At 42.2% G+C, this 144179-nt stretch overlaps 1 protein-coding gene across 2 annotated transcripts; it reads right to left on the reverse strand.

Annotated features, from left to right (window-relative positions):
- Window positions 1-2846: 2846 nt before the first annotated feature.
- ptchd4 (patched domain containing 4) lies at window positions 2847-114670 on the reverse strand. Of its 2 annotated transcripts, none has more exons than XM_063070781.1 (3): window positions 113447-114670; window positions 73682-74159; window positions 2847-4483 (listed from the first exon to the last, which is right to left on the reverse strand). In XM_063070781.1, the coding sequence occupies exons 1-3, from the start codon at window positions 113873-113875 to the stop codon at window positions 2847-2849; spliced, it is 2544 nt and encodes an 847-aa protein (XP_062926851.1). In that variant the 5' UTR covers window positions 113876-114670. The 2 variants fall into 2 exon arrangements, with proteins under 2 accessions (XP_062926851.1, XP_062926840.1); XM_063070770.1 differs by having other exon boundaries at window positions 113273-114670.
- Window positions 114671-144179: the final 29509 nt, after the last annotated feature.

The raw sequence follows: 144179 nt of genomic DNA on the forward strand, positions 1-144179 counted from the left end.
CCAGGGTTCAAGTCCAAACTCTTCAAGATATTCAGTGATCTCATTCATAGCCTCAAGGTCAGTTAATGAATCTACAAATGGCATATCAACAAGCTGGAAATTACTCTGCTCTACAGGCCTTTGACACTGCTCAATACCTCCCACCTCTTTTAACGAGAAAAAAAACCTTTCAAGAAAAAATATCTTTAGCAGTCTTACACACCTTGAGCTCTGCAGGCCTCACAACTACCACATACAGCTTTCTCACATTACCCAAACAGACTACACAACACTCACTGACAAATTCCCCTTACCTATGCAGGATAATATGAAAAATAGTCACTGTCTGCAGGACTGTGGAATTTGTGACAAAGTTGGCATTTAATAGCAGGAAACTGCAGCTTATTCCATAACAATTGTTAGCCAACATCATAGAGACAGTGGACATGTTGAGAGAGATGACTTGCTAACATGTGGAAATTGATTCCACATTTGGATATGGAAATGCAATGGTGAGCTTGTGTACAATAAGGATTATTTATAAATCTTGCATTGTAATGATGCAGGCTTTGAAGAGTTGCCTTTGCTGTCTGGTTAGTCATGGATGGCGGGCAGACTATTGAGAAGCAATGGAGGAGAATGGTATGGTGAACTTTATCAAAGTTGAGAAGGAGATAAAAGAGAATGATCGTGGGAAAATGTTATTTGTGACTGGTCAGGAGTATTTCTGCACTACGACTTCAAACAGCAGAGTTTCAAGGTAAAAAGTTTCAAGAGAGTTTAGATGATCCTGGGAAGAAACAATTTATTCAACTTTTGAAGAGTAATTTAGCAGAACAACTGCCTAATTTGTGATAAAAATAAAGAACGGAATAATGAGTTTGAAATTACTTACTCTCCTTTTGAGAAAAACCTTTACTGAAATAATTTCACACAATAGAATAGGGAAAGGAAACCCTGGCAAATGCAACTAGAGAACAGAGAGTAGTTATTCAAATTGTGACCAGAGGCATTGAATTTCCATGAAGGACATAACTCAGGTTCACATGAGTCAAGTAATGAAAAAAACAAAGGTCCACTATTCATATCATATGAATAATAATTTTAACATTTTTAAATAAATGGTGTTATAAATAGTTTGTGAGACTAAGAAAATTCTCATTATATTTGTGTCCTGAATGACATAATTTTCAATACTTTTGCTGTTGAAATAATAAAGTCTATGCAAGATAATGCTGTCATCATACCTGCATTTCCTATTGCAACTATTGTGACGAAAGGCAGAAAAAAACAGCAGGAGAGAGAACGCAAACAGGAAGAATTCTGCAGATGCTGGAAATTCAAGCAACACACATCAAAGTTGCTGGTGAACGCATCTAGGAAGAGATACAGTCGACGTTTCAGGCCGAGACACTTCGTCTAGGAAGAGGTACAGTCAACGTTTGGGGCCGAGACCCTTCGTCTAGGAAGAGGTATAGTCGACGTTTCGGGCCAAGATCCTTCATTCTATGAGGAGGTACAGTCGACGTTTTGGGCCGAACCCCTTCTTACTAGCTCTTTCAGTTAGTCCTGACAAAGGATCTCGGCCCGAAACGTCGACTGTACCTCTTCCCAGAGATACTGCCTGGCCTGCTGCGTTCACCAGCAACTTTGATGTGTGTAGCAGGAGAGAGAATATACCTTAACAACAGAACTATTGATCCTGTGTCAAAAACAGAAAATTCACGAGTTAAATTTCTGGCGCAGAACATTGTCAATGGAGACAGAATAACTTAACAATGAAGTTGATGATGCTTCTGTATCTGAAATATTAACTTATCTGTGTTTTACACAGGCTTTACTTGACCTGCTGGTTGTTGAATGTTGACAACAGTTTTGGATTTAGTTTCAGAGTTCTACCACCTCTCTCAGCAATTCTTAATTATTTATTTTAGATTTTTTAAATAAATGGCATGTACATTAATGGCTGTTAAGATAATTATTTTCCATTGGAGCGCATCATATTTTGCAAGGTTCATTAAGTAATAAGCTAACCATTTTGAAAATTAGTTAGTGGAGGTTATTTCTACAACAAGATGTGTGAACTTAATGAGACTTATAGTACCTTTGCTGAAAGATAATGAAAGCACGATCAAAAATATATGGTGTGTCGTTTTTAAAAATCTGTAGTAAAATAATGGCTAATTTCCTCTCACACAGACCACATGTTTATCAAGTAGACTCACAATCTTCACTGCCCTTTGGCTTAGTTACAAGAGGGAAGAAAGTGAGATGTGTTGTCTACTGTGATCAGCAGTAATTATCCAAAATTCACATTAAATTTTAATGCTGTGGAAGACAAAGCAAGTCTTCCTGACACCTTCGTGGAAAACATTGGTGCATAAGGCTTTGCATTGTGAATGTTCTCTTATAACTAGCTTTTTTCCCATTAATGAAATTCTTCATTGATAGTCCATTAGTGTGACATTCATGCAAAGAGAGTATCTTTCCTGTACAACACTTCTCAATCTGTCCAATGTTTTTCCATTCCAGTTCAAAGCATCAAATACTGAAGGTGATAAGATATAGCACATGGCTCTTTGTACTTAAACCTTCAAATTATAATTGATAATTTACCAATTATTTGTATTTTACTTTTAATGCACCTTTAGTGTTAGGTGGAAGAGATCTGTTCTTTTGAAATCTTTTCCTGATTGTCTGTTTAATGATAAAACTTTGCAGATTTCCCATGCTTCCTTTGTCCTGACCTATTGGCCAGCACAAGCTCTTGGGATTGAAGTAAGCTCAGACCTTAGCAGGGAGTCAAATCACCTGCTGTGTGGCTCTGTCTGATACACATTTTTTCCAGTGATATTTTGTTCAGGTGCTCAGACTGAGGTGACATGATCAACCATTCCTGAGTTATCTCGTACCTCCACAGATTCAATCTCCTCTTTCCTTTCTGCACGTTTCCTTTTCTTGTGTCTTTTCTTAGATGGAGGAAAAAATGTTAAAAAGACAGGTAATATTACAAAGCAATGTAGCAGTGTGCAGGTGACTGTGAGGAGTAAGCATTTGAACAGTGTGAAGGTCAAATTTGAAGGCACAAAAAACAGGGGCAATAACCCTAAAAGAAAACAAATATTACTCTGCAAGATGGCTGCTCCATTCCATTCCAAAGAGTTTTTGATACATTCAGTCCTGGTGCGTTCTTTTTCTAAAACAAATGTAAAGAGCAGAGGTGCACAGTGATCTATGGCATAGTTCAAAGAGTAGATAAGGCACAAGATTGAAACGCTGTCCATATCTACCTTCCATAGTGTCATCAGTCCAACCACACCAAACTCCATTGAGGTAACACTAAGTATCACCCAAACGTTACCCAGTGCATTGATAACCAGGAAAATAGTCAGCAGCAGGATGACCAGGACACTAACACTGGAGTTCAGGACCGGCGAAGTGATGGAAGAACTATATCGATCCATGAAAACAAATGTCGGGTTGAACACTATGTATTTTATTCGAGAAATGAGGGAGTGTTTCCTCAATGTTTCCAGCAAATCAATCATTTCATCATGAATATTCTCTGCAGTTCTAGCCACCATGTACATCCGGGAAGCAATGATATCTACTTCCTCTGATGTCTTTGAGAAAATGATATCATCCATGTAGTTTTGAAATTCTGGTTGCTTCAGAAATGAATTGGCTAGAATATTGATGAAATCGCTTTTGGTTAGTACTGTAACATTGAGTTTTTTTAAGTATTGTAAGTAATGCTCAATCCATGATATTCTGATGAACCCCCTGCTGATAACTCGCAGATCCTCCTGTATTGTTATGTTCCAGTATTCTATTGGCTCATAGATATAAAATCCTATGACTGGACTGTAGTTGCTGAAGTATTTTTGCTGGATTATTGTAAAAGAAACACTTTGTGAGTCACTTGCAAGCACATTAAGAAGATTTGATCCATTACTGATTTGTAAACATCCCATAAAGGAAAACGACACATAAATCAGGTACAGTAACACAACAAAAGGCTTGACATAGGTATTAATGATCCATTCAGTATAATGCTCCCTCAAGAAACGCTGAATGAAATGTTTCTGGTATGGATCACATTCATGAGAGCTGGGCTGCTGGAATCCATCATTCATCATCGCTTTAAACCACACAGGCCTGGAGGCCAGGTACTCTGGTGAAGGAATTCGGCAGCAAAATATACTGTGGTAGCGGTTCTGTTCCAGTTGTCCAGCAAATACCAAGCAAGAGCCATAAAAGGAGAAGACATAGAAATAGTTCACGAGAACAGTGACGCACATGTTCTGACAGAAGATTTTAACAGATTCAATGTTTGTGAATGGGCTTGCGCCCATCCCAAATGTGATGATGTAGAGTGAGCTTGTCATCGTGTAGGACACCATCACATCTGAGTAGGCAGCAGCTATTCTTTCCTTGAATGGTAAACCTTCTTTTGTTCTCCGCCATCCAGCGAGAAGCTCGAATACTCCTTTAGTTCCGTGGCCTTTTAGAAAGTAGAAAAGTAGAATTGTTAGCATATGAGAACGTAATGTGAGCAAGTACTTATGGTGATTTCATAGATATTAATCCTGCTTGTTTAGTTTAATAAAAGTAATTACAGTTTATGCCCTATCCAGATGCACAAGTCTCAACCATTAGTAACGGTACCGTACAATATTGACTAATATCTTCATTGTTTTTAACTTATATGCAAAAATGTGAATTGCTTAGTTTTGAATATCATGCTGGAAAATGAGGAAGGAAGCTGAAATGACAATGTGACATTAACTTTGTTTTCCTGCAGTACAATGAGTGGTATGCTGCCTGACCTTCTGGGTTCCTCCAGCATTTTGTGCATGATGCAATAGGATGCACAGATTCTTCCTTTGGGGCTGGGGGGAAGGAAACACACTGAAATGATATTGACCTTAAGTTTCTCTGAAGGAAAATTGCTCAGTCACAAGACTGCATGCAATCTTTATCTCATCAGTGTGATCAGGGGTGGTTTATGAAGTTGTGCTTCTCATAGTGAGCCATAGTTATTACTGGTGTTTTTAACCTGTTCAGATCCTGTCATGCTCATCTGCGGTCACAACAAGACCCCCAGTTACTATCAAGGAATACATATTCACCACGTTTATGCTTCCTTTGCCTACTCACTCCATATACAGTCTATTAAGGCCATAAAAGGTAAGAGCAGAATTACAAAAACGAGAAATTCTGCTGATGCTGGAAATCCAAAGCAACACACACAAAATGCTGGAGGAACTTATCGCCTCCCTCTGGTGCTCCTTCCCCCTTTTCTTTCTTTCATGGTCTAATATCCCTTTCAGCAATCAATGTCCCAGCTCTTTACTTCAACCCTCCCCCTTCTGGTTTCACCTATCAGCTCGTGTTCTCTCTCCCCTCCCCCCACCTTTAAAATCTACTCCTCAGCTTTCTTTCTCCAGTCCTGCCAAAGGGTTTCGGCCCGAAGTGCCGACCGTACTCTTATCTGTAGATGCCTCCTGGCTTCTCTGGGTTCCTCCACATTTTGTGTGTGTTGCTCAGATTTCCACCCTCTGCAGTTTCTCTCTTGTTTTTGCTGGAGGAACTCAGTAGGCCAGGCAGCATCTATGAAAATGAATGAACAGTTGAAATTTCAGGCTGAGACCCTAATTCAGCAGAATTAGGCTATTCAGGCTATCAAGACAGCTTTGCCATTTCATCATGGCTGATCCATTTCCCTTTCAACCCCAATCTCCTGACTTCTCCCTTAAGCTTTCACGCCCTGACTAATCAAGCACCTATCAACCTCCACCTTAAATATACCCAGTGCCCTGGCCTCCACAGCCGCCTGTGGCAATGAATTCCACAGACTCACCACCCTCCTCATCTCTGATCCAAGTCTGTGACCTCCCGTCCTAGACTCCCCCATTGTAAGATTCATCCTCTCCTCTTCGTATGCACTCTATCATGGTTTTTCATCGTTTGATATAGAAACATAGAAACATAGAAAATAGGTGCAGGAGTAGGCCATTCGGCCCTTCGAGCCTGCACCGCCATTTATTATGATCATGGCTGATCATCCAACTCAGAACCCAGCCTTCCCTCCATACCCCCTGACCCCTGTAGCCACAAGGGCCATATCTAACTTCCTTTTAAACATAGCTAATGAACTGGCCTCAACAGTTTGCTGTGGCAGAGAATTCCACAGATTCACCACTCTCTGTGTGAAGAAGTTTTTCCTAACCTCGGTCCTAAAAGGCTTCCCCTCTATCCTCAAACTGTGACCCCTCGTTCTAGACCTCCCCAACATCGGGAACAATCTTCCCGCATCTAGCCTGTCCAATCCCTTTAGGATCTTATACGTTTCAATCAGATCCCCCCTCAATCTTCTAAATTCCAACGAGTACAAGCCCAGTTCATCCAGTCTTTCTTCATATGAAAGACCTGCCATCCCAGGAATCAATCTGGTGAACCTTCTTTGTACTCCCTCTATGGCAAAGATGTCTTTCCTCAGATTAGGGGACCAAAACTGCACACAATACTCCAGGTGTGGTCTCACCAAGGCCTTGTACAACTGCAGTAGTACCTCCCTGCTCCTGTACTCGAATCCTCTCGCTATAAATGCCAGCATACCGTTCGCCTTTTTCACCGCCTGCTGTACCTGCATGCCCACTTTCAATGACTGGTGTATAATGACACCCAGGTCTCGTTGCACCTCCCCTTTTCCTAATCGGCCACCATTCAGATAATAATCTGTTTTCCTATTTTTGCCACCAAAGTGGATAACTTCACATTTATCCACATTAAATTGCATCTGCCATGAGTTTGCCCACTCACCCAACCTATCCAAGTCACCCTGCATCCTCTTAGCATCCTCCTCACTGCTAACACTGCCACCCAGCTTCGTGTCATCCGCAAACTTGGAGATGCTGCATTTAATTCCCTCATCCAAGTCATTAATATATATTGTAAACAACTGGGGTCCCAGCACTGAGCCTTGCGGTACCCCACTAGTCACCGCCTGCCATTCTGAAAAGGTCCCGTTTATTCCCACTCTTTGCTTCCTGTCTGCTAACCAATTCTCCACCCACACCAATACTTTACCCCCAATACCGTGTGCTTTAAGTTTGCACACTAATCTCCTGTGTGGGACCTTGTCAAAAGCCTTTTGAAAATCCAAATATACCACATCCACTGGTTCTCCCCTATCCACTCTACTAGTTACATCCTCAAAAAATTCTATGAGATTCGTCAGACATGATTTTCCTTTCACAAATCCATGCTGACTTTGTCCGATCATTTCACCGCTTTCCAAATGTGCTGTTATCACATCCTTGATAACTGACTCCAGCAGTTTCCCCACCACCGACGTTAGGCTAACCGGCCTATAATTCCCCGGTTTCTCTCTCCCTCCTTTTTTAAAAAGTGGGGTTACATTAGCCACCCTCCAATCCTCAGGAACTAGTCCAGAATCTAACGAGTTTTGAAAAATTATCACTAATGCATCCACTATTTCTTGGGCCACTTCCTTAAGCACTCTGGGATGCAGACCATCTGGCCCTGGGGATTTATCTGCCTTCAATCCCTTCAATTTACCTAACACCACTTCCCTACTAACATGTATTTCGCTCAGTTCCTCCATCTCACTGGACCCTCTGTCCCTTACTATTTCTGGAAGATTATTTATGTCCTCCTTAGTGAAGACAGAACCAAAGTAATTATTCAATTGGTCTGCCATGTCCTTGCTCCCCATAATCAATTCACCTGTTTCTGTTTTCAGGGGACCTACATTTGTCTTTATCAGTCTTTTCCTTTTTACATATCTATAAAAGCTTTTACAGTCCGTTTTTATGTTCTCTGCCAGTTTTCTCTCATAATCTTTTTTCCCCTTCCTAATTAAGCCCTTTGTCCTCCTCTGCTGAAATCTGAATTTCTCCCAGTCCTCAGGTGAGCCACTTTCTCTGGCTAATTTGTATGCTACTTCTTTGGAATTGATACTATCCCTAATTTCTCTTGTCAGCCACGGGTGCACTACCTTCCTTGATTTATTCTTTTGCCAAACTGGGATGAACAATTGTTGTAGTTCATCCATGCAACCTTTAAATGCCTGCCATTGCATATCCACCGTCAATCCTTGAAGTATCATTTGCCAGTCTATCTTAGCTAATTCACGTCTCATACCTTCAAAGTTACCCCTCTTTAAGTTCAGAACCTTTGTTTCTGAATTAACTACATCACTCTCCATGTTAATGAAGAATTCCACCATATTATGGTCACTCTTACCCAAGGGGCCTCTCACGACAAGATCGCTAATTAACCCTTCCTCATTGCTCAAAACCCAGTCCAGAATAGCCTGCTCTCCAGTCGGTTCCTCGACATGTTGGTTCAAAAAACCATCCCGCATACATTCCAAGAAATCCTCTTCCTCAGCACCTTTACCAATTTGGTTCACCCAGTCTACATGTAGATTGAAGTCACCCATTATAACTGCTGTTCCTTTATTGCACACATTTCTAATTTCCTGTTTAATACCATCTCCGACCTCACTACTACTGTTAGGTGGCCTGTACACAACTCCCACCAGCGTCTTCTGCCCCTTAGTGTTACGCAGCTCTACCCATATCGATTCCACATCTTCCCGGCTTATGTCCTTCCTTTCTATTGCGTTAATCTCTTTTTTAACCAGCAACGCCACCCCACCTCCCCTTCCTTCATGTCTATCCCTCCTGAATATTGAATATCCCTGAACGTTGAGCTCCCATCCCTGGTCACCCTGGAGCCATGTCTCTGTGATCCCAACTATATCATAATCATTAATAACAATCTGCACTTTCAATTCATCCACCTTATTACGAATGCTCCTTGCATTGACACATAAAGCCTTCAGGCGCTCTTTTACAACTCTCTTAGCCCTTTTTAATGCTTGCCCTGGATTTGTCGGCCTGCCACTTTTACTTTTCCCCTTTGTACTTTTTGCTTCTACGCTCACTTTACACCCCTCTGTCTCTCTGCACTGGTTCCCATCCCTCTGTTGTGAACTAACCTCCTCACACCTAGCCGCTTTAATTTGATTCCCACCCCCCAACCATTCTAGTTTAAAGTCACCTCAGTAGCCCCCGCTAATCTCCCTGCCAGGATATTGGTCCCCCTAGGTTTTAAGTGTAACCCGTCCTTTTTGTACAGGTCACACCTGCGCCAAAAGAGGTCCCAATGATCCAAAAACTTGAATCCCTGCCCCCTGCTCCAATCCCTCAGCCACGCATTTATCCTCCACCTCATCGCATTCCTACTCTCACTGTCGCGTGGCACAGGCAGTAATCCCGAGATTACTACCTTTGCGGTCCTTTTTCTCAACTCCCTTCCTAGCTCCCTATATTCTTCTTTCAGGACCTCATCCCTTTTCCTACCTATGTCATTGGTACCTATATGTACCAGGACCTCTGGCTCTTCACCCTCCCACTTCAGTGAATCCCCCCATTCTTTTAAATTCCAGTGAGTACAGGCACAGAGCCATCAAATGGTCCTTATATATTAACCCTTTCATTCCTGGAATAATTCTCGTGAACCTCCTCTGAACCCTCTTCAATGTCAGCACATCCTTTCTTAGATAAGGGGCCAAAACTACTCACAATGCTCCAAGTGAGGCCTCACCAGTGCCTCAGCATTACATCCTTACTTTTATATTCTAGTCCTCTCAAAACAAGTGCTAACATTGCATTTGTCTTCTTCACCACCAATTCAACCTGCAAGTTAACCTTTAGGGAACCCTGCACGAGGACTCCCAAAGCTCTTTGCACCTCATATTTTTGAATTTTATGCATATTTATAAAACAGTCTACGCTTTTCTTCCATCTACCAAAGTGGATGATCATATATTTCTCAACACTCTTCCATCCGTCACTTCTTTGCCCATTCTTCTAATCTGTATAGTCTTTCTGCAGCCTTCCTGCTTTCTCAACGCTATCTGCCCCTATCTTTATATCAGCTGCAAAGTTGGCCACAAAGCCATCTACTCAATCTTCCAAATCATTGTAACGTCAAAAAAGTGGTCCCAATGTTGATCCCTATGGAACACCATTAGTAAGAGAAAATCTGCAGATGCTGGAAATCCAAGTAACACACAAAAAATGCTGGAGGAACTCAGCAGGTCAGGCAGCATTTATGGAAAAAGATATAGGCGACATTTCGGGCCGAGACTGCTGATCTCCTGGGATTTTCACGCACAACAATCTCTAGTTTACAGAGAAGGGTGTGAAAAAAAGAACTAAAAACATGTAGTGAACTGCAGTTCTGTGGGCAAGAATGCACTGCTAATGAAAGGCGAAGTGCCAGGCCGATCCCAGCTGACAGAAGGTGGCAATAAATCAAATAGCCATGCATTACAACAGTGGTGTGCTAAAGAGCACCTCTGAATGCACAACACATCAATCTTTGAAGTGGATGTGCTACAGCAGCAGAAAATCATGAGCATACACTCAGTGGCCACTTTGTTAGGTACTGGGGGTACATAATGTCGCCACTGAGTGCATTCTACAGCAGCAAATGTAGCTGTAAGTATGAAGCTTTGCCTTCAGCAGATTCTATTCTGGCATGATAGTGGAAGATGACAGATAAATCCTAAAAATAAGCTGAATATTTCTGCTCTTTTTATTTATCACTTACTGGTGTGACCAAGGAAATGAAAGAGCTAAATGTGGACAATTTCAGGGAAGTTTGCATGGGAATAATTTCTCTGCTTCAATAAGGCTTACAGAGACATTCTCTGGAGGAGGCTGCTGCCTTGATCTATATTAATGGCTTGATCTTCAGTGCAAAGACTGTTTCAAAATTTGCAGATGGCACAAAACTTTGAAGAGTGGGAAGAAAAGCAAGCTCATGATACACTTCAAAAGGATATAAATAGACAGGTGGAATGGGCAAACATATGCTTGATAAAATATGAAGTAGTATATTTTAGTAGGAAGATAATAGAAAGACAATTAAACAAAGAAGATTTCAATTCTGAAGAACGGAGAGACCTGGGAGTACTTGAGTGCGTGAATGGCTGAAGGTGGATGGCAGATTAAAAAGGGAATTAAAAAGGCTTATGTACTTTCTTGGATTTGCAATTAGATGTACAGAAGGAACCAAATGTTGTCTTGATCCACTTTGAAATGTTTTGGCCCCTGCTGAAATGTTGGATTAAATCTAATCTAATAATCTAATCTAAATCTTGCTAGTGATCTATGGGCGGTTCTGTACAGATGCAGCAGCATCAGTGGTTCTTTAATTCCATGTCTGCATCGTACGCTACAGGTTCAGTGTAAGGTGCAGGGGCAGATATGCAGTCAGTCGGGTCACTTAGCTGTTGCATTGTAAGTATCCAAGTTTGTAGATCTCCATGGAAATGTGAAGTGAAGCTGAGTTGTTTAAGTTTTGACAGTTCAATTAATATCTAGATTTATTGGAGATAGTTAGGAATGGGGGAGGAGGCACAAGCTGGTGGAAGGGGAGTGGAGTTTGGCCCAATCTCTGCCTGCAGCTTGCTCTCTCCGGTGGAACAGATACAGCAAGAAGGTGATGAAGGCAGCAAAAGATAAGTGTAACTGCAAGCATCTCACAAGGAGTACAAGGGCTGACTTGAGTATGATCCAGCTTACCATGTCCACTTTGATATCAGGGCAGATGCAGGGTAGGAGGAAAGAAATGGAAACAGAGACTAACTGGATTGTCTGCACTTAGAGCTAGGATAACTCAAAAGGAATCCCTGAAATTATTCCTGATATTACTCAGGATTCCAATCTGCTTTAGCTATATATGGATCTAGTTAATGTCCTATAAATATTGTTCATCTATCTTTCCTTAATGGCAACTGCAAATATTGTCACATATTGCCATTATAATTGTAATATACAGTTAATCAAGCATGGAATTTAAAACACTATTAATGAATAAGAATTGTATTACATAATAAATCACTTCTCTAGTGGAACCATTTCTAGAATGACAAAAGTGATATACAGTGTATGCAGCATTAGTTGTGAACAATAATTGTTTCTTTTAGTCCATCACTACCGTGAGGATTATATCACGTATAGAAATGTATCAGGCATGACTGTATAGAATGCACCCTATCCAGCTGCATTATGGCGTGGTGGGGCAATTGCTCTGCCTGTGACTGCAAAAACCCACCGAGAGTTGTGGACACAGCCAAGCTCTATGGAGTCTGTTGACACTTCTGTCTGCCTCAGTAAAGCAGCCTATGTAATCAAAGACCCCAACAACTCTGAACATTCTTCTGCTCAAAGTTCAAAGTAAACCTATTATCAAAGTATGTATATATACTATATACTACTCTGAGATTCAATTTTTTTTCAAATATTTACAGGGCAAATGTACGAGAATTTTATGAAAAGCAGACAAGGACTGATAAACACCAATATGAAAAAGACAAACTGTGTAATTAAGAATTATTTGGGTTATTTCTTCAGTGGTTTGATCGGGGCACGACTGCGCAAGCGCGTGGACGTCAGCTAGTGAGAGCAGCAAGAAGAGTTTAAAAGGAGACAGCCTTATAGAGTGGGTGAGAAAGTAGAGGGAGACAGAGTTGGAAGGCTTAGGCTTTGGCTCTGGCTCAAGGGGGCTTCGGTGCTAACGGGTTGAGGTGAGGTAGGTTGCCTGAGTAGAATACAGACAGGAAGTATGAGTGTGAGGCTGGTTTTCTGTGCTTGGTGTCAGATGTGGGAGATCCGGCAGATTCCCAGCCTCCCGGACGGCCACATCTGTGCCAGGTGCGTTGAGCTGCAGCTCCTTAGGGACTGTGCTAGGGAACTGGAGATGCAGCTCGATGAACTTCATCTGGTCAGGGAGAGTGAGGAGGTGATAGAGAGGAGCTATAGGCAGGTAGTCACACCGGGGCCTGGGGAGACAGATAAGTGGGTAACAGTCAGGAGAGTGAAGGGCAGGAGCCAGATGCTAGAAAGTAACCCTGTGGGTGTATCCTGCTAGAGTACTGTTGGGGGAGACAGCCTACCTGGGGGATGCAACAGTGGTCATTGGGACCTCTTCTGGGGCAGGAGTGACCTGTACAAAGAGGACGGGTTGCACTTAAATCCCAGGGGGACCAATATCCTGGAGGGGAGGTTTGCTAAGGCTATTGGGGAGAGTTTAAACTAGAATTGCTGGTGGGTGGGGGGGTGGGAACCTAACTGAAGAGATGGACGAAGAGGCGGTTGGCTCACAAATAGAGAAAGCTTGTAGACAGTGTGAGAGGGAGGATGGGCAGGTGATTGAGAAGGGACGTGCTCAGACCAAAGGTTTGAGATGTATCTATTTTAATGCAAGGAGTACTATGAACAAAGCAGATGAGCTTAGAGTGTGGTTCAGCACTTGGAGCTATGATGTTGTGGCCATACAGAGACTTGGATGGCGTAGGGGCAAGAATGGTTACTTCGAGTGCCATGCTTTAGATGTTTCAGAAAGGACAGGGAGGGAGGCAAAAGAGGTGGGAGCATGGCACTGTCGATCAGAGATAGTGTCATGGCCGTAGAAAAGGGTGAAGACATGGAGGGATTGTCTACGGAACATCTGTGGGTGGAAGTTAGGAACAGGAAGGGGTAAATAACTCTACTGGGTGTTTCTGATAGACCACCCAATAGTACGGGGATATTGAGGAGCAGGGAGGGAGACAGATTCTGGAAAAGTGTAATAATAACAGGGTTCTCGTGGTGGGAGATTTTAACTTCCCAAATATCGATTGGCATGTCCATAGAGCAAGGGGTTTAGATGGGGTGGAGTTTGTTAGGTGTGTTCAAGAAGGTTTCTTGACACAATATGTAGATAAGCCTACAAGAAGAGAGGCTGTACTTGATATGGTATTGGGTAATGAACCTGCTCAGGTGTCAGGTCTCTCAGTGGGAGAGCGTTTTGGAGATAGTGATCCCAGCTCTATCTCCTTTACCATAGCATTGGAGAGGGATAGGCACAGACAAGTTAGGAAAGCGTTTAATTGGAGTAAGAGGAAATATGAGGCAGGAACTTGGAAGCACAAATTGGAAACAGATTTTCTCAGGGAAATGTACGGAAGAAATGTGGCAAATGTTCAGGGGATACTTGAGTGGAGTTCTGCATAGGTACGTTCCAATGAGACAGGGAAAGGATGGTAGGGTATAGGAACTGTGGTGTACAAAGGCTGTTGTAAATCTAGTCAAGAAGAAAAGAAGAGCTTACGAAAGGTTCAAAAAGCTAGGTAATGATAGAGAGCTAGAAGATTATAACACTAGCAGGAACGAGCACAAGAAAGAAATTAGGAGAGCCAGAAGGGGCCATGAGAAGGCCTTGGCGGACAGGATTAAGGAAAACCCCAAGGCATTCTACTGGTATGTTAAGAGCAAGAGGATAAGATGTGAGAGAATAGGACCAATCAAATGTGACAGTGGAATAGTGTATATGGAAACAGTGGAGATAGCAGAGGTACTTAATGAGTAGTTTGTTTCAGTATTCACTACGGAAAAGGATCTTGGCAATTGTAGGGATGACTTACAGTGGACTGAAAAGCTTGAGCATGTAGATATTAAGAAAGAGGATGTGCAGGAGCTTTTGGAAAACATCAAGTTGGATAAGTCACAGGGACCAGACGAGGTGTACCCTAGGCTACTCTGTGAAGCAAGGGGGGAGATTGCTGAGCCTCTGGCGATGATCTTTGCATCATCAATGGGAACGGAAGAGGTTCTGGAGGATGAAAGGGTTGCGGATGTTGTTCTATTATTCAGGAAAGGGAGTAGAGATAGCCAGGAAATTATATACCAGTGAGTCTTACTTCAGTGGTTGGTAAAATGACAGAGAAGATCTTGAAGGGCAGGATTTATGAACATTTGGAGAGGCATAATATGATTGGGAATAGTCAGCATGGCTTTGTCAAGGGCAGGTCGTGCCTTACGAGCCTGAGAATTTTTTGAGGATGTGACTAAACACCTTGATGATGGTAGAGCAGTAGATGTAGTGTGTATGGATTTCAGCAAGGCATTTGATAAGATACCCCATGCAAGGCTTATTGGGAAAGTAAGGAGGCATGGGATCCAAGGGACATTGCTTTGTGGATCCAGAACTGGCTTGCCCACAGAAGGCAAAGAGTGGTTGTAGATCTGTTCTGGGACCCCTACTCTTTGTGATTTTTATAAATGACCTGGATGAGGAAGTGGAGGGATGGGTTAGTAAATTTGCAGATGACATAGAGGTTGGAGGTGTTGTGGGTAGTGTGGAGGGCTGTCAGAGGTTACAGAGGGACATTGATAGGATGCAAAACTGGACTGAGGACTGGCAGATGGAGTTCACCCAGATAAGTGTGAAAGTGGTTCATTTTGGTAGGTCAAATATGATGGCAGAATATAGTATTAATGGAAAGACTCTTGGCAGTGTGGAGGATCAGAGGGATCTTGGGGTCCGAGTCCATAGGACGCCCAAAGCTGCTGTGCAGATTGACTCTGTGGTTAAGAAGGTGTATGGCATATTGGCCTTCATCAATCATGGGACTGAGTTTTGGAGCCGAGAGGTAATGTTGCAGCTAAATAGGACCCTGTTCAGACCCCACTTGGAGTACTGTGCTTAGTTCTGGTCGCCTCACTACAGGAAGGATGTGGAATCCATAGAAAGGGCGCAGAGGAGATTCACAAGGATGTTGCCTGGATTGGGGAGCATGCCTTACGAGAATAGGTTGAGTGAACTCGGCCTTTTCTCCTTGAAGTGACGGAGGATGAGAGGTGACCTGATAGAGGTGTACTGTATAAGATGATGAGAGGCATTGATCATGTGGATAGTCAGAGGCTTTTCCCCAGGGCTGTAATGGCTAGCATGAGAGGACACTATTTTAAAGTGCTTGGAAGTAGGTACAGAGCAGATGTCGGGGTAAGTTTTTTACTTAGAGAGTGGTAAGTGCGTGGAATGAGCTGCCGGCAACGGTGGCAGAGGAGGATATGATAGGGTCTTTTCAGAGTCTCCTGGATAGGTACAAGGAGGTTAGCAAAGTAGAGGGCTATGGCAAACCTATGTAATTTCTCAGGTAAGGACATGTTCTGCACTGCTTTGTGGGCAGAAGGGCCTGTATTGTGCTGTAGGTTTTTTTATTCTATGTTTCTAATAATACTGAGAACATAAGTTGTAAAGACTTCTTGAAAGTGAGTCTGTAGATCAGAGAATCAGTTCTTTATCCCTGCCCTCCAACTTGGGCAAAAGGTACAAAAGCATGTACCACCAGTGGCAAGGATAGCTTCTATTCTGCTCTATAAGACTATAGTAGTCCAGTATGATAAGATGGACACTTGACCTCACAATCTACCTCATTATGCCTTGAACCGCATTATCTACCTGCACTACACTTTCTCTGTCATTTTAGCACTTTAGTCTGCACTTTGTTATTGCTTTTCCCTTGCACTACCTCAATGTACTGATGCCATGAAATGATCTGTATGGATAGCAAGCAAATATTTTCACTGTACCTTATATAAGGCAATAAGAATCAAATTTACTAATCCACCAATTTAATTTCTGTGACAAGCCAGTTTTTGGATTGTATCAACATTTTGTTGGAAGTTCCAGATGCAATCTGTGAAGACATTTTAATAAACAACAGACTTTGAACTGCTGGTGTCTCTTGTGTCTGTGGATTCATTGTTGGAGGGTTAAGAACTCATTGAGCACACTTACTTTACAAATGAAGTCCTAAGAACTATCAATGATACATTCTGTCCAATATTCTATATTATTTTAACTTGTAGTTTATCTTCTGAAGTCTATTCATTGTAATTTAATTGAGGACAGTTCTAATAATGTAATTACCAAGTTCTATGTGAGCTTATTTAAATATACCGTTGGCCAGAAAGAACGACAGTCTACAGATCAGTGAATTCAAATGAATCAAGGACAGTGGAAGCAGACACACTAATTGTCTTTGTTCTTGCCGTGTGCTTGGGGATGGAGGCTGCCATTTTGTGAGAACACTCTGTTCTCCATTTTGTGTGCTTGACATGCTGGGCTTGATCAATGTTTTAAAGAAGACACAATGATACGTCAGGTAATCTACCGGACTGGAGATTATTTTCAAATAATAAGTTATTTGTGAGATGTTCTTTAGTTGAATATAATATGCAGGTTTGTGAATGTTGGAATTGGTGCCTGCCTGGAGTGATTCAAGCTCGTTGCTGATTGGGAACAAAGAGCCATAAATTATTGACTGTCACTTGATGGGAAGAGGGCAATAAATGGATGCTGGTTTGGAGCAGAGCCAATAACAAGGTGTTAAAGGTCAGACACAGGACCTTTACAACAATACTATGATGGCTTAGCTCTATATCCATTAATGGTTAACTTACTAAATATACCATAAGACCATAAGATAGAGGAACAGAATTAAGCCATTTGGCCCATTGAGACTGCTCCCCTATTTGAACGTAGCTGATTTCAAAGTTCAAAGTAAATTTATTATCAAAGTACATATATGTCACCATATATAACCATAAGAATAATTTTCTCATGGGCATACTCAATAAATCTATAGCATAATAGCTATAACACAATCAATGAAAGACCGCACCAACTTGGGTGTTCAACCGGCTTGCAAAGGACAACAAACAGCAAATACAAAAAGAAAAATAATTATAATAAATAAATCAGCAATAAATATTGAGAACATGAGATGAGTTCTTGTGAAATGGAGACATCTCTTTCTCCCTTATTAGGGAGAGAGAGAACCTGTGGTATGTCGAATACCGGGTGAACGCATAGTCTTTGGAGTACTGCAAGTCTGTGCCTTTGCTGCAAGCTTGAGTGCTTGGTGGCAGTGCTGATGCTTTTTTTGCTGGTGGGGGGAGGGGGATCGTTATTTGCTGCTGCTTACGTGTGGGGGGAGGGAAGTTGGGGAGGACTTTGGGATTCTAACATTTAACTGTCATTCATTCTTTGGGGCACTCCTCTGTTTTCGTGGATGATTGCTAAGGAAAAGCATTTCAGGATGTATACTGCCCACATTTCTCTGACATTAAACGTAGCTTTGAAACCTTTGAAAACTTTGAATACCAGTCCATTGTTTGATGAGGCAAGTGAAGTAGAGTGAAATTATCCCCTTTGATTCAAGAGCCTGGTGATTGAGGGGGCTAACTGTTCCTGAACGTGGTGGTGTGAGTTCTGAGGCTCCTTTATCTTCTTGTTGATGTCAGCAGTGAGAAGAGAGCATGTCTGTTGTGGTGGGGTTCCCTGATGATGAACGCTGTTTTTATGTAGATGTGCTCAATGGTGGGGAGGCCTTTATCCACGATGGACTTTATCCTTCTCTACCCCATTCTCCTGCCTTCTCCCCATAACCTTTGGCCCCCACTACTAATTAAGAACCTAGCAACCTCCGCTTTAAATATACCCAATGACTTGCTCTCCACAGCATTCTGAATTACTAAGTAACTGAGATCTAAGACGTGACATTTCCCAGGACAGATTTGTCGAAGGAGCCTGTTGTACCTTGAGTTGTGGGGCTTGGAGAAGTGATGTGGAAGACTGTAACATCAGAACAGTGAGTTGCTGATCTCCGCTCTCATTGTTGCAGGGACGACCTCTCTCTCGCTCGCTGGAGAGAGAAAGACAGCCTGTCTGAGATAACGAAATGCTGGTTTGGGAATGGTAGTTCGATGGACTCTGGGTCAATGGACTCTTTGGTGTTTCCGCTGCCGCTCGCATGGTGGGAGAGGCGGTCGTTGCTTCTGCTGGTGTGGATGGGAATGGAGAGGCAATCAGTGCTCCTGCTGCTACTTGTGCAAAGGGAAAGGGAGGGGACTTCGTTGTTTCTATCGTTCGATAGGATTCCTATGTTTAGTGGACTTCTGTGAAGATGATGAATTTCAGGTTGTATACTGTATACATACTCTGATATTAAATGTACCTTGAAACCTTGAGCCTATGGGATAGAAAACAGGTCCCAACTTCCACCTACTATACAAGGACCTGCAACCATAATTATTATCATTACCAGTCTAGATGGGTTTGAAAATAACAATAGTACAGATGTGTTTTGGTCTAGACACTAATATGATTTATGAAGTTGAAAATTGAGATATTCATCACTATTGCCATCAAGGAAAGATAAAAGCAAAAAATATTAGTAGGATGTGTTCTGTTGAAAGATCATTGATTTGAGCATCAACTTTCTGTCTGTCCCTCTCTCTATAGCTGCCGTCTGACCAGCATTGCCCTGTTTTAATTTTAGTTCCATAGGGTTGCTAGTATTACCAGGGCCCAGGTCAATGCGTTGTGTCCACATTGCCAGGAGACCATTTCAATTGGACTGTGCGCGTGCAGATTATCAAATATAGAAAGTCCCAGGTCAGGGAAAAATCTGCTGTAAGTATTCATCATCTGAAATTCAGAATTCAGCTGCGCATGTTATATTCGGGAGTGATATTATGTTGATTGATGGCTGGTGGATGATACAGCCTGTTCCCTGCTGCCCATAAATTATGGACTGACCTAGAATGACCCTGAGAATCAAGGAGCAGCATCACAGTCAGCCAAGTGCCTCTAAACAGAGTTCTTCTATGTATTCACTCACAGGTGCAGACATCACCGCCAAGGCCAGTATTGGTTGGCCACTCTGAATGGGTACGTTTCTTCTCGAACTAATCCTTCTTATTACATTCACCTTCCCCCTTAACCCTGATCTTACAAACCACAACTGGAGCAAATGTGTTTTGTTCATTTCCAATATCCAAGCGCTCTCCCCACACTCCCACTCCGACTCGTACAGCAGTTGTACCCTTGAGCTTTTCACCTCTCAGAAACCTGGAAGAGAGTGGAGAGGAGCTAGTGGTGACTAAGTCACATTGTCACGTGGTTTCATATTCTTCACCTGAAGCATGGGCATTGACACTGTAGATAACTCAGAGGACAACACTGAGATGTATGGGTAAGATGCAAGGGGTGACACAGTAACATAACGATTAGCATAACGCTTTACAGCAACAGTGACCCGGGTTCAAGTCCCACCACTGCCTGTAAGGAAATTCTACGTTCTCCCCGTGGCTGCATAGGTTTCCTCCAGGTGGTTCAAATTCTTCCCACAATTCGAAGATATATAGGTTATTTGGGGCAGTTTGGGCTCATTGGGCTGGAAGTGCCTGTTGCCACGCTGTATTTCAGGCGGGGTAAGGCTGACTGAGGAAGACATGTTGGACTTCGAAAGGACAGGCTGCTGAAGATGACTGTTGAATATGTGCAGTGAAATATCTGGTGTATCAGGAAGCCTGTATGCTAATGTCAAAGAACTGAAAGAAATCTGGAACTGGAGGGTAGTAGTCTCCATTATAGTATGAGACAAGGTAAAACCAGTTGCAAGTGTGGAACCTTCTTAATGCTGAGGCTGAGCAGTAATAATTTAATTCCTCACACCCATTCAGCTGGGCATGCCAGCGTATCTCCAGAGTGGTCCAGGCAGTCAAAGTATTGCTTCAGAATGTTACTGATCAGCTCTATTAGATATTGTAGGGCAATGGACACTCTTTGGTTAGTCACAGAGTCACAATGGAGCTGCCACGGTGGACTGCCACCAGATATTGACTGGTATGATATACTCCCTCTGATTACACTCCAGCTGGCCAGTGATGGAGAGAAGTTCTGCTATAGGGCTGGTGGGAGTTCCAGTGGAGTTTCTGCTATTGGGCTGGTGGGAGTTCCAGTGGAGTTTCTGCTATAGGGCTGGTGGGAGTTCTGGTGGAGGTTCTGGTATTGGGCTGGAAGTTCTAGTGGAGCTTCTGCTATAGGGCTGGTGGAAGATCTGGTGGAGGTTCTGGTGGAGTTTCTGCTATAGGGCTGGTGGAGGATCTGGTGGAGGTTCTGGCATAGGGCAGGTGGTTCTAATGGAGGTTCTGGTATAGGGCTGTGTCGCTTTGTCAGTATCGATTGCTTTGTCACATGTACATTAAAACATACAGTGAAATGCGCTGTTTGTGTCAACAAGCAAACAGTCTGAGGATATGCTGGGAGTAGCCCACAAGTGTTGGGTGCCAACATGAGCAAGCGTACAACTTACTTATCATAACCCTAAACTGTACATCTGTGGAAAGTTGGAGGAAACTGGAGCACTCAGATGAAATCCACACAATCACAAGGAGAACACACAAACACCCTACGAATAGTGGCAGGAATTGAACCCCTGACCGATGTAAAGAGTTGTGCTAACCGCGATGCTACCGTGCTGCCCCCCTCTCCTGGTATAACAGCCTAATGTCCAAGCATTCCCTCTGTCAGCTACCTCTAACAAGGGGGAATGAGGAATATTCAGATCTCCAAATATTCATCGAGTGTCAGCTTCTTTCCGTAAAAATGGATGACAGATAGGTTCAAGTTGATAGCACTAACAAGACCAAACTCTGTGTTGAGGATCTCAGTATGCTACTAGTGCCCTGGGAATCAGGGCTGCTGAACCCAATTTGTAGTCAGCAGCCTCCTCTGCGCCTTTTCTATCAAGTTGGATTAGTAAATCAAGCTACATGAAATTGATTATGTTCTCTAATTCTTGTCATGCTCCTGTCCCTTGTTTAGTTGCCTCCGTTATGTTAGCCCGTGTTAGGCATTCTTGTAAGGCAGCACAAAGACAGTGATGAGGCATTCAATCAAACTAGCTGAGAGGCAGTTCATCGACATCTGCTCCTGCCTCAGCCCGCTGCTGCATTTCACTGCCAAAATTAGCAACTGTATGGCGGGGACCAAGACTTGGTGCACATCATTCATCCATGATTTTTATGCCAATTGCTGTTCTAGTGAATTTGCAAATAAGTGAATTAAGCATTTTATATTTCAACCTAGCCAGTGGGTGTAAGTCATTTCATTGATGTAAAAGTGGTATTTCTCATCCCTTGGAATGAATATGATTTGTTATTTGATTTATTTCTATACTGGAATGTGGCTGAATATGACTATATATATATATATATATATAATTTATTGAGATACAGAGCAGAGTAGGACCTTCCAGGCCTTCAAGCCTTGATACCCAGCAACCTCTCAATTTAACCTAGCCTAATCACCGTACAATTTGCAATGACCAATCCTACCAACTGGTACATCTTTGGTCTGTGGAAGGAAACTGGAGCACCTGGAGGAAACCCATGCAGTCACGGGGAGAACATGCAACCTCCTTACAGGCAGCAGCAGGAACTGAACCCAGATCGCTTGTTCTGTAAAGTGTTGACCTAATCACTACACTACCATGTCGTCCCAGTCCTGCAGTTTCTATTTGGTGTTGTGGTAATTAATCTAAATAGGCATTACAAGACAATGTGGTGTAGCTTTCCCCAGTGTAATTTTTCCTTAAACAGAATGATACACCTCATGAACATAGCTCATGTTTGTCGAGCAAAAGGAAACGATGGAAATAACTTTGAACTAATTCTGCACGAGTGTCATGTTTCTTTGCTGTATTACCAATAAATTGTTGCTGTACTGACTGCAACTCATCAATTACAAGACCTGAACAGTGAGTAAACACAAAGTTAACTCTTGTGGCTATACAAAATTTGTGACAAAGCAATTAAGCAGATAAGCCATTTTTTAAACAAATTTAATAAATGGATATATATTTTTGATATTTTACACTAATGCCTTCTAATCTGAAGGTCTTTGTCTAAAAAGACATCCTGTACATCAGCCTTTTCATGAAGCCTCTGAAAAATGCGAATTCTATCAGTATTTTAGTCATGCCCAGTTCTGGCACCAATTCAAGTACTGCAGTGCAGGAGGATATCAGCACATTCCCAAATAATTGTGCCACACAGGAAAGCATATCATGTTTCTACAAGCCCTAGTTTCCTGCCAAGATCCCTTCAAAGATATTTTAAATATTACTGATCAGCAAATGAGACTCAGTGAAGACAATCATGGATATTTTGAAATACTACTTTGAGGACTATCGCAGAGTGTATTATTGCTAACAGCTGCCATTTAATTTAATTTCATCACAATTCAAGAAAGGATATCAGAGATGACAGTGGGGCCCATATTCTCTCCTGCAACAATCATGGTTTTGATAGCCCCAAGTAATTGCTCTATCTATGACTGAGGCATTATGGTATACACCATTAAATTTTACTGCATCTTCACTTTTTCATGATACAGAGACTCCTTCCATAATATCAACAATTTCTCTGTCAAATATGAATACAATACTTCAAGTCAGTAACCTTTTTAAAGCATTTTTGTAACATGGGGAATGAGGCCACGGCCAATAATTATTGGCATCCTATATTGCCTTTCAGAAGACGGTAGTGGGCTACCTCCTAAACTACAGCGGTTTATTTAGTGAAGTTATTTAGTTTAGGTGCTGCTTGTTGAGCTGTTCCAAGAATTCAATGCAATGTAAATTAAAGGTGCTAATGTATCTCCAATTCAGGACATTGCCGTAAATTGAGGGGAGCTTAGTGGTGGCAGAGTTACCATGCACCTGCTGTTTTTGACTACACAGTAGTCTATTTGGTCCAGCAGGTCCATTCTGGCTCACATGGTGTGATCGCATCAATTCCATTCTCTCTGAACGTATTTCCAAGGTCCAAAGGTTCATTTATTATCGAAGTACACAACTCTGAAATTCTTCAGTTCTCTGCGTAGCCAAGAAACCAAGAAAAAAAAACGATCATCAAACCCCAAATCCCACCTCCCCACGAAAAAAAATGGACAAAAACGGATCAGGGACATCAGCCCCTGATACAGAGCAACCAATCAAAAGGCAAGCAGCCAGCACTCACTCACTGCACTCGCTTCGATGCTTCAATCTCCTTTGACACTTTAATCGGCAAACAATGGGAGCTATAATCAGCTAAATGGGGTCAGACATCGGCCCAAGCGCCATCCTGCAGTCTTCTCACCATGTGGTTCACTCACACTGCCTCTGCCTCCTGGAGTCCGAATGGAGACTGCAGAGTGCTGATGCATCCAAACGATCTCCAAAGCAAAACATTGGCTCCAACAGTTCCAGACTCAACTCAAGACAAGAAACAAATGTAAAAGACTTAAACGAAGTGAAAAAGATGTTTTCATGATCTATCCAGAAGATGTCAACCAAAGGAGCATTGTACAGAGGTGCCATCTTGACCTTCATTGTACCCTTGCAACTTAGTCTCCTCACATGTCCATTAATCCCAAGGGATAATTTACACTAGTGGTCACCAACCTTTTTAAGCCCAAGATCCCCTACTGCGACCTCAGTGAAAGGCAAGTTCTGCCTACTAAATCATTTAGAGAAAAAACAGCTCAGATTGTACTTACAATTTGAGGCCTTTTATTTGGGCGAATTGTATTTGAATTACACAAAATACTTTTGTCAAACTTTCAAATTAATTCAAACACAAAAATACTGTAACTAGCATATGAAACAGGCCATAGCTGTCTTTCTTTACGAATATTACAATACTTCACACCTTTAATTCTAAGTTTCATTATTTAATTATATTTCAACACGAAAAATAAATGAATAAAAATTGACTGTTGCACTCAGTGTGATGACTGGGGCTGAATACTTTATGCTAGTTCCCTGAAATTTGGCTCATAACTACAGACAGCCAGTCTGAGAGTCTGTGAGGTGTAGGGTTGCCAACTATCCTGTATTCCCCACCGCTAAGGTAGAGCGTTCCTATGAAACCTTTCGTGCCGAAATGCTTTACGCCGAAGAAGCAATTACCATTAATTTATATGGAAAAGAATCTTGAGCATTCCCAGACCCAAAAAAAACCTACCAAATCATACCAAATAACACATAAAACCTAAAATAACACTAACATATAGTAAAAGCAGGAATGATATGATAAATACACAGCCTATATAAAGTAGAAATAATGAAGATTAAGCCAAAACCGATTCGTCCGGTAAAGAAAAATCAACACACGCGCATCCGCACACAGGTGCCCGCTCAAGGCTTCATGGTCATGGTAGTCTTTCTCGGGGTAAACTCAAATGTCCCGGGATTTGACTGCTACTTTTGTCCCTTATTTGGGAGTGAGAAAGTTGGCAACCCTAGTGAGGTGTCTGTCAGTAAGTCAGCTCCTGTACTTAGATTTAATAATTTTCATCTGTGAAAATGAAATTCCACATAGATAAGTTGACCTGAAGTAGGCACTGACTTTGGGTGCTATAAAACACATCACGCATTGCTCGGCTCCATCAGTAGTAATTGCCACCAGTTTATAAATGGGGATGTCATTTTCACGGACATATTTTTTAAACTCATTGTAAATATCCTCACCTCTCGTTCTTTCCTTTAATTGCAAAAGAGTGAGGAGGTCCTCCTTTGTTGTAAGATCCTGGAAAGCCATTCTGACAAATACAACAAGCTGAGCTGTTTGCATTACATCCAGGGATTCATCGAACTGTAGTGAAAAATATTCTCGTCCTCTGACGGTGACTCTACCTTCCTTGTCACTGTTGCAGGGCCAAGCAGTATATTATGTATTGCGGTTGTGATGCTGTTTTTGTTTTTAAAGTCATTAAAAACAGTCTCTGTGGTAATGATCATTGCTTCCTTGAATAAATCACCATCTGTAAAAGGCTTCTTGCATTTAGCCAAAAGGTGACTTACATGAAATGATGCTTCAGTAGCAGCCTTATTTTGAGCAGCATGTTTTGTGAAAAACGATTGCTGGGCCTTCAACCCCAATTTCAGCTCCTCAACTTTCCTGGCATGGATTGCGCTCTTTGGGAGGTAGGTGTCTTTAAATTCCTGGTGGTTAGTGTTGTGGTGCCGCTCCAGATTCCCTCTTTTAGTCAGTGCTTGTGTTTGGTGGCACAACATACATACACACTTGTCTTTCACCAAGGTAAATAGAAATTCCTCTTCCCATTCTGGATGGAATTTGTACATTTCTGCCTTCTTTCATGGCGCCTCCGCCATGCTATCAGGATATCACGAGCGAGTGCCGATTGCATTGCCTCTGATCTGAGCGGACATTTACGTGCCGGGCAGCACCTAATTAATTAGCTTGTTTATTTCGGCTTTTTTTCTTAAAGATGTGCTGTGTGCATCCCGACTACCGCTGCACCCCTGCATGCTTCGTGGCCCGGAGGTTGGGAACACTGCCGTATATTGATGTTTGCGACTGTCTGTACTGTTACCTAATCTAATTGGTCACTTTGATGCAGCACAGGCTACGCTGAAAACACGGTGCATGGCAGGGCAACTACACACATGCGCACTGGGCAGAAAGAATGGAACTAAACCCCCACAACCTGGAAACAATCTCTCTTTACAAACAGCTTTTTAGTGAAAATATTGCTATATTACCATTATCCTAATTAGTATTACTTACTTTTATAATGCCCACATTACAACCGTATTTGTGTATTTATTTTTGATTTTTCTTCGGGATCTACTGGGAAAGTCTCAAAGGTCGACCGGTCGATCGCGATCGACGGGTTGGCGACCCCTAATTTACACCAAGCCTTTAACCGGATGAACCCAATGATTGGACGGTGGTTTAAGTGCCGGGCCACATTGGAAAGGTCGTGTACAGTCTGAATTAAGCCGGCGGAGTCCTGGTCTCAAAGTGTATGGACATGTAGGTAATGAGAAAGCTTGGAATTGAATCTCTTGTTTTGGAGTAGCCTGACTCTGACCAGTTCTTGTTGTTACAATATATATATGGTTCTACCATGTCAGTTGGGCCACCCCGTCCAATCAGTCTGCTACTGAGACTTCCCGGTGTCAAGCACAATGACATACCTGGCTATCAGCTCTTCAAACAGTCTTCTATAAATTTACTTGAAACCATTGTGAGAACCTTATAAAAGTTTTGGAATTTGTATTCATGTCAAACAAATGTAATTTTAGAGAGGTAATGATCGGCAATTATATTGGTTATCATTCAATTAATTGTTTTCCATTTGGTGTTTGGTTTGAATATTTTCAGTACTGGTTTCTAAATTTGAATTTTTTTTACTGTTAGAACAGAAGTTCACCAAATGGTTTAAATTTATTAAAACCAATGAGAAGATAGACATGTGTGGAATAATGTAACAAAACTTAAAAAAAATTAAAAATAATAATTTTCAAAATGAGGGTGTGAAGAGTGATGGGGTGGGAGCAGTTTATGCAATAGTTTGAGGAATTCATATGTTTACAGGCTAATCAGTAGACCCTGAGCTGTAGCCTTAAAAACACAGACATCATGGTCTCTTGCCTGTAACCTTCCAGAATGAAGTGTGTGAAAGACCTTTTGAGTATCAGGGTTGCAGGGATGGTGAGGAGATCAAAGCAGGGGCAGAACTGATCATTAGAGACTGGGGAAGAGAAGTGAGGTGAGGGATGATACCTGAGAGGAGGAAGCACTTCTGAGGAGTGGTCGGTTCAGTCAAGGTGATGATTACTGAGGAGCTCAGGGTGTGACTGCACTAAGAAGTGTGTGGATTTGATCAGGGAAGCAATCAGTATGGAGAGATTCTGACTAACTCAGCAATGAAGAGTGTTGGGAATGATTATTAATACTAACATCTAGAGAAGCAAATAGAAAAGCCTCATAATCTTCAAATGTGGGCTAGGTATGAATGGGCACTCGTATAACACTGAAATAATCCTTATCCCTTAGTATATGCTCTGCTTCAGAGGGAAGGCTTGCATTGTTTGCATGCTTCATATGCAGGCTACATGCTTGCACTAATTCTCACCTGATGTTGTTAAGCATGTCAAGTGACCTTCTTCAAATGCTCTGTCAATGCACAAAGGTTCAAACTGTGGTAACGATTGACATTCCAGTCTATAACCTACAATCATAATTGCAGATAGAAATACAGTGTCAGGAGATATATAGTCATGCACTTTAGTAGAAGAAATGAAAGGGTTGACTTTTTTTAAATGGAGAGAAAATACAAAAATCTGAGGCACAAGGGGATTTGGGAGTCCTTCTGCAGGATTCCCTAAAGGTTAATTTACAGGTTGAGTCTGTGGTGAGGAAGGAAAATGCGATGTTAGCATTCATTTCAAGAGGACAAGAGTATAAAAGCAAAGATGCAATGTTGAGACTTTATAAAGCACTGGTGAGGCCTCACCTGGAGTATTGTGAGCAGTTTTGGACCCGAGTCATAGAAACGATGTGCTGAAACTGGAGAGGGTTCGAAGGAGGTTCATGAAAATGATTCCAGGATTAAACAGCTTGTCATATGAAGACCGTTTGATGGCTTTCGCCCTGTATTCACTGGAATTCAGAAGAATGAGGGGTGACCGAATTGAAACCTAGCAAATAGTGGAAGACCTTGATACAGTGTATGTGGAGAGGATGTTTCCTATGGCAGGAGAGTCTATGACTAGAGGTCACAGCATCAGAATAGAGAGGCCTCCTTTTAGAACGGAGGTGAGGAGGAATTGCTTCAGCCAGAGTGTAGTGAATCTGTGGAATTCGTTGTCACAGGCAGCTGTAGCGGCCAAGTCTTTATGTTTATTTAACACAGAGGTTGATAGATTCTTGACTGGTCACAGCATGAATGGTTATGGAGGAAAGGGGATTGGGGCTGAGGAAAAATGGATCAGCCATGATGAAATGGTAGAGCACACTAGATGGGCCAAATGGCCCAATGCTGCTCCTATATCTTATGGTCTTATAGTCGTATAATCGTGTGCTATGTAGTAAGTCATAAACACAAGGGTTCTGCATTTGCTGGAAATGATGACTGTTTATTCCCCTCCATAGATGCTGCCTGACCTGCTGAGTTCCTCCAGCATTTTCTGTGCGTTCTATGCAGTAGACTTGTTAGACCCATTTCATTTAGATTTGTTGACCTCCATCTAAGCTACACACTGCTACTTCTTCCCTACTTGCTATGGACAGAAAGCCTGATTAAGCAACCTGGCAGTGCAGGCAAATTCACAAAGTAAGATGCTTACTGCTTCGTGTAACTGTATGGTACCAAAGAAAATACCTAGTGTAGGGAACGAAAGTGTAGGTGTTCCTCAATATCTTCCAGATATTTCTACTCTTCAGCAACATGGCCTAGACACTATTTCCTCACTGCGTGCAAATAAATGTAACCAGTTAACCAACAGACATACTACTTTAAAGGCTGAAGCTGCCTACAATTTAAAAATCCTAGTGCTACCGAGTATTTCCCATCTTGAGTGAAGTTTCACTATAAATATTGAACTAAGGAAAACTCTCAGCTCAGCCCTACCCCAGATTGGTAGACTGGTTCTATGCATTGTAACAAACCAAATCTTATGCTTCCACTTCCCACTCCAGTTGAAAAATGCAAGAACGTTTCTATCATCCCTAGCCTGGACACCTTCAGGCGCATTAAACACCACAAATCCAGAACGGTTGGGACATGTGCAGTGCTGGATTAGTGATTTTGCCAAATCACAGGTGGTTAGATCAGGATTAGATGAATAAGCACCTCTGACCCACTTAATGCTCAACTCTCCCTTTGATAATAAAGAAAAAAGAAACGACAAATGAAAAGCAAGTGAAATTTATTGAAGGCAAAATGTCTTCCAAGGTATTTGTATTTACTTACATCAGAAGCTTGTTTATTTGCTGCTTCCAAAGTGAAGAGTAGGATTATACAATTAAGCAGAGTTACATGTCTGAAAGTGAGAGACATCAGGATAGTCCTGTGTTTTGTCTTGAAAGACAATTGAATCTTCATGACCTGATGTTGGTGATGAAGTTGGCACAACTGGGAATGGGGATGGCAGCAATCCGGATGAGCCGAAGTTGGTGGCACCGAATTTTCAAGTGTTGGGTCCTGCCTTGCCATTTTCTTAGCTATTTTTCTGAACATATCCTGCAAGCTAACCTGTTTCGTGTGTTTTGGTCTTTCCTTGATTAGTTTTTCTTGCAATGTTTACACATTCTTTATTTCTTATTCAGTAACAAAGCTGCGTTGCTTGAGGCCTTTTGTCCGTTTGTCTGCATTGTAGCCCTGTTCAGGACTTAAATTTCCATAGATACTCTTAGCGAACTCATTAACAAACTCAGCAGTTGCTTCCTTGTCTGCTGACCGCGTTTTACCACACACTGCATGAAATTTTATACCATGTCGCTGCTTGAAACGCTGAAGCCACCCTTCACTGTAATCACACTCATAATCTGGTCCCAAGCAGGTCTCCCTCACATGCTCTATCAGTCTGTTACCGCCAGCACAATCTTCTATGTGGTGGTGTGCTGGGGCAGTGGCATCAACACGAGTGATGCCAACAGGCTCAATAAACTGATTAGAAAGTCTGGCTCTGTTATAGAAGTCAAAATAGACACACTGGAGGCAGTGGTAGAACAAAGGATTCTACCGAAAATCCTGGCAATTCCAGACAATATTTCTCACCCTCTGCATGCCACCTTGGCTGAACAGAGGAGCACTTTCAATCATAGACTAAGACTCTGTGCTGCTCCAAGGAGTGTTATATGAGGTCATTCTTACCCTCGGCTATTAGGCTCTAAAATGAGTCAACCTGTAGCTGGGGAAGTGAAGACCTCCTCCTGTTAGACTCAAAAACAGGAAGCTCGAAGAACCTAATATGAATATAGAAGAATAAAGGGTTTTCTGAATGAGGTGTTTAGGCGACTGAAAAGAATAACTATTGTAGAAAGTAAAAAATATGCTTTTCCTGGAGGGATACTGGTAATCCACAAGAGGAACTCATTTCTTTATAATTATACCTTATACTTTATTGTCGCCAAACAATTGATACTAGAATGTACAATCATCACAGCGATATTTGATTATGCGCTTCCTGCTCCCTGGATTACAAATCAATAGTAAATATTAAACATTTAAATTATAAATCATAAATAGAAAATAGGAAAATGGAAAGTAAGGTAGTGCAAAAAAAAACCCCAGAGGCAGGTCCGGATATTTGGAGGGTACGGCCCAGATCCGGGTCAGGATCCGTTCAGCAGTCTTATCACAGTTGGAAAGAAGCTGTTCCCAAATCTGGCCGTACAAGTCTTCAAGCTCCTGAGCCTGAGGGACGAAAAGTGTGTTGGCTGGAACCATACCATGGCAATATTAAAAGCACTTCTTATAAAAGGATAATAGAAAACAGGAATTCTCATTTCCATAAACCCATAAAGTCAGGAAAGATGCTCATATCAAAATTGAGTTTAATGAGTTTTTGCTATGCATGAGAACGAAGGGTCAATGTGGATAAATGGATTTAAAATATAAATCACTCATTATCCAATTCAATGGTGAAATGGACTACAGAGGCTGAATGTTCTGTTATTATTGAAATACATCTTCCTTTTTTTTAAAATGGGTCTGGATGCCTCAATTCTGAATTTGAAATTACCATTGATAGTATCTTGGCAGCTTCTTTCTTCACTCTCTTGGGAAAATGGAAATAATTGGCAATGTTAACTATTCTATCAAAAAAGGTACACGATTCCTGGAAGAGATTACAGAACTGACTGGTTTTCTTAACACAATTGTGGCACTTACCTGTAGCTAGTCACATGATACAACGTTGAAACCAAAAAAAAAAGAATTGAAATAAAACTGGCAAATGCTGGAATTTTTAAGCAGTTATGAAGTGGTTCATACATGAAATATTATGGCTTAATACTATCAATCTTACCAGCTTTGAAATCAGAGTTTCTCTTTGAATAATGCTGGTGGAATTCATAACATTAAAGGAACCGCTACTGTCTTGAAACCGATATTATGTATGAGAAATGGCATATAGAGCTCTTTAACAGTTTTCTTAAACTTTTGAAGCACTGATATAATGGGTATATTTAATACTTTGTATGCAGCAATAATAAAAATTATGTTAATTTCCACTGATGCAACATTTTTACCTAATGTGTTACAAGGATCTACTACCAAATTTAAAAAATGGGTGATATTAAAGTACAAAGTTCAAAGTACATTTATTATCAAAGTATGTATACTATAACAATCTTGACGCTTGTCTCCTTACGGGCAGCCATGAAACCACAATAGAACCCATTAAAAAGAAGACCATCAAACTCCCAGTGTTCAGAAAAATAAAACAAATTGTGCAAATATTAAAAATAAGTAAATTCGCTCAGAATTGAAGTTCATGAAAGTGAGTCCATAAATATTAGGGTAGATGACCAAAAATTTGGTCAGAGAAGTGGGATTTAATAATCGTTTTAACAAAGGAGAGGTAGAAAGGGGCAGAGGTTTAATGAAGGAATTCTACAATTAAGCCCTTGGTAGCTAATGGAGAAGAGATTAAATTTGTAGATGATCAAGAGCTCAGAAAATTGTGAGAGAATGGACATTGAGTAGGACTATCACAGAACATAGAACATTATAGTATAGTAAGAGCCCTTTGGCCCTGGTTTTGTGCTGACCTTTTAACCTAATCCACAATCAATCGAATTCTCTCCTTCTATGTACCCATAACTCTGCTTTTCTCTTTCATCCATGTGCCTTTCTTAGAGTCTCTTAAACATCCTAAATGTCTCTTCCTCTCCCACCACACCTGCCAGTGCATTCCAGATACTTTCCACTCTCTGTGTAAAAAAATCACTTCTGACATTTCCCCTAAACCTTTCTACACTAAGCTATTAGTCCTCTGCTATTAGTCATTGTTGCCCTGGTTAAAAAGCTCTGGCCAGCCACTCTATCTATACCTCTTATACACCTCTAGAATAGAATAGAATAGAACTTTATTGTCATTGCTCAAGACAATGCGATTGCGGTGCTAGTCCAGTCCATGTAAAACAGGTATTTTACAATGCATTGCAGTATGGCTTAATTTAAAAAATAATTCACGCATTTACATGCAACAAGTGACTTCGATAGTCCATAACGCTCAAAGGTCATTGTCAAGCCAGGGTGTAGCATTATTCAGCTGCACGACAGCCCTGGGAAGCTGTTCTTCATTCTTACTGTCTTGGCTAAGATGTTTCTGTATCTCCTCCAAGATGGCAGGAGTTTGAACAGACAGTGCCCAGGATGGGATGGGTCTTTAATGATGTTATGAACATGCCATAGTCATCAAGAGTTGAAGATTATCTCCAGGTTCAGTAGTTGAGTCCCAATGATGTGCTGAGCTGTCCTAATCACCCGTTGGAGTGCTTTGTGATCCGTCTTGCTGCAGCTAGAGTACCACCCTGCCATTCCGTATGTCAGGATGCTCTCTTTTGCACTTTGTTAAAAGTTGGCCAGCAAGTTTTGGGCCAGATTAGCTCTCCTTAAGCATCTCAGGCAGTATAGTTGATATTGTGCCTTTCCTACTATTAAGATTGTGTTGAAGGATCAAGAGAGCTCCTCTGTGTTGTTCATGCCCAAAAACTTGAAATTGGAGATCCTTTCCACTACCTCACCATTTGTGAATAGTTGGACTTGCTCAGGACCTCTTACCTTTACGAAGTCAATTATGATTTCTCCTGTCTTCTTGATGTTGAATGATAGGTTGTGGTTCCTGCACCAATTGGACAGTTTCAGCACTTCCTTTCTATATGCAGATTCATTATTGTTTGTGATTAGGGCAATTACGGTTGTGTCATCTGGAAATTTGATGGTTGAGTTTGTAGCATGAGCATTGTGCCAAGCTCAGCTTTCTAACATAGTGGCTGATAATTCTATAGACCAAAGAGTTGTTTTTAAGTAAGCTAAGCTTCCAACCAATCGCAAAGAGCAGGTGTCCCAGAATAAATTCTTGTGGAACACTAGTCATCTATGTCCAGGCAGAATATGCTCCATCTACTACCATCCTCTACCTTCCGTGGGCTAGCCAATTCTGAATCCACTCTGTCAAGTTTCAATGGATCCCATGTGTCAATATCCTGGGACCAATATCCTGGTGGGAAAGTTTAATAGAGCTGTTAGGGAGGGTTTAAACTAATTTGGCAGGGGGATGGGAACCGGAATGATAGAGCGGAGGAAGGGGAAAACAGAAATAAATCTAAGATAGTGAGCAGTAAAGATGTCAGGAAAGACAGGCAGGTGATGGGGCAAATTTGTAGCCATTGGGATGAGTTGCAGTGCAATAAAGTTGCAGTGAAATCAAAGCAAAAGGTATCAAATACTGGTCTTAAGGTGTTGTACTTAAATGCACGCAGCATAAGGAATAAGGTGGATGATCTTGTTGTACAGCTACAGATTGGCAGGTATGATATTGTGGCCATCACTGAGACCTGGCTAAAGGATGCATGTCTCTGGGAGCTGAACGTCCAAGGATACAAGGTGTATCAGAAGGATAGGTAGGTAGGCAGAGGGGGAGGCGTGGCTTTATTGGTAAGAAATGATATTAAATCATTAGAAAGAGGTGATATAGGATTGGAAGGTGCAGAATCTTTATGGGTTGAGCTAAGAAATAGCAGGGGTAAAAGGACCCTGATGGCAGTTATTTATAGGCCTCCAAACAGCTGCGGGGATGTGGACTACAAATTACAACTGGAGATAGAAAAGGCTTGTCAGAAGGGCAGTGTTATGATAATTGTGGGGGATTTTAACATGCGAGTAGATTGGGAAAATCAGGTCAGCACTGGATCTCAAGAGAGAGAATTTGTAGAATGTCTGCGAGATGGCTTTTTAGAACAGCTTGTTGTTGAGCCCACTAGGGGATCGGCTGTACTGGATTGGGTATTGTGTAATGAGCCGGAGGTGATTGGAGAGATTGAGGTGAAGGAACCCTTAGGAGACAGTGATCATAACATGATTGAGTTCACTGTGAAATTTGAAAAAGAGATGCCGAAATCTGATATGTCGGTATTTCAGTGGAGTAAAGGAAATTACAGTGGCATGAGAGAGGAACTGGCCAAAGTTGACTGGAAAGAGACACTGGCGGGAAAGATAGCAGAGCAGCAGTGGCTGGAGTTTATGCGAGAAATGAGGAATGTGCAAGACAGGTATATTCCAAAAAAGAAGAAATTTTCGAGTGGATAAAGGATGCAACCGTGGTTGACGAGAAGTCAAAGCCAAAGTTAAAGCAAAAGAGAGGACATACAAGGAAGCAAAAATTAGTGGGAAGAGAGAGGATTGGGAAGTTTTTAAAACCTTACAAAAGGAAACCAAGAAGGTCATTAAGAGAGAAAAGATTAACTATGAAAGGAAGCTAGCAAATGATATCGAAGAGGATACTAAAAGCTTTTTCAAGTATATAAAGAGTAAAAGACAGGTGAGAGTAGATATAGGACCGATAGAGAATGATGCTGGAGAAATTGTAATGGGAGATGAGGAGATGGCAGAGGAACTGAACAAGTATTTTGCATCAGTCTTCACTGAGGAAGACAGCAGTATACCGGACACTCAAGGGTGTCAGGGAAGAGAAGTGTGCGCAGTCACAATTACGACAGAGAAAGTACTCAGGAAGCTGAATAGGCTAAAGGTAGATAAATCTCCTGGACCAGATGGAATGCACCCTCGTGTTCTGAAGGAAGTAGCTGTGGAGATTGCGGAGGCATTAGCGATGATCTTTCAAAAGTCGATAGATTCTGGCATGGTTCCGGAGGACTGGAAGATTGCAAATGTCACTCCGCTATTTAAGAAGGGGGCAAGGAAGCAAAAAGGAAATTATAGACCTGTTAGCTTGACATCCGTGGTTGGGAAGTTGTTGGAGTCGATTGTCAAGGATGAGGTTACAGAGTACCTGGAGGCATATGACAAGATAGGCAGAACTCAGCACGGATTCCTTAAAGGAAAATCCTGCCTGACAAACCTATTACAATTTTTTGAGGAAATTACCAGTAGGCTAGACAAGGGAGATGTAGTGAATGTTGTATATTTGGATTTTCAGAAGGCCTTTGACAAGGTGCCACACATGAAGCTACTTAACAAGATAAGAGCCCATGGAATTATGGGAAAGTTACATACGTGGATAGAGCGTTGGCTGATTGGCAGGAAACAGAGAGTGGGAATAAAGGGATCCTATTCTGTTTGGCTGCCGGTTACCAGTGGTGTTCCACAGGGATCAGTGTTGGGGCCGCTTCTTTTTACATTGTACATCAACGATTTAGATTATGGAATAGATGGCTTTGTGGCTAAGTTTGCTGACGATAGGAAGATAGGTGGAGGGGCCGGTAGTGCTGAGGAAACGGAGAGTCTGCAGAGAGACTTGGATAGATTGGAAGAATGGGCAGAGAAGTGGCAAATGAAGTACAATGTTGGAAAGTGTATGGTTATGCACTTTGGCAGAAAAAATAAACGGGCAGACTATTATTTAAATGGGGAAAGAATTCAAAGTTCTGAGATGCAACGGGACTTGGGAGTCCTCGTACAGGATACCCTTAAAGTTAACCTCCAGGTTGAGTCAGTAGTGAAGAAGGCGAATGCAATGTTGGCATTCATTTCTAGAGGAATAGAGTATAGGAGCAGGGATGTGATGTTGAGGCTCTATAAGGCGCTGGTGAGACCTCACTTGGAGTACTGTGGGCAGCTTTGGTCTCCTTATTTAAGAAAGGATGTGCTGACGTTGGAGAGGGTACAGAGAAGATTCACTCGAATGATTCCGGGAATGAGAGGGTTAACATATGAGGAACGTTTGTCCGCTCTTGGACTGTATTCCTTGAAGTTTAGAAGAATGAGGGGAGACCTCATAGAAACATTTCGAATGTTGAAAGGCATGGACAGAGTGGATGTGGCAAAGTTGTTTCCCATGATGGGTGAGTCTAGTACAAGAGGGCATGACTTAAGGATTGAAGGGCACCCTTTCAGAACAGAAATGTGAAGAAAATTTTTTAGTCAGAGGGTGGTGAATCTATGGAATTTGTTGCCACGGGCAGCAGTGGAGGCCAAGTCATTGGGTGTATTTAAGGCAGAGATTGATAAGTATCTGAGTAGCCAGGGCATCAAAGGTTATGGTGAGAAGGCAGGGGAGTGGGGCTAAATAGGAGAAAATAGATTAGCTCATGATAAAAATGGCGGAGCAGACTCGATGGGCCGAATGGCCTACCTCTGCTCCTTTGTCTTATGGTCTTATGGTCATGAGTTTCTGTATGATTATACAGGTTATTCAGACAATTATACAGATAGAGGATCATAACAAGTCCGGTCCCACTTCGCTTGAAAATATTGAAGAAGAGATCTTCTCAACTCTACCTGCTGACTCTACCAGTGATGCTTCCCACTGTGATGCTCTAAACAACTTTTATGTACTCTTCGAGGCATGTAACACAACAACAGCCACAAAAGCTACACCTCTCCTCACCTTTTCTAGGTGAACAGCCACTGTCTGTAACAACAGTAGACCTGAGAAGGGCTCTGCAGAGAGTCAACCCCCAAAAGGCTGCTGGACCAGACAACATCCCAGGCTGTGTACTCAGGAAGTGTGCACACCTGCTCGCTGATGTCTTCAAGGACATCTTCAACACATCACTCATCCAGGCTGCTGTCCCAGGTGCTTCAAATTGGTCACCATCAACCTTGTACCAAAGAACTCTCCAGCTTCAGAACTAAATGACTACCGCCTGGTAGCACTGACTCCAATTACCATGAAGTGCTTTGAATGGCTAGTAATGGCACACATCAAAACCTCCATCTTGCCACACCGGACACTCACCAATATGTTTACCAACAGAACTGCTCTGCAACAGATGCCATAGTGTCTGTCATGCATCTGGCCCTGCCACACCATGAAAACAAGGGCACTTTTGTCAGACTACTGTTTCTGGATTTCATTTTGGCATTATACACTATTGTCCCACAGATCTTGGTGAACAAACTCTTACTCCTTGGTGTAAATACCCCTCTATGCAACTGGGTGTTGGACTTCCTAACCAACAGTCCTCAGATTATCAGGATTGCCCTCCTCATCATCCTCAGGGCTGTATGCTTAGCCCACTGCTATGCCCTTTGCTCAAACACACTGTGCAGCCAAACAGCTAGCAATCACATTGACAAATTCGCTGATGGTACCGCAGTGGTGGGGCTCATCATCAACAATGATGAGCCAGCGTACAGAGAGGAGATGTAAGAGCACGAGGCCTGGTGCCAGGCAAACAACCTATTCCTCAATGCCAATAAGACAAAGAAGATTGTTACCGACTTCAGGAAAACTCACACCACTCACATCCCTCTTTACATTGACGGTACAGCGTTGGGATCTGTGAGCAGTTTCAAACTCCTGGGAGTGCACATCTCGCTCAGCCTCTCATCGTCCCAGAATACATCCTTCATAGTCAAGAAATCACACCAATCCCTCTACGTTCTGAGGAGGCTGGATTATCCCCATCAGTACTCGCAATCTTCCACTAATGCGCAGCTGAGAGCATGCTGCATCATGCATTGTATGGAAACTGCACGGCAGCAGATAGGAAGGCTCTATAACGGGGAGTCAGAACTGCCCAACGCAGCACCAGCACCAGCCTTCCTGCCATCATGGATATATATAGAAAGGTGCTGGAAAAATCTGAGCAACATCATGAAGGATTCCATCCACCCTGTTCATGGAGTGTTTGCCCTGCTTCTATCAGGGAAGAGGCTTTGCAGCATCCACACCAGGACTGCCAGACTCAAAAAACAGTTACTTCCCCCAATCCATCAGGCTGAACAACATCCATTGTCCCACACCACCAGAACATGCCCCCACCACCAATTTATCATTTCCTTTCAGAGTCACCCGTCCCAAACGTCACTATATCTATATACAAGTAATGTTAAGTATTTGTACATATTGTGTTTTTATTCTGTTTTTATGGTTATTGTGATTTTTTATTTGCTGAATTGGATCCAAAGTAACAATCTTTTCACTCTCTTTTACACTTGTGTACTGACAATAAACAATAAACAAAACTAAATGACAATAAACAAACTTGAATCTTGACTCTTGACTTTGAATCTTATGTTTGCTAAAGTAAATCAAGACCAAATTCCACAGGAGAAATTTGGCCATTCTCCTCTGACTTCTCTCATTAACAAGGCGATTTCGCCCACAGAACAGATGCTCACTGAATTTCTTTTTCTGTTTTTCACACCATTCTCTGTAAACTCTAGAGACTGTTGTGAGCGAAAATCCCAGGAGATCAACAATTTCCGAAATACTCAAACTACCCCGTCTGACACCAACGATCATTCCATGGTCAAAGTCATTTGGATCATATTTCTTCCCCATTCTGATATTTGGTCTGAAGAACAAATGAATTTCTTCACCAGGTCTGCATGTTTTAATGTATGGAGCTGCTGCCACTTGATTGTCTGGTGAGATATTTGCATAAACAAGCAGCTCTACAGATGTAAACACGAGGAATTCTGCAGATGCTGGAAATTCAAGCAACACACATCAAAGTTGCTGGTGAACGCAGCAGGCCAGGCAGCATCTCCAGGAAGAGGTACAGTCGACGTTTCGGGCCGAGACCCTTTGTCAGTTCTAACCGAAGGAAGAGCTAGTAAGAGATTTGAGGGGGAGGGGGAGATCCAAAATGATAGGAGAAGACAGGAGGGGGAAGGATGGAGCCAAGAGCTGGACAGGTGATTGGCAAAAGGGATATGAGAGGATCATGGGACAGGAGGCCCAGGGAGAAGGAAAAGGGGCGGGGGGGGAAACCCAGAGGATGGGCAAGGGGTATAGTCAGAGGGACAGAGGGAGAAAAAAGGAGAGTGAGAGAAAGAATGTGTGTATATAAATAAATAACGGATGGGGTGCGAGGGGGAGGTGGGGCATTAGCGGAAATTAGAGAAGTCAATGTTCATGCCATCAGGTTGGAGGCTACCCAGACGCAATATAAGGTGTTGTTCCTCCAACCTGAGTGTGGCTTCATCTTTACGGTAGAGGAGGCCGTGGATAGACATATCAGAATGGGAATAGGATGTGGAATTAAAATGTGTGGCCACTGGGAGATCCTGCTTTCTCTGGCGGACAGAGCGTTGGTGTTCAGCAAAACGATCTCCCAGTCTGCGTTGGGTCTCGCCAATATATAGAAGGCCACATCGGGAGCACATCACCCCAGCTGACTCACAGGTGAAGTGTTGCCTCACCTGGAAGAACTGGGGCCCTGAATGGTGGTAAGGGAGGAAGTGTAAGGGCACGTGTAGCACTTGTTCCGCTTACAAGGAAAGTGCCAGGAGGGAGATCAGTGGGGAGGGATGGGGGGGAACAAATGGACAAGGGAGTTGTGTAGGGAACGATCCCTGCGGAAAGCGGGCGGGGGGGGAGGGAAAGATGTGCTTAGTGATGGGATCCCATGTACAGATGCTCCTAATAAAGTAGCCAGAATATATTTATTACTTTTTCCTGATGTTGCTTTTCCACAGTGCATCCAGGACTATTTACATATTACGGCACTGAGTTATCCTACATGTATGGAAATTGCTGTTCATTTTTTCCCAGAAGTCAATCAAAGTAAATTATACACATAACTGCCTGCATAGCCTCATACATCCTTGCATTATTTGTTTTCTCAGTGGATCCACAGTCTCCCTCTTTGCATATCAAACTATTCTTTGCAAAATACCTAGCAATATCTGGCTCACCATGGGAAATCTATTATCAAATTAATTTCTAAAAGGTTTGCTCCACCTTATGTTTTGCTTTATCATGCACCATTTCCTGATTGAGGCACTGGGCAGACAATCAGTTTCTGCTGAATGTTGCTCTGTTGTCTGAACAGAGCCTTGGGGTTGTGATAGGGGTGCATTCTGGGTAGGGAGGACTCAATGTGGGGATGAAGACACACTCTACGGTGAGTCCTTAGTCTGAGGTGCGGACTCTGCCTGGGGGTCAGGACTCAGTCTGTGAGAAGGGGTTTAGATTTGACCTGGTACTTGAAGCACCTTCAATTACTCCAAAAGACTGAGGTTTGGTAAAATACTGAAAGGCTTTTATTCACTGTACAATACGACCTCCACAGTGAGTGTCTGAGGGGCAAGGCGAACACCTTTATACAGGATTCTGTGGGTGGAGCCACAGGGACAGTCAGCAGAGGGGTGTGTCCAGACAGGTAACCGAGTTACAACATATATACATGGTTTACCACATTCACCCCTCCTTATTTTTTAAAAAGAGTCCCGCGGGGTGAAGTGACTGACAATATTTACAAGAAGTATATTTACAGGTTAAGTCTATCAGGCGGTTGAGTCCGTCGCTGTGATCTACGTAGCACCGGTGATGGCGGTTGTGCCGGCTCCGGCCTGACTTCAGGTGCCAGCATGTTAGGTGTCGGTAATCCCTCGTGCGTGTGCATCGCGCCCGGTATGGGAGTGTCATGTGGTGTCTGTATAGGGTTTGGGGTGCACGGTGTCTCGTAGGTACATACATTGGTGGGTACGGGGTCAATAGTCACCACGGAGTGTTCAGGGTAGGGGCCCGGAGCTCCTGCGGGCGCCAGGTCGCGGATGGAGACCGTGTCCTCCCGCCCATCAGGTAAAACCACGTAGGCATACTGGGGGTTCGCATGAAGTAAGTGAACCCTCTCGACTATCGGGGAGTATTTATTGCTCCTCGCATGTTTCCAGAGCAGCACTGGCCCCGGGGACGTCAGCCAAGATGGTAGGGTGGTTCCGGTGGTCGATTTTCTGGGAAAAGAAAAGAGTCGCTCATGAGGGGTGGCATTGGTGGATGTGCGTAACAGGGAGCGGATGGAGTAGAGTGCCTCGGGAAGGACCTCCTGCCAGTGGGAGACTGGCAGTCCCTTTGACCTGAGGGCTAAGAGTGTGGCTTTCCACACTGTGCCATTCTCCTTCTCTACCTGTCCATTCCCCCGGGGATTATAGCTCGTGGTCCTACTGGTTGCAATTCCCCTAGCCAGTAGATATTGGCGCAGCTCGTCACTCATAAACGAGGACCCTCTGTCACTGTGGATATAGCATGGGTATCCGAACAGAGTGAAGAGCTTGCGCAGGGCTTTTATAACTGACGTGGTAGTGGTGTCGGGGCAGGGGATGGCGAAGGGGAATCGCGAGTACTCGTCAATTACGTTAAGAAAGTACACATTGCGGTCGGTGGAGGGAAGGGGGGCCTTAAAGTCAACACTCAGTCGCTCAAAGGGGCGGGTGGCTTTGATGAGTGGTGCCTTTTCGGGTCGGTAGAAGTGCGGTTTGCACTCTGCGCAGACTTGGCAGTCCCTGGTCATCATCCTGATCTCCTCAAGGGAGTAAGGCAGGTTCCGGGCTTTCACTAAGTGGAAAAGCCGGGTGACTCCCGGGTGGCAAAGATCTACATGTAGGGCGTATAGCCGGTTGATCTGCGCGCTGGCTCATGTTCCCCGGGATAGGGCATCGGAGGGCTCGTTGAGCTTCCCAGGCCTGTACATGATGTCATAGTTGTAGGTGGAGAGTTCGATTCTCCACCTCAGAATTTTATCATTTTTGATTTTGCTCCGCTGCTGATTATTAAACATGAATGCGACTGAGCGCTGGTCAGTTAGCAGGGTGAACCTTTTGCCGGCAAGAAAGTGCCTCCAGTGCCTAATAGCTTCCACTATGGCCTGGGCCTCTTTCTCCACTGCGGAGTGCCGAAGTTCAGGGCCTTGAAGGGTACAGGAGAAGAACGCCACTGGTCTTCCTGCCTGGTTGAGGGTAGCAGCCAGCGCAAAGTCGGAGGCGTCACTCTCTACTTGGAAGGGAATGGCCTCATCCACCGCATGCATTGCTGCTTTGGCAATGTCCCCTTTTATGCAGTTGAAGGCCGCGTGGGCCTCGGCAGAGAGGGGGAATGTGGTGGACTTGACCAGGGGGCGGGCCTTGTCTGCATAGTTAGAGACCCATTGGGCGTAATATGAAAAGAAGCCCAGGCACCTTTTGAGGGCTCTGAGGGTATTGGGAAGAGGGAGTTCCAACAAGGGGCGCATACAGTCGGGGTCAGGGCCAATGACTCCATTCTCCACGACACACCCAAGGATAGCAAGTCGGGTGGTCCTATATACACACTTGTCCTTGTTATAGGTGAGGTTGAAAGATTTGGCCGCTTGGAGAAATTTTTGGAGGTTGTTGTCGTGATCCTGCTGGTCGTGACCGCAGATGGTGATGTTATCCAGATATGGGAACGTGGCCTTCAGTTGGCACTGGTCCACCATCCGGTCCATTGCCCTCTGGAAGACAGATACACCATTCGTGACACCAAAGGGGACGCGCAGGAATTGATAAGGCCTGCCGTCCGCCTCGAAGGCAGTGTAATGGCGGTCCTCCCGGCGGATGGGGAGCTGATGGTAAGCGGATTTTAGGTCTATGGTCGAGTACACCTTGTACTGTGCTATCTGATTGACCATATCCGCGATGCGGGGTAGAGGGTACGCGTTGAGCTGCGTGAACCTATTGATGGTCTGGCTATAGTCCACGACCATCCTATTCTTCTCCCCGTTCCGAACAACCACCACCTGCGCCCTCCAAGGACTTGTGCTTGCCTCAATGACCCCCTCCCTGAGCAGACACTGCACCTCTGACTTAATGAAAGCTCTGTCCCCCGCGCTGTACCTCCTGCTTTTAGTTGCCACGGGTTTACAGTCGGGGGTCAGGTTGGCGAACAGCGGTGGGGAAGGGATCCTGAGGGTGGAGAGACCGCAAGTGGTGTCAGTAGTGTGGCAGTTGGCATGATGTTGGGTGGGATGCGCGGGTCAATGTGTGTGTGTGGTCAGTAGCGGGGTACGTGACATATCCCTACAAAACAGGGGATTTATGACAGTAATTGGCGGGAGGGGCCCATCATACTTCATTGTCACGCTTTTCAGGTGGCTCTGGAAGTCCAACCCCAACAGCACAGGGGCACACAGTTGAGGCAAGGCCAGTAACGTAAAGTCCCGATATTCTGTGCCCTGCACCACTAGTGTCGCTACACAACCCCTCCGGATGTCTGTTGTATGCGACCTGGAGGCCATGGTGACCCTCTGACTTACCGGCCGTATCATGAGTCCACAATGCTGCACTGTGGCCGGGTGGATAAAACTCTCCGTGCTGCCTGTGTCAAACAGGCAGCTTGTCTTGTGCCCCTCCACCAGGATGTCCATCATTGACCTTGCGAGCTGGTGGGGAGCGCTTTGGTCGAGGGTCACGGAAGCCAGGGTGGGGTCGCTGTCTTGGTCCGGCATGGTGGGGTGCCCCGTGGCACCCGTTGGTCATAGGCGATGGGAGGTGGCGCCAACCAAGATGGCCGCTTCCATGTCTCGCACGTGGTGGTGGTGTGCAGGGAAGATGGCGGCAGGCAAGATGGCGACCCCCCACGTCTTGCATGCGGCGCTGCTCGATCCCGCTCGCGGTTTTGACTTACAGACCTTGGCGAAGTGACCCTTCTTTCCGCAGCTGGAGCAGGTAGCTTGTCGGGCCGGGCAGCGTTTACGGGGGTGCTTCTCCAGTCCGCAGAAGTAGCACTTCGCGGACTCACGACTGGCAGCAGCCGAGGTCGATTCGCCGACAGGTTGCGGGGTCTGCGGCACCCACGAGGCCATCGGGGAATCGCGTGCCTGGAGAGCCTCGGAGTTATGCAGAGCGGCCTCCAACGTATCAGCCAGCTCCACTGCCGAACTTAGGGTAAGATCGGCTTTTTCCAGCCCCTGCTGGCGCACGTACACTGACCTGGTCCCCGTGACGAAGGCGTCTCTCACTAGGAGTTCTGCATGCTGCGCCGCTGTCAGCTCCTGGCAATTGCAGGCTCGCACGAGTGTCCGTAGGGCCTGGACGAACTCAGCACTCGATTCCCTGGGGTGTTGTGGCCGTGTTGCTAAACGGTGCCGAGCATAGCCGCTGTTTATCAGCCGCAGGTACTGTCTTTTGAGTGCGTTCATTGCGCCGTCATAGTTCGGCTGGTCTCTGATTAGCGAATAGACCCGTGGACTGACCCTGGAGAGTAGAACTCTGCGCTTCGCTACGGGGTCGGTCGCTTTAATCTCCTCTAGATACGCTTCGAAGCAGGCCAGCCAGAGTTCGAAAGCGTTTCCAGCTTCAGGTGTTTGCGGATTGAGGTCTAATTTTTCTGGTCTCAGGGACTGTTCCATGTTTTAAAACGTACAGCGAATAAAATTGAAGCACCTTCAATTACTCCAAAAGACTGAGGTTTGGTAAAATACTGAAAGACTTTTATTCGCTGTACAATACGACCTCCACAGTGAGTGTCTGCCCCCGGACTGAGGGGGAGGGGCAAGGCGAACACCTTTATACAGGACTCTGTGGGAGGAGCCACAGGGACAGTCAGCAGAGGGGTGTGTCCAGACAGGTAACCGAGTTGCAACATATATACATTTGTTTACCACAGTACTACAAGCGCAGGATAGGATGAGGACACAGCATGGAGTAGGGAGGGACAGTCACTTCACAGTCTATTCTGTCCACAGGTGAGAGGGCATCCTGGGGCAAGGGTTTAATCCCACAGTGGTGGTGGGTGAGGGTTAGTTGGAATTACAGTCTCATTCCTGGGGTGAGGGGTCACTCTGGAGTTGACGGTCGGTCTGCAGTCGAGAGGTTAGTGCAGGGCAAGATTTTAGATGCGATCAGGGGTCAGTCTGGGGCTAATAGCTCAGCTTGGAAATAATGCTTTAGTTCAACTCCACCCTGGGACATAGTTAATGTACTTAATATTGTAACATTTGATTTGTAACATTGAGTGAGATGCAAATCATGAGCACAAGATTCTGCAGATGCTGGAAATCCAGAACAATCCACAAAAATTGCTATAAAAGTAAAGGTTTTTATTCTGGTATCTTCCCCCTTCTACTTTAGTCCTGAAGAAGAGTCTTGGTCCGAAACATTGACTGTTTATTCATTTCCATAGACGCTGCCTGACCTACTGAGTTCCTCCGGCATTTTGTGTGCGCTGAGTGTGATGGTTTGGTTAAGGGTGTGTTATCTGTTTGTGACTGGAGTACCATGACTATCAATAATTCTGATGCAAAGCCTCCCTAATATTGTTCCTCTCTCCATTCTGGGCTATCGCTCTGCTGTTTTAGCATGACTCAGTTCCCCAGTTATGTTGTGCAATATGATTGCAGCATTGCAGATGGGTGGAACAAAGGGCAGGAATTCAAAGGGGAATACAAGGAGAAGATTTCGCCCAGAGAGTGGTGACAAGCTGGAATTCACTGAATACGTGCATCACTTAGAACTTTCAAAAGGTATTGGGCAGGCAGGAGAGAACAAATTGCAAGACTGTGGGGAAAACAGCAAGGGATTTGGATTGTATAAATTGTTCCCAAGGGAACTAACATGAACCTTAGAGACAAGTGGCCTGCACCTCTGCAGTAAGAGTTCCATAGTTCGCAATTAGAAGAAAATAACCTATTTTTATAAAACTTTCCTCTATTTGTCATAACATGAGCTGCCTTGAGCTATTCTGATGTGCAGGAATCTTATGCTGCCAGTTTCAGGTGCAGTCATTGCCCTGCAGCTACTGAGCTCCTGAACAGGTTTCACTGATCTGACTCTTCAGTCTGTGGACTCACTTTTGGGAATTTTGCAGCTCTTCTTCTATGTATTATTTGTTTACTCTTTTTTATTCCTTGCACAATTTGGCCCCTTTTGCACATGGGATGTTTGTCGATTCCTGTGGATTCTGTTGTACTTCTTTGTTTTATGGGTGCCTGTGAAAAAATGAATCTCAAAGTTGTATAAGGTATACATACTTTGATAATAAATTTACTTTGAAGTTTGAACCAGTGGACCTTTTATTTCAATGTTGAGGTGTGGTGAAAAATTTGTTGCTTTGGGATAAGAGAAGTTTGGTTGTCGGAGTAGTGCTGGGAACAGAATTGGACCGGAGCTTGGTAGGGGTACGTATTAGTGTGGAGGCATGCTAGCCTGAAGATCTGTTAAAGGGCCAAAAAAAAATCTGTTAAAGGGCTTATTTCCATTGCACAATGATTTACAATTTGTTATAGAAAACCTTTGTAATGAAATCAGTCATCCGGAGAGCAATCACCGAACAATTTTACCTTTAACAGTAGAAATGAGTTAATATTTCATTTCTACTGTTTAAGACTGAAAACTAAAGAAACAGCCGTTTAACTCATGTATCTTTTCTGCAAGCCATAGTTTATGAGGAACAACCTGTCAGAAGGAAATACTTCTTAACAGCCACAGTGCTGGATTCCTCAGGTATAGTACAAGATGATTAATGAAGGTATTATTCATGTAATAAACTCACAGAAAGAAATTCACTTCAGTCCTCCAACTGTGCTTTACCCTGTTAGAAGGTTATTATCCAACAAGCCAGTGCCTTTCTATTCCTTGCAGACACGACTCTTACCTAACAGGCATGGAATTACTTCTTGCTAACAAAATGTTTCAACTTCATATGTCCCATGCATCCACAAAGCTAACTGCTAAATTGTCACACATGATCTGCAGCACCAACATGATGTTGAAGATTGGATTCTAGCCTGTTAAATTAAAGGTGTGTCTAATCAAATTGAGAGTCAAATAACTGATAAATATCAACATCAAAATTCATGAATATTCCTGGCCACAAAAACCCCAAGATTAACAGTAAGCCATTCTTACAGTAAGGAAATGAACCTTTGCTGCTTGATCCTGGGTATGATTTCTTTGCTGAGATGTAGTAGGTGAAAACACAGATATATACTGTATATTCCTTATAAATTTAAAATAAGGCAATATACAGTATTTTCTGCTCTTCGATGTCCAAACATACTATTTGAAAATATATGTATTGAGGCAGTTCATGTTTGGGTGCAATAGTGTTTATAATTCTGAAAGCATTATCCATAACACAACAGATAAAGGACTGACTGATGATGTGTGGGGTTGGTAGTCAACTTCAAGAACTGTTAGATGATGCCTAAAGTTTGTATGCTGGCTTCACGCAATTTAAATCGTCACAAAAATTGCTTTCAGTGCTCTTCAGGGAAATCTTCTTAGGGTCCTGGCTACTAATTATTCCTCAACTAATACCTGAAGCAGATAATCTGCTGATGATTAGATTTCTGTTTGGGGTACTTTGCTGCGTGTAGTTTGACTGCTCCCTACCCGGTTACAACTCAACTTCAAAGAGCCTAATTACAAAAGGCATTGTAAGTATTGAAAATCATTTTTGAATTGACGTATTTTGATTAAAGTGGATCGTAGGCAAAGTAATTTCATAGCAGTGAAAAGTCAGAAGTTAGATTTCTAGGTCATACATGAGCAGTTTTAGACCATCCTGGTTTCACAGGTGGTGAAGGTGCTGTGTTGGCCTTCAGACAGGGCATTAAGTATAGCAGTTGGGACGTTATGTTTCAGTTGTAAATTACAGCGGTGAGGTCACACTTGGCGTATTTTATCCAGATTTAGTTACTCTGTTATTGGAAAGTCATCATTAAGATAGAAACATAGAAAATAGGTGCAGGAGTAGGCCATTAAGCCCTTCGCGCCTGCACCGCCATTTATTATGATCATGGCTGATCATCCAACTCAGAACCCTGCACCAGCCTTCCCTCCATACCCCCGATCCCCGTAGCCACAAGGGCCATATCTAACTCCCTCTTAAATATAGCCAATAAACTGGCCTCAACTGTTTCCTGTGGCAGAGAATTCCACAGATTCACCACTCTCTGTGTGAAGATGTTTTTCCTAATCTCAGTCCTAAAAGGCTTCCCCTTTATCCTCAAACTGTGACCCCTCGTTCTGGACTTCCCCAACATCGGGAACAATCTTCCTGCATCTAGCCTGTCCAATCCCTTTAGGATTTTGTACGTTTCAATCAGATCCCCCCTCAATCTTCTAAATTCCAACGAGTACAAGCCCAGTTCATCCAGTCTTTCATCATATGAAAGTCCTGCCATCCCAGGAATCAATCTGGTGAACCTTCTTTGTACTCCCTCTATGGCAAGGATGTCTTTCCTCAGTTTAGGGGACCAAAACTGCACACAATACTCCAGGTGTGGTCTCACCAAGGCCTTGTACAACTGCAGTAGTACCTCCCTGCTCCTGTACTCGAATCCTCTCTCTATAAATGCCAGCATACCATTCGCCTTTTTCACCGCCTCCTGTACCTGCATGCCCACTTTCAATGACTGGTGTATAATGACACCCAGGTCTCGTTGCACCTCCCCTTTTCCTAATCGGCCACCATTCAGATAATAATCTGTTTTCCTATTTTTGCCACCAAAGTGGATAACTTCACATTTATCCACATTAAATTGCATCTGCCGTGAATTTGCCCACTCACCCAACCTATCCAAGTCACCCTGCATCGTCTTAGCATCCTCCTCACAGCTAACACTGCCGCCCAGCTTCGTGTCATCCGCAAACTTGGAGATGCTGCATTTAATTCCCTCATCCAAGTCACTAATATATATTGTAAACAACTGGGGTCCCAGCACTGAGGCTTGCGGTACCCCACTAGTCACTGCCTGCCATTCTGAAAAGGTCCCGTTTATTCCCACTCTTTGCTTCCTGTCTGCTAACCAATTCTCTATCCACATCAATACCTTACCCCCAATACCGTGTGCTTTAAGTTTGCACACTAATCTGCTGTGGGGGACCTTTGTCAAAAGCCTTTTGAAAATCCAAATATACCACATCCACTGGTTCTCCCCCTATCCACTCTACTAGTTACATCCTCAAAAAATTCTATGAGATTCGTCAGACATGATTTTCCTTTCACAAATCCATGCTGACTTTGTCCGATGATTTCACCGCTTTCCAAATGTGCTGTAATCACATCTTTGATAACTGACTCCAGCAGTTTCCCCACCACCGGTCTATAATTCCCTGGTTTCTCTCTTCCTCCTTTTTTAAAAATGGGCTTACATTAGCCACCCTCCAATCCTCAGGAACTAGTCCAGAATGTAAAGAGTTTTGAAAAATTATCACTAATGCATCCACTATTTCTTGGGCTACTTCCTTAAGCACTCTGGGATGCAGACCATCTGGCCCTGGGGATTTATCTGCTTTTAATCCCTTCAATTTACCTAACACCACTTCCCTACTAACATGTATTTCGCTCAGTTCCTCCATCTCACTGGACCCTCTGTGCCCTACTATTTCTGGAAGATTATTTATGTCCTCCTTAGTGAAGACAGAACCAAAGTAATTATTCAATTGGTCTGCCATGTCCTTGCTCCCCATTATCAATTCACCTGTTTCTGTCTGTAGGGGACCTACATTTGTCTTTACCAGTCTTTTCCTTTTTACATATCTATAAAAGCTTTTACAGTCAGTTTTTATGTTCCCTGCCAGTTTTCTCTCATAATCTTTTTTCCCCTTCCTAATTAAGCCCTTTGTCCTCCTCTGCTGAACTCTGAATTTCTCCCAGTCCTCAGGTGAGCCACTTTTTCTGGCTAATTTGTATGCTTCTTCTTTGGAATTGATACTATCCCTAATTTCTCTTGTCAGCCACGGGTGCACTACCTTCCTTGATTTATTCTTTTGCCAAACTGGGATGAACAATTGTTGTAGTTCATCCATGCAATCTTTAAATGCTTGCCATTGCATATCCACCGTCAATCCTTTAAGTGTCATCTGCCAGTCTATCTTAGCTAATTCACGTCTCATACCTTCAAAGTTACCCCTCTTTAAGTTCAGAACCTTTGTTTCTGAATTAACTATGTCACTCTCCATCTTAATGAAGAATTCCACCATATTATGGTCACTCTTACCCAAGGGGCCTCTCACGACAAGATTGCTAATTAACCCTTCCTCATTGCTCAGAACCCAGTCTAGAATAGCCTGCTTTCTAGTTGGTTCCTCAACATGTTGGTTCAAAAAACCATCCCACATACATTCCAAGAAATCCTCTTCCTCAGCACCTTTACCAATTTGGTTCACCCAATCTACATGTAGATTGAAGTCACCCATTATAACTGCTGTTCCTTTATTGCACACATTTCTAATTTCCTGTTTAATACCATCTCCAACCTCACTACTACTGTTAGGTGGCCTGTACACAACTCCCACCAGCGTTTTCTGCCCCTTAGTGTTATGCAGCTGTACCCATATCGATTTCACATCTTCCCGGCTTATGTCCTTCCTTTCTATTGCGTTAATCTCATCTTTAACCAGCAACGCCACCCCACCTCCTTTTCTTTCATGTCTATCCCTCCTGAATATTGAATATCCCTGAACGTTGAGCTCCCATCCTTGGTCACCCTGGAGCCATGTCTCTGTGATCCCAACTATATCATAATCATTAATAACAATCTGCACTTTCAATTCATCCACCTTGTTATGAATGCTCCTTGCATTGACACACAAAGCCTTCAGGTGCTCTTTTACAACTCTCTTAGCCCTTATATAATTATGTTGAAAAGTGGCCCTTTTTGATGCTTGCCCTGGATTTGTCAGCCTGCCTCTTTTACTTTTCTCCTTACTACTTTTTGCTTCTACCCTCACTTTACACCCCTCTGTCTCTCTGTACTGGTTCCCATCCCCCTGTTGTGAACTAACCTCCTCTGGCCTAGCCTCTTTAATTTGATTCCCACTCCCCAACCATTCTAATTTAAAGTCACCTGAGTAGCCCTCGCTAATCTCCCTGCCAGGATATTGGTCCCCCTTGGATTCAAGTGTAACCCGTCCTTTTTGTACAGGTCACGCCTGCGCCAAAAGAGGTCCCAATGATCCAAAAACTTGAATCCCTGCCCCCTGCTCCAATCCCTCAGCCACGCATTTATCCTCCACCTCATCGCATTCCTACTCTCACTGTCGCGTGGCACAGGCAGTAATCCCGAGATAGAAGAGGAATAGCTGGCCCCATCCGTCCAACAATCCCTTTGATTCACAACCCCCCACCCCCACCATCAGGCAGGAGAGGCAGGAGGGACCATAGCATTAGAACACAAATTGTTAGGATGGGAAATGGCTTCTTCCCCCAGGCTGTAAGACTACTGAACTCACTGCCACCACCCAGGTCTCATCGTGTATGAAGTGCCAGTGGCATTATACTGTTTACTTTTTAACTTCTATCATCTGTGCACCTTATTATTTGTTAATTTATTTGTGGTAATACTTTATGGGTTATGTGTGTGAGTTACATATACTGTGTTGTGCACCTTGATCTGGAGGTACATTGTCTCATTTGACGGTATACATTTGTATGGTTGAATGACAATAAATTTGAACTTGAAGAGGATTTATAAGAAGGTTAAGGGCTTAAGTGATAGGGAGATCTCGAGTAGGCTAGGACTTTAGTTCTTGGAGTATGGGAGATGGATTTGCTCTCTCCTGCTTGCCCAATACCTTTTGGAAGTTCTAAGTGATGCACGTATTCAGTGAATTCCAGCTTGTCACCACTCTCTGGGCGAAATGCTTCTCCTTGTATTCCCCTTTGAATTCATGCCATTTGTTCCACCCATCTGCAATGGCCTTATGCAAATATATAAAATCATGAGGGGCGTAGACAGGGTGAATGCATGCAGTAGTTTTCCCAAGGAAAGATGATCAAAAACTAAATGGTTTAAAGTGAGAAGGGAAAGACTTAAAAGGGACCTGAGGTCAACTTTTTCATGTAGAGGATGGTGCATATTTGGAACGAGCTGCCAGAGGAAGTGGATAGCAGGTACAATTACAACATTTAAAAGACAATTGGACAGGTACATGGATAGAAAAGGGATCGAGAAATATGGGCTAAATGTCTGCAAATTGGATCTGGTGCTATTGACAACTGCACACCCTTAATGAAGTTCTCACTCTTGCCAAATCAGGGAACAAGCACTTCATACTTCCTGGACGACAGTTAAGTTGAAGTCTCCCCTAGACAATAGCATAGAAGTTACTGCAACACTAATAGAGGTCAGGGGTCAGAGTTTGGAGTTCAATTCCAACAGCATCCGTAAGGAGCTTGTATGCTCTCCCCTTGGAATGTGTGGGTTTCCTTCAGGTCTTCTGGTTTCCTCCCACAGTCCAAAGACATATCGGTTAGTAGGTTAATTGATCTTTGTAAATTGTCCCATGATAAGGAGGTTGCGGCTGGAAGGGCTGGAAGGGTTTATTCCAAGCTGTATCTCTAAATAAGTAATGTATAAAATAAAATACCAGCTAGATCCCTCTACTTGCTATGTTTGCATTCATGGCTCCCTGTTCCTGACCACTGATTAAAGGTGAGGTAATTAGTCAAGGGTTGTGTCTTCCCTGGATAAGTGCAACTTCACCAGTTACAAAGCAGCCCACTTAACTGAAACCCGTTCATCTCCAGGAGAACTCCCTCACCACCATTGTTGGAATACATTTACCCTTGCTATGATGACAGTATCTTTCAAACTCATCAAATCTATCACCAAGAAGGACTCTTGGAGACAACATGACCTACAGGTTCACCTCTGAGTTATTTACAAATGTGACTTGGAATCTAATCTACTTTGTAACATGGATGACTTGGGCTGCTGGGCCTGTTTTCATGCTGTATGACTGCGGTTCATAATAACTGAGTCTAAATCCTGGACCTGGCGACCTTAACACACAAGGAGTGCCTATATCGGAAGGATCATAATGACTGAATCAGAACTTAATTATGGATGAGTAATAAATGCTGGCATTTCTAACTTCATCAATACCCTGAGACATAATCAAAAATGGTGCACAGGCAACCTAATTTTGAAGTGGAAGCAGCATAACAGCTCATAATTATATAACAATAGAACATCAAATATGATTATCTTATGAATTCTACACAGGAGAAATTAGAAAGGTTTCCAAACGCTTGTCCATGGAGGAAGGATTCAAAGACCAGATGACTGGTGGAAAGAGAGAGAAACAGTTTGAAACTTTAATTAGCTAAGTCCAAGTAGTTACAAGATTAGGACGTGGTCACTTAAAACTGAAGTGCTTAGGAATGTCTTCTTGCAGTGGTGAATCTATGGAATTGTCTATTCTGTGGGTTGTGGAGACAAGATCATTGGGGTATATCATTGGAACCATATAAAATACTTGGAAGCATCAAGGCTTCTGCAGATTCTTACCATTTCAAGAATTATATATTTGAATTGATTCAAATTCATTCACAAAGTTATCAGAGTGTGCAATTTTTATTTAGACAAGCCAAGGATTGTCTTCAATGATTTGCTATCAACACAAATTCCTTCAATGACATTTTAGAGAGCTGATCCATTTGGTAGAAATGGCAACATTCTTTAAAATAAAGATTCTAAAGATGTTGTAAATTTGACGTAAAAACAGAAATACTACAAGTACTCAGCTGGGCTAGTTATACTTTCAGTGAGTGATGTTTCAGGTCAATAAATTTTCAGGGCGAATTGTTAGATTATTGACATGAATGTTAAATAATTTTCACTTCCCAGTGATGCTCTTTGACTTACTGTGTATTTCCACCATTTTAAGTTTTTATTACAAACTACCTCTGGTTGCTTTCTGTTTACCAGTGGGAAAATGACAAATGCGTTTCTACCTGGCAAATTGAGCTGTGGTGATCTATTTGATGCATGAGTACTATAAGCTGGCTAATGCAGCAAATTCATCAATAGCAGCTTCAAATGAAGTAGTGCATAAATTTTCAGCACAGTTATAGGAAGATTGGTCACGGAATATTTGAACAGTATGGTGTTATAGGTGAGTAAAGGTAATGGTACTTACACTGGTGGTGGTAGTAATGATGATGGCAATTGTATATGGGAACCACACTGAGAGAATTGCAGCCTAGTAGCCTAGAAATTCTGACTATATTCTCTCAAAAGTGTTACATTTCCCTCCTGTTCTTGGGCTATTTCAGTGGAAATGTATTTAAAACAACCCATCGACTCACTCAAGGACTCTTCATCTCATGTTGCTTATTTATTATTATTACGATTATTTTTGCTTTGTATTTGCACAGTTTGTCTGCCCTACTGGACGCTTTCATTGATTCTCAAAGATTCAAAGGTCCAATTTAATGTCAGAGAAATGTATACAATATACATCCTGAAATACTTTTTCTTCGCAAAACATCCATGAAAACAGAGAAGTTCCCCAAAGAATGAACGACAGTTAAACGTGAGAACCCCAAAGTCCCCCCGCCCAGCACCCCACTTCTGGTGCTTAAGCGGCAGCAAGCAACGATCCCACCCTCCCCCGGCAAAAAAAACTCACCCGCTACCAAACACAAGTGTGAGCTAGGCCATAGCAAAGACAGACTTTACAGTTACCCCAAAGACTATCGCATTTCATCCGGCATTCGACAAACCACAGGTTGTCTCTCTCCTTAATAAGGTTAAAAAATTATGGGGAAAAGGCTGGGGAGTGGGGCTGAGGAGGGGAAAAATAGGTCAGCCATGGTTGAATGGCAGAGCAGACTCGATGGGCCAAATGGCTAAATTCTGCTCCTATGTCTTATGGCCTTATGGTAATGTGTACACTGCGGTTCAGAGAAACATTGTCTCATGTGAGAGTATGTATGTATGTGTGTGTATATGTGTATGTGTGTGTATATAGTTAGATGACAATTGGCTTGACTTGACTTGAAAGTGACTGAACATCATTCTAAGGGTCCTTTAAGGTGATTCAGGGCAATCAGTGCAATAGTAATTGAATTACTTAGAGATGAGATTTACCTTCTGATCCCAAGTGACATGTAGTTTATCCAGTTAGTGCCCTTAGTCTAGTTTTCCAGATAATTACCACTTTATCATAATATTGAGCTGCAATTATTTTAGCAACATCAAAGTATAAGTGCACATTTTTACTGGTCCTTTCCTTATTGATGTGTATTGAACTTGCACTTTTGAAACAACGGAGCATCTTTCAAAGTCTGTATTGCTGCCTAGATATTTAAAATTGACTCCCATAATGGTTTGAGTGCTCCTTGTGGAATGTTAATGAGCAATAAAAGTTTGTCTTTCTAAAAGACTGATTTTTCTTGCTGTGTAATTTCCTTCAGCTTCTCAATTTATGTTCCTGCCTTGGGATTTCTAGTACTTAAAATATCAATATGTGCAAGTTAAGGCAGAGGACAGATGAACTTTGGCATCTGACAAAACAGATATTTTCTGAATGATAAATTCAATAAAATAATTGGATTTCAATGTTGACAGTGCAATACCAGAAGAGAATTTGAGTTAAAATGTGTGAAAAATTAAACGGAGTGACTGAGTGTTGAGGAGGAGACAATGGAGAGTAGAGATGAGAGCCAAGTTATCATTTAGCTGAAAGAGGCACATTACCATCTTTGTGTTCTAACGTGGCTGGTGGTAAGAAATTATAACCAGGTGGGGCACTTCTGTAAGTTGCCATCCTTGGATGACGTTCCCTTCATTCTCGATACAAGATCATGTATGTTGATCATGAGTTAGTAGACATTATTAGATTAGATTATAAGGACACTCAGTCCTCGTTTATTGTCATTTAGAAATGCATGCATTAAGAAATGATACAATGTTCCTCCAGTATGATATCACAGAAACACAGGACAGACCAAGACTAAACTGACAAAAACCACATAGTTTTAACATATAGTTACAACAGTGCAAAGCAATACTGTAATTTGATAAAGAGCAAACCATGGACACGGTAAAAAAAAGTCTCTAAGCCCCGATAACCTCATCATCTCACACAGACGGTAGAAGGAAGAAACTCTCCCTGCCATGAGCCTCCAGCGCCGCAGACTTGCCAATGCAGCATCCTGGAAGCACTCAACCACAGTCCAACTCTGAGTCCGTCCAAAAACTTCGAGCCTCCGACACCGAGCACTGAGCACCATCTCTGCCAAGCGCCTTGACCCCGCCCCGGCCGCCGAGCAACAAGCAAAGCCGAGGACTCGGGGCCTTCCCCTCTGGAGATTCAAGATCACACAGTAGCAGCGGAAGCGAAACAGGCATTTCAGAAGTTTCACCAGATGTTCCTCCGTGCTCTCACGTCTGCCTCCATCAAATTAGAATTGTGCACGGCACCCTACTTGACAGATAACAGATATTCATCACCGGAGTGGCCGCTGCGCACTGCGGCGTGCCACCATCTTCATTATGAAGGGCCACAATGAAAATTTGGGAGAGATGATGATCAGAAAGCAATGTATTGGGGTCAGACAGGGTGTAAAAGACTCCATTGTCAAAATAAACCTCTGAATAAACCAAATTAGCAAAGTTTTATCCTGATATTAGTCCCTGGTATGACAAATGCAAAGGAGGTGAGGCTTACCTTATTCATATGTATTAGGCTTGTCCTTCTTTGGAAAAATTTTGGAAAGATGTTTTTTCAATTTTATCTTCGATATTAAATTGTCATTTGCAACCTGATCCTTTGATCATTCTTTTTGGTATTTCTCGAGACTCTGACAAGCATTTGATCCCGGCTAAACGATTGTCTTTTGCCTCTCTTTTTGCTAGACGTGCAGTACTCCTTAAGTGGAGAGATGTAGTTCCCCCTACCCATGTTCAATGGCTTAGGGATATTATGTCTTGTTTAGATCTTGAAAAGATTTATTACTCAATTTTTAATTCAGACATAAAGTTCCACAAGGTGTGGGGACCTTTTTTTGAATATTTTCACAATTTTCACCCAGATTGATAGGTGTATTTTTTTTTCTTCTCTTGATTGTCAGATCCTGCATTTCTAGCTTCCTTTGATTTTTCTTTTGATTAGGTAGCAGGCTGTTTTATTATTATTCTTTTTACTACAATGTCTGGGGTGATAAAAGTTTATCTCAAATGTCCTTTCAAATATGTATACTTATAATGGCTGGCTTGGAGTCGGATAGTGGGTGGGTTGGGTGCTTTCCTTTTTATTTTTTTATTTTTTTCATTTTATTTAATTTTTTTTTCATTTTTAATATAGGAGACTTGCTCATTTGTTACGATATGAACTATTGTTACTTATGTCTGTATTGCAATGATCTTTCTATTTATACCATTGGTTTTTTTCTAAGCTGTAGTTTGTAGAAAGTCATAAATAAAATATTAAAAAAAAATAAACCACATGGTGAAAAGGTGCTGAATTCATGCACAAAAGATACAATGTAATGTTAAACTGAAATCTGTTTGAGTTTTGTCTCAACTCATCACCCAAAATTGGATGCGGAGTGCAGAAAATGCTGTGGTAGTAGGTGCTTTCACTCCACCTGCACAGAAATTATTGTTTAAAAATGCAGTGAGGAGGCATGCTGGTTTAAAAGTATGCTAAAGAGACCATTTTTTTGCAGAGTGATTTATTTAATCAGTCGGCTTGGCTGCATGGAAGTTTCAGTGTCCTTTCTACTAGTCCTACTTCTGGGGTTTTCTTCCTCCCTGTGATCAAACCTCTGCATAGAAAAGCAATGACACAAATAGAAACAATGGATGATCCTAATGAGTCCTGGAGACGCCACTGTAAAACATCTATCATCTGAACTCCAGATTTCTGAGAGCCATAAAGTAATGCAGTACGGAAGCAAGCCTTGTTTTAGTCCAAGGCGGCACCAGGCACCCATTTAGCTAATCCTATGCTAATCTCATATTCAAAATCAGAATCAGGTTTATTATCACCGACATGTGAGGTGAAATTTGTTAACTTAGCAGCAGCAGTTCAACGCAATACATAATCTAGCAGAGGGAGAGAAAAAATAATAATAATGAATAAAATAAAATAAAACAATAAATAAACAAGTAAATCAATTATGTATATTGAATAGATTATTAAAAAGTGTTCAAAAAAACAGAAATGCCGTATATTGAAAAAGTGAGGTAGTATCCAAAGCTTCAAAGTCCATTTAGGAATCGGATGGCAGAGGGGAAGAAGCTGTTCCTGAATCGCTGAGTGTGAGCCTTCAGGCTTCTGTATCTCCTGCCTGATGGTAACAGTGAGAAAAGTGCATGCCCTGGGTTCTGGAGGTCTTTAATAATGGACGCAGCCTTTCTGAGACACCGCTCACTGAAGATGTCCCGGGTACTTTCCCACATTCTCATCAGCACTTTCCAGATCCTATCAATCACCTACATACTAGAGTAATTTACTACATAGACAACTGACATACCAACCTACTTGATCAGCCGGAGGTGGTGGTGCATGTTGGCACAAATGATGTCGAGAAGAAGAGGAGAGACATTCTGCAGCGTGACTTCAGAGAACTCGGAAGAAGGCTGAAAAGCAGGACCTCCAGGGTGGTTATCTCCGGTTTGCTTCCAGTTCCTTGCGCTGGTGAGGGCAGGAACAGGGAAATAGGGGATCTGAATGTGTAGCTGAGAAGCTGCTGCGGGAAACAGGGATTTAGATTCTTGGACCACTGGGATCTGTTTTGGGGTAAGGATGAATTGTACGGAAGGGACGGGTTGCACCTTAACAGATGGGGGACCAGCATTCTGACAGGCAGGTTTGCCACTGCTACACGGGTGTGTTTAAACTAAGTAGAGGGGGGGGAGGGGATGAACTGGAAATATAAGAATGGAGTTAAAGGGAATGAGAGAATAAGAAAAGTTAAGAAAGACAACCGAATTAAAGGGGCAGAAAGCTCAGGAAGGGATCGGAGAGTATGGCCAAGTGCAATAGGAATCGATGTGAAAGGTGAGGGGAGTAAAAGTATTACTTTAAAAGGATTAAAAGTATTATATATGAATGCACGGAGTATAAGAAATAAAGTGGATGAGCTTGAGGCTGAGTTGGAAATTGGCAAGTATGATGTTGTGGGAATAACAGAGACATGACTGCAAGAGGACCAGGGCTGGGAAATGAAAATTCAGGGTATACATCCTATCGAAAGGACAGACAGGTTGGCAGAGGGGGTGGGGGCTCTGTTGGTGAGGAATGAAATTCAGTCATGTGCGAGGGGGGACATAGAATCAGGAGATGTAGAGTCAGTATGGATAGAACTGAGAAACTGTAAGGGCAAAAAGACCCTGATGGGAGTTATCTACAGGCCCCCAAACAGTAGCCTAGATATAGGGTGCAAGTTAAATCAAAAGTTAAAATTGACATGTCGCAAAGGTAATTCTATGGTTGTTATGGGGGATTTCAACATGCAGGTAGACTGAGAAAATTAGGTTGGTACTGGACCCCAAGAAAGGGAGTTTGTGGATTGCCTCAGAGTTGGATTCTTAGAGCAGCATGTATTAGAGCCTACCAGGGAGAAGGCAATACTGAATTTAGTGTTGTGTAATGAGCCAGATTTGATAAGGGAACTCGAGGTAAAGGAGCCATTAGGAGGTAGTGACCATAATATGATAAGTTTTAATCTACAGTTTGAGAGGGAGAAGGGAAGATCGGAAGTGTCAGTATTACAGTTGAACAAAGGGGACTATGGACCCATGAGGGACGAGCTGGACAGAGTTGACTGGAAAGATACCCTAGCAGGGATGACAGTGGAACAACAATGGCAGGTATTTCTGGGAATAATACAGAAGGTGCAGGATCAGTTCATTCCAAAGAGGAAGAAAGATTCTAAGGGGAGTAAGGGGCGACCGTGGATGACAAGGGAAGTCAAGGACAGTATAAAAATAAAAGTGAAGAAGTATAACATAGCAAAGATGAGTGGGAAGCCAGAGGATTGGGAGACTTTTAAGGAGCAACAGAAGATAAATAAAAAGGCAATACGGGGGAAAAAGATGAGGTACGAAGGTTAGCTAGCCAAGAATATGAAGGAGGATAGTAAAAGCTTCTTTAGGTATGTGAAGAGGAAAAAATTAGTTAAGACCAAAGTTGGGCCCTTGAAGACAGAAACGGGTGAAATTATTATGGGGAACAAGGAAATAGCAGATGAGCTGAACAGGTACTTTGGATCTGTCTTCACTAGGGAAGACACAAACAATCTCCCAGATGTAATAGTGGCCAGAGGACCAAGGGTAACAGAGGAACTGAAAGAAATTCGCATCAGGCAGAAAATTGTGTTGGGTAAACTGATGGGACTGAAGGCTGATAAATCCCCAGGGCCTGATGGCCTGCATCCCAGGGTACTTAAGGAGGTGGCTCTAGAAATCGTGGATGCATTGGTAATCATTTTCCAATGTTCTATAGATTCAGGATCAGTTCCTGCGGATTGGAGGGTAGCTAATGTTATCCCACTTTTTAAGAAAGGAGGGAGAGAGAAGACAGGGAATTATAGACCAGTTAGTCTGACATCAGTGGTGGGGAAGATGCTGGAATCAATTATAAAAGATGAAATAGCGGCATATTTGGATAGCAGTAGCAGGATTGGTCCGAGTCAGCATGGGTTTATGAAGGGGAAATCATGCTTGACTAATCTTCTGGAATTTTTTGAGAATGTAACTATGAAAATGTACATGGGAAAGCCAGTGGATGTAGTGTACCTGGACTTTCAGAAAGCCTTTGATAAGGTCCCACATAGGAGGTTAGTGTGCAAAACTAGAGCAAATGGTATTGGGGGTAGGGTACTGACATGGATAGCAAATTGGTTGGCAGACAAGAAACAAAGAGTAGGGATTAATGGGTCCTTTTCAGAATGGCAGGCAGTGACTAGTGGGATACCGCAAGGCTCGGTGCTGGGATCGCAGCTATTTACAATATACATTAATGATTTAGATGAAGGGATTAAAAGTAACATCAGCAAATTTTCAGATGACACAAAGCTGGGTGGCAGTGTGAAATGTGAGGAGGATGTTATAAGAATGCAGGGTGACTTGGACAGGTTGGGTGAGTGGGCAGATGGATGGCAGCTGCAGTTTAATGTGGATAAATGTGAGGTTATCCACTTTGGTGGCAAGAACAGGAAGGCAGATTACTATCTGAATGGAGTCAAGTTAGGAAAAGGGGAAGTACAATGAGATCTAGCTGTCCTTGTTCATCAGTCATTGAACGTAAGCAAACAGGTACAGCAGGCAGTGAAGAAAGCTAATGGCATGTTGGCCTTCATAACAAGGGGAGTTGAGTATAGGAGCAAAGAGGTCCTTCTGCAGTTGTACAGGGCCCTGGTGAGACCACACCTGGAGTATTGTGTACAGTTTTGGAGTTTTGGTCTCCAGATTTGAGGAAGGATATTCTAGCTATTGAGGGAGTGCAGCATAGGTTCACAAAGTTAATTCCTGGGATGGTGGGACTGTCATATGTTGAAAGATTGGAGCAACTGGGCTTTAATACTCTGGAATTTAGAAGGATGAGAGGGAATCTGATTGAAACGTATAAGATTATTAAGGGATTGCACACGCTAGAGGCAGGAAACATATTCCCGATGTTGGGGGAGTCCAGAACCAGAGGCCACAGTTTAAGAATAAGGAGTAGACCATTTAGAACGGAGTTGAGGAAAAACTTTTTCACACAGAGGGTTGTGGTTCTGTGGAATGCTCTGCCTCAGAAGGCAGTGGAGGCCAATTCTCTGGATTCTTTCAAGAAAGAGTTAGATAGAGCTCTTAAAGATAGTGGAGTCAAGGGATATGGGGAGAAGGCAGGAAAAGGGTACTGATTGTGGATGATCAGTCATGATCACAGTGAATGGTGGTGCTGGCTCGAAGGGCTGAGTGGCCCACTCCTGCACCTATTGTCTATTGTCTATTACTTGCCTTTGGAATGTGGGGAGAAAGCAGAAAACCCCGAGAAAGCTGATAGTCACTCAAAGAGATTGTACAAACTCCACACAGACAAACCGGAGATCTGAAATGAACCTGTTATCAACTGGAGTTGAGAGGCGGCAGCTGTACAAACTGTGTCACCATAATATTAGAAACCTAATGGAATAGATTTTTTGCTTTCTGTGGAAGCCTCAAAGCATCTATTTTTGCCCCCCTCCCACCACATTAGTTATTGAAAAGGTGCCATTAGTCAGCATTGAGCAGCAATTGTCAGCAAGAAACAATCTGGAGAAAAAGTAGCACTCACAATGCGCTGGAGGAACTCAGCAGGTCAGTCAGCATCAGTTGAAAAGATTAGTCGACATTTCGGGCTGAAACCCTTTGTCAGGACTGAAGGAAGAACTTTGGGGCGGGTTTGAAGATTGCTGGTAGTTGAAAAAAACAGTAATTTGAAAGACAAAGGGGTGGAGGAGGGGAAGCAGGGAGGTGATTGGCAGGAGAACAATGCGCAGTAGTGGAAGGAGGCAGAACTATGAGGGAGGTGATGTGAAATAGGGATAGAGGAAGGGAGGGGAAGGGAATTACCGGAAGTTGGAGAATTCTATGTTCACACCAAGGGGCTGGAGACTACCTAAATGGTATATGAGGTGTTGCTCCTCCAACCTAAGTTTAGCCTCATCATGGCAGTAGAGGAGGCCATGTATCGACATTTCTGAATGGGAATGGGAAGCAGAGTTGAAGTGTGTGGCTACCGGAAGATCCTGTCTGTTGTGGCAGATGGAGTGGAGGTGCTCGACGAAGCGGTCCCCCAATCTGCGTCGGGTTTCACCGATGTAGAGGAGGCTGCACCGGGAGCACTGGATGCAAAAGATGACCCCAACAGACTCACAAGTGAAGTGTTGCCTCACCTGGAAGGACTGTTTGGGGCCCTGAATGGTGGCAAGAGAGGAGTTGTAGGGACAGGTGTAGCACTTAGGCTTACAGGGATAAGTGCCGGGTGGGAGATCCGGTTGGGGTCATCTATTGCTGAGTTCCTCCAGCGCATTGTGAGTGTTCCTTTGACAACAGCATCTGCAGATTATTTTGTGTTTTGGAGAAAAAGTAGTATAGGTGACACTTGTGAAGTGGTCTATAATCGGCCTGATTAAATGTAAAATAATTTTGTTCATGTTTAGAATGTTTGACTATACATGTGATCTGAATTCAAACTATTCGCCTCTTGTGTGAGGTGTATACTTGCTTACTGCCTGTTACGCCGCTGAAATTTAAGGCAGCAAAGAAGGTCCTCCATCTCTGGCGGTGTTCAGGGCTTCCTTCATCGTGTCAGTAGCTTCCTCTTGGTTTTTACTACTGTCAGACATGCAAGTCCCGGCTGGAGACCCAGGAATACCGTCGCGCTCAGATGTAGATGGATTTTTCATTGCTGTTTCAGTAACAATTTTGTTTTGCCAGTCAGGGTTGTTAACCCTGAACCACCAAACCTGGAGGACCACTCTTAGTCTGTCCCCTACCCTTTGGCACGGTGACCTTACTAAGAGCCAAAACATAAACCCTGACTCCAGCCAACATAGCTCTCTGAGTCATTGAGGCACACAAGCCTCTAAACCTTACAACAAGGTCCTCTTGGAGGCATGAGGTGTGTATTTGAACTTTATTCCTCAAAGTCCACTACCATTTCAATCCAGATTTTTACAAGTTTTGGGGAAAGGCCTGTGGTTTCTGACTGGATACTCAAAACAATCAAGTTAGGTTGAACATTTGGATAAATGACTAACAAGTGTTGTTCTATAAAGGTAGCATTAGTGTGGTAGAAGTGGGTTCGAGGGGAAGACTGTTCAGGTATCTGTCAGTGTCTGATGAGCAGATGGACAGGAACTCAACTGCTCCTCCAAAAGTGAGAAATTTCACACACTGATACGGAAAGGAAAATGGAGCGGTCGAATTTTGAAAATTTCATGTTTAGGAATTGAACACTGGGCTTCATCAGGAAAAATCCAGCAACTCGTCAGGTGCATTGATGCTGCCTATTAATCAATGCCAATCTAATTTTGGTTATACAGAGGTCCACAGTTAAATTTGGCACTGGGAGACAATCAAGGCATTCTTGATGTACACAAACCCTGGTTTTCCTTGACCTTATTATTACACTGGCCTTTGCCTAGAGCAGATACAATATTCACCTGATTCATCATTCAGTATGCTTTAACATGCATCAATTCCTCAAGTGTCTTGGCCTCAAACTTCCATTAAGTGAATCACAGAGTAAAGTATGATTTTGGACTGCTAGAATTACAAATTATTTGACCCAGCGTGAATTGGGGGACTGCTTTGTCGAGCACCTCAGCTCCATCTGCAAAAAAGTGGTATTTCCCGGCAGCCAACCATTTTAACTCCTATCCCCATTCCCATTCCAAAACATTGGCCTATAGCCTCCTCTTCTGCCATGATGAAGAGGAGGAAGAAGGGTGGAAGAAGAGCAGCTCATATTCCATCTGGGTAGTCTTCAACCTGATGGTGTGAACATCCAGTAATTTTGTTCCCTCCCTTTGCCCTCTTCTTTTTTTCCACACTCTGGCCTCTTAGCTGTCTATGACCTCCCTCTGGTGTGCATCCTTCTTCCCTTTCTCCCATGGTCCATTCTACTTTTCTATCAAATTCCTTCATCTCCAGCCCCTTGCATTTTCCACCTAACATCTCCCAGTTTCTTACTTCATCACCCCTCTCCCATCCACCTGGCTTCACATATCACCTTCTAGCTTGTCCTCCTCCTGTCGTCTTCTCCCTTCCTTTTCAGTCCTGAAGAAGGGACTCGGCCCGAAGTGTCAACTGTTTATTTATTTCCACAGATGCTGCCTGGTCTGCTGAGTTCCTCCACCATTTTGTGTGTGTTGTTCTGGATTTCCAGAATCTGCAGAACCTCTTGTGTTTACAAAATATTTATCTTAATGTTCAGGTGAAGTTGTAAATTCTAAGATCAAATAATATCTTAGTGCCTGTTAGGGATGCTGGAGCTATGAAAGTTTGGATTAAATGAAAGGAGAAGCTGTCTTCAGGAAGTGAAACCTGTACACAACTGATCTTCCAACTGACCAGCTGTGGACATGCTCTGATGGTGCTGTAATGTGTGTCGACACTTGTGGACTATTCCTGTCGTTAAGACAAATGACGCATTTTCCTGTATATTTCAATGTGCAAGAGATAAATAAATGAATCTGAATCAGAACCTATTTTGTGGCTAGTTGTGTGTGGGACATCCCATTGAAAGTAAATAGGGAAAGACAATAGATTAATTTTCTAGCTATTGTTAAAGACATACATACCTCTGGCACTTAAGCTACGTCCACACTGGACCAGATAATTTTGAAAATGCTGGTTTCGCGTAAAAACGCTCCACACAAGGCGTTTTTGAAAATACCTCCGTCCACATTAAAACGGGTATTTGGACGAATCTCTTCCTACTGGGCATGCGCAGGACACACAGAAAACAAGCGAAGAGGAAATGGTATACTTGGTGCACGTTTGTCCAGTTACAGAATAGAAAAATTTAGAAGGAAATTGCCAAACGAAAGATTTGGTGCGCGTTTGTCCAGTTACAGACTAGACAAACTTAAGAGGAAATTGCCAAACAAAAGACTTGGTGCGCGTTTGTCCAGAAGCATTTCCTACAGCCATAGTCTTTTCACCGATGAAAGGGACGACAGCTACAACTAAATACAATAAGGCTTGTTACTGGGCAAAAGTGACAATTGCATCTATTGAATGTTTGCACAAGCAATGCATTAATAAAGCACCTTGTTAAATGTATAAAACATGTCTGCATCAGTGTTATCTTGTATTTCCATACAATGTTACATTAGGCTGTTACACATGTATTGTCAGATATTGTTGTTTGGTGTTGGAGGCTGCGTTCAAGAAAACAATGAAATGCGGCACTGTCGCCACCATCTGTTCTGGCACATCATGGCAGCGTTTTTAAAATTAGCCGGTTACCCCGTACACACTACAACGCCCAACCAGCGTTTTCAGATTTAAACACTCTGGAGAGTGTTTTAGAAAAGCTCCGTTTTCGGGGGAGGAAAACGCCGTTTCAGTGTGGACGGAGGGTCAAAATGAAGAGGAAAAGCTTCGGTTATGGATTTAACCGGTCTAGTGTGGACGTAGCCTTACGGCACAGTTCAGGACAGGTACGTTTTGTCACTTAACCTTCTGGTTAATTGTATATTGATAGAGCTATCCCTCAACACTGTAACAAAAGAGATATATTCTGAGAGTCTGCAGTTTGTACACATAGGCTTTTGAAACTAACACCAATATGGAATACTCAAAGGGGTTGGGATGTACTGCCATTATAAATATGCAATTCTGTAAATTCCAAATACTAAAGTGATGTAGGTGATTATAGCAATTGGAACAACAGTTAATCATTTATGTTACTTTATGTTGAAAAAGTATAAAACATGTCAGGAGAGTGAAATTCTTTCATATTCTCCTAGACTTGCTCTCTCTCTCTTGGAGGTTTGCTGTGTGAATAAAGATTTTTATATTTCCCAGTTACAGCTTGTGTGGCTCAGTATTAATAAGATGTGTAACTTTATTGAATAATTTACAGCTGGGAAGTGCGACCCTTATTTTAGACCCATTGAATTTAATTACTTTTGCTCCATTCTGTGTCACCTAACTTAAATGGTTTGTTTCAGTCTGTTATGAATTTCAATGTCATGTCAAAAGCTGGCACTGCTGAAATTTATGACCAGTAGTTAATTAAAATGCCGGAGGGTTTAATTTTTATATTTTGTAACCATCATAGCATTTTAACTATGCTTAATACTTTTTGATAATGTACAAAATTTCAACAAAATTATTTGTCCTTCTGAAAATCCTGTCTGAAAATGTTTGGACAGTTGACTTGAAGAACTGTGAAATTCTTCAAGGGAGATGTAATAATGTAGCACAAACAAGCGAAAATCATCAGATGCTGGAAATCCAAGACAATGCAAACAAAATACTGGAGGAACTCAGCAGGCCAGGCAGCATCTGTGAAAATGGGTAAACAGTCGATGTTTCAGGCCGAGACCCTTCATCAGGACTCATTAGGTGTAACAATGTAGGTTAATCATTCAGTGTGAACACTTAAACAAATGTTAGTAGATGTATGGTCAATGATTATCTCAACAGCAGATAGTTAATCATTTTCAGGAAGGAAATTTATGACTGGCAAAACCAATTTCATGACTTTATAAAGTTTCAGCTACCAAAGTTACTGCACAAATTTGGGTGGTTGACCAATGTTTACTTACTAGACTAGGTGCCTGAAACCAACATGGAAGCTCATGTGACTGCTTTGACATACACTGTATGCAGCTTTTATATCTGTAAAGCAGAGTTCTTGAAGAGCAGAAGTAACGATGGGAAGATATTGCAAGTATTTCAATGAGTAGAACCAAGCCTTGAATGTTTGCCCTGTTATTTCAAGCTGATTTCTAACTGGCAATTGCTCTTAAATTGTAACAAGCAAATTGAATTGCAGCTGGTACTTTTACAGTACAATCCTGAAACATTTAAAAGATTTTAATATAGGTAAAGCTATTGATTTGTGTTGACATTACACTGTGAAATTGATAGCAATACTTAAGTTGAACATCTCCGTTTTAAATCATCGTTGGTAGTCAGAGATATTGTAATGGTTGAAATCCACTTAATAAAAAAATCAATATTCCTCAGTTAAAACAAAAAAAAAACTAATTGTTTAAACAACAGTAAATTCATTGAAGGTATAATGCCAACTTAAAAAAAACACCTAGACTTCACTTTTTAAATCAATGGGTCAACAGAAAATACTCCAGATGTTAAAGCTGAGTGGTCAATGCTCAGGATAATCCAGAATTGCTCCTAAAATGAGAGGCTAGATGTACCAGTGTGTAACCTCCAACACACCCAGTTCTCCTCCACTGCATTGTGCAGGCAAGGGAATTATGAACATGTTGACTGATGGAAAGGCAAGAGTCTGCAGTACTCTTATTAACTGCCATCCAAAATTAAGGTCAAAAGCTACCAACCAACACATCCTTGCCCACTGCGGAAAGGTATGGATTTCCACATTGTCCTCAAAAGCCATGTCAGAACCCATTGAACCAGAAGATCATGAGACATAGGAGCAGAGTTAGGCCATTTGGCCCATCGAGTCTTTTCTGCCATTCAATCATGGCGGATCCTTTTTCCCCTCCTCAGCCCGACTTCTTGGCCTTCTCCCCGTAACCACTGATGCTGTGTCCAATCAAGAACCTATCAATCTCTGCCTTAATGACCTGGCCTTCACAGCTGCCTGTGATAACAAATTCCACAATTACACAAAACTGCAGTGCAAAGAGTTCATCATCAATTTCGAGGGACTGCCTAAAAATATTTCCATGGCAAGATGTTGTCTACAAAATTACATGAAATATAACACAATTGTTAAGAATTATTGAATTCTTCAAATATACTTCCAATCAGTGAAATTTTTTTGCAGAAATGTTAATTTACATACATTGACTTTTAATAGTTAGAGGATTATTATGACTTGTTAGTGTGCGAGAATCCATTATATGTTTTAATTCCTAAACTATCTGTATAAAATTGTTAAAATGAAATAAAGCAAGAGCATAAAATACACACTTCCTCATTTTAAGAAAAGTTCTAATTACTGATTGGTGCAAAGTGATTGAAAAATATTAAATAATGCTTGATTTCTGATTCTAATCGGACAATGAACCTTTACTGCAGCCAAAAAGCTGAGGATATGAATATAATCAGCGTTGTTCTCTGATGTCCTGATGAATTCTTATCACTCACTCTTGTTGTCATCACATAAATACATCACGTAAAACTAGCTGCAATATTTACGACATTACTAATTTGACTGCTCTTTAAAGTGTTTTAGTTAAGTGCTTTGGCACATCTTGAAAGGACAATAAAAAACATTCTGTTTCTTTCTTTCTTTACAGGTTGGCTATAATCGACCAGATATTCAACTATAATTTTCCAAGACTTTTCTTGTCAGGTACTTTTCTTTTATTTACTGAAATTATATTAGGAAATCTTTATATTTTTTGCACGGAAATGACAGAGTAGTTTCACACCTCATACAATATTAATAATAATTCCATTCTATGTAAGAGAATAATTATTAAGCTTGATAACTATTTCTGTATTTGCACAATTTGTCTTCTTTTGCACATTGGTTGTTTATTCATCTTTGTGTGTAGTTTTTCAGCGATTCTATTGTATTTCTTTGTTCTACTGTGAATGCCTGAAAGAAAATGTATCTCAGGGTAGCATATGATGACATATACATATTTTGATAATCAATTTACTTTGAACTTCAAAAACTGTACTCGGAAGCCACAAAATAAATAATTTATGATATTTGATAATGTGAAATTTCTGGGTCGCAGGAGAAGGTCATTCCTTTGAGCTTTGGGATGATTCAGGGTCGACAATAAGGCCACTTCTCAGAATGATGACTGGGTTTTACTTTGTCAATAGGAGAAATGAATAATGGTGGCGAGAAGGCATACAGGACCAAGACAGACCAGCTGAATGAGTGGTTTCACAACAACCACATTGCGCTCAACATCAGTAAGCCCCAAGGGATTGATTGGGGACTTCAGGAAGGGGAAGATGAGGGAACCCATACCTGTGCCCATCAAAGAGTTAGAGAGGGTGGGCAGTTTCAAATTCCTGGGTGTCAACATCACTGAAGATCTATCCTGCGTCCAACATTTTGAAGCAATAACAAAGGAGACGCACAGTGACTATATTTCATTAGGAGTTTGAGGAACTTAACATGTCACCAAAGACTCTCGCAAATTTCTACAGCTGTACCGTTGAGAGTGTTCTAGCTGATTGCATCACCATCTGGTATGGAAAGGATGGGTAAAAGCTGCAGTAAGTTGTAAACTTTTTAGTGTTGGCGCGTGGCCAAGTGGTTAAGGCGTCGGTCTAGTGATCTGAAGGTCGCTAGTTCGAGCCCCAGCCGGGGCAAAGTGTTGTGTCCTTGAGCAAGGCACTTAACCACGCAGTGGTCTGTGACGACACTGGTGCCAAGCTGTATTGGCCCTTGCCCTTCCCTTGGACAACATCGGTGGCATGGAGAGGGGAGGCTTGCAGCATGGGCAACTGCCAGTCTTCCATACAACCTTGCCCAGGCTGCTGCCCTGGAAACCTTCCAAGTCGCAAATCTATGGTCTCACGAGACTAACGGATGTCTAAAAAAGTTGTAAATTCAGCCAGCTCCATCATGGGCACTAGCCTCCCCAGCATCCCGGACCCCTTTAAGAGATGATGCCTCAAGAAGACGGCATCCATCATTAATGACACCCATCACACAAGACGTGCCCTCTTGTTATTGCTACCATCAAGAAGGAGGTACAAGAGCCTGAAGACTACACTCAACCTTTCAGGAACCATCACCATCAGATTTCTGAATACTACCTCACTAATATTTTTTGCTCTTTGGGCACTACTTACTTAATTTGTTTTTTTAATATATATTTCTTATTGTAGTATATAGTTTTAAAAATAATTGTGTTGTCATGTACTGCTGCCACAAAACAACAAATTTCATGACATAAGCCTCAGATATTAACCTGATTCTGACTCTGTTAAATAAATAAGCACACTTGTAGTTCCATGTAATTGATTTAAGGGAGCTGTCAGTGATGAAGAAATGGTGAACAATATAGTGTTGAACAGCGGAGAAATGGATCCTTCAGTCTATCACACGTATGCCGACCTTTTTGCGCCATCTACACTAGTCCCACTTTCCATATTACATCTAAATTCCATGATGCATTGCCTATTTAAGTACCTGTTCTAATGTCTGTTAAACATATCTGACTCTACTTCGTTTTCCTGAAGAAGTTCCCCTGAAATCTTTAGAACTCCATCCTCTCACCTTACACCCATGCCTTCAGGTTCCTGATACATGGTCTCCAAACCTTGTGATCTGAGCACATTCGGCAGAACTCTTGGCCAAAATTTACTTAGACAAGGAACTCAATGCAATATTCAAACGTAAATGCATTTGCAGTGAAAATGGTTGCATGGGGTGCAAAGTGGCCCATCAACTATTCATGGGTTACTAGTAATAGCTTCGAGACTTTCTTAAACTGTATTCCTCTGCTGAGTTAAGTCAGAATGATCACCATCAAATTACATTTTCTCAGTGTAGCATGCACAGCCAATTTCAGTATGTGAGGCTTTATGGATGTCCATAGGGAATCTGTAATTCTTTAAGGCAAGGGTAAAATGTGTTTGACATAATTTGACTGGACAATCACATCAATGATGCAAAAATCTGTGTGGGTGGGTTGTAACTTTCTTTGTATAGTTCTGTGAAACGTGAAATACACTGCACAACAGGGAAATTTAACTGGGGAGAGCTAACAGATGAACATAATTTTAGCAAAAGAGGAACCTCTGCTCTTCTGGAACATTTTTATTGTAGAAAGAATAGGAATTACAATGGTAGGTAAGGGATTATACTGTCTAAAGGTGAGTCTGGAGTCTTTGAGTGTAGTTTGGCCAAACATGTGAACCTACTGGATTGAAACACTTCCAATGCTTTCTGCTGGTCTTGAATAGATAGTTGAAGAATACTTTTATTTATATTGAACCTTGCTGCACTGGGAGAACTTGCTAGCTATGCACGTTGGTGAAAGGTCAGAAGACAATATTGCCTACAGGGAGCATTATCATCTAAGTGTACAAAATACCCTGCCACAAATTAAATTTAATGAATATCCTGAACAGAAAAGAGTACAGTTATAATCCTGAGTTCTGATAAATAAAAATAAGGTTTGTCTGATTGTTAATTACATAAGTAAAATTAATAAGTGATGGTGATTTTGACGACCTTCCAATTTTAGTTAATGGCTCCGTCATGGACACTAGCTTCCCCAGCACCGAGGATATCTTCAAAAGGTGATGCCCCAAAACCATGGCGTCAATCATTAAGGACCCGCATCACTCAGGACATGCCCTCTTCTCTTTGTTACCATCAAGGAGGAGATACAGGGGCCTGAAGACAGGCACTCAATACTTTAGGAACAGCTTCTCCCTACACACACATGCACACACACGCGCGCACTATATATATACTTTTTTTAAAAAATGCACTGGACTGTTGCTGTAAAAAAACAAATTCCACGGTATATGCCAGTGATATTAAAACTGATTCTAATTTGGATTCTGGCTGGAAAACCAAATCAAAAGAAAATATGCTGAGTACTTTTTCTAACCCTAGGGAAACTGTATGTCTGTTTACCCTAAAGGAAATAACATATTCTCAGTGAAACCAGCAGTAGATCTCCAGGAAAGCAATTACAATAGAAGTGGAAACCTACAAGCGGAAGGGATGAAGGTAATTTTCGGAGGAATCACAAAACAGGCAGCAACGATATGCCAGCAATCCACAGGAACAAAATTGATGCAGAGGTCGCTAATTCACGATTACTCATTAATCCCAAGTAACCTGTAAGCTGTAACCCTTAAAATGAACTTTATGTTGATTTCTATCCCTAAGTATTCTCCAACACAAGAGATTCTGCAGGTGCTGGAAATCTGGAGCAACAAACACAAAATACTGGAGGGACTCAACAGGCCAGGCAGCATCTATGAAGGGAAATGAACGATCGATGTTTTGGACCGAAATCTTCACCTGTCCTGGTGAAGGGTCTCAGCCTGAGACATTGATAGTTTGTTTCACTTCATAGGTGTTGCCTGACCGCTGAGTTCATCCAGCATTTTGTGTCCATTGCTCCTACATATTCTCTACTGTCTACTAAATCTTGTTCTTCTGATGCAAATTGTAAAAAAACAGCACTTGTGAGTTTTATATAATATGGCCTTGTTCCTCTATCAAAGATTATCCCTTATATTCACAGGAAGAAGAAAAATTCTAAATCAAAGCAATGAGACATTTGGTCTTTGTGCTTGAACTGGTATTATAAATGTTCTTTGAATTCTGTATGGTGAACTTCTTAGATAAATTTTTTAAATTTACATCTTCTTTAGACTGAATGAAAAAAATAGGGAAAATATGTAGTCATGACATATAAATATTTAAAATTAAACCCTAGTGGATCATAAACACCAGAGATTCTGCAGATGCTGGAAATCCAGAGTAATACACACAAAATGCAGGAGGAACTCAGCAGGTCATGTAGCAGCTATAGAAAGCAATAAGGAGTTGATGTTTCAGGCCAAGACCCTTCAATAGTCCTGATGAAGAGTAATGACCTGAAACGTCAACTTTTTTTCCTTTTCCATAGATGTTGGCTGACCGTGTGAGTTCATCCAGCATTTTGTTTGTGGTGCCGAAAGGATTTTCTATTCCTGCGTATTATTTATCTAATGCTGGCCAAGTAACTGAGCAATTAAAATTTTCAGTCAATGCATATGTTCAAATATCCAAAGAGTTGGCCAGCATTTTAAGCATTAGAGTACATTTAATACGAGTCATAAAGTTTCCTTCTTATCACTAATGGAGGAGCAATTGTATCAATAATTACCCATGGCAAAGAAAGGGATTCCCAGCAGAGTGGAGTTGTATTTGCCATCTGTGCTGATGAATATCCCTGCTGCAGTCACAGTGGAAAGGCAGATTGTGATAATTCCTAGTAGTCCTAGGAAAGGTTTGCTGCGAAGGCAGTCCTTCATTGAGCTGGTGAGAGTGGCTGCAATTAGAACCAACACCAGGCTCACCACCACCTCCGTTCTGGCCACAGTATTGGTCTTATAGAAGTCCTTCCATAGACCAGAAGACGTCAGAGGATACAGCTTCAGATCATTGTGCTCCTGTTGAAATTTTAGCACGAGCTGACAGAATTCAGTTTCCCATTTCTCTGCAATGTCTTGTAAAGCAGACCCATAGCTTTGAAGGTAGTAGGTAATCTGCACCGCACTGGCTGATTTAACCTGGTGTTCTCTGCTGTTAGGGATGAAGATCACACCTCCAAGCTGATGCCCAATAAACGTCACCCTGCCGTCCTTTAATGATAAAAGGATTAAATTAATGTTAACTTTCAGTTCATGAAATCTGTACAAATTTTCATTAGCTATATTTCAGCTAAATTATTAACAGTATACACTATTACTTAAACACTGGGAGTTTACAGTTATCAAGTTGAAAGTAAAATAAATAATTCAAAAAATACAGAGCCTTGAAAGAACAATTAATTCTGGTTATATGCTGCAGTTGTAAAAGAGTGACTCTAGAAACTATGCAGTAGTTTTATCATAAATTCAGCATATTCTGGGCTAGTGAGGATTTTAGGGGATAATCCACTTCCTTGGACATTCTTTCTGACTTCACCGATAGACTCTGATGAGAGGACGAGAGAAGCCACTTCTTCCTGAACTACCATCATAATGCCACTGATGGGATGCCAAGCTATCCCTGAAATCTCACCAGTTCTGTCTAGTATTTTTTTTAAATTTTATTTAGACATTCAGTATGGTAACAGACCCTTCTGGTCCAACAAGTCTGTGCTGCCCAACTACACCCATGTGACCAGTTAATCCACTAAACTTCATGTCTTCGGAACGCAGGAGGAAACCAGCTCACCCAGAGGGAACCCACGCAGTCATGGGGAGAATACACAAACTCCTAATAGTCATCAGTGGAAACTGAACACGATTGCTGGCACTGTAATAGTGTTACACTAGTGTGTGTTACACTAGCGTGCCACGCTACCATGCCCAAATGTATGCTTAATACAAAATATTCCTACATAAAGTCAGCATACTAGCATTATTACTGAGATCATATCCCAACTGCCATTAAAAGGGAATATCAAGCAAAGTAATACGGACTAACAAACTCAAACTGCTGTCCCTGAAGAATGACAATATTGGCATTTCCTCTGAACCTACTGGATCGGTTGTCTGCTGTTGGGTAATTCACAAGCAGCCACCTCCACCATAGGTTTGTCTGAAAAATTTTGGGAGCAGACTGGGAAATGTTATTGCTGCCCCAAAGACATTTTCAATCGCAGAACTGGATCTCTTAAATCTTACTTTTCTTATAAAAATACCTTCATTTGTTTGATCCTGCAATCAAAAAATTTCTAGTGTACATTTTTCTTTTCACTACTTCATGATACTGCATGTGTATAAAAATCAATTTATTTCAACTGTTGTAATAACGTTATTAAAATAAAAAAGAGGTACATAAATATCATTCATTCAACTCAATCATTTGCTGCAAATATTTTACTGTCTGTGTGAAGTATCTTTTACAGATACCAATATGCTCATTATGATAGAAAAATGCTGGTAATGGTGGAAATATGCAAAATTATTTGATATAACTTCGAACCACTTGTATAACAAGTATTACAAATAAAATTGTAGACGTCTGGGGAGTAGAAATAATGTACAGATTGGCAGATAATAAACTGGTAAATTGTTTTATTATTGCTACATTTACTGAGGTTCAGTAAAAAGCATGTCTTGCGCACCGTTCGTGCAGATGAAATCATTACCGTGGTTCATTGAGGTAGATCCAGGTAAAACAATAACAGAGTGTTACAGTGCAGAGAAAATGAAATTCAGGTAAACAGTAAGGTGCAAGTTCACAACGAGGTAAATTGTGAAGTCATAAGTTCATATCATCGTACTATGGAACATTTCAATAGCAGGGTGGAAAGCTGTCCTTGAGCCTGATAGTACATGCAGCTTAGAAAAATAGAGGGCTATGGGTAACGCTCATGTACATGTTCTGCACAGCATTGTGGGATGAAGGGCCTGTGTTGTGCTGTAGGTTTTCTATGTTTCTATGTTTCTATATGCTCTTAGGCTTTTGTATCTCCTGCCTGATGGGAGGGAGGAGAAGAGTACCCGGGAGGGTGGGATCTTTGACGATGTTTGCTGCTTTGCTGAGGCTGCAAGAAGTGTGGACTCCATGGAGGGAGGACTGGTTTCCGTGATGTTCAGAACTCCCTGCAATTTCTTGGGGTCATGGGCAGAGCAGCTTCCGTTCCAAGCCACAATGCATTGGATAAGATGGCTTCTATAGTGCATTGATAAAAATTGGCACTGGTCAAAGGGCACATGCCAAATTTCCTTCGTCACCTGAAGAAGTAGAGGCATTGGCGAGTTTCCTTAGCTGTGGTATCTACATGGTTGGACAAACCATTCTGAGGTTCACGCCTAAGAACTTTGACCTCAGCACTGTTGATGTAAACAGGAGCAGGTGCACCAGTCCCTTGCTGAAGTTGATGACTAGCTCTTTTGTTTTGCTGACATTGAAGGAAATATTGTCATGACAATATATACACTTTATGCAGTGTATAATTGGGTTAATGTGCCTTGGACACACTAGTACAACATTAAATTTAAAAAGTGTTGTGACATTTTCAATGAAACGGTTTCCTCGCCTAATTTCAAACTATTTTGATGAGGCTGTTGCCAGGTTTACTAACTAGCAAGCTTAAAATTATCAGATATTTATGAGAATTGGAAAACTTAAATGTTTCTCTGTACATTAAGGTATGGTCCCAAATTGTCATTCTGATGTAGCAATCAGAAAGGCTATACATTAACAATAGTCAAATAAAGTATACCAGGGTGCTTCTCAAAGAATAGTACTGAAGCATAATTATAAATGTCAACAACTAGCATTATGATCATCGATGTTTGACTCATTATGGTATTTTGTTCATGTTTTAGAAGAATACTTAGCTTTCTTACCAATATTAGATGTTGTTATAGCCAATAAAACAGAAGAATTTTAATTGGAAAAAGAAGCCACAGGAGAAATTATTTGAACTCAATCAAACAGATGTTGCAGAGAAAAATTATTTTTCTCCAGGGTGTAGATTAGCAATTTTTTTTTCATGTTACAAAGGAGATTAAGGATAATTTTTGTGCACAGAAATAACATCTGAATTTAAATTGATACAGCTGTCAAGAATTTTTATCAATATATTTGTCTTTAATGTCTGAGAATCAAGCTGTTTGCTTTAAACGCAGATCTTTAGTAAAATGTTTAAGCATTTAGGTATTTGATGGGCCATAAACATAAAATACAGAAATTTGCAAAGACATCCAAAGATAGGTAAAACAGAGTGAAAAAGAAAAAAAAAAGAACCATTATATAGTATTTGTTACAGCAACTCTGAAAAACTAAAATAAAAGCTGTCATGCTGTAACTACTCAATAGGCCGGGCAGAGATAACAGAGTATTTCCAGCACTTGTAACTTACAGCTATTTTGTTTTGTTACTCCAAAAAATAAAAATTAATTGAAAGAAAAACAAGGGAGCCAGGAGATAACTCATGTATGTTCATTTTTATTTTAAGTGAGGTCTGCACGTATGACGCGGTGACATGATGATGCATGCCATTCACATGCTTTTACATGTAACCTGTAATGAAGTATATTTACAATACTACTCAAATATTACTGAAATATTAAATACACAACATCAGTCACTGTAGATATATTGCTTGTGAAGTGTTGAAAACCTTCCTGCGCTCAGTGGCCACTATAATAAGCACCTCCTGTACTTAATAAAGTACATTCAGAGATGCTCTTTTGTACACCAGTGTTGTAACACGCAGATATTTGAGTTTCTGTCACCTTCTTCTCAGATTGAACCAGTTTGGCCATTCTCCTTTGACCTCTTCTAGGGTAATGTAATTGGTGGAGATGTACATGATTCACAACCACTGACATTGAGTTGGATTCACTTTAACAGGCTGGTCTGATGTAATAATGTAATCATGTAAGGTATTGTTACCATGTGTTACCATGCTCTGTGTTCAGTATTTTGATTACAATAAATGAGTTGTTATCGTTTCTCTTAAACGTAAAATGCCTCACACCATTTTATTCACAAAAATCTATACTCTCTCATCAACAAGGCATTTTCACCCACAGAACTATTGCCCACTGGATGTTTTTTCCTTATCCACACCATTCTCTGTAACTCTAGAGACTACCGAGTGTGAAAAACCCAAGAGGTCGGCAGTTTCTGTGATTCTCAAATCACCCCGTCTAGCGCCAACAATCATTCTATGGTCAAAGTTACTTAAATCACAATTCTTCCCATTCTGATGTTTGGTCTGAACAAGAACTGAACCTCTTGACCAGGTCTACGTGCTTTAATGCATTGAGTTACTGCCACAAGATTGGCTGATTAAATATTTGCATTAACAAGCAAGTGTACAGGTGTAATAAAGTGGCCACTATAAAAGCGTTCTCTTCTCAAAAAAATCAATTACTTATATCAGAACTACTGTTAATCACTTTTACATTTATCATTTTATACGCTTTCTGGAAGTTAACATCAAAGGGAAGGAGTCGTGTAATGTTATTTCTGTATCGTTCCTTAGTCAATCAAAATCACATGACAAAACCATGCCTAATAGATTATCCTCTTCAGCTCTCATCTTCCTGAAACAGTATAATTTGGATGATTTGAAGCAGTCAATGAAACAGAGAAGTGCAGGTCAGCATCTATGGAAATGAATAAACAGTCAACGTTTTGGGCCGAGACCCTTCATCAGGATTACCAATCTATGGATTCATTTCCATAGACATTGCCTGACCTGCTGAGTTCCTTCAGCATTTTGTATGTGTTTGTTCTGGACTTCCAGCATCTGCAGAATCTCTTATGTTTACGTATTGGAAGGGAATGGCTATTTTCTCCCGTAGATAGCTGTATACAAATTCAGATTAAAATTCTGCAAATTTTATACAGCAGATAAACTGGTCTATTTGTTCAATGTGGAGTTCTGACTAATTTTGAGACAAAATGGGTTTTCCCAGTGTGAAAACACTAACTGGATTTATTTGAGAACTCATAACACTGCAATCCAGGTTTGGAATTAATTCAGTGCATAAAACTCTCATTATAAACACTACACAGCACCTTTATTTCCTGTGGAGCATCAAGAAAGCTCACCTCTGTCCCAGGTTACTCATGGACTTTTATCACTGTACCAATTGCATCTCAGTGTGGTATGGCAATTGTCCTGTATCGGACCGCAAAGCATTCCAGCATGTGGTGAAAACTGCCCAGCGGATTATCGACAACCAATTGCCCACCATTGAGAACATCTACTATAAATGCTGCCTGGGCAGGGTGAAAAGCATTATCAAGGATGCAGCTCACCCTAACCATGGACTTTTTACTCTCCTCCCATCTGGTAGGCGCTACAGGAGCCTCCATTCCCGCACCAGCAGGCACAGGAAGAGCTTCTTCCCTGAGGCTGTGACCCTGCTGAACCTCACATCACAGCGCTAAGCAGTATTGCACCCATATTGTACTGTCTCAGTACTTTTATATTTGTGTGCTGTAGCACTTACTTTTTACTCGCAGTTATTTTGTAAATAACACTATTCCTTGCATTTCTGGTCAGATGCTAACTGCATTTCATTGGCTTTGTATCTGTACTCGGCACAATGACAATAAAGTTGAATCTAATCTAATCTAATCTATAGATTCTGCAGATGCTGGAAATCCAGAGCAACACACACAAAATGCTTGAGGAACTCAGCAGGTCAAGCAGTGTCTATGGAAGTGAATAAACTGCTGATGTTTTGGGCTAAGACCCTTCTTCGGGACTAAAGATGAAAGGAGAAGCTGTCAGAATAAAAAGGTGAGGGAGGGGAAGGAGGACAAGCTGGAAGGTGATAGGTGAAGCCAGGTGGGTGGGAAACGTAAAGGTTTGGAGAAGAAGGAATCAGAAAGCAGTGGAGAATGGACCATGGGAGAAAGAGAAGAAGGAGGTGCACCAGGGGGAGGTGATAGCCAGATGAGGAGAAAAGGTAAGAGGCCAGAGTGGGGAATAGAAAAAGAGGGAAGGGTGAGGGAAAATAAAAAATTACTGGAAGGAGAAATCGATATTCATACAATCAGGTTGGAGGCTACCTAGACAGAATATAAAGTGTTTTCCTTCCACCCTGAGGGTAGCCTCAGATTGGCAAAAGAGGAGGCCACATATTGACATGTCGGAATGGCATGGGAATTGAAATGTCTGGCCACTGGGAAATTCCACCTTTGGCAGATGGAGCGGAGGTGCTTGACTAAGTGGTTTCCCATTTTACGTCAGGTCTCCACAATTTAGAGGAAGTTACATCGGGGGCACCAGATATGATAGACAACCCCAAAAAATTTGCAGGTGAAGTGTTGCCTCACCTGGAAGAACTGTTTGAGGCCCTGAATGGAGGTGAGGGAAGAGGTGAATGGACAGGTGCAGCCTACTCCCATTGGCTTCTTTCCCTTTGCCATCAGATTTCTGAATGGACTATGAACCCACCAATACTACTGCACCTTTTATTCTCTTCTTAAACTGCTTCTTTATTTTTCATATTTCTTGTTTTAATTTATAGTACTGTTTAATGTATTGCACTATTCTGCTGCTGTAAAACAACAAATTTCACGACATACGTCAATGGTCATAAACCTGGTTGAAATTCTGCTTCTGAGACGGTTCAAATCCCTGAGTAGTGCTCACTTTACGTGTGTGCTAATGGGAAAGATTTCCTTTGTTATAGTGTCATATTGTAGAAATTCCATTACAGTAGTCAAGACCCATAAGGAAAGACAATTAATAATTTGAGATAACAGAGGCAAATTCACATTGGAGGCTGTCAGACAAATGCATTCAAACAAAATAATATGAACTCCTTCCACTGGTTCTGTGCATTCTCTAACTTTGGATGGCACTGTGGTGTTGCAATGCAGCCGACTTACAGCTTCAGCAATCCAGATCTCCTTCTGACCTCTGGTGCTGTTCCTGTGGAGTTTGCATGTTCCCCCTGTGACAAGATGGGTGTCCCTCCGGTGCCCCCTCACCCACACCCAAAGACATGCTAATGGACTGCTGTAAAATACCCCTGGTGTTGGAGGGCAGTGGGAGAACGCTGAACACAAAATACTGTGCAGACCCTGGGGTCAAAGCAACACGCACAACACGCTGGAGGAACTTAGCAGGTCGGGCAGCATCCGTGGATTGTTAATAGGCACGTATAAGTGAGTACATTATGGAGAAATAAGTAGGAATGGAATTGACAGGATTGCTCTGAGAGTTATTTCAATTAAGAGTTAATTAATTAAATAAATTCAATGGGCTGAATGATCTCATTCACAAGAAAATGTGAAATGATCATATGAAAATAACTTGTTTTTAAATAACTATTTTAAGTTTATTTCTAGAGAAAAAACTATTTTTTCCAGTCAGAATTATAAAAACGTTATGTTATAATAACACATTTAGCCCGCTGGGCCCACGACAGCTTCCAAGGAACAATCCCCTGAGTACAATTCCTTTTCTTTTTATTTCCTTTATTAAACACACAATTCATTCTCTCTCTCACATGCTAATCAAATCCCTTTTCTTTTTATTTTGGCATTAAGCCACACTAGACGTGATTTATAGTTGTTAATTAACTTATCAACACGTTCTGGTATGCGGAAGGAGACAGGAACACCAAGAGAAAACTTTCTGATCACATGCATTCTCCTCACTGACAGCAGCCAAGGTCAGAATTCAGTGAAGCAGCAGCACTAAACACTGCCCTGTCACTATAGCAAAGGAATTCAACACATTTTTTTGACATTCCTCTATTATTTTTAAAAAAGGACTGGTGTATTCAGCATTTTGATTTGGCCAGACATAATTTTTGCTGTAACCGACAATATGGTTTTGCTGTTACATTAAAGGTAACAGAGAGGGTGGGATGGCTCAACTGGAAAAAACTGAAATCAAATCCGTAAAATGAGGTGATATAGGATTGGAAGATGTAGCATCCTTGCATGTAGAGTTAAGAAACTGCAAGGGCAAAAAGATCCTGATGGCAGTTATATACAGGCAGGTTGTGAGATCAGTCCTGAAGAAGAGTTTCAGCCTGAAACATCGACTATACTTTTTTCCATCAATGCTGCCCGGCCTGCTGAGTTCCTCCAGCATTTTGTGTGTGTTGCTTTGGATTTCCAGCATCTGCAGACTTTCTGGTGTTTGTAATAAAAGTGTCGACTATTTTCTAAACGGGGAGAAAATTCTAAAATCAGAAGTGCAGGGGGACTTGGGAGTCCTCATGCAGGATTCCCTAAAGGTTAACTCACAGGTTGAGCCAGTGGTAGGGAAGGGAAATGCAATGTTAACATTCATTTAAAGAGAGCTGGAATACAAAAGCAGGGATATACTGCTTTTTAAGGCATTGGTTAGACAGCACTTAGAATATTGTGAGCAGTTTTGGGCCCCTTATCTAAGAAAGGATGTGCTGGGATTGGGAAGGGTCTAGAGGAAGTTCATGAGAATGATCCCAGGAATGAAAGGTTTAACATATGAAGGGTGTTTGATGGTTCTAGGCCTGTATTCACTGGAGTATAGAAGAATAAGAAGAGATGATAAAGTAGCAGAGCAGACTCGATGGGCTGAATGACAAAATTCTACTCCTATGTTTTATGGTCTTATAGTCTTTTATTGGCCATTGGTTAGAGTAGCGCTCCAAAGATTTAAATATTACCCCAGTAATTTCATCGCATAATATATGCTAACACTGTGATGCAGCACAGAACAGATAAGATGCTAATCAAGGGCCTGTCTGACCTCTACTTCAGAATAAAAGGTCTCATGACAATATCTGAGGGAGATTGACGGAATTGCCTTGGCATCCTAGACAACATTAACCTCAAGAATCACTGATTCACAGAATGACATAGCACAGAAGAAGGCCATTTATCCCACAGTACCGTTATAGGTCAGTGGTCGAGCTAACCAGCCAATGTCACTATTTGGTCTTCTCTAAGGCTCTGTATATTATTTATTTTTTGCTTCCAGCACTTTATGTAACTTACCTTTGAATGTAACTATTGAATTTATTTCCAATACACTTTCAGGCAATGCATTCTAGGTCACAAAATGTTTAACACAAATTGTTTTCTTATATCATCTGTGCGCTTTGATCTTTTATCTTAAATGCATGTTTTTTTTCTGTTTACTGATATCCCTTTCCACTATTGATGTTCCTTTTTTATTTACTCATATCATATTGTTTCATTATTTTATACAATCTTATTCAACCCCCTAACCTGTGCTACTTTAAGAAGAACAACCCAGTTTCTCCATTCTCCCAATGTGGAATAAGTGGTTCACTCGTGAAACTCATCCGGTAAGCATTCGTAGACCGTTTTGTTATGGCCTTGACATCTCCCCAGGACTGTGAGAGCTGGAAATAAACGCAGCATTCCAGCAGGGACCTAACCATTCTCTAAAAAGGTTCAGCATTATTTTGTTGATTTTGTACCCATATACCTTTGATGTCTATACTTCTCATTGCCTCAGTAAAGCAGCCAGCACAATTAAAAACCCGACCCACTGTGGGTATTCTCTCAAGGACAGTTTCTACCCTACAGTATGAGATTACTAAATAGTTTCCTACTATAAAGTTAGAAGTTCTCAAGTTAGACTCACAATCTACCTGGTTATGATCTTGTACCTTATTGCTTATCTACACTGCACTTTCTCTGTAGTTGTTTTATTTTTTATTGCACTGTTATTCTTTTATTTTGTCCTGCTTAAATGCACTATGAGATAATCTAATCTGCATGAGCAATATGCAAAGCAAGATTTTCACTGTATCTCCGTACATGTGATAACAATAAACCAATTTAAATTCCAATTCTGTAGAGTCAAGAGTTACTATGATATGGGACAATATCCACCTATCACCATGGTTTCCTATCTCACCACTCTCTTTCTCCTCTTTATACCAGCCATCTCCCTTCTCTGAGATTTTCCCCCACAGATGTTGCTTGACTTTCTGAGTTCTTTTAGCAAGTTGTTTGTTGCTCCAGATTCCATCACTCTACCCTCAATCCTTCCTTACCCCCAGCACTTCCCCACCCAGCCTAGCAGTAGAACTAACACTTGGCATTACATTGTCCTATTCACTGCCATCCAAAGACCTAAACAGTCCTTCATGGTGAGGGAAAGGTTCACATGCATCTCCTCCAACCTGAATACAGCATTTGGAGCTCCTAATATGGCCTCCACCACATCGAGGTGACCAAGTACAGACTTGGTGACCATTCTGCAGAGCACCTACATTTAGTCTACAATGGGCATCCTGTGCTGCATTTGCAGACCATTTCAACTCCCCTTCCCATTCCCACATTGACCTGTCCATCCTTTGCATGCTAAACTGCCAGGATGAAGCCCAGTGAAAACTGGTAAAGCAACTTTTTATATTCCTCTTGTGTAGTCTACAACTCAATGGCATGAATATTGAGTCTTCCAATTTTAGTTATGTCTTCCTTTTCCCTTTGCTTCCCCTCTTCCCACTTTACCTCCCTCCACATCCTCGAGTTCTCTAGTTTTTGTTCCCTTTCCCATCTTGCCCCAACATTCCTTCACCTTCCCGGGTCCATCCACCAACTTTACACACAGGTGTCCACCACCCCACCCTCCTTCTGGTCCCAACTGTTATTCACCTCACCCCTAAAGGGTCTCATTTTCAATGCCTTTACATCTGAATCCAACTCTGGTAGTCCATTGTATTCCTGCTTGCTGCCTGCTATCTCCACGCTCCCCTCCACCCACCTTGCTCCATCTGTTTTATTGCCTCTCTCATTTTCCCCCCTCTTTATTCTGCCTCCAATCATCATTCACCTTCCACCGTCTCCCAATTTCAACCCTGCTCACCTCCCCTACCTTGTGCCACCTTCCCGTCATCTCGCCACCTCCTTAGTCCACCAGTCACCTCAGAAGCCTTTCTCACCACTCACCTTGTCTTCCTTATATGAAACTCGCTCTCAGTTCTGATGCAGGGTTTCAACCTGCAATGCTTGCAATTCCTTTCCTCCCACAGCTGCTCCTCAACCTGCTGAGTTCCTCCAGCATATTGTTCATTGTTCCCTACCTCTATTCCCAATCTGATAAAAATGCTAACTCACTTTCACTTGCCACACATGCAGCCTAGCCAGACAAATTATTCTGAGGTTCTTTATTTATATTTCATGAGGACTATACCTGTTTTTTTTTAAACAGACTTCAAAAAATCATGTACAGTATAGTCTGTAGGGTCTCCCTGTTCCATTGTGCTACTCGGGTTGTTCGGCATCTTGTTATTCTTCTTTTCAAAGAGTATCACCTTGCAATAAGATAATTTTACTATGCGTCAGTCCATTTTGGCCTATTACTGCCTAAAAATTATTCTGCACACTTCAGTATTTTGTAGCAGCACATACAAAATGCTGGAGGAACTCAGCAGGCCAGGCACCTTCAATGGAAAAGAGTAAACAGTCGATATTTCGGGCTGAGACCCTTCATCAGGACTTCATCATTATTTTGTACATTCTTGGGTTTTCTTGCCATCAGCAAACCTTGAAATTGTTGATGCAGAGGGCCTTTACCGGTCATTGTCTGGATTGGTGTGTAGATGGAGGAAATTCACCTCCCAGCTCCCAGAGTGTAAACCTCTCTCCCCTCTCTTTCTAACATACATAGAACATAGAATAGTACAGCACAGTACAGGCCCCACGGCCCACAATGTTGTGCCGACCCTCAAACCCTGCCTCCCATATAAGCCCCCCCACCTTAAATTCCTCCATATAGCTGTCTAGTAGTCTCTATCTGCCTCCACCACTGACTCAGGCAGTGCATTCCACGCACCAACCACTCTCTGAGTAAAAAACCTTTCTCTAATATCCCCTTTGAACTTCCCACCCCTTACCTTAAAGCCATGTCCTCTTGTATTGAGCAGTGGTGCCCTGGGGAAGAGGCGCTGGCTATCCACTCTATCTATTCCTCTTATTATCTTGTACACGGCTATCACATCTCCTCTCATCCTGCTTCTCTCCAGAGAGTAAAGCCCTAGCTCCCTTAATCTCTGATCATAATCCATACTCTCTAAACCAGGCAGCATCCTGGTAAATCTCCTCTGTACCCTTTCCAATGCTTCCACATCCTTCCTATAGTGAGACGACCAGAACTGGACACAGTACTCCAAATGTGACCTAAACAGAGTTTTATAGAGCTGCATCATTACATCGCGACTCTTAAACTCTATCCCTCGACTTATGAAAGCTAAGCTTTCTTAACTACCCTATCCACCTGTGAGGCAACTTTCAGGAATCTGTGGACATGTACCCCAAGATCCCTCTGCTCCTCCACACTACCAAGTATCCTGCCATTTACTTTGTACTCTGCCTTGGAGTTTGTCCTTCCAAAGTGTACCACCTCATACTTCTCCGGGTTGAACTCCATCTGCCACTTCTCAGCCCACTTCTGCATCCTATCAATGTCTCTCTGCAATCTTTGACAATCCTCTACACTATCTACAACACCACCAACCTTTGTGTCATCTGCAAACTTGCCAACCCACCCTTCTACCCCACTTCCAGGTCGTTAATAAAAATCACAAAAAGTAGAGGTCCCAGAACAGATCCTTGTGGGACACCACTAGTCACAATCCTCCAATCTGAATGTACTCCCTCCACCATGACCCTCTGCCTTCTGCAGGCAAGCCTATTCTGAATCCACCTGGCCAAACTTCCCTGGATCCCATGCCTTCTGACTTTCTGAATAAGCCTACCGTGTGGAACCTTGTCAAGTGCCTTACTAAAATCGATATAGATCACATCCACTGCACTACCCTCATCTATATGCCTGGTCACCTCCTCAAGGAACTCTATCAGGCTTGTTAGACACAATATGCCCTTCACAAAGCCATACTGACTGTCCCTGATCAGACCATGATTCTCTAAATGCCCAGAGATCCTATCCCTAAGAATCTTTTCCAACAGCTTTCCCACCACAGACGTAAGGCTCACTGGTCTATAATTACCTGGACTATCCCTACTACCTTTTTTGAACAAGGGGACAACATTCGCCTCCCTCCAATCCTCCGGTACCATTCCCGTGGACAACGAGGACATAAAGATCCTAGCCAGAGGCTCAGCAATCTCTTCTCTCGCCTCGTGGAGCAGCCTGGGGAATATTCCGTCAGGCCCCGGGGACTTATCTGTCCTAATGTATTTTAACACCTCCTCTCCCTTAATATCAACATGCTCCAGAACATCAACCTCACTCATATTGTCCTCACCATCATCAAGTTCCCTCTCATTGGTGAATACCGAAGAGAAGTATTCATTGAGGACCTTGCTCACTTCCACAGCCTCCAGGCACATCTTCCCACCTTTATCTCTAATTGGTCCCACCTTCACTCCTGTCATCCTTTTTTTCTTCACATAATTGAAGAATGCCTTGGGGTTTTCCTTTACCCTACTCGCCAAGGCCTTCTCATGCCCCCTTCTTGCTCTTCTCGGCCCCTTCTTAAGCTCCTTTCTTGCTTCCTTATATTCCTGAATAGACCCATCTGATCCTTGCTTCCTAAACCTCATGTATGCTGCCTTCTTCCACCTCACTTGTCACCCATGGTTCCTTCACCCTACCATTCTTTACCCTCCTCACCGGGACAAATTTATCCCTAACATCCTGCAAGAGATCTCTGAACATTGTTACGTACCCCGTAACTGGGTTGCCAAACCAGCAGAAATGGATCACTCGGTTGGAGTCTGGAGTACTAGAACTAAGAAAGTTTTATTAAAGAAACAAGCAACACAGTAATCGAAAGGATAATAAATGCAACAGTTCAGCGATGATAAACACACATGTGCACAGAATTAAGATAACAGCATTAATCAAGCTCTATCGTTGTCTAGAGGTAAATGACCAAATTTCAAAGTGACTCAAAGTTCAGTTCGCAGTAATCGTTGCCATGGCGATGGACAACGTGGGGGGAAGAGAGAGATAGAACAGGAACAACTGATCATTCAGACACTGCTTCACTCACAGACCGGCGAGATGGCTCACAAGCAACTTTTGGGCGGGTCCTTGGTGATGTCACCTGAGGTCACCGACTGTGACCCCTCCTCCAGATGCGGTCGATCCTCTGCAGTGAACCCGGCACCCAGGCAAGGGTGGACACACACCGGGTTCCCGCTGATCGTACCTTTCCACCCTGGCCGTTGTCTGGTACTTCTCACCCCCTTCGTGAGAGGCGCACCGCTTCCAGGGTCTCATTACCTCAGGTGGTGTGTGTGTGTGTGTGTCGCCTTAGCGAACTGGTCCCTTTTTATCCCCGTGCTGGGGTATCGCCTATCCATCACTTCAAACAGTTCAAGGTTCAAAGGGGGGAGCCGCTCCAGACAGCTCTCTCTCCCCCGTCCCTTCATTACACATCTCCAGACGCTGCTCCATTGTTCCTTATCTCTCCTTCCCCTGAGGGCAGGTGGCAGACCAACTGCTGATGCCACTGATGCTAGCCCAGGCCAGCAAACATCTTAATTTTATGTGTATTCTCGTCACAACATCAACCACATGTCCATAGTACATTTCCCTGCAAAAACATCATCCCAATACACACCCGCAAGTTTTAGCTTTATAGGCTCATAATTTGCCCTTCCCCAATTAAAAATTTTCCTGTCCTCTCTGATTCTGTCCTTTTCCATGATAATGCTAAAGGCCAGGGAGCAGTGGTCACTGTCCCTCAGATGCTCACACACTGACCTGTGACCTGGTTCATTACCTAGTACTAGATCTAGTACAGCATTCCCCCTAGTCGGCCTGTCCACATACTGTGATAGGAATCCGTCCTGGACACACTTAACAAACTCTGCCCCATCTAAACCCTTGGAAGTAATCACTTCTCTTAGCAAATATTGTATCAATAATCCAAGTGATCCCATGACTTCTAATCTTGCCAATAAATCTTAATGGTCGTTTTAATGAAAGCCAATAAAGATGATACTAGCTGCATTAGCCTCAGTAGCCCTCCATATTGTTTGTTTATTTATTTATTTGGAGATACAGTACAGTAACAGGCTCTTCCAGCCCAGCGGGCCCACACCGTCCAATTACAGCCATGTGACCAACTACCCGACTAACCCACACGTCTTTGGAGTGCAGGAGGGCACCGGAGAGCCTGCAGGAAACCCACAGGGTCACAGAGAGAACCTGCGAACTCCTTATAATAGTGGCAACAATTGAACCCGGGTCACTGGCACTGTATAGCGTCACACGAACTGTTCCGCTACCTCCTCAACATTTCTAAAACCAGAAGTGGTAATCAGCAAAAGGCGTTAAGTTAAATGAAATTGATGTTTGAACCTTTCCAAAATCATCCAGGCAATCATCCATTGCATGTTGCTTCACTTCAGGCAGTTCACCTAACTGAAATGTACAGTCTGATAATTGTCAGTGCGCTTTGAGTACATCTTGGTCAGAGGGGTTCCCGGACAGAATGATAATGGTCAATGGAATGGGATTTGATTGTGGCTATTATAAGTACAGTAAGGCTGGGAGGATTCTTGTTTATAAAGGGAGCGCTGCAAGTTAAAAATAAAACTCGTGCTTTGATGGCAGCCTCTGTCAGTCAACTTTCTAGTGATGGAAGCTAATGCATATCTCAGTAGTCCCAAAGATTATCCAATTCAGTCCCTGGTCTATCATCTTACATATCCTTGGGCACAAATCTAACATTGGTTCTTTTGGGACCAGTTTTACACCGATAGAACTTTACAATATGCACTGCCTTCATTGTCTCTATGTCACAGTTCTTCTAGTGTTGTTAACGAGACCACACTGTGTGCAAGTTGGGTGTTGTCACCCCCATCACAAGGGTGACACTACACTTCAAAAACAGCTAAGAAGTTTCTTAGGATATCATAAACCCATGGGAAGGTGTTATTATCAATTAGATTACTGTAGCAATGAAGTTTCTTGGGATATCATAAAACCATGGAAGGTGCTATTATCAATGAGATTACACATCAACAAAACACAGCAGGGGAAAATTATTTGAAGATAATAAAAAAACTTTCATAATAGCATGTTTTTTTCCCAGTTTATTTTAAATTTAAAACAATCTCAACAATTTAGTGGTTTGGCTATTATAATACTTTACAAATCGTAATGAGCTTGCCTTCACATTTTTTATATTTATTACTTTGAGATTCAAGGATGTCATTAACATTTTTCATCCAGTGTAGTAAAAATTCACAGATGGCATGTTTGGATGTTGGCATGTATGATTGCATTGAAATGAGTTTAGCAGACATTGACTAATTGAATATATTCAGTGGAGGGAATCTGTAGCTTTGAAAAAGAACCATTGCTCACAAATATAGTTGGCAGGAATAGCAATGCTACACTTAGAATAACAATATTCTTGCCTACTGCTAAATAAGTAAAGTAAGTATACCAGTCTGTGAGTTTCTTTAATTCACTCATAAGCATGGTTTGGCACAGTTGGTTATTTTTGCACTGCAAAGTATTATAAAGCAAGTTGAAATTCAAAGCATCTATTTCTCTGTTTGTTGTACTGTATGTGAAGACACACAAGAAGGCAATACCTGTTCATACAATAAGAATTTTCCATTGTGGGATTATGCTCTTTTGTGACTAGACATTATGCAACAGTTCAGAAACATATTAACTATGCTGCACAACAGCAATTTCTAGCAACACACGCAAAATGCTGATGGAACTCAGGTCAGAGAGCATCTATAGAAATAAATAAACTGTTTGTCATTTCAACCCAAAACAATTTCTCAGAACTGAAATAGAACGAGGAAGATGCCAGAATAAAAAGGTGGGGGACAGGAAGGAGGCTAGCTAGAAGGTGTTAGGTGAAACCAAGTGGTTTGGAAAGATAAAGGTCTGGAGAAGAAGGAATCTGATAGGAGAGGAGGCTGGACCATAGGAGAAAGGTGACCGAGGGAAAGTGATAGGCAGGTGAGAAGAGGTAAAAGGCACAGTGGTGAATAGAAGAGGGGAGGGGGGATTTATTTTTACTGAAAGGAGAAATTGATATTCATGTCATCAGGTTGGAGGCTACCCAGCTGGAATATAAGGCTAATTTCTAGCCTTATATTTCAAAATTAAATATGAAATGTAAGTCAAACTAAATGAAGTTGATTAATATTTAAAGTTGCTAAATCAGCATTTTACAAATCCAAATTATGCATCTTCCACCTTCAGATTTGGCAGACAACTATTGATCATTTGAAATGTGGTTTCACTTCACATTTATGAATAGAGTGGTGAACCAGCTGAAGGGCAGAGAGGCCTGATTTCCTGAAGAAAGCATCTAGAAGTGGGTAAAAATTAATTGACTGAATGCACTGAAACAATTGAGTGAAAGGGTTTAAAGGTTGGTTGAGTCATTGAAAGAGGAAGATGTGTATTGCAATCTGAGACTGTCAGGGAAGGGAAGGGAAGAGCTCAGATAGTAGAGTTCAGTAATTTGTTATCTGATTTTGGATGCTATTGAAGGGGGTGATCTGACAGAGGATGACCACGGTGATCGGGTCTCTGGCACTGAGCCTGGTTCCATGGAGCAGAAGAGAGAGAAGAAGATGAGGAATGCGGTAGTCATAGGGGATTCCATAGTGAGGAGAACAAGCAGGAGGTTCTGATAGAGGTACCTGCATGGTGTGTTGCCTCCCAGGTGCCACGGTGTGGGATGTCTCGGATCAGATGCAGAGTATTCTGAAGGGAGAGGGTGTACAGCAAGAGATCTTGATACGCGTTGGCACCAATGACATAGGTAGAAAAGGGAAAAGGTCCTGGGAGAGAGAATTCAGGGAGTTATGTAGGAAGCTGAAAAGCAGGACCTCCAGGGGAGTAATCTCAGGATTGCTACCTGTGCCATGTGCTAACGAGTACAAGAATAGCATTATTAGGCATATTAATGCGTAGCTGAGAGACTGGTGTAGGGGGCAGGGCTTTGGATTCCTGGATCATCGGGGCCTCTTCTGGGGGAGAAAAGGATAGGTTACACCTGAACCCAAAGGGGTCCAAAATCCTAGCAGGCTGGTTTAATAGAGCTGTTAGGGAGGGTTTAAACTAATTTGGCAGGGGGGTGGGAACTGGAGTGATAAGGTTGAGGAAGGGGAAAACAGAAATAAATCAAAGATAGAGTGCAACAGAGATGATAGAAAGGACAGGCAGGAGATGAGGCATTATCCCAGCCAATGAGATGAGTTACAGGGCAATAGAGGCATTGTGCAGTTAAAACAGAAAGCAACAAATACTGGCTTGAAAGTGTTTTATTTGAATGCATGCAGCATAAGGAATAAAATGGATGATCTTGAAATTCAGCTACAGATTGGCAAGTATAATGTTGTGGCCATCTCTGAAACTTGGCTAAAGGATGGCTGCCATTGGGAGCTGAACGTCCAAGGATATACAGTGTACCGGAAAGATAGGTTAGTAGGCAGAGGGGGTGATGTGGCCCTTTGTATAGGAAATAGTATTATATCATTAGAAAGTGATGAAATAGGATCGGAAGGTGTAGAGTCTCTATGAGTTGAGTAAAGAAATGGCGAGGGTAAAAGGACCCTAGTGACAGTTGTATACAGGCCTCCAAACAGCAGCTAGGATGTGGACTACAAATTGCAGCAGGAAATAGAAAAAGCATGTCAGAAGGGCAATGTCATGATAATCGTTGGGGATTTTAACATGAAAGTGGATTGGGAAAACCAGGCCAGTACTGGACCTCAAGAGAGAGAATTTGTAGAATGTCGAAGGGGTGGCTTTTTAGAACAGCTTGTCATTGAGCCCACTAGGAGATCGGCTGTGCTGGATTGGATGTTGTGCAATGATCCGAGGCGATAAGCAAGCTTAAGGTTAAGGAACCCTGAGGGAACAGTGATCACAATATGATCAAGTTTACTTTGAAATTTGAGAAGGAGAAACTAAATCCCAATGTGTCAGTATTTCAGTGGAATAAAGGAAATTACAATGGCATGAGAGGAGAACTGGCCAAAGTTGAATGGAAAGGGATATTTGCAGGAAGGACAGCAGAGCAGCAATGGCTGGAGCTTCTGCGAAAAATGAGGGAAGTGCAAGACAGATATATTCCAAATAAGAAGAAATTGTCGAATGGAAGAAGGGCACTACTGTGGCTGGCAAGTGAAGTCAGAGCCAAAGTAAGAGCAAAAGAGAGGGCATACAAGGAAGCCAAGGCTAGTGAGAAAATAAAGGACTGGAAAGCTTTTAAAAACTTGCGGAAAGAAACTAAGAAGGTCATTAGGAAGGAAAAGATTAATTATGAAAGGAAGCTGGCAACTAATATCAAAGAAAATATTAAAAGCTTTTTTAAGTATATAAAGATATATTTATACTTTATACTTTATTGTCACCAAACAATTGATACTAGAATGTACAATCATCACAGTGATATTTGATTCTGCACTTCCCGCTCCCTGGATTACAAATCGATAGTAAATATTTTTTAAAAAATTAAATTATAAATCATAAATAGAAAATAGAAAAACGGAAAGTAAGGTAGTGCAAAAAAACTGAGAGGCAGGTCCAGATATTTGGAGGGTACGGCCCAGATCCGGGTCAATATCTGTTCAGCAGTCTTATCACAGTTGGAAAGAAGCTGTTCCCAAATCTGGCTGTACGAGTCTTCAAGCTCCTGAGCCTTCTTCCAGAGGGAAGAGGGACGGAAAGTGTGTTGGCTGGGTGGGTCATGTCCTTGATTATCCTGGCAGCACTGGTCCGACAACATGCGGTGTAAACTGAGTCCACGGACGGAAGATTGATTTTTGTGATGTGCTGCACTGTGTTCACGATCTTCTACAGCTTCTTCCGGTCTTGGACAGGACAACTTCCATACCAGGTTGTGATGCACCCTAGAAGACTGCTTTCTACGGTGCATCTATAAAAATTAGTGAGGGTTTTAGGGGACAGGCCAAATTTCTTTAGCTTTCTCAGGAAGTAAAGGCGCTGGTGGGCCTTCTTGGCAGTGGACTCTACTTGGTTGGAACAAGTCAGGTCATTTGTGATATTGACCCCGAGGAACTTAAAGCCTTTGACCTGTTCCACTTGCGCACCACCGATGTAAATTGGGTCGTGCAGTTCGCTACTCCTTCTGAAGTCAACAACCAATTCCTTTGTCTTGCTGACGTTGAGGGATAGGTTATTGTCTTCGCACCATGCCACCAGGTTCTTAATTTCCTCTCTGTATTCAAACTCATCATTACCCGAGATACGGCCTACAATTGTTGTGTCATCAGCAAACTTATATATTGAGTTTGATGGAACCTTGGCTACACAATCATGGGTGTACAGTGAGTACAGCAGGGAGCTGAGTACACAGCCTTGTGGGGCACCGGTGCTCAGAGTGATTGTAGAGGAGAGCTTGTCCCCTATTTTTACAGCCTGAGTCCTGTCTGTGAGGAAGTTGAAGATCCAGCTGCAGATCTGAGTGCTAAATCCCAGGTATTTTGGGTATATACCTCTATATATACTGCTGGTGGCTGGTAAAAAGACCCTTACCAGGAAATGGTTATCACAGGAGAGCCCAACTTTAAATGTATGGATGGAAATTACAATGGACATTTAAAAATGGAGAAGATAACAACATCTGTTAATCATAAGTTGGAACAATTTGATTCATACTGGGAAAAATGGTTGAACTACATATCACCTCATAGGCCCGATTTTATTTTCACAAGTCAATGAATATGTTGTAAAAAAAAAGATCACTCCCTACTTTGTACATAGTTTTCTTCTTTTGATTTTTCTTTCTTTTCTCTCCTTCCTATTAAGTGTATACCTCAGATAAATATTACGTGGAGATTTGTGACAAATATGACAATATGATATATATGTACAGTATCTGAAATACATCATATGGAAAGTTTTGTTTGATGAAGAACTTCAATCAAAAATAAATTACAAAGAAAGTGTAGAAGAGAGTTGAGGGTAGATAAAGGACCAATAGAAAATGATGCTGGAGATATTGTAATGAGAGACGCAGAGATGGCACTGGAACTGAATGTGTATTTTACATCATTCTTCGCAGTGGAAGACATCTGCAGTATACCGGACATTTAAGAGTGTCAGGGAAGTGAAGTATGTGCAGTGAAAATGATGACTGAGAAGGTGATCAGGAAGCTTAATGGTCTGAGGGTTTATAAATCTCCTGGACCTGATGGAATGCACCCTCGGGTTCTGAATGAAGTAGCTGGAGAGATTGCAGAGGCATTAACAATGATCTTCCAAGAATCGATAGATTCTTCCATTGTACCGGATGACTGGAAAATTGCAAATGTTACTCTGCTATTTAAGAACAGGGGGGAGGCAGCAGAACGGAAACTATAGACCTGTTTGCCTGAGGAAACAGAAAGCCTGCAGAGAGCCTTAGATAGTTTAGAGGAATGGGCAAAGAAGTGACAAATGAAATACAATGTTGGAAAGTGTATGGTCATGCACTTTGGTGGAAGAAATAAACAGGAAGATTATTATTTAGATTATTATTTAGATGGGGAGAGAATTCAAAATGCAGAGATGCAAAAAGACTTGGGAGTCCTTGTGCAGGATACCTTAAAGATTAACCTCCAGGTTGAGTCAATGGTGAAGAAGGCGAATGCAATGTTGACATTCATTTCCAGAGGTATAGAATATAAGACCAGGGATGTAATGTTGAGGCATTTGTGAGACCACACCTGGAGTATTGTGTGAAGTTTTGGGCTCCTTATTTTAGAAAGGATATACTGACATTGGAGAGGGTTCAGAGAAGATTCACAAGAATGATTCCAGGAATGGAAGGGTTACCATATGAGGAATGTCTGACAGCTCTTTGGGATCTCATAGAAACATTCCAAATGTTAAAAGGCCTGAACAGATTAGATAAGACAAAGTTATTTCCCATGGTAGGGGAGTCTAGGATAAGAGGACATGACTTCAGGATTGAAAGGCATTCATTTAGGACAGAGATGTGGAAAAATTACTTTAGTCAGAGGGTGGTAAATCTCTGGAATTTGTTGCCACGAGCGGCTGTGGAGGCCAAGTCACTGGGTGCATTTAAGGCAGAGATAGGTAGATTCTTGATTAGCCAAGGCATCAAGGGGTATGGGGAGAAGGCAGGGGGTGGGGATGACTGGAACAATTGGATCAGCCCATGATTGAATGGCGGAGCAGACTTGATGGGCCGAATGGCCTACTTCTGCTCCTATATCTTATGGTCGTATGGTTAAGTAAGGAAACAATGGCAAAACCATTATGGAAATAAACAGATAGCCTGTGTGATGGGAACAAATTAATCTGTGAAAAGATTAATGACAGGGAAGGGGATGGAACGAACTACAGTGAATCATATACCTGTACTTCCAATTTGTTTCATGGAAATAAACCACATTTTCCATGTCCATCAATGACCATACAAAGCTGAAGTAGAAACTTAGAAGAACTTTCAAAGGGTGTGCAAAGCACTGTAGGTGGGCTGAATTGGGAAGAAAGCAGTAGTGTGGATGGTGTACTATGTGGAAAGGCAACGGGTTATTCATTTTGCAAAAAGAGTAAATAAAGAGAATATTTTAAGTAAAGAGAAATAAGTAAATGAACATAAAAGCACCCCAGGAAATCTGAAATAAAAAAATAAAACAAAATATGGAAATATGCTCAGGGAATATTCGTGAAGAATATCTAAAGAACGAGAAACATACATTCTCTTTAGAACTTGGAAAGGGAAAGGGTGTGGTGAAGGATGGATAGGACAAAGGGAATAACTATGATAGGTTGAGGACTCTACTATCATGTTGATAAGCTGTAGAAGCTATCTGGTTGAAAGGTTAATGAAGGAAACTACAGGGCCGGAAAGGTGCTAAGAATATAAAATGCTGATGGATAACCCATGAAAGGTCTGGCCAGTTCTAACACTAACAGGGGAAGCGAGCTATCTGAAATTGCTGTTTTATTTAATCCGGAAGGATGTCATGAGCCCAATGCAGAGGAAGTGCTGTCCTCCACATTACATTGGGTCTCATTAGAACAGTGCAGGAAGATACTAAGTCAGAGAGCGAGTGGGATGGGGAATGAAAATGACAGGCAACTCAAAGCTCAGGATCAGTAGTGAATGCAAGTGCTCCACAAAGCACAAAGGAAGTGAATATGAGTATCCAAAGAGACTATGGTTTGCTAGTTCATAATTCACAGCAAGTAAGCATACAGCCACTACAAGTAACTCAGAAGGCAATTGGCATGTTAGCCTTCACTGCAGGAGGTTATAGTATAAGTGAAATCTTTCTATATTTGCTATATTTGATTTCCTGGATGATAGCATTGTTGTATGAAAAACCACTAGATAAGATTGGCCTGTAATTACTGGAGTTCAGTAGAACAGTAGGTGATTTCGTTAAGGCATACAAGATTCTAAAAGGAACTGTCAAGATAGATTCTGAGAGGTTATTTCTCCACTCTGGAGATTTGCAAACTGGGAGATATAATCTCAGAATGAAGTGTCTTTAGAACAGAATCATAGAGTCATTGAAATTATGTAAAATTTATGACATGGGCAGCCATTCTACTAGTAAACAATTGCTGTCCAACCTAATCTCACCTTCCAACCTTTGTTCTTGGCCCAGCAAGTCACAATTCTTCATTTGTTCTATGGCCCTGCGAGTCACAATTCTTCACTTGATTTTGGTTCTGTGAGTCACAATCTTCATTTGTTCTATGGCCCTCTGAGGCACAATTCTTCATTTGTTCTGTTGCCCTGCGGGTCACAATCTTCATTTGTTCTTGGTCCTGTGAGTCACAATTCTTCATTTATTCTATGGCCCTGTGAATCACAATTCTTAATTTGTTCTTGGCCCTGCGAGTCACAATTCTTCATTTGTTCTTGGCCCTGCGAGTCACAATTCTTCATTTGTTCTTGGCCCTGTGAGTCACAATTTTTAATTTGTTCTTGGCCCTGTGAGTCACAGTTGTTCATTTGTTCTTGGCCCTGTGAGTCACAATTCTTCATTTGTTCTTGGCCCTGCGAGTCTGTGGTAAACCATATATATATGTTGCAACGGGGTTACCTGTCTGGACATACCCCTTTGCTGAATGCCCCTGTGGCTGCTCCCACAGATCCCTGAATAAAGGTGATTGGGCCATGGCTCCTCCTCTCAGTCCAGGGGTAGACACTCAACATGCTGGAGGTCACATTTTACTGCTAATAAAAGCCTTTCAGTATTTATTCTACTTCCAGTCTTTTGGAGTTACTGATGGTGCATCAGAGCCATGATTCTTCATTTGTTCTTGGCTCTGTGAGTCACAATTCTTCATTTGTCCTGTGGCCCTACGAATCATGATTCTTCTTCTCACATCCAACCACTGTTTAAATGAGCTGAGGGTTTCTGCTTCACATTATTTTGGCCCATGTTCCAGATTCCTAGCATCCCTTAACCCAATCCCCTCTAATCCCTCAACTAACATTTTAAAACTAGGCCTATGGGTTTCGACCCAGTGGCTAAAGAAATATCATTATCATCCCCATTAAATGCTGAGTTGTATGATATAAATAATGTGCAGACATGGTTTGCCATTGTCTTCTTCTGGGCAGTGTCTTTACAAGATGGCTGGCCCCAGCCGTTATCAATACTTTTCAGATTGTCTGCCTGGTGTCAGTGGTCACAAAACCAGGACTTGTGATATGTATCAGCTGACATAGAAACATAGAAACATAGAAAATAGGTGCAGGAGTAGGCCATTCGGCCCTTCGAGCCTGCACCGTCATTTATTATGATCATGGCTGATCATCCAACTCAGAACCATTGTCATATTATCATATGACCATCTAACACCTGCTTCCATTGCTTCACATGACCATGAATGGGGTGGAGGGTGGCTAAGCAGGTGCTACACCTTGCCCAAGGATGACCTGCAGGCAAGCAGAGGGAAGGAGCACCTTACATCTCCTTTGGTAGAGATGTACCTCCACCCTGCCACCCAGCTAAAGAAGGAGAACCTTCAGCATTCTGTAGACCTCAATTCTATCTCTCCTCATCTTCCTCTGTTTCCAAGGATATAATCTGTCACCACAGCCACAATTTTCCTGCAATATCCTTGAGAAACTCCCCTGGGTCCTCCGCCGTGCATTTCACTTTCACTGTATGGTGATGACTGGGATTGTACACAGTACTTAAGCTGCAGCCTAACTAGTGTTGTATACAATTGTCGGATAATCTCCCTGCTCTTATTTTTGATGCCTTGATTAATAAGAAAACATCAGCTCGTCAGATGGTTGTATTTCTTACATTAATGGCTAGAAGATCCATTTTGCTGAATTGGAAAGAGATTAATCCTCCTACCACATTTCATTGGTTCCCTCAAACTATGCTGTGTTCAAACTTGGAAAAAATTAGAAGTGTTGTTTATGATCCCTTTATTAAATTCCAAAAGACTTGGAGGTCATTTATTCAGCATTTTCATATGATGTAATTTGACCTTTTCCAAACTTATCTTATTTCTTTGTAATATTGGTTGAGAGGAATGGAGTCGTCAACACGAAGGTTTTCTCTTTTCTCTTTCTTTTAATGATGTTACAAAACAGCCCATGTCTTTTTTTTTAGTTTAGTTGATTAATTCTGTTTAGATTAGTTTTTTTAGGGGGTTATATATTTTTTTCCTTTTTCATGTTTTTTTAGATATCTTTCATTGTATTATATTATTCATTTGTATCCTATATAATTGGGAGTTTTATCATTTAAGTGTTAACTGGCTGTATAATCACTTATGCTAATTATAACAATGTATTCCCAATAACTTTGTACCATTACCATGTTATGTTTATTTTTCTGAAACTAATAAAAAGATTGAAAAAGAAAAAGATTAATAAGAAAACTGATTTTTAACCAGCTAAATGGGATGTCTTGCTGCCTTTGATGATCTGTAAATGTTAAGCTCAGCATTCCTCCATGCCACTGAATATTGTCTTATTTATTGTATATTTCCTTGCTTTGCTGTCCTTTCTCAAATGTACTACCTCATGTTTCTCTTTATTGAATTCTGTTTGCCATTTTTCTGTCCTGCAGTCAGATCATTTATAGGAAAATAGTTCATTTATAATTTCTAGAAGTCTACTGTTTTCCTCTTCACCAACAACCACATTGCCAATTTGCTCAATCATCTGCAAATTACTTCATCACCCTCTTTACTTTGGGCCTAAATCATTGACATACAGTATATTACACATAGCAAGTGACCGTGTAATGAAGCTCCTGGAACATATAGGTAGCAACCTGCCAATCAGAAGAATACTTATTTTTGGGTTGACAGGCAATAACCAACGGGACGCTGTCAGCCTCCATGGTCTTCAGTCAAGCCAGTTGTCAAGTAGCAATGTTCCTCAACAACCACCCTTTGCTTCCTGTTGCTGACCCAATATAGGATCTCATTTGCCTCTCTCTGCTTGGCCTAATGTTTGACCCAACCAAGAATACACATTTACTCTCATTAACTACAATGCTGGCATCGCCCCCCCTCTGCAAATATAAAATGTTCATTAAGAATTTTACCTCTATTCTCTGCCTCTACACAAAACTTACCTTGTTGAGCCCCAGGAGAGCTTATTATCCTCTTTCCCTTTATGTTCTTATGAAACATCTCTAGATTTTTCATGACTTTACTTTTATTACCTTTCTTAGTTTCCTTACTTCTTTAGTTTCATTTCTACATTTACTATGTAGCAGATAGCTTGGCAGCTGTTGCATGCTATGTAGGCTTTCTACTGTTGCCCTATCCTATGTCCTATGTTACTTGTTAACTGAAGCTTCTCGGTTTGTCAGTCTCATCCTTATTTTTTGTGGGATTGCCAAATCCCTCAACCATTTGAATCTCCTGTTTAAATACACTCATTGGTCCAAGACTGACTCACCTTCAAAAAGCTGATTCCTGTTCAGCGTTGCTCAGTCACTCTTGCACGGGGAATATTACCTTGCCTCATCTTTGCCCTGATTAACCTTGTCCTTCAGTCCATTAAGATCACTGGCACAAGAATGAGATCGTACTGATACTCTTTCAATCTGCTCAGCTTTGTTCATTTAAATTAAATCCGGAATTGCCTACATCTCATTCCAGATTCTACTTTAAAAAGTTCTCTTGAATGCAATAGAAATGTCATACCTTCTATAACTATTATACTAACAGTATCCAAGTTAATTTTAGGGTTATTGAAATCTCCTGCCATTACTGCTGTAGTAATTTTTACCCATGTCAAAAATTTGCCTACGAATTTGCGCTTCTATTTCCTTTGGATTGTTTGGTGGGCAATAGTAACAGTCCCAATAATGTAACACGCACAAAATGCTGGAGGAACTCAGCAGGCCAAGTAGGTTCAGTCTCAGCCCAACACGTCCACTATACTCTTCTCTGTAGATGCTGCCTGGCCTGCTGAGTTCTTCGCGCACTTTTTGTGTGTTGGTTGGATTTCCAGCATCTGCAAATTTTCCCTTGTTTGTGACTCCCAATAGTGTGATTTTTTTTTCTATTCTTTAATTCAACCCATATAGCCTCATTTGATTATCTTCCTAACAAATCATCCCTTCCCACTACTGACTATTTCTCGAACCAATATTGCTAATCTCTCCCTTATTATGTCCCTCTCTATCAGATCTGTAATCCTCATAATCAGGGACATTGTGTTTTCAATCCTGAGGCTCTTTGAGCTACATTTCAAAATCAGGGTCAGAATCGAGTTTATTATCACTAATATATATTGTGAATTTGTTGATTTGCAGCAGCAGTTGTGATGGATGTTCATTTCTTAGGCCGGGGGTCTCATATTTTGTCAAGCTCACTTTCTAAACACACATGAGCTGCCACTTGTCAAAATCAAACAGTTGTAAGTAAACTTCCAACTAAAGTTGTTTAGCTGCTGGTTGTAAATGGGAGCTAGTCTTCCGTTCTTAAATGTAAATGGAAAGCAGTAATCAGTTTAAAGTTAAAACAAATGCCTGTCTATCGAGCAGCTTTGCAAACAAGTTCTGTAAAGAGCCTCAGACTTGCTGGCTCATACCGAAAGGCTAACTGCTGAAGAGGTGCAGTAGAAGACAACAGGTTATTTAATTTGGAGTGCTTCAAACCAGACAAGCTGACTAAGATGCTTAGTTCAAAGAAGCTTGCCTACCAGATTGAAACAAACACTTGGCATATCAATAATTGCTATTATTGTTCGGAGTTTTATGTTAGAAGTTAGATTTACAGCATTAGTGGTGGGAAGCTGGGAAATGCGCCTCCAAAAACCTTCTTGTCTGTTTGTGTAAAAAGAGTATCTGTAGAAATATCGATTTTGTGTGAAGTCACCAAAGTGGAAAAGAAACTGTCAATGTAGAGAGCAGTTAAGGCTTATTAGGAATGGGGTAAGGAACAGCAAGAAGCATGAAAGAAACATGGGGTGAACTAGAGCCCAATTCTCTGCCATTGATTTTTGTGATGGGTGACTCATTCACCTGCATCGTTGGCATGACCTTTTAGATTAGTACTGTACCTGTGGTTTGGAAATCTTTTGTGTTTTAGAAATGGATTGTAATTCAGAAATGTTTAAGATAGAAATCCTCAGTGAGTTTTAAATGTGTTTAAAGAATGTTGTTTGGATTTAAATGTGTATCACTGAAAATACAAATGAATATTCATCACAACGGAGGATGAGAGGTGACCTGATAGAGGTGTACAAGATGATGAGAGGCATTGATTGTGTGGATAGTCAGAGGCTTTTTCCCAGGACTGAAGTGGCTAGCATGAGAGGGCACAGTTTTAAGGTACTTGGAAGTAAGTTCAGAGGAGATGTCAGGGATAAGTTTTTTACAGAGAGAGTGGTGAACATGTGGAATGGGCTGCCGGCGATGGTGGTGGAGGTGGAAATGATAGGGTCTTGGATAAACAATAGACTCCTGGATAGGTACATGGAGCTTAGAAAGATAGAGGGCTATGGGTAACCCTAGGTAATTTCTAAGGTAAGGACATGTTCGGCACAGCTTTGTGGGCTGAAGGGCCTGTAGGTTTGTGCTGTAGGTTTTTTATGTTTCTATGTTTCTATATTTTAAACTGCTTTGTTAGCTGGAAGCATCTTTTTCTTGGTAGGGAGAGGGGACCCACTGCTCAAATAGTGGGTATTGGCAGCTAAACCCACTGTGCAGAATAAACAGAGAAGTGAACTAGTCTTTGGTGATTAGGTAATTACAGTATAATCTCCCTTTAGAGAGTATTTGTGGGTGTTTATGTCCAATAAGGCTCAAGGTCTTCATTTTGGTTTCGAACTTTGCAGTTGCCAAATCCAATATGGTTATACAATACAGTAAACACAATAAATGATGCAGATGTTGGAAATCCAGTACAAAGCAACACACACAAAATGCTGGAGGAACTCAGCAAGTCAGGCAGCATCCATGGAAATGAAGGCCGAGAGTCTTCTTCAAGACACAATACAGTCCAATACACAAAAATATAAGCAGACAGTAATACAGATCTAAATCTCTGGATTGTAAGCCATAAAAAGCCATAGATATTTTGTCACTAAATATACTGATAGATTTTTAGGCACTACAGTAATGGAAATTGGGCAGAATGGATGAGGTACAGGATAGCTAAAACCATATTGAATGGCAGAGTGGGCTCAAGGGAGTGGATGACATCTATCAGTTTTTATGTTTGTTCTTAACATGTAAAATAATGTCACAAATTCAACATGGTTTACTAACTGTGCAGCATCACTGATTATATTATTCTGCAATTAATTCACTGGAACTGACACAAGTTTGAAACATCACTTCCATTAACTTAAGGTAAGGGTAACTCAGGTCATGCAAACTCTGAAGTGAAGCAAATATGCATTAAATATGCATTGAGGTGAATGCATTAAAGCAGCAAAGAAGGGAAACAAATACATTACAGAAGCACGGGAGAGGATTAACAACATGAAGACTGCAGAGGCAGGTGAGGGACTCTGAATTTCTGTGCACAGTGCAGTTGAGGATTGATAGCACTGAAATAATAATGGTGCTCATCTGGTGTTTGTCTGCACAAATAAAATGTTATCACAAATCTGATCTATGCAGAGAACTGAATTCCAAGTACCTTCAGTCAGGGGAAGGAATGCTTGTAAACTTGCTGAAATTTGTATCTTGTACTGCTACTAAAATAGCTGATTGGATTGAATAAATAGTAGGATATCAATCACAACTCTTGCCCATTCAGCTTTATGAAGAAATTTTACTTTTATTTTACTCTTATTTGCAGTACAAAGAATAATTGTTTCTGATGAGGGAGAATATAACATGCTTCTCATAATAAAAAAAGTATGTAGCCCATTTCTTATCTTGGAAATAAAGTTGATGATAAATTTCAATTGACGGAAATTTGTAAGAACCGATACTTTACAATATCATCAAGTCAAGTCAAGTCAAGTCACTTTTTATTGTCATTTCGACCATAACTGCTGGTACAGTGCACAGTAAAAATGAGACTTTTTTCAGGACCATGGTGCTACATGAACAATACAAAAACTGCACTGAACTATGTAAAACAACACAAATCTACACTAGACTACAGACCTACCCAGGACTGCATAAAGTGCACAAAACAGTGCAGGCTTTACAATAAATAATAAACAAGACAATATGCACAGTAGAGGGCAGTGGGATGGTGTCAGTCTAGGCTCTCGGTATTAAGGAGTCTGTCTGATGGCTTGGGGGAAGAAACTGTTAATTAGTCTGATCATGAGAACCCGAATACTTCAGTGCCTTTTGCCAGATGGCAGGAGGGGGAAGAGTTTGTATGAGGTGTGCGTGGGGTCCTTCACAATGCTGTTTGCTTTACGGATGCAGTGTGTGGTGTAAATGTCTGTAATGGCAGGAAGAGAGACCCTGATGATCTTCTCAGCTGACCTCACTATCCCCTGCAGGGTCTTGCGATCTGAGATGGTGCAATTTCTGAACCAGGCATTGATGCAGCTGCTCAGGATGCTCTCAATACAACCTCTGTAGAACGTGGTGAGGGTGGATATGGAATGTTCTCAGCCTTCGCAGAAAGTAGAGATGCTGCTGGGTTTCTTTGCTATGGAGCTGGTGTTGAGGGACCAGGTGACATTCTCCGCCAGGTGAACACCAAGAAATTTGGTGCTCTTAACGATCTCTATGGAGGAGTCGTCGATGTTCAGCAGAGAATGGTCGTTCCTTGTCCTCCTGAAGTCAAATGAAGTCAGTTTTGTGCTTCAGGTTTTTTAGCCTGCTATCATTTGTCTCTAAGTAAAAGACCAACAACACTCAAACCCTGGTTACAAGGTGAAAATAATGATTAAGTCATGACGAAGCTTGAAACATCTATCTGAATTTATTTGGTGTTTTATGGCCTTTGCTGTGGTGTATGGTGATAATATTGAATGGGGTTTTCACCACATCAGCTCAGTCAAGTGTAACATAATCTGCACTTAATATGTTCTAATTCATGTCCACTTCATCCCACAATACTTTGCTGTGGAATGTATTCATCAGTTACTAGCAGTTTGGAAGAGGACTGCCTAAGGTGCTTTCGATGTGTCAGTACCTACAGTACTAACTGGCCAGGACATTGCACTGTGGAACTCACTAAAGATCTGTGCCATTACAGCTCATTCCACTCTCACCAGTGAGTCAAGGTGCACTTTTGATCATTTGAAGTTAAGTAGCTAGAAGTACTTTGAATCTGGCCCTTTGGTTTTACATGAACATCTCCTGCATGACCTGATTTCATTTGAGTCAGATCATTAACCTGCGTGGACTAGGTAAGTGAAAGTAAATAACTTTATTTGTTTATTTTAATAAGCATTAATACTATGGTCAGGCCACACTTAGATCCCCTCCAGTTCGCCTACCAGCCCGGACTAGGAGTTGAGGATGCCATCGTCTACCTGCTGAACCGTGTCTACGCCCACCTGGACAAGCCAGCGAGCACTGTGAGGGTCATGTTTTTTTGACTTCTCCAGTGCGTTCAACACCATCCGCCCTGCTCTGCTGGCGGAGAAGCTGACAGCGATGCAGGTGGATGCTTCCCTGGTATCATGGATTCTTGATTACCTGACTGGCAGACCACAGTACGTGTGCTTGCAACACTGTGTGTCCGACAGAGTGATCAGCAGCACTGGGGCTCCACAGGGGACTGTCTTGTCTCCCTTTCTCTTCACCATTTACACCTCGGACTTCAACTACTGCACAGAGTCTTGTCATCTTCAGAAGTTTTCGGATGACTCTGCCATAGTTGGATGCATCAGCAAGGGAGATGAGGCTGAGTACAGTGCTACGGTAGGAAACTTTGTCACATGGTGTGAGCAGAATTATCTGCAGCTTATGTGAGAAAGACTAAGGAGCTGGTGGTAGACCTGAGGAGAGCTAAGGTACCGGTGACCCCTGTTTCCATCCAGGGGATCAGTGTGAACATGGTGGAGGATTACAAATACCTGGGGATACGAATTGACAATAAACTGGACTGGTCAAAGAACACTGAGGCTGTCTACAAGAAGGGTCAGAGCTGTCTCTATTTCCTGAGGAGACTGAGGTCCTTTAACATCTGCCGGACGATGCTGAGGATGTTCTACGAGTCTGTGGTGGCCAGTGCTATCATGTTTGCTGTTGTGTGCTGGGGCAGCAGACTGAGGGTGGCAGACACCAACAGAATCAACAAACTTATTTGTAAGGCCAGTGATGTTGTGGGGATGGAACTGGACCATCTTGGTCAATGTCTCCCATCCACTACATAATGTACTGGGTGGGCACAGGAGTACATTCAGCCAGAGACTCATTCCACTGAGATGCAGCACTGAATGTCATAGGAAGTCATTCCTGCCTGTGGCCATCAAACTTTACAACTCCTCCCTTGGAGGGTCAGACATCCTGAGCCAATAGGCTGGTCCTGGACTTATTTCATAATTTACTGGCATAATTTACATATTACTATTTAACTATTTATGGTTCTATTACTATTTATTATTTATGGAGCAACTGTAACGAAAACCAATTTCCCCCGGGATTAATAAAGTATGACTATGACTATGACTACTTTGAATGTGCATCAGATAAGTTTGTTTTGTTTGCAGTTATTAGTATTAAATCTTTTTTTAATTTTGCAATTATTTGAGTGCAAATATTTTTACATCCCTGCCATTTTTGGCAACATGATCCATTATTGCGAGAGAACATGGAAGTTTTTGGCATTGTAATCGGCTTGCTGAAGAAGAAGCTGGACGATCAGCTTTATATTGAAACATCGGAACAGATAGTGAACTGCAACACTTGCAATAAAATCAAATCAGTGAGGATTGTAAAAATGCAAACACGTGGAAATCTGCAGATGCTGGAAATTCAAGCAACACACACAAAAAATTCTGGTGAACGCAACAGGCCAGGCAGCATCTATAGGAAGAGGTACAGTCGACGTTTCGGGCCAAGACCCTTCGTCAGGACTTTCGTCAGCCCTCTCTGGTGAAGGGAATGGCTGCTTTTGACTTACCCTGTCAAGGCCTTTGAGAATTTAATATGCTTCAGTTGTATCTCCATTTAGTCTCATTCAAACTACCTCCTGTACTACTTTATTAAGTAACAGCAAACCTCTGTTTTTTTATATTTCCTGTCAATAAAAGCAAGAATCTTCAGGGATTCAGGAATTTAAAGACACACAATCCAATATCCCTCTATCTGTCTATTCTTTACAGTGTACCACTAGTTATTGCCAAGTCTCCTGTGTTCTTTGTCCTTGCAAAAACATTACATTATTTCCCTGAGTTAAGTTCTCAACATTGGCATGTCATGCAACCTACAATTTCCTTCCTCACTTATCATTATTAGTTCTTTTATATTTTCCAAAATACTCCTTATTTATCTAAATTATTGAAATTTAGAACACAAAAAGAAATACTGTTGTACCTTGTGGAATCCCAGTATTACTCCTGCTCTGTTACACATAATCCTGATGATCACTCCTCTTTGTTCCCTGCCAAAGAGACAATTTTCCCTTTGCATTCCTAATTTCCTCTTAAATTTTAATCATGCACATGAGGGGACTGGAGGACCTGAGTTATAAGAAAAGATTGAAAAGGTTAGGGCTTTATTCCTTGGAATGTAGTAGATTGAGGGAGATATGATAGAGGTATATAAAATTATGAGTGGTACAGATAGGGTAAATGCAAACAGGCTTTTATCACTGAGGTTGGGTGGGACTACAACTAGAGCTTATGGGTTAAGGGTGAAAGGTGAGCAGTTTAAGGTGAACATGAGGGAAAACCTCTTTACTCAGAAGGTTGTGACAGTGTGAAATGAGCTGCCGGAAAAGTGGTTTGTGTGAACTCCATTCATCATTTAAGGAAAGTTTGGATAAGTATATGGATGGCAGGGGTATGGAGGGCAATGCTGGTTGTAACTCGATGGGAGTAGGCAGTTTAAATGGTTTGGTATGGACTAGATGGGCTGAAGGGCCCATTTCTGTATTGTACTTCTCTGTGACTGTCTGACTCTACACCTTTATTACCACTCTGGGCTTCCTATAATATTGAGCTCTCTGAACCTGTCAAAAGCTTCAGAACTTCCATTTAAGCCATTGGGCACTGGAAACCAGAAAAGTGCAATAATAGAACAAAGACAGTTCCAAATTCTTATCCAAAGGAAACTGCAGCAGAGAAAAGCAAACATACGGCAGAAAACCAGTGGGATTGAGAGACATACTGGAGAGGAAAAGATGTGCACGTATTGGAAAATTGTTCCCAGATCTACAGAAATTTTTGACAAGCTGCAAAAGTAACTGGAAGGTTGGTGCTAGGAGTGTACTCTTATGGGATTAAGGAGCTCAGAACATGGGATAGCTCAATACTGGACATCAGAAGAATGAGAGATGACCTGATTGAAACATATCGAACGTTGAAAGGCCTTGATAGAGTGGATGTGGAGAGGATGTTTCTTCTGGTGGGGGACTCTAAGACCAGAGGACACAGCCTTCGAATAGCAGAGCGTCCTTTTAAAATAGAGTTGAGGAGGAATTTCTTTAGCCAGAGAGTGGTGAATCTGTGGAATTCTTTATATAGGCAGCTGTGGAGGCTAAGTCATTGGGAATATTTAAGGTAGAGGTTGATAGATTCTTGATTAGTCAGGGCATGAAGGGATGTGGGGAGAAGGCATAAGATTGGAGCTGAGAGGGAAAATGGATCAAACACGAAATGGCAGAGCAGACTCAATGGGCCAAATGGCCTAATTCTGCTCCTATGTCTTATGGTCTTACGATCTTATAAACCACTTCAGGACTTTCTATCAAGCGTACGAGAATGCTACTAAGAGGGGGCAGTCCACTGGTCTAGGGAACAGAGGAAGAGTCTCAGCTATGAAAGCTGGAAAAAGTTAATGATGATGCAGCCTCATTTCTAATATTCAGGTTACTCCTGATCTGTTTGCTTGAGATGACAGTTAACAATATTACTTGGCATTCGTACAGGCACTATGAGGAAAGTAATTGTAGGGTTTCATTTGGAAAGGTAACAATATAGAAATACTCTTGGTAAATTACATTTGTACTTTAGCTCATTAATTCTCCTTTCTAGTTCATGGCTTCCTATAATCCAGGCCACAGCAACAGTGTTATGTTTTAAATGCACTTTAGTGATAAAAAAAATACAATGTTAATTATAGAACGTATAGACAAGACCAGCAGCCAATGACACTGTGCCAGCCTTTTAACCTTCTCCAAGATCAACCTAACCCAGTCATCACACATAGCCCCCCATTGCTCTATCACCTATCTGTCTAAGAGTGCCTTTAAATGCCTCTCATGTATCTGCCTCTACGACCATGCCTTCCATGGACCCACAGTGTTCTTTACTAAACTAATGTTGTTTACTCTCTGTGTAAAGAACATACCTTTGACATCCCCCCTATACTTTCCTCCAAACACCTTAAAATTATGCAGCATTATATTAGCCACTTATGCTTCTACAGAGCTGTGCCTCTTTTTGACTCTCCATTCACTGCTTAAAAACTTTGATACCAGGTAAGATCCTGAGAGACAAGTCATTTGCTTTGTTTTTAGAATTTCTGTAGCTGAAGGGTGGTGAACCTTTGGAATTCATTGCCACAGATGGCTTATGAAGGCTAAGTCACTGGGTATATTAAAAGCAGAGGTTGATAGTTGATAAGGGTGTGAAAGGTTATGGGGAGAAGGCAGGAGAATAGGGTTGAGGGGGAAAATAAATCTGCCTTGAAGGAATGGTGGAGCATGCTCAATGGATTGAATGTTCTAATTCTGCTCCAAAATCGTCTAGTCTTATTGTCTTGTAAGGCCGATGGTAAAGCTGGGGGGCAGTACTACTCTTTTGCAAGCTGTAAATGCTCACTGATACATCTTCTCAGAGGGAAATGAGGCACAATGGATACAATTCATGTGTCCACAGCAGAAACGTTATTTTATTGAAGCTTTTCTGCTTTGATTTTTGCTAAATGTTGAAGAACGATTAATGCTTCTTATAAACATGCATATCTTTTCAAAGTTAAGTAAATTTTTCCACGTCAAATGTTACTCCACCCAATCACACAGTAATAATTGAAATCCTTCACACTGAAGCAAGATAACATTTATAACCGATTACACAACATATTTAAATTGTAAAAGATCCTCCACATATGTATATAATCCAAAACATGTCCACTTGTAATTTATGTACCAAGAAACTGCTCCCAATAGTAGCTTCATTGGCTCAAAATTTGCAGACTAATACTACAAGCCTGATTTCATGCACAAAAGAACTCTTGATTGCTCCTTCAAGTATTGTAAGTTGACACTCAAGAGTTCTTTCACTTAATTGGGCATTCTTTTCTCATAGCATCTGCATGCACCACACCTGAATGAAATATATCAACTCATAACGCTTTTTAGTGCGCTGGATCTTGACAGCAAAAGTGCTTCTGCTTACTTAGACTATTGCAGCCGCCACTTAAATTCCATTGCTTTCTCTGACCAGCAAAAACCACACAAACTGCATTAATGTTAAGACATAAGACCATAAAATATTGGAACAGAATTAGGCCATTCGGCCCATTGAGACTGCTCCACCATTCCATCATGGCTGATTTATTATCTCATTCTTCTGCCTTCTCTCCGTATTCTTTGACACACTTACTAATCAAGAGACTGTCAAACTCGGCTTTAAATATACCCAATGATGTGGTCTCCACAGTTGTCTGTGGCAATGAATTCCGCAGATTCACCACTTTCTGGCCGAACAAATTCCTCCTGATTTCTGTTCTAAAGGAATGTACTTGTATGTTGAGCCTGTGCCCTCTGGTCCCAGAATTCCCCACTGTAGATGTTTCCACTCTATCTAGGCTAGGGGTTCATGAATCCCTCGGTTAATGGCAAGGATCCATGGCATAAAAAAGGGTGGGAACTCCTGATTTAGGCCTTTCAATATTTAATAGGTTTCAATAAGATGTTCCCCCATTCTTCTAAACTCCAGCTGGTACAGTCCCAGAGGCACCGAACACATCTCATACATTAACTCTTTCATTCCCACAATCATCCTTGTGAACCCTCTCTGGACCTCTCCAATGCCAGCACATTCTTTCTTAGATAAAGGGCCCAAAATTCATCACAATACTCTCAAGTGCAGTCCGATCAATGCATTATAAAGCCTCAGCCTCACATTCTTGCTCTAGATCTGTGGAGAAAACTTACATATGTCACCCACCACATGAACTATGAGCAGGTGAATGCACAGCAGCAAACATTAGGCTTGTCATGAAATTTTTCAAATGCTGCATTCTGCATACAATTAAATAGAAAAGCAAGTTTAAAATAATAATTTTTAGTGCAACAAAGTAGTCAGTGTGTTGCCAATGAACTCCTTCACAACTATCCCCACAAGGTGATGTATTACTCTCAAGTTAGGATTACTTAATACACGTGTGAATGCACTTGCTGTGAAGTTTAACTGCATGGTCAAAACCAGTGTAACTCTCCTGGCTTAGGGTTCCTGTTTCATTGACTGCCCTCCCAAATCAATAAGTTATCACACAGTCATGGTCTTCATTCTTTCTTTCATACTTTAGAAAAATGTATGAGAATATTCTGAAGGGTGTCTACTCCTGAATTAACCTAATCTTGTATGTGATCTAAGCCCTTTCCTACAGTGGGGAAGTCTGGGACCAGAGGACACAGCCTAACAATACAAGGACGCCCCTCTAGAACAGAAATGAGGAGGGTGTTCTTTAGCCAAAGGGTGGTGAAACTGTGGAATTTATTGACACGGACAATTGTGGAGGCCAGGTCACTGGGTATATTTAAAACGGAGATCGATAGGTTCTTGATTAGTAAGGCTGAGGAGGTTTCTGGGAGAAGGCACGAGAATGGGGTTAAGGGGGATAATAAATCAGCCATGGTAGAATGGCGAAGACTCGATGGGCTGAATGGCCTAATTCGGCTCCTATATCTTATGGTCTTATGACCTGAGTGTAACAGAAAGTTTGTGATCAGTTATTTCCTTGAGAACAGTGAACTGCAAGGAAAGCAAACCTTTCTGTTTCAATATTAACATAGAAAAAAAGATATTAATGACCATCACACGCCAACACCTCAAACGGTTCAGTTTAAACCTCATGCTCTTTAACTGCAACCGCCTTGATAAGCAGTCGGATAACCCTTCAAAGTACTAGGTCTCTACTTTTCCTTGTTCACGAAACAGGGACGTGTTTAAGTCCCGCACGCAAAGTTCAGGGCTACAATAGTTCGGCGAAGCGTAACTGTTTACTTGCTTTTCAAGACTTAAACAGTGTCTTTCTTGACAGTAGAATATTGACATTGGAAAGAAAATTTTCAAAATTATAGCTATCGTCGTGCAGTATATTTAAATAACAATTTGCTGTTGTTTTATTCCGGCAGCGCGCATCGTGTTTCTGTGTCACATCTTTAAACTGCAATAGGCGGGGAAATCTTAGATTCCCGAAGCAGCACTAGTACGGGCTCCTCCACACTTCCAATCCCTGCTACTAACTCTTCATTTACCTCATGTCCGAAATAGTTCACCTGACAGTTATACTCTTGAAACTATGTCAAACTTCTCCTTCAGTCCTATAATTAGCATTTTTGCAACTGATTAGTGTCACTTTTTTTTTGCTAACGGAAGGCACAATTGTGAGGAGCACCAAGAGATGCCAGGATTTTTCATTAGCGAGTCTGCAAATAAAGCAAATGTTAAAGGCAGGACGTGGCTGTGCGGGCTTGTTTCGCCAGTCCTGGCGAACTCTACATCAAATATACAAAACATGTCATAAATGGCTGTCTAGTAATATGAACTATAGGCTTCACCTTTAATTCAGTGTTTGGGTAGCGCAGTGACTTCCTCGGTCCTGTATTATTAGTCAGCGCGGCTTGACTTAGATCCTCCAACACTTCGATGATATCGTCAAGCACGCACCTCTTGTCTCTGTTCCGCAACATACAAATATGAGAGAAAGAATAACTGAAACCCGAGCCGTTGACTCGCATATCCAGCACGGCTTTATGCATCTGCAAGATCTGATCTGCTCTCTCCAGGATATCAGCGCCCGAGAGAGAGGTGAGGACCACCCTTCCGTATTTGCCCGGGGTATGCAGAGCCGAGTACAGGTTATTCTTGGACTGGTTGATGGAGAAAAGGCTGTTCACCAGGGTCCTCTCGATCTTGGCCAGGCTGTGTTTGGGCGCCACCAGCAACTCCAGGTCAGTTTCACGCTGAAATTTATTGAGGAAGGTCGCCCCGAACAGAATGGACAGGATGGAGGGCACTGTCAGGAAAAAGACGGGATGTCTGCTCACGAATAATCCCAACCAGTAAAAACATCCCTTCAGCCCTGAGTACACGACTTGCCGCAGCATCCTCCTCCAGCTCTTGCAGATCCCCCAGCCCTGGATTCTTTCTGTTAGGCTCATCTGACATCTGGCTTGCCCCCTTTTTTACATGTCAATCCACACCAATCCTTTTTGGGTAATACTCTGGGAACACTGCAGCAATTCGCAGCAGCTGGCCAACTATTGATCACTCAGGGCTTTTTTTTTTGTTTTAAGGCCAGCCCTCGCTTCGACATTCAGCAGTAATAGTTTTATTTCACCGCATCGCCCTCCAAACATGTGTGCATTAGGGAGCAGTATAGGACTGTTGGGAATGCTGTATAGGCGTACTCTAATTTGTGGACCTACTCGAACCCAGTGTGTGATCCTGAATGGGGGTGGATGTCGAATGTCTATTTTTAGAGCCTTCCACACAACACTGGATCCCGAGTGAATGGAGCATCCGGCACCGAACTAGAACCATTCATATCACGGGCACTGTATTGGTGCAGTTCACTAAACTGGGAATAATCGATTTCTGTTATATAAGTGCTCGATCTGCTGGTCCTATTTTCCCCTATTTGGCCGGCGAAGTACTGTTTCCTGTGAGGATTTGTGTACATAGGTGATTTCGAAACCAGGACGATGAAGGATCTTCGGGTCGTCTTCAGTCGGCTTTGCTCGGTCCATTCAAGTGTTAAAGAGATCAGAGTCCGGAGGAAAGGCTTTCTGTTTGGCTTCTTAACAGCCTCTGCGTGGTTTTAATTTGCCGGACGGTTTTATTATTTCTACAGTAACTGAAGTGTTTCTTAAAGGATGCTTAACGTTATTAACATAGCACAGTCTGTGTCTAAAATTATGTATTGGCTCGGTGAGATTTTTCCAACCATATTCTGTATTTTCTCCGTATTCCCGCCTTTCCTCGTGAAGCATAGATCGTATAGCTGAAAGTATTGATAAAATATTTTGAATTCGCGATTGTTTAAAGGCTTATTTAATTTGCTTAATTGTACATTCTGATTATTTTCGAATGAGGAAATAAATCAATGATACTCGTCTAAAATGAATGTTGTTGCTATCCAGCCCCAAGGCATCCGGTAGTGCACTATTGTACTGCTGGTGTCTGAGCGAGGTTGGGGGAGGGGGAGGACTTCTCACATCCAGTATTCCGACCGCTAATCACTTTGCAGTTGACTTTGCTAGAAAGCGCATGCTTCTGATTGTCGGTCAGTATAGGATCAGGATTTTTTAGTAATCAAATACTCATATTTATTTATTAGTTTCAAAATTCCTTGCTGTGGTGTTATGTTCCGAAGTTAAACAACTGGGAATATGGAGGAACAGGCAGAGACTTGCCTGGACGGATGACAATGGGAAGTTTTTATGTGTTTACGATACTTCAGTAAGTGGGTTTGCAGATGCTCCCTCATATCAGGCTGCTGCCGACGGTATCAGCTGATCAAGCCTTATGGTTTTTCAGCTACTCTTAGGTTGCCAAGATGATCCTTGCATCTGGCCTTGAGGAGGGAATACACACAGGGGTTAGTCTCTGGACTCACACAGATCTGAACCTGCAATTTTTGTTCCAGGCACCCCTTCTGCAATTCCCAGCTCTGCTGCTTGGTGTAGTGGGAGTTTGTCAGAAGTATCCAGCTTCCTGCTGCCCACTGCCTTTTTGATGTTGGTCTCCCAATTCAGGGAGTGCATCAGAGGCTTTACTTAAATTGGCAACCTCCTGCTCTAATTCCAGATGTTTTCCTGGAGCCCGAGGTGAAGTTCAGCTCTACGTTAACCGGTTCACAATCAGCCATTCTTTAACTCACAAGGGTCTTGAAATCAGAGGCAGCAGCTGCCAGTGTCATCAGTAGAGTCAGGCATACTGGAAAATTAAAGATGATCTTTATTTGTTGCATGTTCATGGAAACATACAGTGAGTTATTTTGTGCCAATGACTAACACTGTCCAGGGACTGTGCTGAGGGCAACCTGCAGGTGTCACCCTGCATCCAGTGTCAACATCGCTTTCCCACAACTGACAGCCCTAACCCATGTGCTCTTGGGATGTGCGAGGAAATTGGAGCACCCGAAGGAAACCGATGTGGTTATGGAATGAACATACAATCTCCTTTTAGAAAGCAGCAGGAACTGAACCCCGAATGGTTACCCCCAGCACCGTAAAGCAATTGTGTTAATTAGATGCTGCCAAGCCGAAGTTATTAAAACAAAAGTTAGAGGAGTACGCATGAGTATCACTCATCCCTGCAAAACCAGTTAATAAGAACATGGCTGCTCTTTGACTTCAGCATCACTTTCCTGCGGTGACCTCATTAATCTTTAATATCCAAAGCCAGACACAACTATATTTTAAAATTTGTTATTTTCAAACCCTTTTGGAAAGAGAATTGCAAATTCACTACAATTTGGTGAAGAAATATCTTTGCAGCTATGAAAGGTTGACTCCATATTTTGATGCTATGACTCCTGGGTTTAGACATACCTCCCATCAAACCCCTGAGGAATTCTGTCTTTTGCACTGAGATAACCTCTTATTTTTCTAAACTCCCTGAACTATGGGCTCATTCTGCTTAATCACTTCACAGAGTACAAATCAAATCCAGATTCAGATTTATTTATTGCATGTATATCAAAACACACCGTGAAATGCATTGTTTGTGTTAACACCCAATGCAACTGAGTTAATCATACTGGGTTTGCACAAGTCAGTGAAGTGCTTCCCTACACTGGCCTCCATGAATGTATCCATATCACATTATAGAGTCAGAGAAAAATACAGTACGGATACAGGACTCTTGGCCCATCTAGTACATGCTGAACCATTTAAACTGTCTCCTCCCATCGATCTGCACTGGCATTCCATACCTCTATCATCCTCATACCTATCCAGACTTCTCTTAAGTGTTGAAATCAAGCTCGCATGCATCATTTGTGCTGGCAGCTCATTCCACACTCTCGTGACCCTCTGAGTGAAAAAGTTTCCCTTCATACTCCCCTTAAACTTCTCAGTTTTCACCCTTAACCCATGACTTTTGGTTGTACTCCCATCCAACCTCGGTGGGAAAAGTCTGCTTGCATTCTCTCTATCTATACCCCTCATAATTTTGAATACTTCTATCAAATGTCCCCTCAATCTTCTATATTCTAGGGAATAAAGTCCAAACGTTTTCAACCTTTCCCTATTACCCAGGTCCTCAAGTCCTGGCAACATCCTTATAAATTTTCTCTGCAGTCTTTCAATCTTATTTACATCTCCCCTATAGGCAGGTGAGCAAAATGGCATACAGTAATCCAAATTAGGCTTCACCAACTTCTTATACAATTTCAACATAACATCCCAACTCCAGTGCTCAGTACATTGATTAATGAAGGCCAATATGCCAAATGCTTTCTTTATGACCCTATCTACCTACAGTGCCACTTTCAAGGGAATATGGATCTGTATTCCCAGATCCCTTTGTCCTACCATACTCCTCAGTGCCCTACCATTCACTGTCTAGGTCCAAACAAAGTGCAAAACCTCACACTTGTCTGTATTAAATTCCATCTACCACTATTCAGCCAGCTGGGCCAGATCCCCACTTCAATCTCTGGTAGTCTTTCTCGCTGTCCACTACACCAACAGTCTTGGTGTCATCTGCAAATCTGCTGATGCAGTTAGCCACATTATCATCCAGATCATTGATACGGATGACAAACAACAAAAGCCCAGCACCAATCTCTGTGGCACACCACTAGTCACAGGCCTCCAGTCAGAGAGGTAACTATCTTCTACCATTCTCTGGCTTCTTTCATAAAGCCAATGTCTAATCCAATTTACCACCGCATCTTGAATGCTAAATTACTGAAGCTTCTTGACCAACCTCCCATGCAGGACCTTGTCAAAGACCTTGCTGAAGCCTATGTAGACAACATCCACTACCATGCCTTCTTCAACTTTCATGGAAACTTACTCGAAACACTCTATAAGATTAGTTAGACACGACCTACCACTCAGAAAGGTTTGAAGCCATGCTGATTATCATTAATCCGTCCCTGTCTATCCAAATACTCATATATCCGTTCCCTTAGAATACCCTCCAATAACTTTACCACAACTGATGTCAGGCTCTCCAGCCTATAATTTCCTGGTTTATTTCTAGAGCCTTTTTTAAACAGCAGAATTACATTAGCTATCCTCCAATCCTCTCGTACACCACATGTCACTAAGAGTGATTTAAACACCTCCTTTTCTGTATAGGGTCCATGACCTTGCTGCTGTTTTGCCTCACTTCTATAGGTTCTGTGTGCATCTCCAGAGTAAATACAGATGCAAAAAATCCATTTAAGATCTCCCCCATCTCTTACGGCTTCATGCATAGATCACCATTTTGATAATCTAGAGGACCAATCTTTTTGTTCTTAACATATCTGAAGAATCCCTGAAGATTCTCCTTCACCTTGTCTACTAGGGCAACCTCATGTCTCAGCTTAGCCTTCCCGATTTATTTCTTAAGTGTTCACGTGCATTTCTTATACTCCTTAAGAACCTCATTTGTTCCTATCTGCCTATACTTGCCATGTACAGGCAGGCAGGGAGGGCCACTAAGGGGAGAAACAGAGTGATTTGGCAGATTAGTGTGTGTCTGAGAAGCTGATGCAGGGGGCAGGGCTTCAGGTTCATGGATCATTGGGATCTCTTCTGGGGGAGGCATGACCTGTTCAAAAGTGACGTGTTGCACCTGAACCCAAGGGGAACCAATATTCTTGCAGGCAGATTGGTTAGAGCTGTTGGGGAGGATTCAAACTAATTTGGCAGCGGGGTGGGAACCAGAGTGAAGGGACTCAGGAAGAACAGATGGTAAAAAAGTAAAGATAGCATGCAGTCAGACTGGTTGGAAGGGCAGGCAGATGATAGGACATAATTGTAGCCAGCAGGGTAAGTATCAATGCATTAGGGATGCAGAATCAAAAAGGGTAGCAAATACAGTACTCAAGGGTCAGCACAATATTGTGGGCCGAAGGGCCTGTACTGTGCTGTACTGTTCTATGTTCAAAGTGTTATATCTCAATGCACGGACTATACAAACTAAGGTGATTGATCTCTTGTTGCACTATTACAGATTGTCAGGTATGATGTTGTGGCCATCACTGAGTCATGGCTGAAGGATGGTTGTAGTTGGGAGCTGAGTGCCCAAGGTTATGTGTTGTTTTAGAGAGATAGGAAGGTAGGCAGAGGGGGTGGTGTGGCTCTTCTGGTAAAGAATGGCATCAAATCAGTAGAAAGATGTGACATAGAATTGGAAGATGTTGACTCCTTGTGAGTTGAGTTAAGATACTGCATGGCTAAAATGATACTGATGTCAATTATATACAGGCCACCCAACAGTAGCTGGGATGTGAAACACAGATTACAACAGGAAATAGAAAAGGTGTGTCAAAAGGGCAATGTTGTGATAGTCATGGGAGATTTCAACATGCAGGGCAATTGGGAAAATCAGGTTGGTAATGTATCTTCAAGAGAGTGAGCCTGTTGAATACTCATGAGATGGCTTTTTAGAGCAGTTTGTTGTTGAGCCTACTAGGGGATCAGCTATACTGGACTGGGTGTTACGTAATGAATTGGAGGTGATTAGGGAGTTTAGGGTAAAAGAACCCTTAGGAGGCAGTGATCAGAATATGATTGAGTTCAACAAAATTTGATAGAGAGGAAGTAATGTCTGATGTAGCAGTGGAGTAAAGGAAATTACAGTGCTATGAGAGAGAGGAATAACATAGAAACATAGAAACATAAAAAACCTACAGCACAGTACAGGCCCTTCAACCCACAAAGCTGTGCTGAATGAAGTAAACTGGAAGGAGAAGCTACGGGGATGACAGCAGAGCAGCAGTGGCATGAGTTTCTGGGGAAATTGATGAAGGTGCAGGATAGATGTATTACAAAAATGAAGATATACTCAAATGGCAAAATAGTACAAACATGGCTGACAAAGTAAGTCAAAGCTAATGTAAAAACAAAATAAAGGGCATAAAACAAAACAAAAATTTGTGGTAAGACAGAAGTTTGGAAACTTTTAAAATCCTTCAGAGAGCAACTAAAATAATCATTAGGAGGGAAAAGATGAAACATAAAAGCAAGCTAGCAAACAATATTAAAGTGGATATTAAGAGCTTTTTCCAAGTATGTAAAAAATAAAAGAGAAATAAGAGTGGAAATGGGACTGTAGAAAATAAGGCCAGAGAAATAATAACAGAGGACAAGAAGATGGCAGATGAATTAAATGAGTATTTTGCATCAGTCATCACTGTGGAAGACACTGGCAGTGTGCCAGATGTTGAAGGGTGTGAGGGAAGAAAAGTAAATGCCGTTACTATAACAAGCTCAAAAAGCTGAAAGACTTTTAAGTCACCCAGACCAGATAAACTGCACACTAGTGTTATGAATGAGGTAGTGGTAGAGATTGTGGAGGCATTAGTAATTATCTTACAAAAATCATTGGACTCTGGCATGGTGCCAGAGGACTGGAAAATTGTCACTCCAATCTTTAAGAAAGAAAGAAGACAGCGGAAAGGAAATGATAGACCAGTTAGCCTGAACTCAGTTGTTGGGAAGATGTTGGTGTTAGTCGTTAAGGATGAGGTTATGGAGTACTTGGTGACACAGGACAAGATAGTACAAAGTCAGCATGGTTTCCTTCAGGGAAAATCCTGCCTGATCGACCTGTTGGAATTCTTTGAGGAGATTACATGTAGGACAGATAAAGGGGAAGTGGTGGATGTTGTTTATTTTGACCTTCAGAAGACCTTTGACAAGGTGCCACACGTGGGACTGCTTACCAAGTTAAGAACCCTATGGTATTACAGGAAAGTTACTGGCATAGGTAGAGCATTGGCTGATTGGTAGGCGGCAGCAAGTGGGGATAAAAGGATCCTTTTCTGGTTGGCTGCCAGTGACTAGTGGTGTTCCGCAGGGATCAGTGTTGGGACTGCTTCTTTTTATGATGTTTATCAATGATTTAGATGATGGAATAGATGGCTTTGTTGCCAAGTTCGCAGGTGACATAAAGATTGGTGGAGGGGAAGGTAGTGTTGAGGAAACAGGTTGGCTGCAGAAGGACAGACAAATAAGGAGAATGGGCAAGAAAGTGACATATGAAATACAATTTTGGAAAATCCATGGTCATGCACTTTGGTAGTAGAAATAAATGTGCAGATTATTTTCTAAATGGGGACAAAATACAAAAATCTGAGATGCGAAGGGACTCAGGAATCCATGTGTGGTACACCCTAAAGATTAACTTGCAGGTAGATTTGTCACCCGAGTGCCCTCATTACCATCTCGGGTGACTTCAATCATGTTACCATGGCTAGAACACTGCCCAACTTCACGCAGTATGTGAGCTGTACAACCAGAGGGGAGAGGACTCTGGATTTGATGTACGCTAACATTAAGGATGCATACAGCTCCTCTCCGCTCCCCCCATTGGGAAGGTCAGATCACAACCTGGTGCATCTAAAACCCTGCTAACGTGACTCTGGTGAAGAGTAAACCTGCAACCTCGAGGACAGTGAGAAAATGGTCGGAGGAGGCTTATGAGGCGCTCCAGGGTTGTTTTGAGGTGACAGACTGGCAGGCACTCTGTGAGCCACATGGAGAGGATATTGATGGGCTCACAGAGTGCATCACTGATTACATCAACTTCTGTGTGGACTGCAATGTTCCGACAAGAACTGTCCTTTGTTATTCAAATAACAAGCCATGGGTGACAAAGGACATTAAGGACATCCTGAACGCTAAAAAGAGGGCGTTTAGAGATGGAAATAGGGAGGAGCTGAGGGCAATACAGAGGGACCTGAAAGCCAGGATCAGGGAGGCTAAAGACAGGTACAGGAGGAAGCTTGAGTGGAAACTCCAGCAGAACAACATGAGAGAGGTCTGGAGGGGGATGAGGACCATCACTGGGTTCCGGCAAACTAGCAACAGAGGAGCTGAAGGCACTGTGGACAGGGCCAATGAACTTAACCTGTTCTTTAACAGATTTGACATTGTGGCCCCTGCCCATCCCCCACATGAACCATCTGTTGTCGGCCCCCAACCAACACATATTCCACTCTCCCCTCCTACACCTCCTCACAGTCCCCCACCCTGCTCTCATGACTATACCCCTTCCCCACACGAAACCACCATGGTGGGCTTCATAGCTGAACAGGTGAGATGACAGCTGAAACATCTCAACCCAAGCAAGGCTGCAGGACCGGATGGTGTCAGTACCAGGGTGCTCAAAGCCTGTGCCCCTCAGCTATGTGGAGTACTTCGCCATGTATTCAGCCTGAGCCTGAGGCTCCGGAGGGTTCCTGTACTGTGGAAGATGTTCTGCCTCGTCCCTGTGTCGAAGACGCAGTGCCCCAGCGGCCTCAATGACTACAGACCGGTGGCATTGACCTCCCACATCATGAAGACCCTGGAGAGACTTGTTCTGGAGCTGCTCTGGCCTATGGTCAGGCCACACTTAGATCCCCTCCAGTTCGCCTACCAGCCCTGACTATGAGTTGAGGATGCCATCGCCTACCTGCTGAACCGTGTCTACGCCCACCTGGACAAGCCAGCGAGCACTGTGAGGGTCATGTTTTTTGACTTCTCCAGTGCATTCAACACCATCCGCCCTGTTCTGCTGGGGGAGAAGCTGACAGCGATGCAGATGGGTGCTTCCCTGGTGTCATGGATTTTTGAGTACCTGACTGGCAGACCACAGTACGTGTGCTTGCAACACTGTGTGTCCGACAGAGTGATCAGCAGCACTGGGGCTCCACAGGGGACTGTTTTGTCTCCCTTTCTCTTCACCATTTACACCTTGGACTTCAACTACTGCACAGAGTCTTGTCATCTTCAGAAGTTTTCGGATGACTCTGCCATAGTTGGATGCAGCACAAAGGGAGATGAGGCTGAGTACAGGGCTACGGTAGGAAACTTTGTCACATGGTGTGAGCAAAATTATCTGCAGCTTAATGTGAAAAAGACTAAGGAGCTGGTGGTAGACCTGAGTAGAGCTAAGGTACCGGTGACCCCTGTTTCCATCCAGGGGGTCAGTGTGGACATGGTGGAGGAGTACAAATACCTGGGGATATAAATTGACAATAAACTGGACTGGTCAAAGAACACTGAGGCTGTCTACAAGAAGGGTCAGAGTTATCTCTATTTCCTGAGGAGACTGAGGATGTTCTACGAGTCTGTGGTGGCCAGTGCTATCATGTTTGCTGTTGTGTGCTGGGGCAGCAGGGGGAGGGTAGCAGACACCAGCAGAATCAACAAACTCATTCGTAAGGCCAATGATGTTGTGGGGATGGAACTGGACTCTCTGACGGTGGTGTCTGAAAAGAGGATGCTGTCCAAGTTGCATGCCATCTTGGACAATGTCTCCCATCCACTACATAGTGTACTGGTTGGGCACAGGAGTACGTTCAGCCAGAGACTCAATCCACTGAGATGCAACACAGAGCGTCATAAGAAGTCATTCCTGCCTGTGGCCATCAAACTTTACAACTCCTCCCTTGGAGGGTCAGACACCCTGAGCCAATAGGCTGGTCCTGGACTTATTTCCTGGCATAATTTACATATTACTATTTAACTATTTATGGTTTTATTACTATTTATTATTTATGGTGCAACTGTAACGAAAACAGTTTCCCCTGGGATCAGTAAAGTATGACTATGACTATGACTATTTGGTGGTGAGGAAGGCAAGTGCAACGTTAGCATTCATTTCAAGAGGCCTAGAATACAAGAGCTGGGATGTGATGCTGAGGCTTTATAAGGTACTGGTGAGGCCTCACCTTGAGTATTGTGAACAGTTTTGGGCTCCCCATCTAAGAGAAGATGTACTGGCATTGGAGAGGGTCCAGAGGAGGTTCAAAGTGGTGATTCCAAGAATGAATGAGTTATCATATGAGGAACGTTTGATGGCTCTGGGTCTGTACTCACTGGAAATTAGAAGGATGAGGGGGGATATCACTGAAACCTTTTGAATGTTGAAAGGCCTAGACAGAGTAGATGTGCAAAGGATGTTTCCCATGGTGGGTCTAGGACACGAGGGCACAGCCTCAGGATAGAGGTTGTCCATTCAAAACAGAGATGTGGAGACATTTCTTTAGCCAAAGGGTGGTGAATTCGTGGAATTTATTACCAGAGGCAGCTGTGGAGCCCAGATGATTGGGTGTATTTAAGACAGAGCTTGACAGGTTTTTGATTGGACATGGCATCAAAGGTTTACAGGGAGAAGGCCAGGGAATGGGGCTGAGGTGCAGAAAAAAGGATCTGCCATGATTGAATGGCAGAGCAGACTTGATAGGCCAAATAGCCTAATTCTGCGCCTATGTCTTATAGTCTTATGGTCCTGTAACTCCTTTTTTTTTCTTAACCAGTAACTTGATACCTCTTGAAAACCAGGGTTCCCTAAACCGGTTATCTTTACCTTTTATTTTGACAGGCACATACAGGCTTTGCTGTCTCTAAATTTCACTTTTGAAGTCCTCCCATTTACTAAGTACACCTTTGCCAGAAAACAGTCTGTCCCAATTCAAACTTGCCAGATAGTTTCAGATTAGCCTTTCTGCAATTTATAATTTCAATCTGCAGACCAGACCTATCTTTTTCCATATTTACTTTTAAACTAATGGCACTATGATCGCTGGATACAAAGTGTTCCCCTACGTTAACATCTGTCTCATTCCCTACTAGCAGATCAAGTATCACACACTGTCTCCTTGGGACTTCTACAAACTGTTCTTGAACACATTTGACAAACTTTCCTGAACACATTTGACAAACTCTATCCCATCTAGTCCTTTTACTGTATGGGAATCCCAGTCAATATGTTGAAAGTTAAAATCATTTACGAAAACAAAGTTATGTTTCTTGAAACAGTATGCAACCTCTCTACAAATTTGTTCCTCTAAATCCTACAAACTGTTAGGTGGTCAATAATTCAGCGCCATTAAAGTGGTCATTTCCATCCATAAAGCCTCTGTAGACGAGTTCTCCAGTCTGTCCTGACTGAGCACTACCATGATATTTACTCTGACAAGTAATGCCTCCTGCCCTCCTTTAATCCCTCCCTCTCTGTCATGTCTAAAACAGTGGAACCTTAGAGCTGCCAGTCCTGCCCATCCTGCAGCCAATTCTCACTAACTGCTATAATATCATAATTCCAGATGTTGATCCAAGCCCTGAGCTCATTCGCCTTTCCTACAAAACCTCGTATTGAAATATATGCAGCTCAGGACACTAGTCGCACCATGCTTAATATTTTGAATCCTGACTTTGAATGAGGTCTTAACAACATCTGCCTCCACAACCTCTTCACTATCTGTTCTGGGGCTTTGCTTCCCATCTCCCTGCAAATCTAGTTTAACCCCCGCCCCCCATGCACCACTAATAAACCTTCCCGCTGAGATATTAGTCCCCCTCCAGTTCAGGTGCAATCTGTCTCTTCTGTATAGAGCCCAGTGATCCAAAAGTCTGACACCTTCCCTCCTACACCAACTCCTTAGCCACATATTAAACTGTATGATCTTCCTATCTCTGGCCTCACTAGCACATGGTACAGGTAGCAATCCTGAGATCACTACCCTGGAGCTCATGCCCTAAATGAATTCATTTTGCAGAATCTTGTCACTCTTCCTACTTAGGTTATTTGTACCTACATGCCTGACACCTCTAACTGCTCATCCTCCCATTTCAGAATGCTGAGGGCTTGATCGGAGAATCCCATACCCTAGCACCTGGAAGGCAACATACCATCTGGGAATCTTGTTCTCATCCACAGAACCACTTTTCTGTCCCCCTAACTAGCAAATCCCTTATCACAACAGCACACCTCTGCTCCACTCCACCAGACTCAGTGCCAGAGGCCTGAATGCAGTGATTTTCTTCTGCTAGGGCATCGCCCCGACAGTATCCAAAGTGGTAGACCTGCTGTCGAGGGCAGCGGCCACAGGAGTGTTTGGCACTGAACCCCTTTCCCCTTCCTGACTGTCACCCAGTTTCCTGTGTCCTGCACCTTGGGTGTAACTACCTCTCTATATGTCCTACCAATCACCCCCTCAGCTTCTGAATGATCCGGAGTCCATCCAGTTCCAGCTCCAACTACAGCTCAACGCACTTCTCACAGGTGGAGTCCCACAAGGGGAGCAATCTGCTATCCTGCCTGGCATCCCACTGCTCTAACTTTGCAACCATAAAGAAGGAAAACAATAAATAAACTGGGGGAAAAAATCAACCTACAGCATTTTTGCCTTCTCTCACTCAAGGCTCGAAGAGCTAAAGCCTTAAAATCCACACTCTAACACTGTCCACTCTAGCAATGGGCACTTCAACAACAGCACAAGAGAATTGAGAAATAAGAGTTAGGCCACTAAGTTGCAAAAAAATGATCTGATGCCAACTTGACTACTGACCCTCCTAACCATTAACAGTGCTCTTGAAATATTCATCTGATGATTGGATATCAGTTGCAAATATATTGAGAAGATACATTCCTAAAATTCTATACAGTGAGGGCAAATATGTTCCGTAATCTGGCTGCCCTCATAAGGATGGATAAGAGAAAACCCATGCACAGGTAAAATCTATCCACGTGTTTGATAGGAACACCAAATCTTGCCCTGGTATTGATGGTCAAAAAAAAACTAACTTGAAGCATGCCGCTAAAATGCAAATGGTTTAAAATGTAGCTAACTGTACCAATGCCCTTGAAGTATTTTGATGATTTAAAAAAAAACTAGTGTTTTCTCTATGTAATAACATGGTTAAAATGGTAGGAATTGTAAACACAAAAGACTGGCAACCTGGGTCGATGGTAAAGTTCTCACTTGCATCAAATTGCTTGATTTCCATGCCCATCCCCAGTATATATGGAATATAAAAGACGATAAGACAGTCAAGAAATCGAGATTTTTCTGTTTGGCTGCTGTAAATTTCCTGATCAGTAACTTCAGTAATTTTCTCTGAAGAAAATGAAACTGGTTTAACTCTCCAGATTCTCTGAAGTTAAATATTCAGTACAAACCTGATGATCAATGGACAGACAAAACCTGAATATGATGATAAAGGACCATTCAAGTTTGCAAAGTATTAATTATAGTTCACCCAATCTCTCAGGATTCCGTTCTATTTTCATAACAATACTGCATAGAGGATTAATGAACTCATTTTGTTTACTTGAAAGAAGTGAAAGTACAGCATCATTACCAAGCAAGCACATTACAATTTATATGTATTTCCAATTGGATTGCATCATTCAGGATTATTTAGTACTAATGGTAATTTACTTAATGAATTTCTTTCAGAAAGGTTACACAGATCTGGGGAATAAATTTAATGACTTAATTCTGAGAGAACCTCATGTGGTTAGTTGATCCACAGTTGCTTGATTATGATCAAGGGAATGTTTATCCCCTCTTAAAATTCTACATAGCATGATTCTCTAACAGTAGACGATTAGAAGAAGATGGGCTTTACTTGTTTCATGTACATCAATACAAACAGTGAAATGTATTGTTTTCATCAACAACTGACACAGTCGGGCAACCTGCAAGAGTCACCACACTTTTGGCGCCAGCACAGCCTGCCCACGACTCACTAATCCTAACCGTATGTCTTTGGAATGTGGGAGGAAACAGAATGCCTGGAGGAAATGCATGCTGTAACAGTGAGAATGTACAAACTCCTTACAGACAGTGACAGGAATTGAACTCCAATCAGTGATTGCTGGCACTGTAAAAAGATTTCACCGACAGCTACACTACCATGTCACATCCAACCCTGGAATCTGTTCATCTCTTCCACCTGGACAAGCACAGTATTTTATAACTTTGACCCAAACATGCAATGAGTTTGAACTTCTGTCATAGTGGATGCATTAATTTTATTTGAAAGGACATTATCGATAGGTAAAATTCTTTGAGGAGTATAATGGCATACCTAAAATCATTTTATGACTATTTTTTACATCAATCTAGAAAAATCTTCCTGATACATGTTAGATTTGACAAGTTGAATGTTCTCAGTTGTTCCAAATGGAGGACAGAGATTACCTGTCAGAAAATTCCACCTGCCTGTCCCAGATAAGCAGGAATTTATTAAAGAGAATCTTGCTTTTAACCCAGAAGACATTTAATCCCAAGAGAACTTATGTAATTGCACTAAAACAAACATTCTAAAATAACACAGTAGAAGACCTATTTTCTCAAGTTCAAATTTTATTTGGTTATTATAAGCACATTTATATTTCCATTCAGGAGAGATGATATTGAAGAAGTTTAATGAGTTGGTGCAGTGCGTATGATAGGTGGTACATAATGCAGTCAGCCGTTATGTACAATTTAAGTTCCAGTGTCAAGTTGCAGGACTGTACTTGACCTCTCTACTCTTTGTCAGTATTGGGCATCCAGCTGCCCCAGTTTATTCTGTCTCATTCTCCCCACATCCCCATCCATTCCCTCAGCTTCTTCCATTACGTACACACTTGGGGTAATTTATAATAGCTAATTACCCCACCAATCTGCACCTCCATGGGATGTAGAAAGGATATAGGAATCTGCAGGACCATTCTGTGACTTGTGTACAAGGACATCCAGATCCCTCTAATTCCGTACATTGAGCAGCCTCTCATATTTTCAAATCCTTCCTAAAAAAGTGAGTAAGTTGTTCACTTTGTACAATACTGGCAGTAGACACCCTGAATGCTAACTATCTGCAAAAAAAAAACTGGAAACACTTAACTGGTCAAGCTACATGTGTGGAAAGAGCAACAATTTACATTTCATGTTGAAGACTGATGAAGGGTCTTTGATCTGAAACATTGACTCTTGCTTCTTTTTCCCATGGAGGTTGCCTGACCTGCTGAATTTGAACAGAATTTTCTGCTTTTATTGCAGTTTTCTGGCATCTGCAGGTATTTTGATCTTCACTACCATGGTATACTTTGGCAGCCTCTCTATTTGTTATCCTCAAGGCTAACTTCCTTATAAAGCTCTGCACTGTCAGTGAAACTGGGCATGTTATATTCTATCTAACACATACAATATGCTGGAAAAACTTAGCAAGTCAGACAGCCTCCATGGAGTTGAATTAACAGCTGACATTTTGGGCCAAGACCCTTCGTCAGGTGACCTTTCACTCCCCTCCACAGATGCTCTCTGACTTGCTGAGTTCTTCCAGAACTTTGTGTGCATTGCTCAGGATTTCCAGCATTGGCAGAATCTCTTGTGTTTGTTATATTGTGTTCAATTTTCTAAGTCATTATTACAGATTGTAAATGCATTTCATTTTCAATGTCTGGCGGAAAGATGAGACTGAAAACGTTACTTATCACCAAAATGTCACCCAGAAAATCATGCTCTTTCAAATACCCAGAGACTCCCCTATCATTCTATGCCAGTTACCACACTACAGGGTCATATCCAGTAGCCAATTAACTACCAGCAATATTTTGTGATGTGGAAAGAAATTGGATCGTCCAGGGAAGACAATGTGGTCACAGGGAGATTGTGAAAGACTCAGACAATATCTGAAGTCAGGATCAAAGTCAAGCAATAAATGCTACATCATCAATCTACCGTAAATCTGTGTAGCTATAAAGGATGGTCCGCAAATTCCATAATGAAGGGCACAGTGGTGATAAACAACAAAACCAAGTCTGCTGAAGTCAGTCAGCAGATCAGACAGCAAATATGTAGAGATGAGGAAAGTCAACGTTTCAGAACAATGACTGCAAAATGAACTGGGAAATGAAAAAACAAGCCTGTTTTAAGTTTACAGAAATAACAGTGTATAGTTGTGATCAGGTACAGACCAACATTGTGAAGGAAATAACCCTTTAAAAACACCAACTCTCTATCCTTCTCCACTGACACCACGTGACCTGGTGTTTGTTTATGTTTGAGATTTCCAGCATCTGCAATTTATTTTTCTCCATGTATCTGGGAGCCATATGGCCTCCTGTAGCAATGGCCTTTACAGGAGTGAGGATCAGGAGAGAAGATTTTTAGTGTTAGCTCAAGTTCAGCCAAGTGTAGGAAGATAAAGGAGAGTAGTGGATGGAATCTACTAATGAAGAAGCAGAGCTGTTCTATCTCTCCCAGTGGAAAACAGAGGTGCAGAAAGATTGGATGTTTGTGATGAAAATGAGGTTAGGACAAGGAAACTGGAAAAAACGCTGGGGAGGGTGTCGTCAGAGTCATGGATCTGAAGTGGAGAAAAAAAAAGATCAAATGGGAGTGGGTGTGTGAATGTTGGATTAAGAAGAATTCATATCCATTGAGGTTCAGATTTAACGCATATACCTGCTGGAGCAAAGCTGTTCGTCATTCTTTTGGGGAAAATCATGAAGTTGACATGAGACAGATAAGCTGCAGATTCCCAGCAGTGGTGTCATGGTCCAGAGGTCAATAGGAAGAGGGATCAGAGTCTTATTGCTTAGCCTGTGCAAAATAGAAGATGACTCACCAAACAATATCTTCTTCAGGAGTTTTGCCACAATATTTTAGATTTAATTTTTGTTCTATAACTGGTTTGGAGTAGGAGACATGAAGTTATAAATAGAAGAGTGAGTCAGTCAGGTCTTCTTCTGTTCCTGGTCCCCGATTCAATATATATGCATTTCAATTTTATCAGCTCTGCTTTTCCACTTCATCTCATTTCTCTTTCTTTGGTTGTTTTAAGTAAATTTACCATCTTCAGTCCTGAATTTGATTATCGTTTCATCACCCACAATCATCTGGGTTAAACTATAGCAACGGTTCATAACTCAAAGAGAACAAATATCTCATGTATTTTGAAACTGACTAATGCCTTATCCTGCTATCACCACTCCCCCATCTCCCCCCAACCCCATTCTAAGTTCTACACTTTTTGACAGCAGAGACATTCACACCCCATACACAAATTGTACATCCAAGCCAATTAATATATATTTTAAAATATTTAAATGAAATTACCTCTTACTCTTCCAAACCCCAAAGAATAGTTGCCCATTTTATATGAGACACAACAGATCACAGATTCAGGAATCTGGAATAACAAATAATCCACTGGTTGAACTCAGTGGATTGAGCAACATCTGTTGGGAGAAAGGTATTGTCGAAACTTCAGCTCAAAACTCTGCATCAGGACATTTTATGCGATCTTCCCTGGAATTAATTTCGAGAACTTCTGTTGCATGTCTGTCAAGCAAGTGAGTTTTTCCGTCGATATGAAAATCAGCAGTCTGCACTTGTAAAAATTGTGTATAATTTACGCTTAATTTATACTTTCCTTGTGAACGTTGCTTATATGAAGCTAGGTGCCTGTGATGCTGCAGCGGGTTTTTCACTGCACCTGTGCATACGTGTAGTTGTGCATATGACAATAAACTCAATAGTAACTTTGAGTGTGATCTCATCAAAGCTCTGTGCAATCGCACCAAGGCTTCTTTACTCTAGTACTCCAAAACATCAGCAATTGGGCTCTTATTCAATTTTCATAGTTTTAGTTCTGTTTTATTGGTATAAACAAGGGTACTTATATTTGCAATTTCTTTATTACACTGTCAAATAAATCAGTTTGAGTGGCATGCCCTCTTCTCCTTGGTTAGTAGTAATGTTTAAATCTTTTATCTAAAGTATTAAATGGCAAGAGTCCATTCTGATTCACTTGGTCTGCCACTTTCCATGAGTTTATTTATGAATTGCATAGTTAGTGGTGTTTGTGCTGATTCAAGTAAAAAGAAAATTTACTTTGGATAGGCTTGTCCAATCTACATTACTAGTTTTGAAAGTCATTCCAAATTTTAGTCATCACCAGAAGAATGCTCATTCATCTTCAGCTCTCCTGAGAGCTCAATAGCCTAGAAAATGGAGTTCACTTGTCTATGGTGCAGTAAACAGGTGTTAGACTGTAAGACATAGGAGCAGAATTAGGCCATTCAGCCCATCACGTCTGGCCCACCAATTGATCATGGCTGATTTATAATGTCCACTAAATCACATTCTTATATCTTCTCCTGTAACCTTGGTGCCCTTACTAATCAAGAACCTATAAATCTCCCTTCACATATACCCATTGAGTTGGCCTCTGCAGCCATCTATGGCAACAAATTCCACAGATTCAACATTGTCTGTCTGAAGAAATTTCTCTTCCACTCTGTTCTGAAGGGACGTCTTTTTATTCTGAGGCTGTGTTACTTTTTGCATTATCTTTCAATCCAGATAACCCCCTAAAAGCCACAACATTGGAAAAAATATCTTCTGAAAGTCATTAAGGGGGTTTTCACAGAATGCTGTGTTAAAACCTCACCTGCACAGTTGTCTTTGGCAGCTTCCTGTGGAGATGGTAACAGCTGCAACTTTGTGTCTGAGGCCTGTGGGATCAGCTTTCAGCTTTAAAGCACTCTTTGCATGGAGAGCCAAAGTATAACAGAAAAGGCTACCCTGAATGTGGGGCAAAACTTTACGGCGGAAGGGGCAAAAATGTGACCAGTTTGTGCAGCCATGCCACATATTAACCTTCATACGGATCATCAATCCCCATTGAATCTGAGCCACCGGGCAATTCATTCTGAAGACTACGGCACGGAATTCTGCTTTGCCAGCTGCTGCAAGTGGTGTAACTCCCAGAAATAATGTGTGAACTATACAGAGCATTAATACCTTAGGCTGACAGAAGTAGACAGATAGACATTAATGTCCCAGCAGGACTATTTAACTCACATCGCCTGCCAACTTGTCGAGGGTTTGCTCTTTATTTTACGTGGAGTTTAAATAAAATTCATGGCTTGCACGCCATTGCTCCAATTTTTGTCACTACGACAAAAGTGCACATCAAACATCTTGATGACATTATTTCACGCGCAAATGACGCTGGAAAAGGATTGCTCCCTGAGTTCTCTGATTCACTTTCACAACGGGTAGGATCTTTAGCCAGAAATGGCTGCAATCATATTAACACATGTTAAAAAAAAGAAGGTGCTATGGATCCATTACTAGATGAGTGACTTTATCCGACGGGTAATCCATTCCGGATTGATATTAGTCTGGATTTAGTTGGATCTGTGGCAATTACTCTCAGCATCCTAAGATCAGGGAGATTTCCCACTCTGGACCCATGTCCAGCTATCCTCAGAAAGCTCCCATATTCATATCTCTTAGATTGTTGAAGTATTTCACATTAGATCTCCATTTATTGCAGGGAAACCAACCAAAAGGAAAGAGAGTGAGAGAATTGTGTTGCTAAATGGGAAACATCAGACAAATAAACAACAAATATGAACTATCTGTTGGATTATCAGACAAATCTGCTTCCTATTACTGCTTCCAACTCTTTTACTTAAAGACTTATTTATTTTTCATGTGTTATGTAACACCATCTGCAATTATTGATGCAATGCTTGCTCAATCTTCTGCCAATATTTTGCCTTTTTGGCATTTAATATCATTATCATCTTCTGTGATGCCAAACCTGAGCTTCCTGACAGCACCTGCCATCTGCTCTGACATTATTACTTCCATGTTGAGTTATGTAATCGGTCTGTGTTACATTTGATGCCTGAAAGGTTTGTTATGCAAGGGCATGAAATTCTGAATCGCTATAACAATGAACACATTTGACTTGGCCTGCAACTATTTTAGTTAATCCACTTCTAGAGTTGTAAACACAAAATACTCTGCAGATGCTGGGGTCAAAGCAACACTCACAACACGCTGGAGGAACTCAGCAGGTTGGGCAGCATCCATGGAAACGATCAGTCAACGTTTCGGGCCGGAACCCCTCGTCAGGACTGAAGAGGGAATGGGCAGAGGCCCTATGAAGAAGGTGGGGGGAGGGTGGGAAGGAGAAGGCTGGTAAGTTCCAGGTGAAAAACCAGTAAGGGGAAAGATAAAGGGGTGGGGGAGGGGAAGCAGGGAGGTGATAGGCAGGAAAGGAGAAGAAAGAATAGGGGAAAGCACAATGGGTAGTAGAAAGAGGCCGAACCATGAGTAGAAGTGGGTGGCAACCGGGAGATCCTGTCTGTTGTGGCGGACGGAGCGGAGGTGCTCGACGAAGTGGTCTCCCAATCTGTGTCAGGTTTCGCCGATGTGGAGGAGGCCACGTCTGGGAGATCCTCTGCTTCATATTCCCATTCGGATATGTCCATACATGGCTTCCTCTTCTGCCATGATGAGGCTAAACTCAGGTCGGAGGAGCAACACCTCATATACCGTCTAGGTAGTCCCCAGCCCCTTGGTATGAACATGGAATTCTCCAACTTCCGGTAATTCCCTTCCCCTCCCTTTCCTTATCCCTATTTCACTCTGCCCCCTCCCCCAGCTGCCTATAACCTCCCTCATGGTTCCGCCTCCTTCTACTATCCATTGTGTTTTCCTCTATTCCTTCTTCACCTTTCCTGCCTATCACCTCCCTGCTTCCCCTCCCCGACCCTTTTATCTTTCCCCTCACTGGTTTTTCACCTGGAACCTACCAGCCTTCTCCTTCCCACCCTCCCCCCACCTTCTTTATAGGCCCTCTGCCCCTTCCCTCTTCAGTCCTGACGAAGGGTTCCAGCCTGAAACATTGACTGATCGTTTCCATGGATGCTGTTCCTCCAGCGTGATGTGAGTGCCACTTCTAGAGTTGTAGCTTTAATGCACGGACTGATATTATCTTTTGAAACTCTGGAGGGAATTTGGAATTTTTAAGAAAGTATATGATTCACCAAATGTTAATGTGTTACTCCCCATTATGCCCCTGGTATTTAGGACAGCAATGAAAGTCCTCTATCTCAAGAGGAATTCAGGGCTTCCTTCATCATGTCAGTAGCTTCCTCTTGGTTTTCACTACTGTCAGTCATGCAAGTCCCGGGTGGAGACTCAGGAATACCATCGCACTCAGATGTAGAAAGATTCTTCATTGCTGTTTCTGTAACAATTTTGCTTTACTAGTCAGGGTTGCTATCCCAGAGCTGAACCCCTGAACCTGGAGAATTGGTGAACCACTTTTAATCTGGCCTCTACCCTTTGACCTGTTTGGCATGGGTGATCCTATCAAGATTCAAAGCATAAACTCTTGACTCCAGCCAACATACTGTAGCTCTCTGGGCCTTTGGGGCAGTCAAGCATCCAGACCCAACGACAAGGTAATGGTCCTCTTGGAAGTATTGTTAATGTATTGCATAAGTATTGCGAAGTATGACAAATTGCAAAATAATTTAAAATGTTATTTCTGATTCTGCCCGTCATATCTGTTCTAATCCTAATTAGAGCATTAAAATGTTTATGAGAATAATCATCTCTTTTATCATGGAGAATCTCAGCATTGCTAATGAGGTCAGCATTCTTTTCTCAGCCCTAATTGCCCTTGAGGAGCTAATGGAGGCAAGCCGCCTTCTTGAGCTCCTGCCTAATAGAACTTGTTAATCTGATTGGCCACACAGCCAGCTTGATGAAGTAATGGCAGTTATGTGCCAGGAATCTGGTCTCTGTGGAAATCATCAATGGAACTACAGAGATTGCGGAGTATTGCCAAGGTGCTACTGACCCAAATTACTGGACTAATGTTTCTCGATGTATGGTGATTTTGAAGGAAATAATATCCGGCATTAGTTCAGATTCACCACTGTAGCACTACTTAAATCAATATGTGTGAGTTTATGCTGTAAGAGCATCAGTAAATGAACAATTCATACCTTGCAGAAGCAAAGGAACTGTCTGCATTGTGCCATCTTTACATCCCTTATTTGTTTTGTGGCTGAGTCGGGTAGCCTTGGGCCTTCATCTATCAGGTGGTTCCTTCTTTAAGAATTTATCTGGCAGTGTTTGTTACTGTTCTTATCCTGACCCCACTCTGTCTTCCCCTCTTTCCTTCTCTGCTGTCATCGCCTTTTGATTCTCCCGAATGGTCTTGATTCTGTCAAAGCCCTACCCTTCAGTCAATCATGTGAATGGCCTTCCTCAATCTTCCTCATGGTTCATAAGCATGCACATTTTCAAGAACGAAGTTTAGTATTTTGTTTTATGACATTTGATCCTTGTTGCATCAGCTAAGTCTGTTAGCATTGACTGCCCTCACGAAAGAATAAAGAATTAATGGTAGCATTATCCTTAGTAGTTGCCTTAGTAAACAAGGTGTCAAAGGGGAGCATGGACATGACACCCCTAGCTCGTTCAGCTTCCATTCCCCCATTCCCCATTCCTCATTCCTCATTCCCCATCCCCCAATCCCCATTCCTCCATTCCCCCATTCCCCATTCCCCATCCCCCAATCCCCATTCCCCATTCCCCCATTCCCCCAATCCCCATTCCCCATCCCCCATTCCCCCATTCCCCACATTGGAAATACAGTAAGGCAAACCAAATGATTTGCCCAATCTACATGTAGATTAAAGTCCCCCATGATCACTGTATTACCCTTGTTAGATGCACCTCTAATTTTGTGACTTGTGTTTATATTCTTTAAAATATTCTTTGTCTGTGTACTCTTTCCATTGGGCATCCTGTGATCCTGTTTTTTGTCATAATTTTGTGCCAACTATCTAATTAAGACAATACTTAGTGGTTTTGTCCATGTAATTATTGTTGCTAATTTCTTGAGTCATACCAGTATTGTTCTGCGGAATGTGTCCGCATATGGATTCTAGCGCTCTATTCTTGTACATCCTGTCAGAATGAGGGAGAAATAAGGTGCAAATGAATGCAGTGCAGAGGTTGATGCTGATGCTACGCACGTGCAAATCATCTCAAAGTTTCAAAATGCTTGTCATCTCAAACATGGTGCAAACTTTAACACACTTTGCCCATTCCATCACTGCTCTTCCTTTCAGACTACGTGGCTGATATACTCAAACAGAAGTTTTATCTTATTTTTTTAAAACTTGTTTCATAAATTTGTTTACTTCTTCCTTTCTAAATGTATTATCAGGGAAATTGAACTCTGCTATAAGAATCTGCAATAAGACTAATTTAATTGTCATTATGATTGTGCACGTAAATTCTGGTGAAGGTAAGATCAACAAATGGTGAGATCAACATAAGACCATAAGAAATAGCAGCAAAATTAAACCATTCAACCCATAGAGTCTACTCTGCCATTCCATCATAACTGATTTATTATACCTCTCAACGTCATTCCCCTGCCTTCTCCCCATAATCTTTGACACCACCCTTAATAATCAAGCTCCGCTTTAAATATATCCAATGATTTGGCTTCCACACCCATCTGTAGAAATGAATTCCACATATCCACAACCCTGTGGCTAAGTAAATTCCCTCCTCATTTCTGTTCTAAAGGGACATCCTTCTTTTCTGAGGCTGTGCCCTCTGATCCTGGACTCACCCACTACAGGAAACAGCCTTTCCTTGTTCAATCTAAGTCTTTCAATAGGTTTCAGTGAGATTCCCCTAAACTTCTAAACTCCAATAAGTTCGTGCTCACTACATCAAATGCAGCTCAAACATTAACCTTTTCGTTCCCAGGATCATTCTTATGACCCTCTTTGGAACTCTTTCCAACGCCAGTAATCCTTTCTTAGATAAGGGGCCCAAAACTGCTCACAATACTCTAAGTGTGGCCTGACCAGTACTTTATGAAGACTCAGGGTACCTTGTCGTTGTTTGGCTGGTAGGAATAACTTCCAACATTGACCATTCAACTGAAATAAAATATATTGGTATTTTATTGTTTTGGTTTTCCTTTGTTCCCGATGCAGAGGCTAGTAATCTTATAAGGATGCATTTATTTTCACCACCTTGTGCTTAATTTTTTTAAGACTTTATTGAGTTGTCAGTTACATACATTTAAATTTACCAGCTGTGCAAATCCTTTAACATCTGCAGTGCATATGTAACCCGACATTTCTTTTAGATGTGTTACGTACCCCGTAACTGGGTCGCCAAACCAGCAGAAATGGATCACTCAGTTGGAGTCTGGATTACTAGAACTAAGAAAGTTTTATTAAAGAAACAAGCAACACAGTACTCTAATCAAAAGGATAATAAATGCGACAGTTCAGCAATGATAAACACACATGTACACAGAATTAAGGTAACAGGATCAATCAAGCTCTATCGTTGTGTAGGGGTAAATGACCAGTTTCAAAGTGACGCAAGGTTCAGTTCAATTTAGTTCAGTTCAGTTCGCAGACAGTGGGGGGAAGGAGAGAGAGAGCAAAACGAATGAATATTCAAACGGCTTCCACACACAGACCTTCGCAGTCAGCTTTCGTGCGAGCCCTTTGTGATGTCATCTGAGGTCACCGACCGTGACCCCTCCGTTTCCAGATATGATCGTTTCTCTGCGGTGAACCCGGAACCCAGGCAAGGGTGGACACACACCAGGTTCCCGCCGATCGTGCCTTTCCACCCTGTGCGTCTATGGCTTGTCCCGTGACCAGCCGTCCAAAAACTTCCCACCAACGTGGGAGACGCACCGCTTCCAGGGTCTCGTTACCTTGGGGTGTCGTGTGTGTCCTGCCTTAGCGAACCTGTCCCTTTTTATCCCCCTGCTGGGGTATCGCCTGTCCATCACTTCAAACAGTTCAGGGTTCAAAGGGGGAGCCGATCTTGACAGCTCTCCTTCCGTTACTCTCTCCTGTCCCTTCATTAACATCTCCAAATGCTGCTCCGTTGTTTTCCTTATCTCTCTCTCTCCTGAAGACAGGTGGCAGACCAACTGCTGATCCCACTGGTGCCAGCCCAGGACAGCTAACATCTTAATCTATGTGTATTCTTGTCACAGATGAAAAACATGAGAAAATCTGCAGATCTGGAAATACAAAGCAACACACACAAAATGCTGGAGGAATGCAGCAGGCCAGGCAGCATCTATGGAGAAGAGTAAACAGTCAACCTTTCAGGCTGAGACCCTCCATCAGGACTGGAAAGAAACGGGAGGAGTCAGAATATGAAGGTGAGGGGACCATAGAAAGAAATACAAGGTAACAGGTGACAGGTGAAACCGGGAGACGGGGAGGGTGAAGTAAAGAGCTGGGAAGTTGATTGGTGAGAGATAATGGGATGGAGAAGGGGGAATCTGATAGGAGAGGACGGAAGACCATGGAAGAATGTGAAGTGGGAGGAGAAACAGAGGGAGGTGATGGGCAGGTAAGGAGATAACGTGAGAGGGAGCAACAGTGATGGGGAACGGTGAATGAGAAGAGGGTGGGGGGCAGTTACAGGAAGTTTGAGAAGTCGTTGTTAATGCCATCAGGTTGGAGACTATCCAAACAGAATATAAGGTGTTGCTCCTCCAACATGAGTGCAATAGAGGAGGCCATGGACTGACATGTTGGAATGGGAATGGGAAATAGGATAATAATTATAATGGGTGGCCACAGTGAGATCCCGCTTTTTTGTGCCAGATGGAGTGAAGGTGCTGGGCAAAGTGATCTACCACCTTATATCAGGTCTCACCAATATTCTGAAGGGAATGAACAACAAAGTCTGCCTCTGCTGTCTCCCTGTAATGCACCTTCATGGAAGCTACATCAGGTAAAACTGGCCTTGCTTTTAATCCAACTATGTAATATAATTTTACCAACATAGTTTAGGATGAGTTCCTTGATACCATCTGTACAAGTTAATATTTTAATTTCTGTCTTCTCTGGGGAGTATTGCATTGGTGGATCAAGCAGAAAGTTTGTATATAAGGTGGTAGGCTTCAACTTCTATGTTTACTTGAGTGGGGAGAGTGAGATTACACACTGAGATCTCCAGTCGACAAGTGTGAAATTCATAAGAACATAAGAAATAGTGACAGGAGTAGGCCATCTGGTCTTTTGAGCCTGCTCCACTTTTCATCAAGGTTAGTGCTAATCTTCTACCTCAATGTCATTTCCAACATCTTTACTGTATTACTACCCCCCTGAAAATGCACAAATTTGTCAACTTCTGTTTTGAGTAAACAGAATGACTGAGCTTCCACAGCCTTTTGGGGTGCAGAATTCCAAAGTTCACAGCTCTTTGAGTGGAGATATTTTTCCTCAACTAAGTCCTAAATGGCCCACCTCTTATTCCCAAACAGTGTCCCCTGGACTTTGGCTTCTCAGCTAGGGAAACATTCTTCCTGCATCTCGCCCGTCAATCCATTTAAGAATTTTGTAAGTCTTAATGAGATCTCTTCTCATTCTTCTAAATTTGTCAGGCTGCATCACAGGGTGGTATGGAAACAGCAATGCCCTTGAATGGAAAATCCTTCAAAAGATAGTGGATACGGTCCAGTTCATCACGGGTAAAGCCCTCCCTACCATTGAGTGGGCACGTGGCCAAGTGGTTAGGGCATAGGACTAGCGATCTGAAGGCTGTGAGTTTGAGCCCCAGCCGAGGGAACGTGTTGTGTCCTTGAGCAAGGCACTTAATCACACATTGCTCTGTGACGACACTGGTGCCAAGCTGTATGGGTCCTAATGCCCTTCCCTTGGACAACATTGGTGTCGTGGAGAGGGGAGACTTGCAGCATAGGCAACTGCTGGTCTTCCATACAACCTTGCCCAGGCCTGCACCCTAGAGAGTGAAGACTTTCCAGGCGCAGATCCATGGTTTCACAAGACTAATGGATGCTTTTACTTCACCATTGAGTTCGTCTACAAAGGGCGATGTCACAGGAAAGCAGCTTCCATCATCAGGGACCCCCACCACCCAGGTTATGCTCTCTTCTCACTGCTGCCATCAGGAAGAAGGTACAAGAGCCTTGGGACTTACAACACCAGGTTCAGGAATAATTATTAACCCTTAACCATCAGGCTCTTGAACCAAAGGGGATATCTTCACTCAACTTCCCTTGCCCTATCACTGAACTGTTCCCACAACCTGGGGACTCACTTTCAAGGACTCTTCATCTCATGTTCTTGATATTTATTGCTAATTCATTTATTTATTATTATTACTTCTTTTTTTTCTTTCTTTTTGTATTTGCGCAGTTTGTTGTCTTTTGCACACAGGTTGTCCACACTATTGGTATGGTCTATCACTGATCCTATTACAGTTAATGGATTTGTTGAGCATATTCATAAGAAAATTAATCTCAGTGTTGTATATGGTGACATCGATGTACTTTGATAATACATTTACTTTGAACTTTGAACTCCAGAAGAATACAGTCCGAATTTACTTAACTTTATTTCATACGGCAAGACACTATTGCTGGATCCAGCCTAATGGAACCTTGTTCCATACAGGACACAAAAAATGAATGTCTGTGTCACTTCCAATTCCCTGGTATGTTGATCAGGGCATATTCTAATCTGAAAGTATGGAGGGAATTATCAACAGCAGTTTTCAGGTAGATCCTGTCATTTCAGGAAATCCAGCCATATGGCCTCTTCATAAACTTTCTGTCAATGTTTCTTATTATTAATTCTTTCACTGGCATTAAAATGGAAAGCAACTATGTTAACCTGGATTGCCTTACCAGTTTGTTGTAATACTGCCACATTTGGGAGGCTGTAATACCAATGTAGCAAGTTTGGTGTCATAGTTTTTTCCTATGCATACAAATTTAGGGATTTCTGGCAAGAATCATTAACAATATTTAAGGATCCAGATTGTCACGTGATGACGAGATTGAAGATGTAAGCTGTACATTAGAACTACAAAAAATGAGAAACTAATAATAGATGCTGAATTTATCCAAAGTGGCAGATGGAATACAATGTTGGGAAGTGCATGGTCATGTACTTCGGTAGAAGAAGTGAAGGGGTTGACTATTTCGCAAAATGGAGAGAAAATTCAAAAATCTGAGGTGTGAAGGGACTTGGGAGTCCTTGTGCAGGATTCCACAAAGGTTAACTTACAGGTTGTGTCTGTGGTGAAGAAGGTAAATGTGATCTTAGCATTCATTTCAAGAGAACTAGAATATAAATGCAAGGATGTAATGTTGTGTCACAATGGGGTCATTGATAGAGAATCCAAATGCAAGACACAGACACTGAAGTACAAGGAACAGGACTTGACTGGAGTAGGGACGTGACAGGATACAGACAAGGAGCAGGGACAAGAATGCAGACTTGGGCTAGGGAAAGCGGGACCAGAACTAGGAACCATGGACTAAGAGACAAGGCTTGGACTCCGAGCCCGAGACTGGACAAGGACCCAGAACCTGGGTCCTACCTTGGGCTCGCACCCCAGAACCAGGCAAGGACATGACATGGTTTCAGGACAGGACGTGGCTGGGGTCTAGAGGCCTGAGCTTGGAGACAGGCTGGGGTCTTTGCTCTTGAGGCTTGAGGCTTGAGGCTGGTGTCTTGGGTCTTGAGCCTTGAGCTTGGCTGCGGGATCGTCAAGGCTTGGGTTCTTGGAACTTGGCTGCGGGATCGTCGAGGCTTGGGTTCTTGGAGCTCAGAGACAGACTGGGAACCAAACATCAACATAGAGCCCGGACTTATCCTTTGACAAGCTGGGACTCATCTTTAACACTACACCAACATAAGACAGGACAGAACATAGACATAGAGCCGGGACTTATTCTAAGACAAGCTGGGACTCAACTTCATCTCCACGCCAAGGTGGGACAGGTCCCTCCGTCAGATAACGGCAGAACGGCCAGACTTACCCAACAGAGGCGAGGACAAGACAAGACAAGACAGGACCCCCCGCAGGGCAACGGCAGAACGGCCTAACTTACCCCACAGAGGTGAGGACAAGACAAGACAGATCCCCCCGCAGGGCAATGGAAAAATGGCCTGGCTTACCCCACAGAGGCGAGGACAAGAAGAGACAAACACCAAAGAACGACAGACAGTTCCATCTCTGCTCCGGGAAAGCTCCAAGTCTCAGTTCAGCTAGCAACCTCAGCTGGCTACAGGAACAGTTGGATCCCTTCCTAGCTCGGAGTGGCTGGCAGCCACTCAGCTGGCCCAGGAAACAGCCGAATCCATACCGCAAAGACAGCTCCGACTACCGACAGCAAGACTCCATGAAGCGATGGTTCTCCAACACGGCCTAAAGATGACAAGTGGCTGCTCTAGCCTTCCACTGGCAGGTTGCTTCCAGGGGAACTGATGAGACAAACCAGCCGCTCACACTCAACCCCAAGACTACTCATATCCCAAGCCCCAAGATGGGAATCAGGTGCCTATGCATAACTCAATCAAACGAGGAACAGCTGGAAGACCCGGAGTCCTGAGTCCACGGACCGGACCGTGAAATAGAATGCAGGTTTCACGGACCGGGCCATGACATATTGAGACTTTATAAAGCACTGGTGAGGCCTCACTTGGAGTATTATGGGCAGTTTTGAGTCCATTATCTAAGAAAAGATGTGCTGACATTGGAGAGTGCTCAAAGGAGGGTCACAAAAATGATTCTGGGATTGAAGGACTTGTTATATGAACAGCCTGTACTCATGGGAATTCAAAGGAATCAGAGGTGACCGAACTGAAACTTAGGTTGAATGTTGAAAGCCCTTGCTAGAGTGGATGTGGAGAGAGTGTTTCCTATGGTGGCAGAGTTGGAGACCAGAGGACACAGCCTCAAAATAGAGGGACGTCCTTTTCGAACAGAGAAGAGGAGGAATTTCTTTAGCTAGAAAGTGGTGAATCTGTGAATTCATTGCCATAGGTAGCTGTGGATGCCAAGTCTGTATGTATATTTAAGGTAGATGTTGATAGATTCTTGATTAGTCAGGGCATGAAACAATACAGGGAGAAAGCAGGAGATTGGGGTTGAGAGGGGAACTGGATCATTCTTGATGAAATGGCGGAGCAGACTCAATGAGCCAAATGGCCTAATTCTGCTCCTATATCTTATGCTCTTACGGGGTCTTATGGAAAGGTCTAGGACTATTATTCCTCTATCCTATGAACTCATCTGGTTTACACAGGGACAGTGTGTGTATTGGAGAAGGTAACTGATTAATATGCCTTAATCTATCCTCACAAACCTCAGCATAAGAAATATTTAAATAGTCTCTTTTCACATTGAAGTAACAATCCTTAATAAGTGCAAAAAAAGAACAAAACTTAAAAACAATATGGGAACGGATTTTCAGCCCACTTTGTCTGTTTTGACCATGATACTAAACCTGTCTTCATATGGACTGCATCCCTCCAACCCCTGCCTGTTCGTGTGCCTGTCTAAGTGGTTTATACACGTTGCTTTTGTATCTGCCTAAACCAGGGGTTCCCAACCTTTTTTATGCAATAGACCCCTACCATTAACCAAGGGGTCCATGAACCCCAGGTTGGGAACTCCTTGCCTAAACCAACTTCCCAGGTGGTGTATTCTGAAATTGCGATGGAGGTACCAAAAATTGCAGATGCTGGAATGTCGAGCAACAAAAAATGCACTGGAAGAACTCAGCAGCTCATGCAGCATCTGTGGATGCACAGAGTCCTGTGTAAGGTTTTGTCTTGAAACGTCAGTGACCTTTCTCGCACAGATACTGTGTCATCTGCTCAGTTCATGCAGCACGC

The sequence above is a fragment of the Mobula hypostoma genome, chromosome 2 (assembly GCF_963921235.1).
Source record: "Mobula hypostoma chromosome 2, sMobHyp1.1, whole genome shotgun sequence".
Taxonomy (NCBI): Eukaryota; Metazoa; Chordata; class Chondrichthyes; order Myliobatiformes; family Myliobatidae; genus Mobula; species Mobula hypostoma.

What these genes read in the sequence shown, in the direction of transcription:
- ptchd4 (XM_063070770.1), bottom strand. Translation starts at nt 113,875, where the DNA reads ATGAGCCTAACAGAAAGAATCCAGGGCTGGGGGATCTGCAAGAGCTGG. An exon ending in ACCCAAACACTGAATTAAAG is followed by an intron (nt 74,160 to 113,272) that starts GTGAAGCCTATA and finishes TTATCATTAAAG; the next exon opens with GACGGCAGGGTGACGTTTAT. An exon ending in AATCCCTTTCTTTGCCATGG is followed by an intron (nt 4,484 to 73,681) that starts GTAATTATTGAT and finishes ACTTTCTAAAAG; the next exon opens with GCCACGGAACTAAAGGAGTA.